General features: G+C 50.7%; 5 protein-coding genes across 6 annotated transcripts in view; all 5 read left to right on the forward strand.

Annotated features, from left to right (window-relative positions):
* Positions 1 to 9,138: 9,138 nt before the first annotated feature.
* Positions 9,139 to 27,701, forward strand: ASS1 (argininosuccinate synthase 1; the record flags this gene model as incomplete). Its single annotated transcript, XM_079544625.1, has 14 exons — positions 9,139 to 9,246; positions 9,556 to 9,624; positions 9,836 to 10,024; positions 11,593 to 11,649; positions 11,987 to 12,061; positions 13,623 to 13,693; positions 14,177 to 14,207; positions 16,946 to 17,036; positions 18,648 to 18,732; positions 19,395 to 19,459; positions 22,624 to 22,755; positions 25,551 to 25,707; positions 27,128 to 27,193; positions 27,647 to 27,701. 14 exons carry the CDS (start codon positions 9,139 to 9,141, stop codon positions 27,699 to 27,701), a joined length of 1,251 nt encoding a protein of 416 aa, XP_079400751.1.
* Positions 27,702 to 36,944: 9,243 nt separating this feature from the next.
* FUBP3 (far upstream element binding protein 3) lies at positions 36,945 to 76,476 on the forward strand (the record flags this gene model as incomplete). The annotated part of the gene is made up of 19 exons (XM_079544698.1): positions 36,945 to 37,031; positions 42,721 to 42,826; positions 48,289 to 48,339; positions 48,823 to 48,856; positions 50,229 to 50,278; positions 51,950 to 52,021; positions 52,849 to 52,906; positions 55,434 to 55,596; positions 56,474 to 56,572; positions 58,507 to 58,611; positions 58,981 to 59,083; positions 59,726 to 59,826; positions 61,053 to 61,194; positions 65,154 to 65,314; positions 66,130 to 66,203; positions 66,635 to 66,711; positions 70,265 to 70,336; positions 70,818 to 70,945; positions 76,375 to 76,476. The coding sequence occupies 19 exons, from the start codon at positions 36,945 to 36,947 to the stop codon at positions 76,474 to 76,476; spliced, it is 1,785 nt and encodes a 594-aa protein (XP_079400824.1).
* Positions 76,477 to 80,519: 4,043 nt separating this feature from the next.
* On the forward strand, positions 80,520 to 86,576 carry PRDM12 (PR/SET domain 12; the record flags this gene model as incomplete). The annotated part of the gene is made up of 5 exons (XM_079544520.1): positions 80,520 to 80,733; positions 81,419 to 81,609; positions 82,356 to 82,511; positions 85,309 to 85,420; positions 86,194 to 86,576. The coding sequence occupies 5 exons, from the start codon at positions 80,520 to 80,522 to the stop codon at positions 86,574 to 86,576; spliced, it is 1,056 nt and encodes a 351-aa protein (XP_079400646.1).
* A 1,472-nt stretch (positions 86,577 to 88,048) lies between these two features.
* On the forward strand, positions 88,049 to 91,720 carry EXOSC2 (exosome component 2; the record flags this gene model as incomplete). Its single annotated transcript, XM_079544521.1, has 9 exons — positions 88,049 to 88,173; positions 88,258 to 88,359; positions 88,435 to 88,480; positions 89,280 to 89,369; positions 89,517 to 89,582; positions 89,739 to 89,807; positions 90,749 to 90,925; positions 91,113 to 91,241; positions 91,640 to 91,720. The coding sequence occupies 9 exons, from the start codon at positions 88,049 to 88,051 to the stop codon at positions 91,718 to 91,720; spliced, it is 885 nt and encodes a 294-aa protein (XP_079400647.1).
* A 4,955-nt stretch (positions 91,721 to 96,675) lies between these two features.
* The window catches only part of ABL1 (ABL proto-oncogene 1, non-receptor tyrosine kinase), a gene marked incomplete at both ends in the record, with an annotated part of 61,983 nt that continues 18,719 nt past the window's right edge, over positions 96,676 to 139,939 (forward strand). Inside the window, 3 exons of one of the 2 annotated variants that reach the window (XM_079544530.1) lie at positions 96,676 to 96,811; positions 137,963 to 138,136; positions 138,845 to 139,140. In XM_079544530.1, coding sequence (XP_079400656.1) covers positions 96,676 to 96,811; positions 137,963 to 138,136; positions 138,845 to 139,140 — 606 coding nt within the window. Of the gene's footprint in view, positions 96,812 to 131,401; positions 131,481 to 137,962; positions 138,137 to 138,844; positions 139,141 to 139,939 lie in introns of those variants that run through there. The other variant, XM_079544531.1, reaches the window with a different exon arrangement.

Consider the following 139,939-nt stretch of genomic DNA (forward strand, 5'->3'; position numbering starts at 1 on the left):
CCGACGACGGATACCTTTATTTATTTGTTGCAACCATTGCTGCCGTTTTGTCTGCCATGTGTGTGTCCCACACCTCGCTGAGGGCATCTGTCCCGTTTACATCCCCACACACGACTGCAGGGCACCAGGAGCCTGCAATAACCAAGCCAAAAAATCCCCTCCACCCGCTGTTTGCCGTGCACTGGAAGGGACTCTGCACTTCTTTTACTTCTTTCCCTCTCCCCGTAGCCCCGTTCCTGCATTTTTCTCTCTCTCTTTCCCCTCTCCTGCCCAACCAGGGTTGCTCAGCCCCATCCCTCCTCTCTGTTTCCATTCCTTTCCCCAGCCTCTCTCCCCATCGGGCAAGACGAGGAGGCAGCCGGTGCTGGAGCATTCTCCTTTGTGGCTTTTCATTTTCTTACTGCATGAAAAGTATTAATGGAGCTGAGCGTTGGGTTTTGCTTTCAAGCCAATTCCCTTCTTGGTGTTTTTGGGAAAGGTGGGAAGGTGCGTTTCCTCCATTGGCAGAGCAGGGGCAGCCATGCAGGGCAGTGGGTTGGGGCCGCCCCATTGCTTCCTATTGAGGCCATGGGAAGTTGTGCTGGAAACCAAGAGCGGAGTCAGTGTGCATCCACACTCCTCCCTGCAGGAAGGTGAAGGGCTGGAAGAGGGCACCCACCTGCATGGGACACCTCACAGCATCAGATGCCATCCCTGCTGGTTCCATCCACTGCTGAAGAAGGAGAGATCTGGGAGCAGTGTGCAACGTGCTCCTGTCCTGCTGCATTTTGCTCCTGGCCCAGCAGTATCCCCACCCCCTTCGTCCATCCCAGGCACTGCTGATGATGGCAGCAGTTGGTGCTCATCACACAGCTCTCAGCCACAGAGATGTCCCCAGGAGGTGACAGCTGGACACGCAGGATGTTCTGAAGGCTGCTCCCACCGCTCACAAGACAGCAGCAGTGTCCCTATGGGGCTGAATCTTACATTCACATGTCACGATGGCCTGGAGCTGTGGGGCTGTGGATGCTTTCTCTGCCCTGCTGACATTTGGGATCCTGCACCTTTGGGAAGCCAGCACTTTGTGATGCTTTCACACGCCTTTATTGAGACACTTCTCCCCGTCCCCAAAGAGACATCATGTCTGCTGCCACCAGGAGCCCGTCGGGACGGTTCTGCCCCAGTGTCTCAGTGCTGGGTGTCCCAGAAGGCATCACTCTCTCCTTCCCCCCAAAACCTCCCTTCTCGATGCTTTGTGGCCAAAACACGTCTCTGTTGGGTAGATCTTTGCAGTGACTCAAACTCCACCACCTCCCATCTGCTGGATGGGTGCCCTCCTGGTGCCAGGCATTGCTCTGATGGCACCGCTGGAGCTGCACTGGGGCGCCCCATTAGAAGTAACACCAGACAGATACAGATGTTTGCTCTGCCACTTTGGCCTGGAAGGCTTTGGGGTTCTTTTCTCCTTGTACATTTCTTCCCATGGGGCTCCTGCCTTGGGCGCACCGAGGGGCCTCATATCCTCCATCAGCATCGCTGAGACCCACAACTCCTGGTGCCAATGGAAGTATGGCTTGAAGCTTCTCACGCTTGGGAATGTCAGCCTTCACCTCCTCGTGCCTCGGTTTCCCCATCGGTGACCGCAGTGTTCTCCCACCATTTGTCCATCAGTGTTGCCTGGTTATAAGCAGTGTCTGTATTTCCTTTCCATTCTCTGTTCACGTGCTGTTGCTGCCCTGCAGCTGCCGTTCCCTGGGTCCCTCGGTTCCTTTTGGGGTCAGGGTTCCCTCAGGGGAGGCAGTGCTGCAGGAACCCCGGGCTGAGGAGCAGCAGAGCTGCATTCATGGAGGTGAAGCTGTCTGTGCTCCTGTGCCGGTGTCTCAGCTTGCATGCCCCGCTGCCTTGTCTTGAGATGAATCCAAGAGCAAACCAAGCAAACCGACCCGTTTAAGAACGGAACAAACAAACAAATAGAAACAAACCCAGGAACTTTGTGGCGGTGGAAATAAAAGCTTCATGATGGTACCGAAGTGGTCTGTGATGTGCCATGGGGTTTGGGGCTGTCAGCATCCAGTGCTGTGTGCCCTGGGCAGGGGCTGTAAGGGACAGCAAATGGGGAACGTGGGAATACCCTGCTGCTGGCTTCTGCGGCTGGGAGCAGTGCTCAGGTAATGTGTAGGTTTGTACGTATGTAATGGATTTACAGCTGTGCCAGGAGAGGGTGAGGATGGGCACAGGTTCCAAACGATGGGGTTGGATGTGGGCACCCAGAGGTGCTGCTGGGTGGGAGCACCTCCAGTGAGGAAGGGGTTAAGCCCAGTTTCACACAGGTGCTGCCAGGACCAGGAACACTGGGGGGGGGGAGGATGTGGAGAAGCTGTGTGTAGAACTGGTCCCCTGGCTGTGTGCCCTGGGTCACAGCATCACCTGGAGCCCATCCTCACCTCTGGACCCTCCCCATCCTGCTCGTTCCTGCGATCCCTTCCCAGGGAGGCACTGTTTGCTTGGCCCACCTTATCCTGGCTGGGGCAGATGGTTTTTGGGTTCTGCTGTTTTTGTTTTTCAGAGGTTTCTGGGTGTTAGGGTTTGGTTTTTTGTTTTTTTCCAAAAACTGATATCCCCCATGGGAAGGAGTTACCATTTTCCAGCCAGCTGTAATTATCAGAACAGCATCCCATAATGGAAACATTTAGGTCACCTTCACAGCAAACAGTGCTACCTAATAAGGCTGTGTCTGGCCAACCTGGCTGACCGTGCCCCTAGCATGCGATGCTCAGCCAGCTCTGCTCTATGCCACGTGCAGGAGTGGCTGGGAAGCCCATGCTGTTGGTTCCACATGGAGCCAGCACAGTATCTGGTGGAGCTGCAGGAGGTGTGAGCAGCAGGGAGCATCAACTGCAGAGCACAGCAAGCACTGCAGGGCAGCTGAAGCTGCATCCGAGTCTGAGCAAGCCACAGTCTTATGGACACAAGGCCCAGCTGGAGCCAGAAGTTTACAGCCCTGGATGTTTTGGAAGGGATGCTGCCAGCTTACATCCTCCTCGTGCCCTGCTCACTGGGGTGGGATCTCCCAGCTGCAGCCCACTGATGCCAGGCTCTGCATCTGCATTGTCTCCAGCCAGGCAGGATGTAGCTGAAATGCTATCAGGGCTTGAAGCAGTGATTGAGCACCTGGTGGGAAGCCAGGGCCAACCCAGTGCAGCTCAGGTGTATGCAATGCCCTGAGTGACCATAAGGGCTGGAGCCAGGATCCACCCCTGCCAGACCTCATTTAAGGGTTGGCAGTAGAGGTAGGGAGATCTTGTTGGAGATCCCTGCATTCCTGAGGGCTTCTGATGGTAAGCAGCTTCTTTCCTTTATTTCTGTGCCTATGGCTGTTGAATTTGAGCAAATCTTCCCTTGCTGTAGTCTGGGACCTTGCAGCTCTGCTGTCATTGCTGTGCTTTCCATCACATTACACAGGGCTGGCAGACTGCAGCTCAGTCCTGCAGATCCTGGGTGCAGAGGAGACAGAGATCTGGGGGTAGAACAGTACAGGTTACACACTCACTAATTTTCCTGGAGTGTGTTGTGTTTTTCATCCTTATTTCTAACCTGAGCAGGGGCTACTCAGGCACCAGTTTTGTTCGCACCTGTCACTCTCTGCACTTCCAAGCTGAGTTGGCCCTTGGGTGGACTAGGTAATGACAGAGCAAGGAGGGACCGTTCAAAAACCATTCCTAGAGCTGTGCAAAGACCTGCAGGAGGCTGAGCTCTTCTGGGTGCTGCTTGTAGTGTTTCCCTGCTGATGTGTAGCTACTGCCTGCCATGGTGGTGGTGATGGTCAGCGCAGTGCTGTCCTGTCCTGTGGGGCTGCTGGGTGCCTCCACCAGTGGTCACCTGGCAGAAGGACGACGTGGGCATCAGAAGAGGAGAGCAGGAGCCTGAGGTCTGCGGGTGGGCTGGGTGGCTGAGCAGCCTGGCACCACTCTGTGTGTGGCTGCACCAAAGCACCTGCAGCAGTGGAGGTGCTCCGGGCTCTGTGCTGTGTGCAATGGCCCCTGCAGCTGTGCCATGAGATTCTCTAGGAAGGTACAACTGTGCAGGCAGAGCAGTTCCTGTGTCCCAGCACAGCTGCTCTGTTCTCTTCTCTGTTTTATTTCTGCTCGTCCCCATAGGGCCTGGCCTCAGTGTGCTCCCCAGTGGGTAGCTGCACCTCCTCTGGGTCTCCACAGAGGATGCTGGCTGTGCATGGTCCTTACTGCCACAGGGAGGACCAGGCTGATCATCCAAGGTGAGGCTGCAGTTCTTGCTCCCTGTGCACACCTCCTATCTCAGCCTGCTTCCTCCTGACACAGAGCAGCAATGTGGCTGCCAGGGTCCCACACAGGCACTCAGTTCTCTCCCGACTGCCACTGAGAGCAGCCACTGAGCTGTATGTTTTGGGAGCACTCCTGGTGAAGCCAAGCATCCCCAAGGTGCCTTTGCCACCATACGGTGCTTTTGTGATAATGGTGTTTTGACATCAGTGCTGATGTGGGGCTTTACTGCTGTGTGGCAGAGAACGAGGTGGGCACAGTAGTGAAGGTGGTCATCTTGGTCCTGCAGAGTGAATCTTTTGCATGCTCCTTTTTGGGGAAAAATAGGATTTGGGGCCTCTGCCTGCTCTCTCCCATTTGGCTGAAGGACTCCTAACAGCTGCCCCCTAGATGGTGCCCAGGGACAGGTGGCACTGCCTGGATCCCTGGGATGTTGGCACCTACACCTGTGCCATGTGCAGGGCTCTGCTGTTGCCCATGCAGTGCTCATAGTGTGAGGTGGGTGTCTGCTAGGAAGGATGTTGCCTTTCCTCGTTTGCTTTAAATCCTTTAGTTCATACCCACTTTTCCTCCCTCCCATCTCCCTTGGCTGAGCGCAGCAGAACCCTCCCAAAGCAGATGCTGCATGCAACCCCCCAAGCCCCCGCATCCCTTCATTTCTCCCAGGGCTTCCTGCATTTGCTGCCAATGATTCAATTCCTCTCTCCCAGGGGCTCTGTGAAACGCACAGGCCTCCCTGGGAGCACTGCGCCGGGCTGAGCGGAAGCGCCGGGTGCCCTCAGCGCAGTGCTGGCATTTGGCTGCTGGCACTCTGCTGCCAGGCACAGCAGGGAAACAAACAAAACCTTGGGACTGGGGCCAGGAATGCGTGTGTTGATGCAGAGCAGGGGCTTTGGGTGTTGGTGGATGCCAGTTTTGGTTTCACGCTTGCAGCATCCCCTGCTGATACACAGCACCCTGCTGTGCAGGCCCAATCCATCATCCTGCTCAAGCATTGGTGAGACCCCATTGCAGGTGCCTGCCCTGTGTGCCCTCCCTGCCAGACCATGGCTGCTGTGTTGGGAGTGTGGGGTGCCCAGAGCCTGACTCCCCCTTCCTCAGGACTTCAGACAGGAGCAGGATGGCTCACTGGGCGCTCTGTGCAGAGCTTCCTGCAGGATGAGCTCCTTGCCTGAATCCGTTGCAAACTTACCATTGAGTATGAGCTCTCTCCTGGCACGCAAACACTGTGAGTGCAGTGAATCCAGGCTGGGGAGGTCTGGGCTTCCTTTGACCCAGTGTTGGAGGAGCTCTGCTTTCAGCTCAGTGCCTGGTTAAGCATGGATAATGATGGAAACAAAGGTGCTGGGATCCTGTAGTGATTCCAGGGAGCTGTAAGGGCAGAGGGTGCCCTTTTCCAAGGTGCCGTGTCCCTTCTCAGCCACACCTGCTTGCTTCCAGGAGTGCAGTGGGAGCTGTGGTACAAGGGAAGGGCACTCCGGTTCTTCCTGCTTGGCTTCACTCCTCTTGCCTGCAGACTGAGATGGTGCCAGCATGACTGCATGAACAGTGTGGGCAGGTACTGCTGCAAGTGCCCTCCAGCTACCTGCCACGGTCAGTGGGTGTCACTGTCCTTGGGGGTAGAGAGAACTCTGCATCCCCACCTCACTGCAGGCACATGGATGCCCCAATTTGCTCTGCCTGCAGATGTGGGAGAGCGTTTGCAGGGCATCATCATCACTTCCATCTCATTCTTTCCCTCCTGATGAGACTGCAGGGGGTGAAGCTGGCACCAGCTCTGTGGGATTGCGCCACCTCCCATCTCTTCTCTTGTTGCAGTGGGGATGTGGTGTTTGGGGAGAGCTGTGCTTGCACCACCCTATTCCCAGCTGGGAATCCATCCCCCAGTGTGTGTAACTCGCTGCCCCTATCCCTGTGCCTTCACCTGGGGTCAGTTCCTGACTCAGCAGGGCTGAGGGTGACAAATCCTGCTGGGGTACACAGTGTCCCACCAGCCTCTTGCAAACCCTGGGTTTGTTGCAACACTCCAAGCAGTTCAGGGCAGCCTTGGCTGTGATCAGCCCACAGATAGTGGGTCTGGGGGGTGGGGGGAGCAGGAGCCTACTGGGCTGGGGAGCAAGTAGGGAAGGCAAAGTATGTCTCAAAATCCATTATGTTCCTGTGCAGTTGTTTATGGTTTGGTTCTGACTAAAGGTTTCCCTGTGAAGAAAGCAGCTCCTCCAGCCATCCTTCCTCCCTGGCCTTGGGCTGCCCAAGTGGCAGTGCCTGCACGTGGCAGTGGTGCAGGGCAATGTCCAGCCCTGGCCCTGTGCTGGGTCCCTCAGTCGGTGGAGCTGGGATCAGATCTTTGCACATGTGCTGCAGGCAGAGGCTGTTGCCCAAAAGTCATTTCTGTCCCACCCCACTGCACTGGTTGGAGTGACCCCAACCCATTTGATCCCACGTTTGGTGATGGCACAGCACTGGGGTGAGGTTGCAGCTGCCAAAGCCCATTGCTTGTGCTGTGCTCTCAATGAGGTGCCCCTAAAGGAGAACTCCCTATGGATGATTGGTTTCCCATGCTGGAAGGCCTGCTGCTGATCTGAGTGAATGCACAGGGGGAGCATGGTGTTACCCTGTGCACAGCTCTGCCCCCCCTCCCTTTGCACCAACCTCCCCCAGTGCTGCAGCTCTCCATTTCCAGGGCTTTCAAAGAAATTCTTCCTTCCCCTGCAGAGCTGGGCTGGGCAGGAAGTCAGGCAGCTATGGGGCAGCTGCCCTCTGCCCCTCATTTTCCCACCTGATGGGCTTTGGGGGGTGAAACACTGCAGCTGTATGGCTGCAAAGTGGGGGACACAAGTGGCAGCACGGGGCAAAGCCCCTGTCTTAGCTGGGGTGTGAGCTGCACTTCTATGCTCTGTGTACCCTCAGGCACCTAGAGGGCAGGGCTCCACTGGGAACGGTGCCCACGGAGGGGACAGTCCTTTGGCAGCTCCGCCTGCCCCCGCCTGGCTATAAGGGAGGAGGAAGAGGAGGAGGATGCTGGACTCTGGGCTGGAGCATTGAGGGCAGCTGGTTTCTGCGGTCCTAAGGAGCAGGTGAGTGTGGGCAAAGCAAGGGGAGAGTGAGGGAGAAAAGGGGCCCTTTTCTGTAGGGATCTGCCCCTGCTCCTGGCTGACCCCTCTCCATCCATGCCCAGCTCTGCCCCACCGTGGGTGTGTGGGATGGGCTCAGAGCAGTGGGACGGGGGGGTTGCAGCCCCTTCCCATCACTTGTGCAGCACCAAAACCACTTCTCACTCAGTTTTTGGGCACTTGCCACCCACCTGACAGTGTCTCAGCTTGGCTGCTCACATGAACTGGAGCTGGGACCTCAGCTGGCAACATCCCATCGCCCTCCCTGCTCTGTTTGGGGATGCTGGGGGCAGGATGGGGCCCCTATGCTCGCACGCCAAGGCTTACCCTGCTGTCTCAGGGTGCTCTGCCAGACTGCCTGGGGAGGGCAGCTCCCCTCCTTGCCAAAGGTTTCAGCTTTCTGTTCAGGCACCATCACTCCACCCAACTTTTATTTCTCTCGGTTTAAAAGCAAAATCTTGGTGTCCCTGCAGGGCAGAGAAAACAGTCTCTCCGGTACAAAGTGTAACTGAAGTCACAAGGAAATTGCTGCAGTGTAATCAGAAAGGTTGAGAAAGTCCTGAGATGTTCCCCTTCGCTGAGCTTTGTTTGCTTTGGTTTTCTGTCACATAAGGCTGAAACTTTGAGGCTCTCCCTTCCTGACAGAGAGGCTGAGCACAAGCGCTGCGTGTGGAGCTGGTGGCCCTGGGCTTTGGGATGTGTTCTCAGGGCAAACAAAAGGCAGATTCCCAACTCCCCCCCCCCCCCGGGGCAAAGCAAAGTGTTTGAGTAGGAAAATGCAGAGGTGTTTGCTCCATCCACTGCTGCTCACAACCCAAGTGTGCCCATTCTCAGCAGTCGGGGCAGAGCAGCGATGCTGAATGCTGCAGAGAGAAGTGGTTTGGGGTGCAGGGACCGTGCAGATGCGGGATCGCGTTGGGTCTGGTCCCTTTTGGGAAGTACAAGTTGCCTTTCCTGTAAATGCTCCATTGAGAGGAAAGGAAAGGCTGAGCCCAGTGTGCTGGGCACACACCCAGCTCTGTGCACACCCAGACGCCGGGAGTTACGGAAATGCTGCTTGCACAAGACTGGCTGCTGCCTGCACGGCAGGGTGAGGGAGCTGAGTGGTGGAGCTGGGGCTGTCAGACCCTCTGTGCTTCAGCAGAGCCAGACCTTGCAGCAGGGTGGGATGCTGGGTCTGAGTGATGTTCCATGGGGTGCAATGTGGGGAAGTGCATCCTGCTGCAAAACGTGTAGGACACTTGGGGAACCAGGCAGGGAGAGTTCTCTGCTTGCAGGAGCAGGATTGTGCTGACTTGGCGAGAGCAAGGAGGTTGTTCAGGGTGGGATTTGGCTGGCTCTGTGTCTGCTGTCTCTGGCCAAAGATTGGCTGATATCACCTCTGTGGGGCCCTGGATCCACGACCTGGCTTGGAGACAGCCCTGAGCCCCTTCCCACAGCCAGCACGCCCCTGGGGTTCCCAAATGCCCCCTGCAGAGCCCCGCAAGCTCAGAGCTTTGTCACCCCGTTGCTGGCTGAAGTCCTCCATGCTCTCAGCCAAAGGCTGAGGAGCACTGAATCCCCATGCAGAGGTTTCCTGCGTAATTAGGACAAACGCCCACTAACTATTAATTAGACTTTGGGCTGTGGCTGGGGGTGCTGCTCTCGTGCCCAGTGGGGCTGGGATGTGCCGGGTCGTGCCCAAGCACAGTGCCTGCATTATGCTGAGCTCAGCCCCGCACTTTGCAGGGTGCTCAGGGAGTGCACAGATGGCTGAACCCAGAGACACCGTGGTCCTGGCCTACAGTGGGGGCCTGGACACCTCCTGCATTCTGGTGTGGCTGAAGGAGCAGGGCTACACTGTCATCGCCTTCCTGGTGAGCCTGGGGGCTGCTGGGGGTGGGTGTGGGGATGTAGGGGCACAATGGGGATGTGCGGGGTGCTTGGAGCACTGGTGAGTGTCACCCTGTCTGTGTGCAGCACTGCTTGTCCTTGCTGGCTAATGACTGTTAATGGGGCAGAGCCAAGGGGCTGGCAGAGGGCAGTGTGGCCCCAAAATGCCAGCTCAGATGGAGGGAATTCCTCCTGCTCATCCTGGATGGCTCCAAGCCCAGCCCGGTCCATGCAGACCAGACATGCCCTTGGTTTCGTGCAAGCATCCAACCAAGCTTTTCTCACTTTTCTAGGCCAACATTGGGCAGAAGGAAGACTTTGATGCAGCCCGAAAGAAAGCACTGGCACTAGGGGCTGAAAAGGTACCACGAGGAGCTCTGAGAATCCCCCAGTCCCTTTCCCAGGGGACTGGCACCTAAATCTTTTGGCACCATTTAGGAAAGGGGAGAATAAGCATCCCCTCACCTTGCCATCCCCGTAGGTTAGCATAGGCACAGCCTGTGGCACAGCTCCCATGAGAGCTGGTTGCATCCTCAGCTGCCCTCCATCCCAGTGCTCCTTCCATCCCCTCAGGTGTACATCCAGGATGTCTGCAGGGAGTTTGTGGAGGAGTTCATCTGGCCAGCAGTGCAGGCTAATGCACTGTATGAGGACCGCTACCTGCTGGGCACTGCGTTAGCCCGGCCCTGCATCGCCCGCCGTCTGGTGCAGGTCGCCAAGGAGCAGGGAGCCCGGTACATCGCCCACGGGGCCACAGGCAAGGTGAGGGGCTGGGGGCGGGCCTTGGCTGCTCGTGCTTGCGCGGTGAGGCGTTTGGTGAGTGCTGGTGGGATTGCAGAGCTCTGGTTTTGCCGCTAGAGGCAGCCAGAGACCGTGGGAAGGATGCTCGGGGAGGGATGCTCTGCGGCCGCTCTGCCCTCCTGCTTTATTCTCGGCCAAGAAGGACGCAGGACTTACGCCGCGATGTCCCAGAAAAGGACAAAGCCATGGGGCACGGCTGTCGTACTGCCTGATCTGTGGAGGCAGGAGTTGGACTCGATGATCCTTATGGATCCCTTCCATCTTGGGATCTTCTGTGATCTCCTCCAGGGGTGCTCGGGGTGACCCCATCACCAGGTGCCAGCACTGCTCTGCAGGGTGCTGTGTGTGCACCCAGGCCTCCTCCTCCCATCCTTCAGGGAACCCCCATGCAGCCCACAACCTGGTGTGAGGCAGGTTGGGTTTGGGGTCCCTGGTGGAAGAGTCCTGCTTGGAAGGAGGATCTTCACGCTTAGAGATTGAGGACAGAAGGGCACGCCTGCCAAGATAGCTCCATTGCCACAGTGCCTCCTGTTCCTGCCCCTGGATCCTCCTCCTGATTCACCCAGCAGTGTCTCCTTGACTGTGCCCTGGGCACTGCGTATTTCTCTTCATCCCTGGGCATCACTGGCATCAGTGCCACCCTGGGGATCCTCGGCTGCTCCCCAGACCCCCACCTCCTCGAGCCATTAAGGCACAGGCAGCACTGTGGGTAACCTGACCCTGCATGGCCCTGCAGCATCCGCAATGCGCGCCATCTGCGGTGTCCCCGCTGCAGGAGCAGATGGAGGTGTTTTGGGCCTGTAAGGGAAATGAGTGCTCTGTCAGCTCTGCTCGTGTGTAATAGTCCTGGGGGATCTCACAGCCCGGTTGTAAATGTATCCTTCAGGCTGGGGACAAGAGGAAGGAGGGGATCCTCACGCCCCCTTGGTGCTGGGGGAAAATGGATTTGGTGAGCCCTGTTCCCTTGGAGGACACCCCTTCCAGCTACCTGCCCTCATTAGCTGTGCCCCACCAGCATGGGCCAATTAAGATAGAGAGAGGTTCAGAGCATCCTTCTGGGTGGTGAAGTCTTCCTCTCCCTTCATGAAGAAATAAATACTCAGATCAGGGCTTCATAGGATCACATAGGCTGGGAAACGCCTTTAAGGATCACCAGGTCCATCTGCACGTTGGGTTTTCGGGGCTCTCAGCCCTGAGGAGTGCTGCTCTTGGTGACCTCAGTGCCTACTGTTGGGACAGTTTGCACCCAAAACACGTCTCCCTTGCTCTCTGCTGCATTTTGCTCCTGTTCCCGGAGCAGGGACGTGTCTGGGCTCTCCAACACCGCACACGGCATCATCCTGGGGGCTGCATGCACATACATGTGCGTGGCTGTGTCCATGTGCACCACTGCATGCGTGCCGTGCCAGGGACAAAGCTCCAAAGCAGTCCCCCACCCTGAAGGGACTGAAGGATGTGGCTCCTGTGGGTTGTTGGGGAGGGGGCACTTGCCCCAAGGCAGCCCCTCAATGTCTCCCTGTGTGTTTCAGGGTAACGACCAGGTGCGCTTTGAGCTCAGCTGCTATGCGCTGTGCCCCAGCATCAAGGTAAGAACCCAGCCCACCTGGGGAATTCTGCTTTAACACAGACACAGCTCTCCTTAACAAGCTGCCAGCTGCACCGAGCTGCGTTTTGGTATTTAAGGGGGGGCCGTAATGATCCTTAATTGATCTGTTTTTCCCCCAAACACCACGAGGCCGCTGAGCAAACAGCGCAGTGGCAGCTGCTGGATGATCAATGCTGCCTGCTTCCCCCTGGCATCCAGCACCTTGCGAGGGTCAGGGTTTTGGGTTACTCCACCATCGCAAGGAGAGATTGAATTTCAACTGGGGAGGGGTTCAGGGGGCAGAGGGCAGCGAGCCTCATGCTTCTGCTTGCCTCCAGGTCATCGCACCGTGGAGGATGCCTCAGTTCTACCAGCGCTTCCCTGGGCGCCGTGAGCTGATGGAGTATGCCCAGGTAGGAGCAATGGGATGCTGATGTGGGATGCTCACCACACCATGTGGGCAATGGCAGTGAGACCCACACAGCATTGCTGCAGCACCCCACTGAGTTCTCCTGGGGTGTTGTTTTTTTTTTCTCCTATATTTCTCTCTTTTTTTCTCATAATTACCTAGTTGCTGTTTGTAACCCATTTTCCCAAGTAAACGGGTCCCAGCTCAATGACTTGTGTAACAGACAAAGCAAACACACTCCTCTTTGTTGTCCCTTCCTTTTTGAAGTACAAGTTGCAATAAAACACATTAGAAGTTTTGCATCAGGTTTTTACGTGCCCACCAGGGTACCTTTCTTTTTTAGCGACTGCACGGAAATGCTTGACAACTCGGCTCAATCAATCAAAAGGGAAAAGGCAGCTCTGTGCATACACCAGAAAATTGCTTCAGTTTTTAAATAGCTGCCATCCAGGCTGCCTGGCAGCACGGGGACGGTGAGGTGTGGGGCCACGGGAGCTCAGAGCAGCACATCGGGGCTGCGCGTTGAGGACTGTGTTTGCCATCTGTTGGTGTATTATGAAGGGGCGAGTTTACGAGAGCTTTCCATATGTTGCCAAACAAATTGTCAAATAGGGGAGTTATTAAGAGCGCGGCGTTTTTATTATAGGGAAAATGGAACATGTGTTTTGGGTTTGGGTTTTGTTGTGGTTTTCTTTTTAATCTTTGTGTTGCTTTTTTTTCTTCGTTTGGAAAGAGTGGGGGGTGGGGAAATGGAAAGTGAAATGGGTTGGGGCCCTGCTCGGAGAGAAGAGGTTGGGGTTGAGGGTTTGCAGTACTTCTTGGCCTATGGCTGTGCTCAGCACTCTAAAGAAAAGGGAGTTTTCCTTCTTCATGCTCAGGAGAAGGAGATGTGGGCAGGTCCTCTGTGCCTGGATGTGCTCAGGGCAACACAGTAATTGCTCAGCGTGAATTAATGACGATGAAATGTCTTCTGTCAGGATCCAGGAGGGCTCTGTGATGGGAACGAGGGCCCTGGTGGGGCTGAGGTCTGCAACCCAGCCCTTGTGCTCTGTGTATGGCAAAGGGTAGAGGCTGGGAGATGTGCTGCCCCGAGGGAAGGGGCAGGAGAGGCCCTTGCATCCAGTGAGCTGTGCTTCGCCTTCTCTGCAAGTCAGAGCTTGTGGCTGAGGTCCATTTGAAGTGCAAATGTGCTGCCTGCTCTGTAGGTAGGAGCAGGTTGGGGCAGTGGAGCTGCCCAGTGAGTCCAGGTAATGGGGTAAGAACTGTGGGCCACACGTCTCCATGTTATCTCCCATGTCAGAGGATCCTAGCTGGGGAACAAGCCAACCCGGCCTGGAAAAAGATGTTCAACATCCATTCTAACATCTCTGTCACCTGGGTTAAATGATGCCCTGGTTGCCCCAAGGGGGAGCTGATGGAATGCAGGGTTGGAGGCACAGCTGTCCGTGCTGCTGGTGCCCATGGGGTTGTGCCTTTGTGTTTATGGGGCTGAGTCCCACGGAGGCTGTGCTGGAGGCTGGCTATCCCTGTGGACTTGCTCAGCACTTCTCCCCTTCCCTCTGCAGAAACACGGCATCCCAGTGCCTGTGACACCCAAGGCCCCCTGGAGCATGGATGAGAACCTCATGCACATCAGGTGAGCAGACAGCCCTGGTGGGGCAGGGACCCAGAGCATGGTGTCATGACGTCCCCGCTGTATGGTGGGGCATGACACTTGGCCAGCACAATCCTTCACGCTTCTGAAGCAAAGAGCCTGCTCCCCATCATAGAACGGCTTGGGTTGGCACAGACCCCAAAGTTCATCTGGTTCCGTCCTTCTGGACTGTCCTGTGATGAGCTGAATGAGGCTGGCCCCAAAATCTCCACCTTTTCTAAAGCTGTGGAGTTGCCCACGTCCCACGTAGCACCGTTTGTCTCTTGGGTCCTTGCAAGCCCCGGGTTCCCTAGCAAGGTTACTGCTGAGTCTCCTGGAGAACCACAACACGCCTTTACCCCCATTGCTATGGGGTGGCCGTGCCGTGGGTGGTGGCAATGGTCTGAGCTGGTCCCAAAGCTCCATGGACCTACAGTGCAGTGACATCTCTCTGTCTCTCTCTCCCTCCTTCTCTGCCTGTTGCAGTTATGAAGCCGGGATCCTGGAGAACCCCAAGGTAATCGATCACGGCCGGGTGGCAGCTACAGGGCTGAGGGCGTCTCGTGTGTTTGCAGCCTAATTGGAAATTTCACGGCGGGCCGTGTGTGGAGGGGAAGCCCTGCCCAGCCCCTCCGCCTCCTGCAGCACGCTAATTGCCATTGGTGTCAGTAGGGGATGAGCCTGTTTCAGGGTGACACGGGAAGGGAAAATGTCACGGGGCAGCAATAAGGGAGCAATTACACTTGATGAGGTGCTGGTGGCTTCCCCAAGTGGATAGAGGAGTTCTGGCTGCTCCCCATGGCCCCTTTTGCTTCCTCTTCTTCTCTCTCTGGGTGGAAGCAACAGCTTCAAAGTGACCTCCTCCATGGGACCACCACATTCCCATGGGCTGCAGACTCTTGGTGCTGCACATGCTCCAGCTGCTGGGATGATCAGCAGCCATTCAGCCCTCCATCAGCACCAATTGTTGCTGGATAGGAGCCATTTGCTGCTTAGCAAACCCTGGTAGGTTGGACACATGCCTATAGCATAGAGATGACAGGATGGGGACCGTGGAGAGGGCATCCTGGCCCCCCACCACTTCTTCCCCATTACCGCATCAGTACCTCTCTGCATCTTTGAGCAATACCCCATAGTTCTGCCCAGTCCATGTCCCTCCCAGTCTGGAATGCTGGGTGGAAAATGTTCGCTGAGCATCCTTTGGTGATGGGCACATTGCCATCCTTCGGTACTGGGAGGTGGCCGTGTGCTGTCACCACTGTCCCCTTCCCCAGCCCAGGATGAGGGTGGCTGGGGTGCCAGGCACGGTGGGTCCCCTCCCAAAGCCCAGAGACTGCCAACGAGGGATTTGAAAGCAGATGGTTGAGCTATTTTCTGCCTCTGTGAGGCCCGATTGAAGGGCAATGAGGCAGCTAATGCGGAGAAAGATAGAAATTTACTTGCTTTAACTTCATATGGCACTCTGAAAGAGTTCATTCAGTCCCGGGCACAACAATATCAGCCGGATGAATAAACCATTTGCGGCATCGATAGCTCTGCATCATGGTTTACTTCATGGACCATTTGCTTCCAATTTCTTCTCTTCTTGCCCCGTTTTTCTTGCTTCTTTCCCCCCCCCCCCCTTCTTTCCACACACTCTTCCTTTTTTTTTCTTTTTTTTCTTTTTTTTTTTTCCTCTCTCCCCTTTAAAGATGACATTGCAGGACTAGCCCCCCTGCAGGGAGGGATAAATAGGAGGCATTGATACACTGCAACAAACTATTTGTCATTTGAACTGTGCTTTTAGGAGAGAGAATAAAAAGAGGACAGACTCGCACCGTAATGATGGAATGCAAGCCAAATGTCACTTTTATTTCTATTTAGTTATTTTATCTAATAGGGGTTTTCATAGTTGGCTTAGAAAATTGGAAACTACCTGACTTTGACTTCCAATGTTTAGTAAAGAGTTTTTAATACTTTCCATTTCTTCCCCCCCCTCGCGGTTCCCATCTTTCCTTTTGAACTTCAAGTTTTCCATCATCTCCAGCGGGTCTGTCTGGTTAATAAGTGTGATCGGGGCTAGGAGAGGGCAGATGATGTAAAATTGAAATCTGCAGCCCGTGTAATCTGTGTGCTTGGGGGGCATGGGGGAAACGTGCACGCGCTGCGTAAAACAAGGGAAGAGGGCAAAAAATATTCATGGAATATCCTGAGTTGGAAGGGGCCCGTAAGGATCGTTGAGTCCACACAGCCTCTACACAGGACCACCCAAAAATGAGACACATGTCTGTGAAGTTGGGCTCGATGATCCTCGTGGGTCCCTTCCAACTCGGGATATTCTATGGTTCTGTTTTCCCCTCTTTGCTCAATGGTGAGGAGGCAGGAGATGGACATGGGAGAGGCTGCAGCTGGGGGTGTGGGCAGGTGGCTGGGTTGTGCTGTGCCTCAGTTTCCCTCCCCCCCCTTCCCAGCTCAGGGGCTGCACGCGGGCACTGCTGGGTTCCCTCTGTGGTCACACGGGGAACACAAGTTTAGTATCACCAGCATGAGTGACAACGCTGTCCCAACCTGGATGGGGCAGCAGCCACGAGGGAGATGCTTCAGCTTTGCTAAATTGCAATGCATTTTGCTTGCCAGGACGGAAAGCTTTTCTTGTTATTATTATTATTTCTTCTTCCCTCGTCTGGTACGTGCTTCAATTCACTGCCATCACCCCAGCCTCCAGTGGCCCAGCTCTAAAGGAGATAAGATGCTTCTTTACTATAAATCTTGGGGGAAAATATACATAAAGGTTGATGTGCTCTGAAATGGGTTTTTGCTTTGTTCCTCTATTTTCCCCCTGTGTGTATTAACCTCGAGGACACCATGAAAGAGCCCATGCGACTAGAGCACCTGCTGGGGTCAGCCCTCCTCATTCGTTTTCTCGGTCCGCACGGAATAAGCTGGGTTCTGGCCCCGCCGCAGCCCAGCTTATTCTGCACTGACCGCAAAAAGTCGCACTTTTCCCTGCCTGACTTGCTTCTCTGCAGCTATTCCGCCTCCAGCTGTGGGGGCGTCGAAGAAAAAGATGAGATCAAGTTGAGGGGAAAAATTGTCTGATTTCTTCGTCCCTTTTGTTCCCAGGGCCCCCTGAGCTCCGGCGCTGCTTTGTGCCGTGATCGCCGTATCCTGTTGCTTTGGGATGGGGATGGGTGCCAACCTGCTGAGCTTTCAGGGGTGCTGGTGATGCTGGTTGTGCCCATGACACCAACTGTCCCTTGCCTTTTCCCTTTGCAGAATCGGGCCCCCCTTGATCTCTATACGAAGACCTGTGACCCAACGACCTCTCCGGACATCCCAGATGAACTGGAGATCGAATTTGAGAAGGGTAAGACATCCCCAGAGGTCCCCCTTGGCACTGAGCGTACGTTAGGACCAAATCTTGCTTCTTCGTGAAAAATGTAGCCTGGAGCATCGCTAAGGTGAAAACGGGCTACACCCCAGCTTGGAGCATCACGCCTTGGTGCATGCTGGGCTTCTTCCATTAGTGTGGGTGGTCTGGGTACATCCTCCGTGGCTCCTTGTCCCACAGCGCTCAGTCCTGTGGCAGTGGGACCCCAGTGACGCCAAGGGGGGACCCCAGGCATGGAGGAGCTGCGGGTGCTGCTGTCGCTGTCCATGGTACTCAGGTGGCCCCTGGGGACACGCGGGTGACGCTGATGCTCGTCACGCTTAACGAGGGGATACTGAGCTCCCACTCCTGCCATCCATGGGTGTCCCCATGCCACCCCATGGTTAAGAGGGGCCACCACCTCCCCAAAGCCCCCAGCACTGGGAGCCTGGCTCCATTCCCCTGATCCTCTCCCTGCGAGGCGGAGCCCCCATTCAACCCCTAGTTAATTTATTTGAAGTTTTAATCTAATTATTAACTATTTTAAAGGCTAAGCAGCTTTCACCAACAACAGCCCCGACAATGTCGGCTCTCTGCCACGCGGACCCCGGCCAATGCCCCAGCGAAGGATGAGAATAGAAAGAGCCAGGGCGAGGGGAGGGCGCCGAGGGGGGGCCCTGGCGAGAAGCAGCTTAAGGTTCATTATTGCCGCAACTTACATTTAATAGCAATTTACAACTGAGTTTATAAACCCCTGGAAAATAGGGGGTTTAGGTTGGGGGAAGCTGACAGAGCCCGTCAGTAGACACGGCTCTCGCGGGCGCCTCGTAATAAAGACTAGAAAGGGAGTCATTGAGCGCTGATTGGCAACTGATAGCGCGTTCAATGGTAATGAGGAGGGCAGATGGAGGGGAGATTAGCCTCCAACTCCGCGCAGCTTTTCTTTGTGGGCCCCGCAGCCCCCTTGTCAGCTTCCTAATACATTTATTGCTCATTTCACACTGCTAAAGAAAATGCCTCTTTTGCTATTCAGCCTCACCGCCACCCCCCCCCCCAAACCCCTCTTGCCTCCCTCCCACCCAGCATCTAAAAATAAAATATTTCATCTGTTTTCAAAATTTTCTGTAAAAATGCAACCGTGAATTCCTATGGAGCACCCCACCATGGGGTGCGTGTGCATGTGCGTGCACACACGTGTGCACATCACCGTGCTCCAGACGTGTCTCCCCCCCTGCTGGCGGGTGGCTCATTTGTCACCCTCCCCCCCGGCTGGGGCTGGTGGGACAGAAGGTGCTGCGCCCTAAGACAATTGCTGAGCGTGAAATTCAATTAGTTAAGGGCCTGGTTGCAATTTCACAGGCCCTAAAAAAAAGAGAGCGGGGGGGAAAAAAGGGGAAGGGGGGCATTTTTATGGCCTTTTTATTTATTTATTTCGCTTTTCTCCTGAGGAGGTTCCCCCTCCCCTCGTCCCCCCCGGCAGCAGCTTGGATATGCCTTTTTAAGAAGTTATTTAGAGTTCATATCTGTCACATCTATTTAACGCGCGCGGGATGACGCCGGGAGCGGATCCCGTTGCCACTCCATCCTGCCCACCACTCTCCTCTGCAGGTGTCCCTGTGAAGGTCACCAACACCAGGAATGGAGTCACCCACCGCTCTGCCCTGGAGCTCTTCGTGTACCTGAATGACATTGCGTGAGTGCCATGCGGTCCCCTGCCGTGTCCCCCAGTGTTCCCCAGCTGGGATAGAGTTGGGTTGGCGTCACTGATGGCAAAGCAGCAATGGGACAGTCCTTGTTGATCCAGGTTTGTGCCACTCGTGCCACCAGTGCTGGCACTAAGCAGGGAGTGTTTAGGCTTTCACTTCTTACGCTCTCCTATTTACACCTTCTGCATTTATTGTGTGTCCCAAAGGGTTAAGGGCTGCCCTGCAACCAGGGTAGCACCCTTTGTGTGCCTGCTCCTGCCAACCAATGCTACCTAGAGCCACCCAGTCCCTGGCACCCTCCTCTATGCCTCTGCCTTTTATTCCTCCAGAGCTGAATAGGAATGAACTTTTCCATGTAGTTCTCCTTTTAAATGTTAATTAAGTGGTTTGAAGATGACTTCAGCCATCACACAGCAGCTGCCCACTTTGCTGTCCCTCATGCTGCTCCCCTTGCCCAGCACCATGGGGCTTTGCCGTTGGCGAGTGAAGCATGAGAGCAGAGCCACGAGAAGGAGAAAAGGAGGATAACCATCTGCCTTTTACCCATCCCATCTGGGGGGTCACTGTTGACGCCAGCACTGTGCTGAGGTACCCACGCCATCATTTGGGGTTTGGCCCCTCATCACCCATCCACCTATTTCCTCTTCAGGGGCAAGCATGGTGTGGGGCGCATCGACATCGTGGAGAACCGCTTTGTTGGGATGAAGTCCAGAGGTGAGCAGGTGCCAGCCTGGCCCTAAAAGCAGCCACAAAAGGAGAATGTGCTGGTGGGACTGAGTAGGGGGGGTCAGGTGTTTGGGTTTTGTGCTATTCCCTTCAGCTTTTAACCAGGATTTGGCCATTGTGATGATGTCTCACTGGGTTCGCAGCTGCCTGTGCTGTGGTTTGTGCCAGCCCCAGTGCCACCAGAGAGCCCAGGTTTTGAGTGTGACACCTGTCCCCACTGAGAAAAGATCATTAAATTGTCGAATCATTAAGGTTGGAAGAAACCGCTAAGATCATCAAGTCCAACCTTTCCTCACCATGGACTGGCTCCCTGGGAGGATGCAACCACAAAGCTACCAGTCCTGGTTAAAGCCAATCCTTGATTTATGTATACCTTTCTGAGGCTGTGGTTCACATCGATTCCCCATTAGGATCAGTTCCATCAGAAACCTCTGGAGGCAGTGAGTTGCCCCGTGCAGAACTGAGGAGCCAGAGACTGCTTGTCATCATTTCCCATTCATAATCATTTCACTCTCCTCATCCAGGCTCTTTTGTCTTAAATCTCATTAATGCCTAATTAGAGGCTCCCTTTCTTTATGCTTGCCCTCTGTGGCAGGGCACGAGCAAATATTTTGATAAGGCTCTGCTGCCTGTGCAGCACCAGCAAGAGACAGACCCCAAACCATGGGGTGCCAACCTGTAGAACTGAATTAAAACCAAAAGAAGGGCAAACAAAACCAGAAACCAAGACCGCACGCACACGTCTGTGTGCATTAGCATGCTGGATGCTGAGTAATTTGTCAAAATCTTTGTTGTTATTGGTTTTTTCTTTTTTCTTTTTTTTTTTTTAAGAGCCGCTGACATGCTCTAGTGACCCTTGCAGCATTTAATAATTTCACTAAACCCCATTTATCTGTCATGTTTGTCTGCCAAGTGACATTGTCAAGCAATCGCTGTCGCGTTGGCGCGCTGGTGGATGAGAGCTCTGCACATAGGAACAGGGACAATTCCTGGGAACCCTTGTACCCAGTAGGATACAGTAGCCCTTGGTGACCCCCTCACCCTGCTCACTAAGGGAAACCGAGGCACAGACACAGAGCTGGGGCTGCAAATAAGTTTTTCCCATCTTGATGCTGCCTTCTATCCTTTCCTTCACCTCCTGAGCCCAAGTGCTGAGGATGGGAAAAGTGCATTGGCACTGATTTTTGCCAGTCTCCTCACTGAGATCTGCTAAGGCCAAAGCAGTGAGGGTGCACTGTGTGCTGTGCTGGTCTTGGAACCATGTGAGCTGGGATATGGGGTGCAAATGGCCAGCAGGACTGGCTGGAATGGGGCCGTGTGTGCCTGGTCCCGTCCTCATTACCAAATTACCTTTCTGTCTCCGGAGAAGGCTTAATTAAGTGGAGTAAATGAAATCAGGCGTGAGATAGCAGGAAGGAGAGCCTAAAGAGCTGAGCAACATTTCCTGGGGGCTTCTCTTTTCTCTCCCCACATTTCCATGCCCTCACTGCTCAAACCTTGCTCTCATTTGCAAGGATTTGCCCAGGGGTAGAAATTCGGGCATACCATCCTGCAGGCGCGTGGTCCTAACATTGCAACCTGTCCCATCCCACCAGCACCGTGTGCCAACCACACTCAGCACAGCAAAGCCAACAGCACAGAGGAGGACTGACAGCCGAGCTTACAAATTAGAAAATTTTAAGCAGCAGCAGCTGTCTGCGTGGCTGCCCCCCCTTCCCCAGTTGTAATTGCGGGGTGATTGCAGCTCCGGCAGCCCGCATCGCTGACACCTCTGTCTTTTCCTGTAAACACGGGGAGATGAAAATAGACACTTGGAGAGGCTGTGAGTGTCACTCTGAAGGTGTCTCTGGGAGCTCAGCTGTCACCTCCCTGCCTGGCACAGCAGACTCTGCGCTGCTGTCATTGCACGGATGGGGCGAGCGGGGAGGTGGGCGATGGGCAGGGATATGAAGGTGGGGGGTGAGGCATAAAACTGAACCTTGGGTCAGCCCAAGTGGGATGGAGGGGGAAGGAGAGGGGATGTTCGTGGTGCCAACAGTGCGCTTGGCTTTGTGGTTGGGGTTTGAAGCCCTGGTGTGGGGCTGTGCTCGTGGGGATGGCTTCAGTGAGCATCTGGGGATAAGTCCCGTTGGGCCTCTCATCTTGGAGGGCACTGAGCTTGCAGATGCCTGGTAGGGATGGGGGATGGTGAATGAAGTGTGGGTTTCTTCCCCTCCAGTCCTTTCATTGAAGATCCTGGGTAATGGGGAGACTGAGCGAGGTGTGCCCCGTTGCAGGGACAAGGAGCAGGCTCCAAAATGCCCACTGATGCAGCCCCTGCTGACGCAGCTGACTGCAGCTCTCTGCAGCACACGGATTGGGAGACAGCATTCCTATAACTTTTATTGTGACCAAATCCAGAATTTCTATTTTTTTAGGAAAACAGCCTCGTTATTTGATATGCCAACAAAACAGCATAGGTGCCACTTGCCCAGGGCTGTGCCATAGTGTGGGTGCCCAGTGGGGTGGGGACAATGCTGTGACCTCAGAGCTGGCCGTGCCCACTGCTGGATAACCCCATCCTTTCCCATCACTTTCCATGCACCTGGAGCAAAATCCCACATTGTCTTTAAACACGTTTTAAACCCATGGAACAAAGGGAGCAGTCCCATCCCAACCCCAGTCCTCACACAACCAGGGGTGAAGGGGAAGGAGCCGGGGGGGGCTTTCTTCAGCCCCAAGTGGGGTTGTGCTCTCGGTCCCCAGGTAGCCCCATTTTGGTGCAGGGCTCGCCTGCCAGCCGAGGAGAGGAGGGGATTTCAGCCCTGTTCCTGCGCCCTGCATCGTTCACTTAATTACAGGTTTTCAGCTGCAGACCGTTGGGCACGTATCTGTGGGGGGATCGGTTCCCAAACCCTGTCATTTAGCCTCGTCAGAGTGCCTCTTCAAAGAGGGGAATCTAGAAATTTTCTCCGCAAGGTGCGGAGTGGACTGTCTCGGCCCCAGCATGAATATAATGACAGATGCATTTTGCAGCAAGCTGGGACTGAATGCGCTCGACCACAGCTCCTTCTGTCAGCCAAGTCATTATTTTTTGTCATTTACTGACAGTTTTGGTCTCATTCGTTTCTCTCTCTTTTTCTGCTTTTCCCCCTGCCTGGAAAAATGGCTAGGTATCTATGAGACCCCAGCGGGGACGATCCTATACCATGCGCATTTAGATATCGAGGCCTTCACCATGGACCGGGAAGTAAGGAAAATCAAGCAGGGGCTCAGCTTGAAATTCTCCGAGCTGGTGTACAATGGTACGTGTGGACCCTGCTGCTGCCCACAGGGTGCCAAGGTGCAGGTGTGGATGGTGGGGAAAAGGTGGGTGTGCTCATGCCCCGGGGTGTTGCTTGTGCCCAAGGAAGTTGTGATGCCCCATCCCTGGAAGTGTTTGAAGGATGGATGTGGCTGTGGAAAGGGTTGGAACTGGATGGTGTTTCCTTCCAACTCCCACCGTTCTGTGGTTCTGTGATCTTGGATGGTGTTTGAGTTTCCTTCCGACCCAAATCTGAGGTGCTGTAATCTTGAGAGCATTCTTACCACCCCACCCTACTTGCTTTTGGGTTAAATAGGCTCCATGGCGGGTGCTGGGAAGTGATGCCACCTTCCATGAGTGATCGCTCCTGGCAAACATACCAGACCGATGCTGTTGATTTCATTGAATCAGAATCAGGTTGGAAAAGACCTCTAGAATCCCCAGGCCCAACTTATTCCCATCATGTCCACTGACCACATCCTTCAGTGCCACATCTCCACGCTTCTGGAACACTTGCAGGGTTGGGATTTGTCCCACCCTGCCCAGTCACAATACTGATTCTCCATCCCTTCATCACCATCCCCATTTCTCCTTTCTGGAGCCCATTTGCTGCTTCCCCTGCATTCTGGGGCTGCAGCAGGACACGGCTGTGCACAGCCAGGAGCACCAGTGGGAGTCTCCATTACCTTCCCCTCAAATCACAGCGCCCGCTTCCATTTGCTCCCTGATGCTGCATCAGCCTGTAGCTGTTTATAGCAGACTTAGTGCTGTGTTTGCCTGTACGTTGGTTATTTATTTTCAGTCGAAGCCTCCAGCTATTTATTTATTTATAAACACTCACTGTTGGGAAACCACAGGACTACAGGGCCGCTCAGGTGTCAGTGGGTTTCTTTCCCCTCTTCCCACCTCTCGCAGAGCTGCAGGGTGCATTTCCACCCAAAGTGAAGAGCAGACCCTCACCCACGCACTGAGGGTATCTGGTGGCTCTTTAGGGCTACATCAGGATAGGAGCGGGTGCCTCAGCCCCATCAGCCCTCAGAGCTGGCCTTCCTGCAACACCTCATTATTGTCACCAGCCCCTGGTTTCAGGACAATTAGAGGTTATCTTCCCCCATCCCCATTGATCCCTTTGTGCAGCACTGGCTTTGAAGCCGCTGGGTCCCGCAGGTAGGGCCAGGTGCGGAAATGCCATTGTTGGTGTCGGGGGGGATTAGGGCAGGGAGGGCTGCTGGGATGGATGGCTGCAAGGGGGGAATTAGTTTGCAGTGGGGGGCGAGGAGGGAGGGGGTGCTTCCTCGCACCTGGAGTTGTCAGAGCAGCATTTAAGTGGCTGGTTATTATTTTAATGTGTCTCAGATTTATTTGTTGGTTTTTTTTTTCCCTGCCACGGGGACGCAACAGCCTGAAGTCAGCCTTGACATTTGAAGAGTTGTACCTGTAGTGTGTTTGTTAAAAAGAGGGATTTATTTGCCCAGCTGGAACGGAAGAAAGAGACCCCTGAGCCCCTTGGTTGTGCCATAGGGTGGGTTTGCCCCATGGGTCTGTGGAGCTCAGGCTGATGCCTTGGTGTGATGCTGGATGCTGAATGCAGGGATGAGGGCTCAGCACTGAACCATCCAAGTGTCTGTTGCATTCAAGTCCACGTAGCATCAGTTATATCCCAAAAAGGAGATCCCAGAGTAAAGGATGCACAATGCCCCAATCCTGTCTTGCGTGGAGGCAGCCAACAAAAGCTCAGGTTCGTTTCCTTAATGGCTTCAGCCTGAATCCCAGCTGGGAAAAGAAAGGTGAGAGGGCACCAGTGTGAGCAGAGCAGCAGGGAGATGGGGAGATAAAGCCCAGGGATGACCTGAGGGCCATGAATGGGCTCTTTCTCTTCCCCGCTCTATCTCCGTCTCCATCTCCCAGGCTTTATTCCGGGTCTTGGGGGCCTCCCCAGGTAATTATCCCACTCAGCAACAGGAGATGTGCACAGGGCATGGCCTCTCAGTGCCTGCTGTGGCCTCACTGATGGCAATGCCACCAACCACACCGGTGGCTGCTCCCCAAGGCTGCGTTTTGGGGGCTGTGACGCAGTGCTGGGGGCTGGGACCCACAAGGGAAATCAGAGCCCTGTTACTCTAGACATGGTCGAGGAAGCTGAGCCTGCTGGGATGTACGGATGTGCGTGCTCCGATGGGCAGCACGATAAAGCCCTGGGGTCAGCCCTGGGCAGTGATAGCTGGAGGGAGCGTGGGAGCGGGGCTGGGGCTGCCCCTGGGGCACCACATCCCAACAGGGCAGTTCCCTTCCTGCCTGACCCAGGGAACAGCATCTCAGGCCTATGTTGGGGGCTGCAAACGGGTCCCTCCAAGCCCACACTTATCCTATAGAACGTGTTCCATCCATCCACCTGTCCGTCTGTCTGCCTGTCCATCCATCCACCTGTCTGTCTCCAGCCAACCCTCTCAGGATGCCGGGCTTTGAGTGAAGGTTTTATGATAACTTAATAAAGCTTTTCATTTCCACGTGCAGAAGTTCTGCATCCAGCAGAGCCAGGAGGAAAATGCCCACAGTGCCTTTCAGTGAGCAGAGGATTCCCATCTCCTCTCAAGGATGTGCACAAATCCCCATTGCTCAGAACTGAACCATCCCATCCTGGCACCTTGTTTCCCTCTCCCAGCCCCAAGACTGCATCCCTTCCTTTGAAAATTACCCGATGGCTTCCTTGCAGAACAGCCTTCACTGGGGTCACCCTCCACGTCCTCCTGGCTCCCCAGCCTCTCCACCCCATTCTGATGGTGTCTCTGCCCACAGGATTCTGGTACAGCCCTGAGTGTGAGTTCCTGCAGCACTGCATCGCACGCTCACAGCAGGCAGTGGCAGGCACTGTGCGTGTCTCTGTCTTCAAGGGCCAGGTCTACGTCCTGGGCAGGGAGTCCCCACACTCACTGTACAATGAGGAGCTGGTGAGGTGAGTGGGCAATGAGGGGCCCATCCTGTCTCATTCTGTCCAATCTCATCCCATTCCATTTAATCTCATCTTTCATCATATTCAATCTCATCTTGCCTCATCCTGCCCTGTCTCATCGCATCTGAGCTCATCCTGTACCATTCCATCCCATCCCAGCTCATCCTGTACCATCCTATCTGAGCTCATCCTGTACCATCCCATCCCATCCCAGCTCATCCTGTACCATCCCATCCCATCCCAGCTCATCCTGTACCATCCCATCTCATTTTACCCCTTCCCATCTCATTCCATCCCAGCTTGGTCTGTCCCATCTTGTCCCATCCCTCCTCACTCCATCCCATCCTGCCTCATCCCATCCCAACCCACCTCCCCACCCACCCACGATGTACAGCACAATTTCCTCCCAGCCAAGCACGAGCTGTGTTTTGAAGTCAATATTATTTTTCCTCCAGCTTTTCCCTTTCCTTCGTGTTGTTTTCTCTCTCGCTTTCTCGCTCCCCCCAGCCCTCCCTCAACCCCTTTCAATCTCTCTAAACACTTTATAAGCCATAAATACACCCGAATGAGTTTAGATCAGTCGGAGTAAATGTCAAATTATCTTCTCTCTTTCTCTTCTCTGGCTTTTTTTTCCCCCTTCCCTCCCCCTCAAAATCAACAGCTCCTAATAATCCGTCCCAACCCTTCATTATGCTCCACGCTCTCACTTGGAGAGATTAAATGAATAAAGTAAAAAAAAAAAAAAAAAAGAAAAAAAAAAGAAGGAAAAAAAGAGGGGGAAAAAAAAAAAAGGAGGATGGAGGGGGGTGGGACGGAGGGAAAAGAGAGAGGAGAGAAAAGCAGGGGCACTTATTCTCCCTGCGTCTCCAACCATTTTCCTTTTCTTTTTGATTTCTACATCGCTGGTTTGAAAGCCTTTGAGTGACGGCGTCACAGGAACCCGAGAGAAAGCTGTGAGAGGCAGAGCTGTGTGGAAATGCCTCTGCACAGTAGGTAGAAAGTAACGTAATTATAGAGCAGGTCAGAACCACTCGAATGAGCAAAAATAAAAGCACAGAGGTTTTTCTGTAGCCCGTCAGGGGAGGTAAAATCATTGTAAACTCTTTTTTTTTTTTCCCTCTCTCTCTTTTTTTTCTCTTTTTCTTGTTTTTTTTTTTGTTTTTTTTTTAAGGTTTGCAGATTCTGGGAAATGAGTTTGGGGGATGAAAGCAGTAGAGATGGGGTCAGTGGGATGGGGGTGTGCCTGGTACTGCAGCACCAGCGGGACAGGGACCGGGCTGGGATGGAGCATCCCTACCAGGTGCAAGGGTGACACGTGGCAGACGTCACCTGGAGGGACAGGCATCACCTGGAGAGACGTGTGGGGCACCGGGACGAAGTGTCCCCTGCGTCCCCAAGGCGGTGACACCCTCTCTCCCCATAGCATGGACGTGCAGGGGGACTACGAGCCCGCCGATGCCACCGGCTTCATCAACATCAACGCGCTGAGGTCGGTGCGGGGGGGTCCCGGTGCCCCCCATCTCCTGCCCTGAGCCTCTGCCTCCCACTGACAGCTTCCCCTAATTACAGCCTTCCCGTGCATCCCTCCTCCTTATTTTACTTGTTTCTCATGCTTCCCCCCCAACTTAAATGCTGTAAAACATGCTGCATTTACATAATGGGCTCTTAATTTTTCCCTTGCCTGTTAACTGCTTTGTTCTCCCCAACACGCAGTGTCCCCCCACCCCTCTGAGATAAATTAATTACATTATCTCATGGAAAAAAGAAAAAAAAAAAGAAAAAAAAAACATAATTAAACTGTACAGGCCTTAACAAACGCCTGCTCCTCACGCCCCCTCATTCTGCTTAAATTAATTGAAAGGAAATGTGTGTTATTACTGTTAATTTACAATTAATTTATTCTTTTTTTTTTTTTTTTTTTTTTTTTTAATCTGGTTTCCAGGCTGAAGGAATATCATCGTCTCCAGAGCAAGGTCAGCACAAAGCAGGATGAATAGCAATCAATGGCACTCAGGCATCCCTCTCCCCTTCATAATTTCTCAAAGCGCTGCCGCTAATTGTGGCGGTAATTTGTAACTGGAACTCCGTCCCGTGGAGGTGATGCCTTTGTTACAGGGGAAGAAATTGGTGGGACAGAGGGACGAAAATAAATCTGTGATAGATGAAGAGCTGCTGAAGGATGCTTGCTTGGCCGATGTCACCATTGGGAATGGGGAGCCGTGGTGTCCCATAGGCAGTGTGATGGGACAGCCCCGACCCCGCGTGGTTGGGAAGATTTGGTTATTTCTCTTTTGCCTTCATTTTGGCACAGGGAGATGAGGTTCAGGGAAGGGGAAATGGGGAGAACCTTCTAAAGCTTGGTTAGAGGTGGAAACCTCTCGAGGGTTTCAGCAAGGGGTTGAGGACAGCACTGGGAGCTGGGCACCGACGGTGCCAAGGCTGCACTGTGGGGATAGAAAGCAAAATGTTCCCATCCCACCTGCTGTGCTACAAGGATGGGGATGGACTCTGGGATGAACCCAATGTCAGTGTCCCCTGCCCTCTGCCATCCAAAGGGATGACATTGTGCAGCCCCAGCCTCGATGGCCGCATGGGGACGTCCAGGCGTGCCCTGCTGCCGAGCTGGCGAGCATGACAAGCTCTGACATCACCGCTGGGAAAATAACATGTTATTTTCCCAGCTTGGATGTTACTTTCCCTGCTATTACTGGCAGCTACCATCTTGGGAGGAGAAAGCAGCAGAGGGCTGACAGGAAAGGGGGATGAATGGGTTTCTGGGCTGGTGGAGCCTGTCTGACACCCATGGGGTGTTGGGAGATGCTGTCCCCATTGCTCTCTGCTGTAAGGTGAGGACATGGGACTGTGACCTGTCCTGAGTGCTTTTGGTGTAAGAGCAGGGAGGGAAAGGCAGCGCGGTGGGAAAGCAGAGCGTGGCAGGACTGAAAAGCCAGTTCAGACCTGGTGCAAGCTCCATGGGGGAATGGGCTCTTGGAAGTCATGGGATTGCAGGGTAGAGGACACCCTACCAACCACTTGCCCTTTGCACTGAGCACGGCCATGTAGGGCTGATGTGAGTCAAAGTCTATGTTCAAGTGCTGTACCACTTTAATTACCATCAGCCCTTCCCATCCCTATGCTTATGCCGTTTCTCCCAGCATCCCCCCATCCCTGCGGTGCTGAGCATCATGCTGCTCTGCTCAATGGTAGGGCGAGCAGTGCAGCGCACCCAAACCACCCAGGAGCTCCCCAGCAGAGCTATCATGGGATGACATTTTGGACACCCCATCTACACCCTTCTTTCCTGTTGGGCACCAGCCACCATGTGCCCACGTGCCATGGGGCTGCTCTGCAACCCTGCCAGGCTCCAGGGAAGGGCTGGTCCAGGGTCACCGCAATCGATATCTCATCTGCAGGCTCTCCTAGCGGAAGTGATGGTATATTGGAACATGGTAATGGGTCTTGTCTAGTGGAAAAGGCTAATCTTCCCCAGCTGTACAGGATCTCCGCAGGTGTCCTCGGCTCTCCCTGCTGCCACCGGCCCTGCAGCAAGCCAAGGAGCACGCGTGGCTCTTTAAAGCTGCAGCAGTCCAATTTACTGCAAGGGACAGCCACCACCCTCAGCCCTGTAGAGAGGTGGCCCAGGGGCTCCCCGGTGCAGAACGTGCACCCGGTGTGGCACCACCACTCAAAGGACCTTGCAGCACAGATGGGCATGGCAGTGCGTGTTTGCTTTCTCAATGCAGAGAGGGTGACATGTCCTCCAGTCCTGTTCCCCAGGGGTGTCATCTCTGCAGAAAGGAGAAGGAGGAGGAGGAGGGTGCGAGGACAATGCTGGGAGGGATGTGGTCCCCTATAGTGCCACCTGCAAGTGTGGGTGAGAGGCAAGCATGTGCTGCAGGGAAAAGCAGAGGCAAATGAGCTCCTAGCTGCTGAGTTGGCTTTGTTTGGCACTCACAGGTGTGCTCAAGGGCAGTTTGCTCCAGTGGGGACTCCTGGAGCTGGGGGGAGCAGGAGAAGGCAGGGGCAGCCCAGGGCAGCTCAGCTCCCAGCACTCTGTTACATGTCTGCCTGGACCCGACTTTTAAAAGCCGCCCAGCCAGCGCCAGCTATTGCAGCCTGCTGCATCACTATGGCAAAATCAATTTTCTTGTTTCTCTGGAGGTAGAGGTAATTACTGGGTTTAAGGTTTAATATGCACGTGGATTTTTAGAGAGAGCATTGCTAAAAACAGCTCTGAAAAACACACAGGGTTGGGCAGTGTGTCCTGGGGGGTCGGATGGAGCCACCATGATGTGCGGAACCCTCGGGTGCTGTCTGCACAGCTTGGGGGGCACCATGGCAAGGAACATGTCAGAACCCATGCTGGTTGTGCCAAAGATCCCATTGATTTTGTTGCAATACAAGAACAGATGGGTGTTAGGACAGAACTGGTGGGAACAAGGAGGCTGCTGGGGTTGTGCCTAACTTTAATTTCTTTGGGTGGAAAATGGGATCCCTTGGTCCATGCAGGGAAATGGGAGGGCAGTGGGGACACCCGTGGTTTGCTGTCCCTGTCACCTGCTGGGACTCCACGTCCCTACCTGCAGGGTGGATGGGAGGGAACCTCCACCTTTCCTAATGGAGGGGATAAAACCACCCATGTAGTTTGGGGCAGGTTGCACTGAGGATGCTGTGCTACAGGGCAAATCAGAGCACTCCATGTGATGGGTGTTTGATTCCAATTTCCCTCTGGAGATTCAGTTCCAAATGGTTAAAGGGGCCCATCCCACAGCTCACAGAGTTGCAGCGCAGCACAGCTACGCAGTGTTTGTGTCTCTCCAAGGGAAAGCCATCCTCTGGTGAGGTTGGGAGCCGCCAGATGCTGGCTTCCCAGGCGAGGGGGAGATGGTCGCCTTTGTAAACCCCTTAACAAGGTGGCTTTGTGTGTGCCCGTTTAACAAGAAGCTCCCTTGCTCCTTCCCTGGGAGGTTCCCAACAGCGGTGTGGAGGTCCCTGAAAGCCAGCTTTATGCTGGGGGCGGCAGGGATCAGAGGGACACAGGGGCCCTTCTGCACACCCGTGACAAAAGGCTGCCCCAGGGGGACAGGGCGTCAAAGCGCGGCCAGCTCGGGGCAGACAAGGAACCCACAGATCTGCTGCCCAGCATCCATCTGGTCACTCCATCACAATGGCCAGGGGGTCCTCCCTGGTGCATCCCCCCACCAAAGTGGAGCAGTGGGAAAGGGCTGGGAAAGGACAGGTATTTTATGTTAGCTGCTGGTAACTGGGTCTGCAGGGGATGAGGGCTGAGAACCAAGACCTGGCCCATCCCTGTGCACTGAATGGCACAGTGGGGTTGGGGAAACCTTGGGATACCGCCGGGCCAGTGACCCAATGGCAGAGCACGGCATGTGCACTGGAACAGGGGCTGCTGGGGAGTTACACTCAGCCACTGGGACGCCTTTGTCCTGGTAGAGGCATTGCCCATCCCATGTTAGCCTTTGGGTCCCATGTCTGGGAGTTCCCACTCTTTCCTCATCCCCTCACATCCTGCCCTACTCCCCAGCCATCTGCCCTATGTCCCACTCTCAGATTTACTGTCATGCATTAAAAGTTTATGCCTTCGCACCAGGGTCAGCATGTCACAGCTCATCGATTGGTTTTACCTCCCCTTGGCAAAAGCACTTTGGCCCCAGCCCTTCAGCATTGCAAGGGGCATCCCGAGGTCCCCAGCGCTCCCTTGGCCCATCTCAGTGTCCCAGCTGAGCTCCCTGACCCCGGCACCCAGCACCTCCCCCAGGTCAGGTGCAGTTGGTATTTCCATGAGACCCTGAGGGTACAGGGATGGGGCTCTGCTTGTTTGCATGACACCATGCCTGGTTTAGTGCTTACCCCCTCCACTCTGAATTGGGTTTCAGCTCAGAGCAGGGGCTTTGAGCTTTCCTTATTGCAGCACATGTCAGTGGCTCCCAGGGAGCTGTGTCCAGCTGCCAGGTAGGGGAGCAAAGGAAGAAACGAGATGCTGGAGCTAAGGCTGCAGGGAAAGCAGGGGCAGGGGCCTGTGCCTCTTGAGGCTGGGGGAGGATTTGGTGTTTTAACCATGATGTGGTGCATGGTGCCTCGTCGATGATCACATTGGTTGAACATCCCCAAGCAGCAGGTTGGGACAGGGCTGGGACTTTACCCTCCAGCCTATCCCCAAGGGGACTCTTCCATCCCTGTTAGCATTATGGGGATCAGGACAGAGAAAACAGGGCTAGCAGTGTGCCCCCATGCCCTGCTGCCCTGCCAGCACCATCCATGGTGTCACCCCCAGCCCTGCCACCATGTGCCTGGCACAGGTCCCCATGATGCTCACGGGCTGGGCAGCCCAACAAGCATGCATGGCCCTCGCCAGCTTTGCCTTTTGCTTTCAGCATCTCCCTCTCGCTATTTATCGGTGACTTTTGTCCTTGGCCAGCTTAGCAGCTGAAAGGGGCTGTATTATATCACACGTAGGCAGCTCCTGGGGGGAGAGGGCCGTGCTTTCTGCTGGAACAAAGCGCGGGTTGGCTAATTCCCCTCTCCTCCTGCAGCACCCGGGTCCCATCTGGTTGACACAGTTTGCTGCAGTGTCTCCTGCTATTAAGCCCCCCCACTTGCCTGTTTGAATCCTTGGTGCTCCCCCCGCCCCATGCCCTCAGCCCCTTTTTTCTTGCTTTATCTTTCATTTTCCCCTAAAGCCGGGCAGAACTTGCTTAATAGAGTGATGTCAGATGTGTGCAAACCAGACCAATAAAACCTAATGCATCCCCCCCTTTGTCTGCCATCCTCTCCAACGCCTAACATTTTCCACTCAGAAAGCCACTTAAAACACATCAGCAACAATCCCTCACAAAACAGCCACTTGTTGGCTAATTGTGCTGAGTACCTGCGCACACTGCTGCTGCTCTCCTGCTGGGAGGGTGGGATGCTGCCACAGCACTGGGCTCTTTGGGGCAAGGGGTGTTCAGAGACCTATCGTCCATGGGACCAGCCCTATGAGGAGGGGTGTGGGATGGGGGCTCACTGGGGGAGTCAGGATGGGGAGCTTTTGCTCTGGGGCAATGATGCTGCTTGCTGGAGATGCTCTGTGATGGGGTTGAGGTGGAAGGGATTGACCCTTTGCCTAATGGAGCATCCAAAAATCCCTCCCCAGGGACGCTTTGGGTCTATCATTGTGAAATATGTGGAGAACACATCCGCAGGTGTTTCATCTCTCCCCTTGCATCCCCATGGGAGAGAGTATGCCTCTGCCTGCGTCCCCTGTGCCACAGCATCCTCCATCCATCCATCCTGCTAGCCCTCAGCACATCTCAGTATGCTCCCAGAGCAGTATTTCTTTTCCTGCCAGAAAACTTTGGCAGATTTTCACACTGCCATCCCCTGTGGCTGGTGGCACAGCCCACAGCCACCGTGCTGGGCAGGCAGCCCAGAGCCCCGCTGATGAGCACACCTGCACTGATTCACCTGCCTGAATCACACATAAATGTCACACAGGCAGGGCAATGCAGGGAATGCAGCCAGCAGAGGCTCTGCCTTTTTACTTTCCTCACAGGGAGCCACGCTGCAGTGTTGGTTTAGTCCCGATGCTGAGCTCTGCCACCTGCCCACAGCCACCAAGCGATGTGGGAGGCATCCACAGGTTGCCATCCGCTCCCCATATCCATGCTTTGGAGCACAAGGACCCAGCACCCTGCAGTGGGGCAGGAGGTTTCCATGCACACCTGGGCAGTGAGCCGTGCCAGGGGAAGAAGGGGTTAAACAGAGGCGGCAAAAATCAGAGGATTACAGGTTTGTTGCCGGACTGTCCCATCTGTCACCAGCACAAAGACAAGCCCTGTCTGGGGCTGGGCTGTCAGCGAGGAGCCCACCACTACATTAGGACTCCATTAGGGGAGACTTGTGGTGGGAAATGGCAGCTGTCAGGGCACTATCATTTCTCCTGTAATTCTCTGTGCTTGCTTCTTCGCTGCACTTAAATAGCAGGTCTACCTACTGGGCCAATTTTTCTTCTTCCTGCTGCTCCTCTTCTTGCTTTAAAGCTGCAGCTCCCTGCTCAGCCAGGCCCTTGTCCTGATGCCGCTATGTGTCATGTCCTTCACATCAAGGCTGGTGGCACCCTGTCCAGCTGGACCTGCACAGGTGCCAGCAGTGCAACCCACTAGTGCAACCCACTGCATCTCAGCCTTCCCATAGCAGGGAAAATCCTTGCTTTGTTGGGTTCCTTATACTGGGTTGGGACAACGTGACGTTGATATGAACCACTGCTGCTGCCCTACCCTTGGTGCACCCAAGCCAAGCTACAGCACCCAGCAAGGGGGGGTGGGACCTCCTTGACCACGGGCTGTGCTGCAGCAGGATTTTCCCTCCCAAGCTGCATAGCCTCTCCCTGCTCTCCCAGGTTGTCGTCTGAACAAGCTTGGGGTGAGATGCTCCCCATGTGGGATCCTTTATGCCATGACATGTCTGACCTGAGGACAGAAACGTGGACAGCACGGCGTCCCCAGCACCATGTTGGATCTGTTATACTGCAGTACAACTGTCCCGGGGACAACAAGGTGTCCCCATGGGACAAAGTGGCCTGGACCTGCAGGGCCTCACTGTGCTGGGGACCCTCTTCCATCCTGGCTCCTCCTGGCTCTGCAGCCAGCAATCAAAACAAACACTTCTGCTGGAAAGGGCACCACAGCGGTGCTGGAAATAAATAACTAATTTCTCCCTCTATGATCTCAAGGAGCAGGAGAGGCGTGAATAGCAGGGCCCGGTGTCGGGCTGACTGGACTCCCCGGTGCGGTAATTCAGAGGATGACAAACATAAGCCAAAGAAAAATGTTGAAAAATGGGCACTTCCTGCAGCCCCGAGCAAAGGAGCTATTGCAGGGTTTGGAAATAACGAAGGCAAAAAGAGGGAGAGGGGGGAATTTTCTCATTGAGACCAAGTGAAGTGCCAAACAAGCTGCTATTATGGTGGCTTTGAGAGGCACAGGGAGGGGGCACTCGGGGGAAGGAAGGAAGGGAGAGGGAAGGGGGAGAGGACACAGAGAAAGGTGAGAGTGAGAGAGAGGACGAGGGGGATGCAAGGAGCAAAAGGTGCAAGGTGCAAGGTGGGAAATGGAGACAGGAACAGGTGGAGCAATAGTGGCAGGGCCACCACATGCCATGCCCATCCCCTGTGTCTTTCATCCATCCCCATCCCTACCCCCGGCCCCCTCCAGCCCCCGCACCCATCAGCACCAAAAGGAAAAAAAAAAAAGAAAAAAAAAAGAGATGGAAAGAAGCAAAACAAAATATCTACAGTTGTCGAGACAAGGGGAGAAAAATAGAGGCAAACATCCATAATTTTCTCTGTGGGGCTTTGCAGTAATTGAGCCATTTGGATAAAAATAAAGGCAGCAGGCCCTTTAGGTAAGAGGGGCTTTTGCAATCCAAGAAGCCTGAATTATGCGCCTTGTATCACTTGAAATCCCCCACCCCATCGCCCCCCTCCGCCTCCCCCACGCAACACCAAACCACTTTCCCTTTTCTTCTTTTTTTTTTCTCCTCTCTTTTTTTAAGTACCCTGTCAAACATCGTCCAACGAGAAGAGAATTTCAGCTGTCACAACTAATTTCAGTGCGTGTGTGTGTGAAGGTGTGTGTGTCTCTGGAGTGAAGACAGTGGGGGGAGAAGGGTGATGGAGGTATAGAAACACTCCTTTCTTTTGCTTTTTTTCTTTCTTTCTTTCTTTTTTTCTTCAAAAGGAAGATTTACATCAGAAATTTGTTTCTGGAAGTGTTTAAGGCCTGTAATTTCCTCCTTTTGAATTGCTGCCTGATGTCTTGTTACTGCTTTGCTGGGCTCCATCTTCCTCTGTCTGCAGAGATTTACATCTTGCTCGTGTCCCCCAGGGTCAACCAAAACACCTTTTGCCAAGCAGCTGGCACCTGGAGCATCCCTGCCACAGGAAAACAGCGAGATGAGAAAGTGAGAAATGAAGATCTCAGTGCTCTCTACCATGACTGCAGAAATTGCCTTGATCATAGAATCATTTCATAGAATCACAGAGTGGTGTAGGTTGGAAGGGACTTTAAAGGTCATCGGTCTCCAACCTTGCTGTGGGCAGGGTTGCCAAGCACTAGAACACAGATGAAAGATGTTGGTGATGCAGATGCAAGCACCCGGTTGTTATAAATCCTTCTGTTGTCAAGCCATGTTCCTAATCCCCTTATAAACAGGGTTTTTTTTTTGCTTAGGGTTGAGATCTGCAATGAAGTGAGAAGAGAAAATGTTGGTATTCGCACAGCACACAGCGCTGAAAAGAGCAAAGAACAGCCGAGGAGAGCAACCAGAACTTTCAACATTTGGATCGTGGTTTCACTGTTGAATTTAACACTCTGATCCAGCAGCTTTGGGAAACTGGCTCTGGGGTGATACGGGTGCTGTTAGAGCAGTGTTCACCTCTGGGGGCCACAGACACGGATCATAAGAGTCGTAGAATCACAGAATGATCTGGGTTGAAAAGGAACCACAACAATCATCCAGTTTCAACCCCCTGCTATGTTCAGGGTCACCAACCACAAGACCAGGCTGCCCAGAGCCACATCCAGCCTGGCCTTGGGTCTCCTGGAGCATGTCCAGGGCAGGGCAAGAGAATGCACAGAGGCTGCAGCACCTCTGCATGGAGACAGTGGAGTGCTGGGGGCGTGCAGCCTGGAGAACGCTCTGGGAGACCTCACTGCAGTGCCTACAAGAAAGCAGGGAGGGACTCGTCAGCAGGGAACGTGACAAGGGATAATGGTTTTAAATTTAAAAAAAAAAAAAAAAAAAAAAAAAAGTAGTTTTAGGTTAGATATAAAGAAGAAATTGTTTGCTCAGAGGGCAGCGCGGCCCTGTACTGCTGTGCGTGCCCCAAAGCAGGAGGTGCCCAAGGCTGCAGGCGGGGCTCTGAGCAGCCCGAGCCGGGAGGGGCTGCACGCACATGGCTGGGCCCGGCCCCGCCCGGCCCGCTGCTCAGGTGCACGCGTGGAGCCGCTCGGACGGGCAGCCCGCGCTCCCCGCCGCCCCCAGGCCCCGCACCAAGCTCCGCACCAGACCCGGCCGCGCCCCCTCCCACCGCCCCTCCCGCACCGCCCCGGGCCCCGCCTCCCCGGCCCACTTCCGGCGGAAGTGGGGGGCTCTTTCCCTTTCCGGGTGCGGGTCCCCGGGCGGAGCGGCGGGACGGCGCGGCGGCGGCGTCAACGGGCGGGCGCGGGGCGCGTGTCATGGCGGAGCTGGCGCAGGGGCAGAGCGCGGCGCCCGTGGGGATCAAGCCCGAGGGCTTCGTCGATGCTCTGCACCGGGTCCGGCAGGTGAGCGCGGGCAGGGCAGGGCCGGGGGGCGGGAGGAGGCCGCGGGACGCCGCTAGGCCGCGGGGCCGCCCTGAGGGGCCGGGCCGGGCCGCCGAGCGCCCCTCACGGCGCTGCTCTGAAGCCGCGCCCGGCGGCCCCGCTCGGCGTTGGGGACTCGGGGCGCTGCGGCGGGGGTCGCGGCACCGGGAGCTGCCTGGAACGTGCGGTCTGTCTGTAAGTGAGGCCTTCGTTAGGCTTTCGGCTCGGCGGCATCCCCGGTGTGAGGGAACCGTGCTTTCCCTCATGGAATGGAGGGGGTGAGGTGTGAGCTGCGATCGCTAGGCTCATGCAGCGTGTGGATGGCAACTGTGGACCTGCGGCTGTCGCCACCTCTGTGCCCAAGGTGGGACGCCTGCTGCCTGTCTGTGCCTCGCTTTGTGGAAAGGAGCATTGGGGATGAGCAGCTGTAGCTCTGCTGCATGAATGTCCGGAGGATTTGCTGTGGTTTGTGCTCCGTTTCCCTCACAGGGAATGTCCCAGCTCTGACAGAGCTGCACTCCACCTGCGCTCAGTAAGCGCTGTCTGACTGTTGCAAAGTGTGATGCAGCCAAATGCTGGGCCTGGTGCTGGAAGACTGACTTGACTCTGATGTTGCAGGCCAGGTGGCAGTTACCTTCTGTTTCACAGACTTCCTTTTTTCACTTAAATGGGAAACTTTGAAGAAACTAATGTGGACCTTAGGACCTTTCAGGCAGTTGCTCTGGAGGGACTTGAGTGGCTTACCATCGCTCATGGCTCACTTGTGAATCAGTGTGGCTGCAAATCCTGTTCTGCACAGTCTGCAGCAAAGGATACAGAGGTGCTTGCTGTTCCAGAGGAACACCCTGCACCTTCCCAGAAGAACTCCCAAGCCAGTTTGCCCTTCATCTGTTCATTTGCTTCTTAACAGAAGTACTGCAGTAGGCGAGTAGCTGCCTCCTGGGTGAGGCCAAGCGTGTCCCTTTTTTCAGTGGCTAACAGAGCATCGTGGCCTTGACTGTGTGTGGTATCTGAAAGCTTTCCTATTGCCTCAGCTTGGAGCAGTAAATTTGAGAGGTGTGCTTGTCTTGACCTGGTCATCCGTAACTGAAGGCCTCTTGCTGCATAAATGTCATTGAATTTTGATAATATAACTGCTTGCTAGCAGTTGAATAATTTGTCAGTAACTTGTCTGTGCACAAGAAAACATGGTTACTTGCTGATCTGTGTTGGAAGAACTGCAGTATGTACCACCTATCTAATCAGTAACAGGTGAAGTGTGAAAGTGGGATGTCTTGGGCTGTGTTAGGCTAAAGCAGTTCTAGCTGAAACTGAGTCACGTGTGTTGTGTGGCTGCTGTTGTCACGTTTATAGGTTTAGGTGCCTTGTGTTGACACGTGGAGGAGATAAAGAATTCTTTGATATTTTGTTTTCTCTGATTTTGCTGTTCTTAAGCTTATTATACTTGAAAGAATATTTTGGATTTCCAGTAGCATACAACCAAAGTTAGTCTGATCTGAAATGCTTAAAAATCCTCAAAGCTGTCAATTTCAGGTCAGGCACTGCAGCGCAGCAGCTTTCATGCTACCTTTCATGCTGGACACAAGGCCTGTTGAGAAAAATGTTCCCTGTATGTGTTCTTGGGAGTGTGGTGGATTACGTTCTTGAGCAGTGTGCTGTGTGCTACCTGGTTGTTGTTTCGTTAGCATTTGTAGGATGAAAAACATTGTTGGCAAGCACTCTGCTGGCAGCTGTTTCCCTTACTGCCCTAGCAATCTGCAGCAACACTTCTGGCTGGGAATCAGGTGTGATGCAGAGGCAGTTGCAACTGACATTTCTCTAGAGGTGATGGCAGAGCTTTCACTGAGTGTGTTCAGTGCAGCAGGTTGCCTGATGGTCCAGTGTGTGGATGTCAGTTTATGTGTTGCTTCTGGCCAGTGTCGTAGCTTTTCAGAATATTACTTTTGTTCTAAGAAGGGAGGGAGCAGTGGGAAAAAACTTCGGTTGCAGCTCTTGCTTCCTGGGTTAGACTAGCATCTCTGATCTGGTATTTGAATTATTTCAAAGCTTAAGCTTGCATTTAAGACTAGTAATCAAATCTACTGAATTCAAGAGAGCCATTACAGTGAACTTGAGCTGCAGTACACTGTGCTTAGTTAGTAATAACTAAATAATTCAGGACAGAGAAGACTTTCCTGATCAATCACAGTAACGGCAGTCTTCAGTGACACTGGGATGTGAGCTGATGTGACAGTGAGACATCTGTAGTATTTTGGAAGAAACGACTGCTGTGTCGCTTTCTGTGCTTGTGCTGGACTTGATTTTTTTCGTGTGTGCTTTTAAATACTTGAGATGTACAGCAGAATACTTTCTCAAGTGAAAGCTAGAGCTTTGAGACAGGCTATTCTGCACCTTCCACACCACGTCTTGAGTGAGTGGGTTAGTTTATGGGTTGTAGGTGCTGACTGATTTGTATGTGAGGGCAGCTGCTCCCAGGCATGGTAGCTTTTCTTCTTAGACATTTTGGGATTGAGAGAGTTGGAAAGGATGTTTGTTCCCCTCTCCAGTAATGGGATCACCCAAAAAAAGCAGAGTTGTCAGTACTTTGGATAAAAATTGATTTCTGTTGGACTGCCCTTGGTTTAGCTCTCACTGACAGAACAGCATCTTGTTTGATTCTTATCTTCTCTCCTTCTTGGCAGTCTCATTTTCTGTGCAAGGTATGCGTTAGTGATTCCCTCAATACAGATACGTGTAGAATTATTGTAACCTGCCATGTATACCCTGAATCTGAGTTTCCAGAAGTGGTGAAGAAGGAACAAGAAGAAAGAACTGTGGCTTAGCAGCCTGCGGTGGCTGATCTTGGGTACCTTGGATGACATGGTAACATGGATGAGGTGGCCTGAAGCTTACTGTGAGTCAGTGGGCTGTATGTGTGTATCCCTTTCTGGTCTCAGCAAAATGGATGTGCTGGGTTAAAAAAAAAAACAAACCACTGACATGCAGAGGGGCAAAAGCAGTGGAGCAGCAGCTAGCAGTACATTACTCAAGGTCATGTAGGCAGATAAGGGCTAGGTCTGCTTACTTTTGCTGTGTTCTAACTTTGGTGCTTATCTTGCTGCTGAACCTGTAGTAAAAACTGAGGTTCCCATTGTAAGTTGAACACGAGAAGTTAAAATGCATTTTAACTGTTTTATCTACTTTAAGAGCTTAACTCTTAATTTTGCAGGGTGCTTTCCCTACTGTATGAGATGGCGTGTTGTCTGCATGTAATCCCAGGCAGCTGGAAGGCTTTGGAGATAAGGGTGTGAGTTTCAATTGAGGAGGCAAGGGGGGGATGGGGGGGAAGAGAGAGAATATCCCAAAAGCTGGTAGTGTGAGAACTGCTTTGACTCTCAGTTTGGCCCTGTGTTTGAGGCTCATGTGCTGGGGCGATGGCTGCGTGTGAAGCACAAGCAGGGATTTGCAGTGCTCTCCTGCTCAAGGAGCTGGCAGCTCTGGTGCTGGGGATCTGCTGTTCACACCTATGTGCTTTATGCTATCTTCCTTTTGTAGGCCAGGGTCGTCTTCCCTGTGCAGGTGTGGTGTGTGATTTCAAATTCACAGTTCCAAACTATCAGCTAGCAGTTTCTGTACAGTGTATTTTTTTTTTTTCCTCGTATTGTTTAACAGATTTCACAAAGGGCACTTTAAAATCAAATGTTCTGCCAGGGTGTGTTATACTTGACTACAGCTCAGTGGCGTAAGTTTTGATTGTGAGTTACGATGTTAAAGCTGTCAATGGATTATTGTAAAACTTTTTTTTTTATCTCCTTTCCAGCCCTGAAGTAGTCAGGAAGTATCTATGTATTCTTTGTACCTTCGTTAAAGTCCTCTGCATCCCAAACAAGGGGGAAGCAAGTGAGTCAGGGGCTGGAAGCATGACTGCAGTACAGCATCCAGCAAAGAGCGGGGCATCTCTTCATGCTTCCTTGTGCAGAATGGACAAGGGCTTGTTCAGAAGTATATTTCTCTGAGCTTCCTGGCTCTTGGCGATGTTGATGTGCAATGTGCCCTGTGTGGCTGGTCCCTGTGCTAGGTTATGGCTGAGCAGCACTTCCTCTTTGGGGTCTGGGTAACCACACTGTGGGTAGAATGGTCTAGTGTTACGTTCCCAGTTGCTCATCCAAAACTAGTTAAAATCCTGTTAAGGTAGGATGGATTTATTCTCCAGCTCCTGGCACTTGATTAAAACCAAGTTGTTGCCTTTCTAAAGGAGATTGGGAAGGAGTGGTCGAAATGCAAGAAAATGGTCGAAACTTGGAGCCCCTTCCAAACAAGGCATCAAGAGTATTTTCTGTTCTTTCTAAAAGCAGTGCCCTCAATCTTCCAAGGTTATTTCATACAGCATTTTTCACTACCTGTGGTTCTGCATCTTGTGCGGTTGTTTATTCCACTGCAGCAGTTGATAGTGTCAACAGCCAGAATTACTGTAGATGTCTTTTTGTTGCAATAAAACTTAATTTCAGAGACACCTTTAGTTATATTTGTCGTTTGCCCTTGCCTTCGTTTAAAGCCTGTCTTTGTAAAGTGCTCTTTTTTCATCTATTCCTTTCGCTGCTTCTCTGTGATACGCCAGGCGTAAGACGGCAAGATCGCGCTCCTAGCAAAGATCCCTTCTTTTTGCTGGAAAAGGAAGTGAGCTGTACAACACACAGCGTATTTGTTCTGTATTCTGCACTCTGGCAGAGTACTGCATGTAGGCAAGCTGTGCTGTGGGGCCGTGGTTTGCCCGCCCCTGAAGGGTGTATTTGGTAGTTGAGCTACTAAAGCTGGTTGGCTCTCAGACTTGGCTTACATTGGTTAACCTGGAGAACAGGTCAAAGAGCTCACCTCTGTCACATCAGTCCATGTAATTGTCTCCCGAATGTTTAACGTTTCACTTGTATTAAGTGATGCTTCAGAGTGTCTCTCACTTATTTTATTTGCTTCCTGTGATGCCTGAACGACTCCTCCTCCCTCAAAGTATCCTCCTTGCCTCCCAGCCCACCCTGGAATGGCTGTTACTCCTCCCAGGGCTGCAAGCAGAAGCACAGGCGACCTTAGCTGTGCTCGTACTGCAGGAAATAGAAACTTATTCTGGGCTGATCGTTTGCCCACTGGCTTATTCTTCGTACAGTAAACACGTACTGATCCAGCCCCTTTGACAAGGAGTCCCCAAACCTGTCCTGTGCTGTGTATTTGCACGTTCTTCCCCTTCCACTCCTCTCACCCCCCACTGATGTGCAACTATGCATTTCTGTGTATCTGGATATGCATGAATGCAGCAGAAATGTCTTCTTACATTGCTGTGATGGTGGCAGCTTCTCCAGGACAAAGCTGGGGGACTGGATTTAACTTGTCGGCTGTCTGCTGAATGAATGAACAAATCTGAATGTAATATTACAGCCAGCAAATGCATACTCATGACCAGGAAGAGGAGCTGGGTGAATGCAGTCTTAATTACACAAATATCAAAAGCAGGTGGAAGCCTGTTTACTTTACAAATAAAGCACTGCTTTCCTAGGACTTCTACAAAGCCATCTATGTAGAAAAAATAGCAGCCAAGAGATTGTTGGACGGGGATAAATGCTTTGTTTGAAGAAGGAATGTTTAGCTGCGGTGGCTGAAACTGTAAATATGCTAACCAAGTTTTTATCATCTGTTTGTATAGATTGCTGCTAAAATTGGAGATATTCCTCACTTGAATAATTCGACAACACTCGTGGACCCGTCAGTTTACGGTTATGGAGTGCAGAAGCGGCCCCTTGATGATGGAGGTAAGTGGGGTATGATTAATCAGTCTTGTGAATTCACTTCTGAAATCCATCTATTTTGGCAGCTGTCTTTTTTAAGGGCAGAAATTGATGCAGCTTGTTGTGTGTAGATTTTGTTTGCAAGATTCCCCGTGCTGTTGAGTCTTGCATAGCACTGGGCTCCTAGGCATTAATAATAGTAACGTGAAGCAATTCTTTTCTTAGTTCTTGAACTCTGGGGATTAGCAGTCTAATTCTGTAGTTAGTCTTGTTCCATGCTAGTTTGGGGAGGGTACTTCATGGAATTGTGCTGGGGCCTGTGTGCAGAGTACCAGGAACACGTGGGCAGGATGTCCCTTGCTTTCTGAGCTCAGGCAGTGTATGGGGCAGTATTCCCTCTGCTGCTTCCCATGGGTCACAGCACAGCAGCTGAGTGGCTGCCACGTTCCATTTGCTTTGCCTTGCACGTGGATTTTAAGGAGAAACAGTGCTGATGCAAGTTGATCCAAGTTTGAAGGAAACTTCGTACATTAAGACTATTCTTAAATCTCTGAAGCATTTAATGTTGACTGCAACCAATGAATAATTTACTGGGTAATTCTGGTAGACATAATGAGTTGTTTGAGTTGTTATGGTTATAAAATAAATAATTTGTTTCTGGTCTTTGGGAAGAAGAAATGTTAGAACGGATGTTTTCTGCTATTACAAATCTAATGTGCACTGTGACAAGAAAAATGTGGTACCTGCTGCTGCTTAGATGCAAAGAGCTCACTGTTTGCCATCTCTTTCTCTCCTAGTATTCCTGCTGAGACAGGTAGCCCTGCAGGTTGATTCTTTCCTCCATAGATACACTTGAGTACTGAGGAGATATGCAGAGCTTCAGCTCAGAACTTCATTTTGAAAAGATTTCTTTTCTGTTTGATACAAAGCTATGGAAGACAAGGGCTAAAAATACTGCCTGCCTGCTCCTCGTGCTGAAAAGCATGCTGGAGCACAGGAGGAGCTGCTTTCATGTGGAGCCTCTGGCTTGCAGACATGGCTGTTGTCTGAACAGATGCCACAACTCACTTTGTTCTCTGGCATTGGCTCTGTTTGAGCAAGAGGTTGCTGCTTGTTCAGCTTGGTGTTTTGGGAAAGAGTGGGTTGGTAGGTGTGAGCTGGAGCTTCACTGTGTTATGTGCTGGTTTCTGCATACAAAAGTGCTGGGCTGTCCAGCAGTGAGCAGTGAAACCTGCTGGGGTTCTTGTGATCAAACAGATGTGTTCAGTGTGGCTCTAATTGCTAGGGTAGACCAACTGCAAAGAAACGGTTTGCAAACCTGTGCTGGCCATTTCCTTTCCAGCACTTTTCAGCTCTGCTTAAGGCTGTTCTCATGCAAAGGTCTGATCATGGACATTATTTCAAAGGATGTCATCTTAAGATGTTTCTTCCATTCCTGAACCATTGTTGGAGCAGGAGATGTGAATAGATTTTACTTTTCCTTTGCCTTCAGTAATATTTAGTGTAAATTTGAAGATTGCTGAGCTGTCTGAATGGCCTGGGTAAGTGGCTGTATATGAGGAAAAAATGCACACAGTCCTCGAGGAGCCGTTTACTCAGAGCATTAGTCCTACTGTTTGTTTTCATTGATTCAGCAGGCTGAACGTGAGAAATCCAACCTCTTAAGGTGTCCTTAAATGCATTTTTTAATACATGAAATAGCTTTAATGCCTGATAACAGCCCAGGTTAGACTTTGTACTTAAACTTTTACCAGTTAGCACTATTACTTGCTGACCCTTGTTTGTGTTGACACAAACCAGGTCAGTACCACCGCAGGCTGCGCTGTGAAGGCACGTTACGTCTGGTTCCTTGTGCTGTCACAGGCAGCCCCACGTGGCAAGGACTGGCTTTAGGAAAGCTTCCCCGAGTGACTGGACTCCTGACTGACTGCTTGCCTTCCTCACATACATCTGAAGGTTCCATAACTTCCAGATTAGGAAAGCACTTCCCATCTGGATGGTCTTTTAATGCCAACAAGGGGAATTGGGACCGCGTGCTCATGCTTTGCTGCCTCTACTGCTCTGAGCTCTGACGGTTTGGGGTCGTTGTCATCAAGAGGAGAGGATTTCTGTCTATGCACGCTTTGGAAATGTTGTGATGTGGGCGATTGGATACATTCTGCCACTCCAGATTGCTTGAAAGCAAATGTGGTAGTAAATCTTGTTTCTTCACCTCTGTACGCTGTGTGCTCGTGGCTGTGTGCAGCTCTTGCTGCTCCCTCAGCCCCGCGTAGCTGTTAAAAAAATTACTTCTGTTCCTAAGACCACTGGAAAAATGGATTGAGAGAATATGAGAGTATTTAAGGTGACAAGAGAACTGTCTGGCTTTCAGGGATATCTAATTCAGCCTGTCCATTTTTGTAAACAGCTGCCAGCACGGCTGATTGATGTCAGCTTAGGAAGTGGTCTTAAGACAGGATGACAGTGCGCTGGTCAAAACAAATTCAGCTGCTTTTAGAGCATTTCCAGGAAAAATAGACTTGTCATAGTATTGGAGGCCAGTCAGCGTGAGTTCCTTTTGCGTTTCCCTTAATGTAACATTCATCAAAAACAAATAGCTGCTGAGGCTGACCCTCGTGCCCTGGCCTATTGGTATTAGATAAAGTTTGAGAACTATTTTTTTTTCTTGCTTCTTGAAGGATGTTTCCAGAAAGGGAAAAGAGGATCCCTGAGATGGGGTCCCTCCAAGATGCAGTGGCATCTTGCCTGTGGCTTGCTACTGAGAGTAGATCCCAGCACTCCTCTTCATGGCTAGCAGCAGCTCCTGGCCTCCATCCAAATTAACGTGTCCATCTAGTTACCTGCACAATTTAATAAGTTTATTTAATGCTAATCCAACCTCGAAGAAACAGCTTCAAAGGAAGTGGGGGTCTTGTCTGCCAGAAAGACAGTGATTGCCAGAACCTCAGCGTTAGCCTTTGTGTGCTCCGTTCTGCAGTGCTTTGAAGACGCTTCCAGTGATGTAGCTGAAGGTTGAAGCATCCTTTGAGTCTGGGGAAACAAAGACAAGGCCTTGGAGAGGCTCTGTGCCACCTCCCCCCTGCCTTCCCCAGCCTCTGTGGTACACCCAGATAGGTTTTGTTCTAATAGAACCTGATTGTGTTAAAGCCTGGGGACTCAAACACATGCGATCCTGTTGTATGCAGAACTTGCATAGCTCCAACGTGTTTTCATGGGCACAAGGAAACCTTATTCTAAGAAAAGTTAGCAGGGATGCTCCATCACGCGTCAGCATGACCAGGTAACAGAAATCCTCTTGGCAGAGGCTTAATGTGCTGCACGAAATGGCAGCTCTCTTCAAAACTGCCCACATCTTTAATAAGGCAGCGTAAAGGTGCAAGCATTCTTATAAAGATTCACAACAAAGGCAGGCAGGAAAATTGGTTTAGACCATTAAATAACTTACTAATATTTAAGGCTGAACAACAACTCTGGTAATTATTACCTTTATTGCATCTTTCTGAAATTTGTGATGATCCAATTCTGGTTCAGAAGTGTGAAATGCAGCCCCTTTCCACCACTATCCAGGAGCGTCTGGTTTTGTTCCAGCCATGAGGATATCCTCAATGACATTGTATATTCCTATCATGCACATTAATTTAGTGGGAGGCACTGATCTGTTCTGTGGGGTGGAAAAAAATCTGCATTTGTTTAGAGTGTCTGTTAGGTAGAATTCAGTTAAAGATGAAGCCTAAAGAAGAGTGAAGAGTTATCAACCAGCGGGTGCCATTAACGGGAAATTGTGCTTATTTTATTCAGTATTTTTCCTTGTTTGCAGTAAAATGACTGCAGTTACAGTTAAATTGTACTCAATAGGTGTAAAAAGGGGGACATGTGGACGTGGCTTGTCAGAGTTCAGCCCGCTCCCCAGCAGGAGGAGGGAGGTGGGGGAGCAGGATGGCAGCTTTGGTGCTGCAGCAGGCATCTGCTGCCCCGGCCCTGCCTCTCTATTAGCTTCATCTTTCATAGCAAAATGGGCATTTTAGGGAAGAAATCAAACCTTCAGATTGTTGGGATGAGGAGCTATTTCTTAGGATAAGATTTCTGTTTTCCCTGCAAATGGGGAGAAATTGTATCTGCCTTAAAGCAAGTCACCCCAGCTTTCTCTGCCTGCTTTGCTTCACAGCTCCTGTAGGCTGTGTGCAGAGGGAATGGTGTCCTCCTTTAATTACTGGGGCTTTGTTTGCTTTTATCTAATTGGTACAATAAATATATATAAAGTAGGCACGAAATCTATCTGTCTGATTCAGCTTCTTGTGCTCGCACAGTTTTCCTCTAGGAAGCTGTCTCTGGTGTTACGAAACGATGGCTCTTCTGTTCCTTGCATGAACTTTGGGATGTGATTATAGGATGCATATCTGTCTCATAATTTGTGGGCAGCAACTGCAGTGTAAGAGACTGCAAAGAGATCTGCTGAGGTGAATCCAAATGCAAAGTGGCTGTTTAAATACTGCTGAGTGCTAGGAGCACTTCTTCCCACACGTGGGGGTGCTGAGTGGCCTGGTCCTGTCCTGCAGCCCTATTGCTTTTGGCAGAGATATACCTGAGTGCTGGTAGGGGCAGGGTGGTGAGATTCTGGATTTGTTTGATCACGTTTGCTCAACTCTGCCGCGGCAGCTTATCAGCGAGAGCAAATATCCCCCATTACATCACCCACCTTTTTCAGCTGCGGCATTGATAGTTATCAAATTAGAGCTTTTTATATTCGGGGTGAGAATATGCAAAAGTGAATCTAACAGCGTCAATAACGCAACAGTTGTCTTATCGCTGAGCTGGAGAGAGTAATAAAACATATATGGTCGATATTTTGGTCCTGAACTATTATCGAGATATTGACGCACCGCAGAAATATGATATTGACTCTCTTTGTCTGCTTTATTGGAGTGTTTGGCCAGAAACTTTGTGTGGGTTTTTTTTTTTTTCCTACCGGATTCTGTGTGCTTGGGATGCATCCGCTGTCTAACCCTGACAGCTGATTGCCAATTTATTTCAGGTCAGAGAATGTGCAGGTTGCTGTAAGGTAGTTTGAAACAGCGTTTTTATTATCACGGCTCACGTGTCGTTGGCCAGTTCCATTTGTTTCGCTGCTCGTGCCCTCCAGGCATGCAATATAATCTGCAACTGGTTGTTAGGACCAAATGGTCTGGTTTTTAGCTGGTTTGCTGCGGGCAAAGTCCTGTAGGAAGCCCAGCAGGGCATGTGTTCCCACTTTGCATGAGTTGGTCTAATGATATTTTCCCCATTAACGTTTGGAAGAAAGATCTAATCTGTGGGGGCTGGGGGGGAGCGAGTCTGTCTGAGGGCTGTCAGCTGGGAGATAACAGCTAATGGTAACGGGCTGCCAGCTGACATCACAGATATGCCTGGAATGTTCAGTCAAACGCGAGGGGGAAAAAAGTACAGTTTGGGTGCCACGAGGGTTCTGAACAGACTTCTTCCTTTAACAGGTCTCCGTGTAAGTGGGCTCCATGGAGCACAGATAAGAGATACAGAGAGAAGTATGTGCGAGCAATCTTCAATGCTTTTTGCCTAGACTAAATCTCCGAATCTGCTCAGCCTTTATGTTTGTTTGTGGTACATACGGAGCACTTGACATGTCTTTTCTCCCCTTGCAGTCCCACCTTTCCCCCTTTCTCTTTTTTCACGTTGGGTTTAAATTGGGAAGGAGGGAGGTGAGTTGTGGGGATTTGGATTTGGGCAGGCAGGATTTTCTCCCATGACTCTCAGCATGGGGAGACGCAGATCAATTCCCTATCCTGTGTTCAGCTGGACACTGGGTTATGGTGTGTGCTGATCAAGAAATCCCCTCCTGTTTTGTACCCCATAATGCATTCATTTCAGCTGCTGAACCTAAATTACTGTTTTGCTTTTCTTTCTTTTTTGATGAAATGGTAAGAACTCTTTTTCTATAGGGATGAAGTTAGTTTATCCGTGCTAATGCTTTGATTTTTTTCTTTCCCTTTTTTCTCTCTCTGCCACAGTAGGTAACCAGTTAGGGGCCCTGGTACATCAAAGGTAAGCAGTGGGTTATGTTTTATTATTTATTGATCAATTCTAATTGTTTATTGATCCACCATCTGTAGTAGTGTTAGGAAGTCAGAGGTTGGGAATGTGGAGAAATTGTCAGCTTGGGTTTTCTGCAGGCTAAGGCTTCTGCTAACCCTTTAAAAGCTATTTGTTGTTGTTAGGAGAAAAGAAGAGTTGAAGTAAAACTTGGATTTGATTCCTGTAGCTCTGCAGGACCAAGCAGAATAAATTCTCTCCTTTTCCTTCTCCTGCCCAGTGGGAAGGAAAGGGACGGGGAAAAAAAAAAAAGGCAAACTGGCACTTTGACAGAGTTTGAAAATGTTAAACAAGCAGGTGGGTTTTTATTTATGTGTACACATGTATATTTTTTTTTCCTGGGTTTGTTAATGTAAGGTGACCTGGGATGATTCCTTTGATTGTCAAAGATGCTTTGAGGAGACCAAAGCAAATGAAAGTTGTTGCACAGCATCTCTTAGCATCGAATACAGGAGTGGATTTCTCAGTAGGGCTGCATGCAATTCGTGGGCAGCGTTGTCTGCTCTGCTGCTGTCTGGCACCTCTGTTCTACCAGCAGTGATGGTTGTGCAGGGAATTACACACTGCTTTTGAGACTGCTGTACAAACTGTGTGAAATGCATATGGCAGCATACAGGGTTTGCAAGTCCTGTATTTGTTGTTGTTTTATATGAAATAGAAACGGCAAACAAAAGTCCCACAAGGAATTTCTTCTGTGCTTCACTGTAGTCAGGTCTTAGGAAATTGCTTTGGGTGCTCATGTGTTGAGGCACAGATGTGCTGAAAAAGTCCAAAGAGCAACAGATAGGGAAATCTTGAGATGGTAAAGATGATCAGAGACAGCTGTTGTAAATTCCGAGGAAAAGAACCATAAGTACAGGCAGGCAAGAAAGTAAATTTGAGTATCAGAAGGAGCATTCCAGCATTGGCATTGGTTAGTGTCTCCTGGCAAGAGCGTATCAGAAAGCAGCAGGCAGAGGCTACGGCTTCGAAGCTGTCAGTCTAAACATTGAAGGAACTTTGCTGCTTTTCTCTTAAATCTGTCTGGAGCACGAATGACAAAAAGGTTCTTCCATTGATGATAACAGTAGAGTAGAAATATATCCAGTGCAGGAGAAATGAGGTGTGTTGTCTCTGCAGCCAGGGCACGGAGCAGGGCCTAAAGGTCTCTTCCAAAACAGTTTTAATTGTGATGTAGTATTTACTTCTCTGTGTGCAGTAGCCTTATGCTGTGCCTTGTTTCCACAGCACAACATCTTCTGTCATCTTCTGAGTTGTTTGTTGTAATGACCATTCGTTTGTTGTTTTTTTTTTTTCTTTTTTTTTTTTCTTCCTTTCCTTTCAGGGCTGTAATAACAGAAGATTTTAAAGTGCCTGATAAAATGGTTGGATTCAGTAAGTACCTTGCATGCTTTTGGTATGGTTCTTCTGTGCAAGAATGCTGCATGTTCTGCTAGGATAAGACATGCTCACAAGTTTTTGTGCTTTCTAGCCTTGGGTGAGTCTTGTCTGATGCTTTGTGGGGACCACATCATCTGCATTTAAAATCCATGTGCAAATGGCATGGAAAAGCTTGGTGTCCCAGTAATGAGAACAAGTCTGCATGGTACAGGCTACTGAGAACTCTAGTGCTTCTGTTCCTGAAATGTCAAATAACATGCTACATAAATATATCAAAAGCGAATTAATTTCCCCTCGTTGAATCACTTTCCTTTTGAGTATGCAGAAGTGTGGGAGGTGAGGGAGGAAAACAATATTTAAATGTTAAAACAAGGCTTGACTCAAGGCGAGATAAGCAGAATTTTAAATTTTTCATACCTTTGCTGCACAGCCAGTATGCTGTATGTTGCTCAGCTGAGGTTTTTTCCCTAGACTTGTGTTCTTGGTGCTGTTCTCTTCTAAGCTTTATTTTAATTCCTCCCTTCCTTTTGATGATCATTACTCTTTCTTTCAATGGCGCCCTCCTGCTGTTGTGACTGCAGAGATTGCATTTACTCTTCCACTGTTAGGTATCTGTGCATCTCTCCCAATTTGGTATACAGAGAGTAAAAAAGAAATTAACAGCCCCAGTAATTACCCCTTAGGGCAGTAACTGTAACACTGGAATTCACGAGAAGGAAATCTGTCCTTCCACCAACCTTTTCTATTTATCCATCCTGGCACCATATGTGTGGAGGAAGGGAAGTCAGAGGGGTTCTACAGCTGGAAGAGATGGGACCCTGCATATTGGTGCATCAGCCGTGTATTCCATACAATCCTGGTTCAGCAGCAGCCAGGTGTGGGAGAGAGGATCTGATTCATAGAATCATAGAATGGCTTAGGCTTGGGTTGGAGGGGACCTCGAGGACCACAGGCAGGGCCACCAACCTCCACGTTTAATACTAGACCAGGCTGCCCAGGGCCCCATCCAACCTGGCCTTGAGCACCTCCAGGGAGAGCTGGGAGGTTCTTCTGCAGGAGCACCTTGAGCCAGGCATACCTGTCTGACTTGACAGTTCTGCTCTTCTAAAGGATAGGAGTGATGATAGGCACACACTGTGTCTCCTCAATGTGTCTGTTTGTGAAACAACTGTTTGCTGACCCTAAATGTTAAGGGAGGTGGGTATTTGTTTTCCTGAAGGTTTGATAGAGCGTTTTGGTGTGTAGCAGTTCTGAGTGCAGACTGGATAAATAGCATGTCTTTTGAAACGAGGTAGTAAAACACGAATTTTAAAGAGAGAAAAGCAGAAGTCCTTAGCTTTTTTAGGTTCTCAAATAACTGGTTTATTTGTTTGGGCTGAAATACACCTAGATGGCTCCCAGCAGTGCTCAGACTTGCACCTTCTTTCTTACCTCCTTTCTTATCTCCATTCCAGTGCAAGACAAAGTGGTTGGGTTTTTTTATTGGTTTCCTTTTTGATTGTTTTGTTTTGATTTGTTTTTTAAATGTAATCATACTATGGATGCCTCTTCTACAATCCTGTAGTCAAACTGTACCTTTATAGAGAGCTGCAACGGAGTAGAAGGGTGGAAGTTGCTCTGCAGTTTTTTGGGATAAGCAGCTGATGCTTGTTGAACTCATTTCAGTAATCGGCAGGGGAGGTGAGCAGATCTCACGGATTCAGATCGAGTCTGGCTGCAAAATTCAAATTGCTCCAGGTAAGAGCCTCGTTTGTGGTGGGTGAGCAGGTTTTAGTGTTGGAGAATGTCGTGTCTGTTGAATCAGGTGCCTTGGTCATCATTTGTGAATGGTGGCAATGCATTATATAGTAGGCTGACGTGTTGGGAGAGCTGTTGTAGGACTGGGCTCCCTGAGAAAACAGGTTTGTCGGGTGGTTTAGGGAATTGAATAGTTAAGGAACTGTCTTTAACCAGCAGATGGATACGGTGCAAATGGATGATCCACGCTTTTAAAGCAGAAGTCGCTTCTGCTTAGTCTTCTCCTGGCAGTGCCATTTAGCTCAGCTCGTGCAATTTATCTCTGATCAGTCCACTCTGCTCCAGCTCCTGGCAGAAAACATTTCAGGAGGGTGGCAGCACTTCTTCATACAATTTGCCTTGCATTGAAAAAAAATGGGAGTGTGCCATTTGCTCTGCTAGTGCTGCAGCCTGTTTGCTTTGGGGAAGGCTGTACTACAAGTGCTGTGCAGGACACTGTTGATGAATGTAATCTAGGTTTTCAGCTTGCCTTTAATTGGTGGGGAAGGCTTTAAAATAATACAGATATCCATTTTAAAATATATTGACCCTGGATGTCTCCTGCTCTGTGTGCAGAGGGGAACGTTTTCATTAGTACTCGATACTCACTGAAACTGCTGCCGTTTCTTAGTTCTGAGTATTAATGTAGGACATTATTATTATTATTTTTTTTTAGCTTCTAGCCTGTGTGAGGAGTCAGCACTTTTCTGCCTGCCTGACTACTGAGGGCAGTTCAGGTGCTAAGAGTTGGGAAGCATCCGATCTCTGTTGTCTTCTTTCCTTTGCAGACAGTGGTGGGATGCCTGAGAGGCCCTGTGTGCTCACCGGGACGCCAGAGAGCATTGAGTGAGTTCTGATTTAATTCTTCTCCTTTCTCCTTTTCTCTTTTCCCTAATGCTGTGCTCTGTCAGTGGTGCTACTTGGTTAGCCACGCCAGCAAATGTTGGCCTAGAGAAACTTGAGGGTCCTGGAACACAGAGCCTCTTGGTCTGATGCTTTGAACTGTGCCTCAAAGGCTTTTTTCCAGTTTCAGTTTGAACCCTCTGCAGAATTGTCCATGAAATTCCCCTCCGCAGGGCAAGGTTGCTCCTAGGGCACCTAGAATGCAGTTTTTGAGCTGCAGCTTTCCAGAATATTTAGCTAAGCTGTTGAAGGGCACTTCTCTTCTCCCCTTCGCTTCCCTCCTATTGAGCTGACATCCTTGCAGCTGAAGAAGGTCTGCATGAGGCCTCCAAAGCCTGTTGGTGCCACTCCAGAGATACCTGGAGGTGTTGGTGTTGCTGTAGAGCAGCACAAGGCCCATGGGTGTGCTTGCCTCTGCACTGCTGCCAACAAGAAGCAAAGGACTGAACCAGAAATTCTTGAATTCTGATCCCTGCATGGTACAGACACATGGCTAGCCAGCAGGGGTTTCTACTCTTTAGGCCTATAGAAACTTTAGGGACAGTGTTTCCTCCCTCCCCCTTCCCAGGAGCTGAGTTTGAGACTCTCACAAACCAGTTGAGGACCTTCTGCTGGAACTGGATCCAGGATCCTCAGGCTTACAGGAACACACTTAACATATGGAGCTGCTCTTTCTCTCCCCAGCCTTTGGGTAGGTGGGTTTTTTAAAATCCATCTGGAAATCTTTGAGTTGCATTTGATAGTGAAAATACATGGGCGCAAAAATGTCTCTCTAAAGAGAAGACAACCATCATCCTTCCATTCCTAAGAGATCTAAGGGTACTTAAATCTTCGTACTCTACCATAATGATGCAAGTGGTGAGCCAGAATAAATACAGTTGGTAAGCTCACATTACAGGGCAGGTGATGTATTCTTGCTGATACTGAAGTACTTTTTCTCCCTTTGCTAAAAGATATTTCAGAACAAGAGCAAAATATTAAAACAAAACTGGGATGCCCAATGAAATGCAGATGGCGCTGATTGGGGGAGAGGTACAGTGAAGACCTCATTATTCAGAAACATGCAGTTAAATGTCTTTAAATCAAAATAAAATAACAGGAAAGGTGAGAATATGCAATTTTTGGAGCAGAACAATGTGTTAAGGATGTGGAACTAAGAGAAATTTTGTTTGCTTCTGTGCTGAAATTGTTGTCGGGTTAGCTTTGAACTATTTTTTCAGGTTACTCATAGGAAAAATTATCTCAAGTGAGACAACGCTTCAAGAACAGCAGATATTTAGATTGGTTTTGTGTGAGGAGTATTTCCTTTAGTTATATCTGGAGGCAAACTAATAGAGCTAATTTCCCAGTGACCTCTTCTCATCTGATATGCATGGTGTATTAAATGTTGTAATCTGTTGTCACACTTTATGCAGAATGTCAAGATAAATGAGTAAAACTTTCCGAATCTCTCAGAGTATTTGAATCAGGCTTCCAGAAATTCCACCTTTTGCCTTGTTTTGTGAGAAAGTTGAGAGAGGGCAGCACTCTGATCTTTGTGCAGGCTCAGATCACCATCCCTTGAGCTGTCTTGAGTGAATGCCTGCTTGCAACGGATGGTTTCATGCCATTTCTTCAAGTTTTTAGAGAGAAGACCATCCATGTGCGGTGCCTGAGTATGAAGTGGGGAAGACTCTGCTTTAGACTGAGCAGGGAGCTGGTGGCTTTCTTCTACCTATTTGAGAAGTGTTGTTGGAAAAGGAAAGGAAAGGGATGTGTTGGTAACAGCAGTCCTTGTGATGAAGGGAAGATGTATCAGCTACTTCTGACGTGCTAAAAAGAGAAGATATCTTTGCTTTTTGTGTCTGTCTCTTTTCATGAGTAGAAGAACCCAGTCTTCCACTGGTTGCTGCTATGGTGTCCTTGCCTCGCTTCCTGGTGTAGCTTTAGCACCTGCTGCTTGGGGCAGAGGCTGTATTAGAGCAGTGTTGTGGTGCTGCTGGTGAGGGTGGGCAGAGAAGAGCAAGGCATTGTCTGTGAGGGATCGGAGCGGTTCACCAATGTGCTGTGTTAGTATTGAAGCACCATCTGTTTTGTCTTGATCAAGAAGGAGAACAGAGCTTGAGGGTGTTTTGTTTTTGCCAAATATTACGTATACATGGGGGAAATAAGTTTAGAGAAGTTCAGGGTGTAGAGCATCTTCATTCAAATTGTGCACCCCACGTGTAACAGCTCCTTAACTTCCAAAGATGTTGGAGCATGCTGCTGCTCTTCCTTTTCTCTTCCCCTTACGAAAAATCAAGCTGCTTATAAGTAATCATGACAGGGGAAATTGGATACCGCCCTCTCCCCCCAAAATAAAGTTGTGCTAACTGGTTTCCTTCATCTTTTCACTTCTCTCCCCGATTGCTTCACATTCCAATGGTTCCAAGTCTCTTGGTCACACGGAACAATGTTGTCTAATGGTTGTTTCCCTCGATTCTTTTCCAAGACAAGCAAAACGGCTACTGGGGCAGATTGTAGATCGCTGTCGGAACGGACCTGGTTTTCACAACGATGTTGATGGCAACAGTACGATTCAGGAGATTTTGATCCCGGCATCCAAAGTGGGTCTAGTCATCGGCAAAGGAGGTGAAACAATAAAACAGTTGCAGGTGCGCAAGATGCATTTACTTTAGGGCTCTCTTCCCTACTGCAGCTTCTCTAGATCAACAAGAGCGTGCTGAAATGGAGAGCCTATAAATGCTCTAACCTTCTACAGCAGGGACTACTCTTCTACCTTCGGAAAGCTGGACCCAACCTTGTGTTGCAGAAAAAAACCACTTTAGCCCCAGCTGCACATGCAGTGGAATTTCCACAGAACTGTGGGGAAAAAACCTCGTGCTTTAGATAACATTTGGTGCGTGCTGTTCAGGATGGGACCCCTTAGACAAGAAAAGTCTATCTCTAGTCTGCTGCTGCAATAGCTTTTAATGCCAGCCATGCTGTTGTAGAGTGCTCTGCTTCTCCTTTGTTGTTGATCTGTGATAAAGCTGGCATTTGTCTTCCTTTTTTTCCTCATCCCACCCTTTCTAATTAAGTGTTTTGTTATGTATAAATCCATGTTCCTAGACATTCTTTATGCTGACATCCTGTACAAGTTTTTAAAGGATAGAGGGTTCCAGAAAGGAACCTAGGTCAAAAACGCAGGTTTTTTGGTTGCCCTCTGTCATCCAGTAGTTTTAAGGCTGGTCACGTAACTGCTATGTGTGGACAGCTACAGATTTTGGAAAGGGCTTGAGAAATCAGTTGCCAAGGTAGAGTTCTGTTTTTGCAAGAGATTCACCTATTTAAGATCATCAGGAGTAGCACACTTCCTGGCAGTCCTTTACACTCTAGGACTGTTACTCAATTTGTGTTCTAAGTACTTGTGAAGAGCTACGGTAGTGTTCTGCCAAGCTGCTAACATGACCTACCTAATGTCTAGTAACCAGAAGTAGTCCCTTGTTTTAGAGACTCTGCTTAGCAAAGTGCTCTGTGCTTTTTCTTCAGGAGCGAACAGGTGTGAAAATGATAATGATCCAAGATGGTCCAATGCCTACTGGAGCAGATAAACCTCTCCGTATTACTGGAGATGCATTTAAAGTACAGGTATGTAATAAAAGTAAGCAGTTGCCCCAGAGTGTTGGGGGGAAGTTGAAATATATTTGTGGACATCTAATGGAGTCGAATCCTTTATAAATCCATCATAAATGCTATGTTCCCTGCTGGTTTTGTTCTGTGAAGTCAAAGTTTGATAGAACGAGTCAGAACAAAGGACTAGCGAGTATTGGCCAGTGTACAGTATGACCTGGGGGCTCTCACTACATGTAGATATTAGACCTGGGTAGAAGAGCTACGCAGGAAGGTTTGGAGAAGGTAGAGTGGAAAAACTTTCCAGTCCTGAAGCACAAGTCACAGCTGCGTGTTATTTAAGCAGTTGGGTTCGCAGTGACCAAATAAGCAGACGTTTGAGAAAGTTTTGTGGAAGGCTCAATATCTCAGACAGCCAACTGACGCAGGTAATTAAAAGTAGAAAAAAATAAGAGTAAAAACTACAACTCCTGAAACCAAGGGGTTTACTTAATGCTGATATGTCATCCTCCTTGTGTCAGGGTTCTGCAGATACAGTCGTGTTGTGGTTTCAAAGCAAAAACCCATGATCCTGCAGAGCTTGGAAGATTGCAAATAGGATCTGATTGAAGATAGGAGCTCTTGATTTAAAGTTTAGGTGTGGCACGTTCCACTTCCCAGCAAGTGCCTTTCATACCTTGCTGGATACTTAAATCTGGCTTTGCAGTCCTGTCTCTAATAAAAGTAGTTCTGTTTCATTGGATCTTCCTAATCGTAAACTGCTGTAACAGTTGATGCTGGTCAGGTACGTTTGGAGAGAATTTTTCAAGCCACTTATTAGTTAAATCTAAAGCCCAGTTGTATGAATTTCCACAGTTCTTATACTTATTGCAAAGGTATAAACCTGTAGAAAGTTTAATGACATTCTTGCTGCTTTTAACCAAGTCATACTGTGAGTGCTGAGGCTTTCCAGATGGTTCCTTCTGCCTTGCAACATTTGCTGTTGTCGCATCTTCTGTGCCATAAATCGTGGCAAGCAATTGTGAAGGCTTCATAAACTGGAAGATCTTTGAGGCATTTAAAGTTCAGCACACTTAGAATGCACTGTAGAAGTTCATTGAGTCCTTGGTTTTGGTGGGAATCTCTGCATGCTGCAAAGTGCAGAGTTCTTAACTATCTCACATCGCCAGGCAATACCTCCCTTGCCCTTATTTCTGTCTTAGCATCTCTGAAGTATCTTGAGTTGTCCATTTCTGTAATAAATGCTCTGGGGACATGGAAAATAAGAATAGGGAAGAAGGCAGATTTGCCAGCGTCCCTCAAACTTTCAAATCAGACCCAAGCATCTGAACCTTGACAGAAACAGTGGTACAGGCTTTGACAGGCAGTCTTTTTTTTTTTTTTTTTTTTTAAATGGTGACTTACTGCTGGCTTATTTCCAAGGAATGGTTTTACTAGCTGGGCATACATGCAAGTTTGTGAAAGGCCTGGAGAGCTGCAAGTAGATAGGAAGAACACGCATTTGTTTCACACACAAAAAAAAGCCTTGCCGGATTGCTGCAGACTTGAGTGTAACTTTGAGTGTCAGTAAGCTGGCTGCTGCTCTCCTGCCTTCTTGTACGTGCTCTCTCCCTCTTAGCAGACATGCTGACTACTGTGCTGCCAGAGCATCTGCTGTACTGCTGGTTTCAGCTCTGTCCAGTAGGAGAGGATCTTCCTTCAATTAAATAAAAAAAAAAAATAAAGTGGGGACAAAGTGATTGTTTTAAAAGCAAAAGCTCGCTTTTGAAAGACTGAGGTACACAATTGCACAAAGAAACTGCAGCCTCGTGCACCTGGCAGACTCTGACATCTTCCACATCTGATGAAAGCAGATCTCCTCTGACAGTGGTCAATTAGCCACTATCGAGGCCCTAACGCCGAGATGGCGAGCAGAATATTTTAAGCTAACTGTAACTTCTTTCCCCATGTAGCAAGCAAGGGAAATGGTACTGGAGATCATCCGAGAGAAAGATCAGGCAGACTTCCGAGGCGTACGCAATGATTTCAGTTCTAGAATGGGAGGAGGCAGCATAGAGGTATGTTTTCTTCACAAGTACTCTGCTAACCTCCCTGTGGGACGGGCAGTGGGTGGAAGTCCTCAAGTTTCATGTGTAACCTGTAAGCTTTTTTTAAATGCATTGTTTTCTATTGCCAGAAAAGTGAGTCTGGCTGCAAAGGGGAGTTCTCATGGACTCCCAGATGGCACTTTTCTAACTGTCGTTTGAAGTTGCATTCTTGTAGCTCAGAGTTCATTTAGTGGGGAAGGAATTTGTGGCCACATGTTTGTTTTTCTTACAGAATATCTTTGTGTAGCCTGGAGCTGCTTAACATGGCCCATCTCCTTGTTAAATCAGAGTAACTCAGTCTAGTTCTGAGCTTTCATACTGCTTTGCCTTTCCCATCAGGTCTCTGTGCCCAGGTTTGCTGTTGGAATTGTAATAGGAAGAAATGGAGAAATGATCAAAAAGATTCAGAATGATGCTGGAGTTAGGATTCAATTTAAACCAGGTTTGTGTGAGGATGGAGAGCCATTGCTTTCTGACCACAGTTTGGGATCGCTGCAGTGATTCTGCTCTGAGGTTACAGCAGCTAGGCTTTCCTCACTTAAAGGTGCATTGTCTCTTTCTGTAAGCTGTTTAATGACATACTCGTTCCTCGTGCACTTTCTGTTTTTCAGAAAGTAAGATTATATACGTCTTACTTACAAACATTAGATGTCACAACAATAATGTCTTGAATGGTAACTGTATGGGCAAACAAAATAACGCTTCTGTTTCCTGTTAAGGAGTTCTCCTTCAGGGCATGAAAGCCTTTGGAGATCAGGAGTTGATTAATTCTAAGTAACTTTCTCTGGGTCCTTGGCTGTCTGATCACCTATCAAAGCTGCCTTTGTCCTCTTAAAATTATATCAATCTCTCTCATGACTTTTTGACATTTGAAAGTGTTGTCTTTTAAATGCTGTCCCCTCTGCAATGAGATTTTGTCTCCTTTCAGTATGTGGAAGTGTGGCTGAAGGTGGAGGGGCGAGAGAGTTTGGGCTAGATGTGTTATATGAAAGTGCTGCTGGCAGTGGTGGTGCTGGAAGGAAGCTTTTGTTGGTGGGTGGATATTTTCTTCTTTTAATTTGGTCTTTGCCACTTCTCTTCACAGATGATGGGATTAGTCCTGAAAGAGTCGCACAGGTCATGGGGCTTCCCGATAGGTGTCAACATGCAGCACACATCATCAGTGAGCTTATTCTAACAGCACAGGTGGGTTCTGGAAGCTCCTGGGAGGAAAGTGCTTATAGGAGAATGTCTGTGCATGCAGCTGTGTGGATGAAGAACGTCAGTGTTCAGTTTTTCTTCTTGTAGGCCAAGGAGAGAGCTGCTGGTTTGATATTTTTGTTTTTTAAAATGTGACCAGGGCTGATTGAGCTATGGAAGGGTATCCTGTTCTGAGGCAGTATCAATAGGCTTTGTTGTAGTTCTATGCTGAGCTGTTTTTCAAAGCTACTTGAAAATGGTGGCCTAATGGACCGTAGTCCAGCATTATAGTGAGACAGAGGCTGGAGGCTCTGCTCAGAAGGACTGGGCACTCTGGGCAGCAGAGCGTTCTCAGTGCTCACAGCACCTCCTTTGCCACCTCTCCAGTCTCTGGTCCTCAAGTCTGGTGGCTGTGGGAGGCAGCGGAAGGTGAAAAACTTTCACGTATGCAGTTACTGTTTTCTTGGACACAAACATACTGCATTGTCCTGGAGCAAGAAGAGTGGAGATGAGCGAGGCAGTAGGGCAAACTCATGTGGAGAAGGTTGCATATTCCCTTTTTATTAGGAGGCAAATAGATTGTGTCTAATTATCAGGTTTGGAACGGTCTAATTTCTCAATTAAGGTTCAATCTTGTTTTCTCTTTTTGCCTTGAGATTTGGTTCAAATACTTGTGTAAGATTTGTGAGATCTGTCCTGGTAGCCTTTGGCTGCCTACGGCCTTTACTTAGGAGAAGTTAGTTATCTGAACTCAGTATGTCCTTTAAGTGCCTTTGAACTGAAAAGCTTCCTTTGGAATTTCTGGAAATTGTGCCTTTCAGCTGAGTAGTTCCAGAAGTTCTTTAAAGAATGACACTGGAAAGAGTTTGGATGCTAACTTGTGCATATGTCGGTGCCAAGATCTATTATTGGTTGTTCTAAGCAAACCTCCCATCGCTAAATAAAAGCAGCTGATGCTTGTTTATAGGCTTATTTCAGCAGATACAAAGGCACGCATTTTAAAAGAGTTTTATCTTCCTGAGTCAGGAAGGCAGCCGTAGCCCACGTCCCTGGCATTGCTTTAAATTGCTCCTAAGTCTTGAACGTGAAAGTCCAAGAATATCTTAATTCAGTGCCATTGATTACAATGCAGTTTAACTTCCTTTATTTTTGTTTCTAATGTGTATTGAGGCAAGCAAAACAAAAAAACAAAAAACCAACAAACCACTGACAGAAATTCTTTGCCTTCCAAGGAACGAGATGGCTTTGGAAGCTTGGCTGTAGCCCGGGGAAGAGGTCGTGGCCGTGGGGACTGGAGTGTTGGAACCCCTGGGGGCATGCAGGAAATCACCTACACGGTGCCAGCTGACAAGTGTGGCCTCGTTATAGGCAAAGGTAGGTCTGCTGACACTCAATACTCAAGCTTCCAATTTTTCAGTCTGCCTGGCAGTTTTTTATGAGTGCAGTTATGTAGTGGCCGGTGAGTGCAGCGCAGGAGTAAGCTGGAAGCTCTCTTTGTTGTTTACCTTGTGGTGTTCTCAATCATCATTGTACTCTCCAGGCCCTTGTTCACAATATGTGAGGAAGGCTCTTCATGCAGAGCTGACAGGCAAGCCTGTTACAACAAGCAGCTGGCTGAGAAAAGGAGTTTCATTTGCAGATCCTTTTTTAAAGAACTCATTTAAAAGGCAGTTTGTCAGGGACAAGCAGGACAGTCATTTTGGCATGCTGCATTTCTGTGGGTGCAATGTAGTAAAATGAAAGATATATGAATGTGGTAATGACTGTAGCTGCTTCCAGCCATGAACCTGAGTTGTGTGATGAGTAAAGCAAAGGAGCAGGTTTGTCTGTGTCGCAGCTAATGTGTGGGACTGGCGCAGAGCAGCCTGGTGCCCTGCCTGATCTGCACCTCTTCTTGCTCAGAGGAGTGTATGTTGCTTCCTAAGCCATTGAATTGCTCCATGCAAAGCACACAGGCGAGGCACCTGGCCTTTCTCCGAGGAACCTGTGTGCTGCCAAGTCACTCATAAAACCAGAGCATCTGCAGCAGTTGTTGTAGAGCATCAGGTAATGCCAGTAAGGAAATTAGAGCCAGGAATAGCTCTGTTGCTCTGAATTCTTACAGTGCTTTTGATTTAAGACACTGACATATCAATGGAATTATATTTAATTTTTTGTCTGCTTATTTCAGGAAGAATGACATATGCCTAAACCAGCATTTAAGTAGTCACAGTTGGCTTTTAGTGTCAGCAGAGGTGAGACGCACAGAATAGGAGCAGATTAGCTGCCACGGTAAAGGAGGCGAAGGCACGAGGGCACTGTGCCATGTTTCAGTGGCACTTAGTTCCCTTCCATCCTGATGGGCAGGAGTGAGCTTGCCATGAAACGTGTCGTGGCCTTTTCCCTTGCCACACAGCCCTGCTGCACCTCGCTTGTTTCCCCTCTGGCCCCCGTGGCCCCTGAATGCTTTATAATTGGGTGACTAGGGGCACAGGTATGCAACTCAGGCATGTCAGGTGTGTTTCAGATGTTTTTCTTTGCTGTAAACCTGCTCACAAGCCAGAAAACTTTTTCAGTATGACTCTTCCCCATTATGCAGATATTGCAGAGTGATTGCACTTTATCTCAGTGAATAGTCCAGCTGGGTAAAGATCAAGCAAAGCAAATTTTAAGCCCACGAGTGAGAGCTATATATATGGAAAAATCAAATTATAATGAAACTTTATTGCTGTATCCATTAGTCATCCTTAATAAAGGAACAGAAAAGGTCACTTGTTGTTCAGCAGTGCACTGAAGTGGAGCATTTGTGACTACAGAGAGCATGTGCTGAAAAGATAAATGCAGGTAGTGGAGTTAGATGTCCTAGCATTCAAGTGCAAGGCCCGGCACGGGCTCGCTGTGAGGGTGAAGGGTGGCTTTTTACCTTTGTTTCCACAACAGCTAAACAAGGATTCTTGCCCAGCCAGATCAGAAGCTTTCTGGAGTGACTAATTACTAGTTGTATGGTGATTTGAATGCTTGTAGCTTTGCAGTCGGTGCTCTTACAGTGCCTGTGCTCTTAAATACTGTTGCAGCATTCATTTTTTTGTCAAGTGAGTGATGGCTGTAGCATTGCCTTTTGGGTCTGGGTTTGGATGGATGCACTGCAGTCTCCGTTTGCTGAAGCAAGAGATTGTCTGATTCTTCTTGTTTCTTCTTCCGCTGCCTGTGGGGCATTATAAGGCAGAGGGGATGTTAATTTGGGGGTTTAAACAGTCACCAATAGCAACATCTTTGCTCAGCCCTGTGTTAGTTTCTGGGCAGTTTCTGGCTGGTAGTGTTTGTGTGTGTTTTTGCTGTGGTACAGAGCTTGGCTGTTAGCCCTCTGTACAATCCAGCCAGGTTCTGTGGGCACACACAGCACCTGAGCAGTGGTTATTTATTTACCTTGGGCCCCTGGATGCAGGGTATCAGATGTGGCCAGGTAACTGCTGCTGTGCTTCCAGCTTCGTGTCAGCACTCCAGAAGCAGGGAGAAGAGGGATGGGGAAGTTTGCCATAGCTTGGTCCGAACAGCGTGTGGGCTCCTTTCCCATGAGGATTGCTTCTTTGCTTTGGAGTTTGAGTCTTTATGAGCTGATAAGAAGTTCCTGGCTCCCTGGAAATCCTGTACGTAGCTTTTTCCTCTAGAGGGTGGGTAGGTGCAGCTTTTCTTCTGTGAAAGACTCGAGGAAGGGTGGAGACAAGCACCATACACATGTCAAGTGCTTTCTCTGCTTGGTGGTGCATGGAAACAAACCGCAGCCTCTCTGGGCCCCCGCTGGATTTCCATGATAAATACAGCAATATTGACAGATAACGTGGCTGGCCTGGCTCTTGTCAGCTCTGCCTTTTAGCAGGTTTGATTAATTGCTTTACAATTTCACGTCCAGCTGGGGGGCCACTCTTGGATCACTTCTGCCCCCCATCAGGTAGAAGAATGGAGCGGGGCTGTGAATGCGGCTGCAGTCAGCCACCATGTGCCGAGCGGCCGCTGCTTTATGGGGGCAGATGAGCTCCTTCAGCCCTTGCAGCATCATCTTGGCTGCGTCACTTTGCACGCTGTGCTGGAAACTAGGGGAGTTTGGGAGGGGAGGGGGCACCTGGGCATGTAGCAGAACGGAGGGTGAGGAGAAAAAGGGCACTGAAGCGCACACGGGAGGTGGGAGCTTGCAGTCTGCCACCAAACCTGGAGAGCAAACCTGCAGGATCCTTCCTACGGCCCAGGAGGGAGCTGATGAAACGGCCCCAGCAGCGACCAGCTTGGTGGTGACTGCTGAGCAGAGAGAAAACTCAATATCTACGTTCTCCTCACTTCCAGGCTGATGAGGATGCTTTGGATTTCAGTTCACTCTTGAAAGAAGAAACATAGTGGTAGTGTGCTGTGTGAGCTGTGCCCCACTGTCCTGAGTAAGAAAGTTGTCTCACTCCTTTGTGATCTCAGGTGTTTGGGTGCCATTTTCCTGTCTTTTTATTAAGAAGTTGAAATAGTCGCTGGCTCAAATTCTGCCTTAATGTACAAAAACAAGGGCACGAGGGCTCGGTGTGAATCTGCATCTGACAAAAGCATAAAATACAACGTTGTGGATTTGAGGCTCGATTTTGTGGCTTTCCCATTCTTGTCTGAAAGCGAGAGGCTTTGCTTTGGCTACACAGTACAATCCCTGTTGTCTGCTCAGGGATGTGACATGACTACCTTTTGTTAAATGCATCTTCTAAAATTCATTTAGAAAGAGTTAATTGCCCTTTGGCAACTTTTCCTCCTCCCTTCCCCAGAAAGGCTTTAAAATGTTAAAAAGGTCACGAGTCCATTACAATGAAACGAACAAGTGTCTGCAACATCCACAGTTTGTTTTTGAAGTTGTGCTGGATGTATAGAGATGGAAATGTGAGCAAAATTGAGGAGATTTTTAGAGACTCCTTTTAATTAAAAGCGAACAAAAAGCTCTGGTTACTTTACTTCGCTTTCCTTCCTGCTTACTGCCTGTACTTCAGGCTGGCAGTTTTGGTTTGTGATTTGAAAATTGCAAAGCCCTTTCCTTCCCGTTACCCTTTAATTTCTCCAGTTGAGTGGAGCTGGTCTGTAAGTTGTGTCAGCTTCCAAAAGAAGAATCGAACCATTGTAGTGTTGGCTGAAGCTTTTGTTAAGCAAATTTCATTAAGAGACTGGGAGCTAGCAGGTCTTCAGGAAATCAGCTCTGTGTTGGCTGAGGCTGCCCCGTGCTGCTCGAGGCACTGCAGTGCTGTGCTGTATCTAAATGGCTGTGTGCCATAAACGTCGTTATGCTTTTATGGAAAAAGATGCTGAATATCCTGCCTTGATTTTCTTCTCTTCAGGTGGTGAGAACATCAAGAGCATAAATCAGCAGTCAGGAGCTCACGTGGAGCTCCAGAGAAACCCACCTCCAAACACAGACCCTGGTGTGCGAATATTCACAATCAGAGGAGTTCCCCAGCAAATTGAACTCGCTAGGCATCTCATAGATGAGAAAGTTGGTGTAAGTCCCATCTCTGTTGGTTTTGATCTGTCTCTTTCAGAAATGTTTTCACCCATAGGTGCGTGTAGGCCTGGACTTATGGGGTGGAAGTGGAACACTGTGTAGTCTTAACACTATTTAACTTCAAAACCATTTGCCTGTTAGCAGCCATCTTGAGCTTTGGCCCTTGAGCATCCATTGGACTAACTTTTGCTGTGGTCCCGGGAGGATCTGACTGCTGACATAATCAAGTGTAGTATGCAACTGTGCTAAGGCTGAGGAGGCTGCCAAGTGGGGTTTTGAAAGGAAGACTACAGCGTTACTGTGTGAAAATGACATAATCTTGGCGTCATAATCCTAAAAGTAACACTGAGCTCCTTGCTCCAGCAAATCCAGGGTGATGTTTATCTTCTGCTTAATGCAGTGCTGTGGTATCGAAGCTTAATAATGTCAGGCCAGAATACTACTGAAGGGAGAAACTTGGGTAAAAGGAAGTAAAGGAAATACTGAACTGGGGAATAGCAGAACTGAAAAGCAACCTTTTGTGTTGAATTACCTGAGAGGAGAGGGCTTGGTACCAGCCTCAGGTTCCAAGCTATTCAGAGGAAAACTTCCAGCTGTGCTGGAGTCCTGTTAGCCCCTTTGTGGCTGGCCAGGGTTGCTTTTGAAGCTGAGCTCCTGAAGTTTGCTGACAGTCCTGAGAACTTCGTCCTTGGAAGATCAGTCATTTCGGGAGCTGGGGTTTAATGGAACATAGCCCAGGCTGTCTTCTCTCTGCTAACTATCTCCTCCCTCTGTGTAGAGCTGACATTAAATATCTCTGGATTCCATGGCAGGGTACCAGCATGGGTGGACCTGGAGGATTTGGTCAGAGCCCGTTCAACCAAGCACCCACCACACCTCATCAAAAGTAAGCTTCTGCATCTTGTCACAGATGGGTTCTGGGGAGTGGCTGGGAGCTGTAAAAGTCTTGAGAGAGGCATGGAGGGCCTTGGGAGGGTGGTGTGCAAGTGCAGCCTTTTAAAGAGAGAGCTGAAAACTTTAAGATTGACTGCAGGAGGGATTTCAGCTATGGAATTGCAAACAAGGTAGGTATTTCTGTCTCCAATGCAATGAGTGTGGAAAGAAGCTGGAGCCTCACTTGCTGTTCAGTACCATGTGTCCTTGCCTTCACAAACAGACAATGTCCATGCAGTTAGCAGCTGCAGCTACACGTTTCCTTCTGTTCCATGTTCCTGTTTGCTCAGCAAAGTAATAATTTTGTTTCTTTGGCTGACTTCATGCATATCTCCTCTTAAGTATTTTATTGTCTGCTTCAGCATGCCTTTTTATCCTCTGCAGTGGTCCTCAGGCGTTCATGACGCAGGGTTGGGGCAGTACCTACCAGACGTGGCAGCAGCCTGGACAGCAAGTCCCAAGTAAGTGGTTAGGGCCTGGGTTTGAGAAGGGCTGGTGTTCCCTTTGCCACCAGACACAGATTGAGCCATAAGACCACTTGTGTGCGGTGGTGTTAGAGCTTGGAATGAGCCCAAGTCCACCAAAACCAGTAATGCTTTTTGTGTTCTTAACTGCTTGTTTCTGCTCCCTTTGTGGAGAAACCTACTTTGCAACATTTCTGCCTTAAGCTTTCTCTTGTGAGGATTCTCCAGGCAAGCACTCTCTATCCCCACTTCTCCCTGACAGCCACACAGTGTCTGGTGGTGAGCCCTCCCATCTCTGCTTTTTAACTCATTAGTCCTTGATTTTTATTAATTTTTGGTACACATTCTTTATGAGCTCCTTTCTAATTCCCATACTGACAGAAAGGCTGGGAAATAGATGCAAGAAGTGGAGAAGAAAAGCGTGGCTCCTATCCTGCTTCATTCACACTGGCTGTAGTGGTGTCCTCTTATTTCCTTCTGGGACCTGATAACTGCTCAGCTTCTGCAGCACTAAAAGCATGGAGTGTGACCAGCCAGATATTAGCATTAAGATACAAGTGACAGTGCACAAATATCTGCAGTAGTGAGTTCAGAAGCTGAACCCAGATCACTTCTGCTCCTGGTCTTAGTCCTTTGGCCACTGACACAGTGAATCAAACTGGCTGTTGTTCTGCAGGGATCCAAGTGTCCACTTCCTCACAAAACTGTTCAAAATTCATCAGGTTGGAATGAGATTTCAGAATAACTGACGTAGTGCTGTAGTGATGATGTCTGTCAGTAATGGCATTTTCCTGTCTTCAGCAGTCTGATGCTTTGAGCAGATTCCTAGTCCACTTGTTAATCTCAAAACTCATGTGATGCACTGAGATGCCTTTCAGTGCTCTGGCTGGTTCAGCAATGAAATAGGTGCTTAAGTTCAGTTTAAACTCCCTCTCTTTGAGGCGTCTGAGATGGAAGAATAATTGCTGTAACAATGCCAGCAACTGCATTTATGATTCCCTGTGACACAGCTGACATCTAATGTAAATGAAATTGTGCATATCTGAGATCTGGAAATCCTCAGCACTGTGTTCTTGACATCGTGCGTTTCTAGAAACCCTGCATGGGACTGGGGGCTTTGTGTTAAACTTTGAGACAGCGTCTTTGGGAGAGGGCTTCTACTCCTCAGGAATTGCAGTTTGAAAATCAGTGCTCCTCTGTAGAGCTCTGGAGACAGGCAGAAAATCAGCAGCAGTTGCCCCTTCAGGATAGGTGGGCTTGGAAAGAATTCTTGTTTTCACCGGAGTGGGGTAGTATGGTGCTGAGAAGGAGAGTTTTCCCACTAGCCTGTTAAAGAGTACAAACGACTGCTCACGTCCTTCCTTGTGCTCTCCCAAGAGCACTGAGCCTTCCTGAGAGGCAGAGCAGGAAGAAATGCAGCAGGGAAAGCTCTACAAAAAAATCTTAACTTCCAGCTTCACGTAAAGCCTTGGAATAAATGCTTATGAAACCTGCTTTTCTAATTGCCTTCAGAGATGCCTGTAGAAACTCACCTTGTGAATTTATCTTCTTCCTTGCCTCCCTCAGGTGTCCTGCCCTCCCCATCAGACACTGGGAGAAATAATCTCCCGTTTTGTAACGTCTGTGAGCTGTGTCTTGTGCTCACAGCCATGGCCTTGGAGCTTAGTGGTGTCAGAAGCCCAGACCCCTTGAGTTCCCCACTACCAGCAGTGTGGTTTGTCCCACTGGCAGCTGCTCTGCAGTGCATTTGTGAGACTGTTGGTGGTTCCCAGAAGCCGTGAAGCATCCGGCCCTGCAGTGGTCATTTCCCTGTGTGGGGTTAGTGCCATCAGATGTGTTCTGGGGACAAATATTCAGTTTCTGCTGTTGAACGTGATGGAAAACATCAGCTCACTAGTTTCATGTTTACTTAGGGTCCTCCATGCTCCTGTTGGTAGGCAGGCGCACTGAAGGCAGTCTTTGTAAGAAGAGAGGACAGATGAGAGAATGCTGTGCTTTAAGCACACACCACTGCTTGCTTTTCTGCTGATCACAATGGTACCCAGTCAGGCCAGGTGGAATTCACCAAGGCATGGGATTTATTATAAGAAACTAAGTAAATACCTGTTTTTACACTGAGTTTCAATTGGAGAACAGGCTGGTGAGGGGGCCCTGCCCCGTGGCTCTGCTTTCCCCAGCAGAGCCGTCCCCTGACTCCCAGGGACAGATCCCAGAGTGCCCTCCTTGTGGGAGGAGGGGCAGCCCCCACCCCTACACATGTATTCAGATTTTAATTACTTCCCCCATCTTAAATTAACTGGCCAGAGAAACATTTTGCCGTGAAATGCATTTAGCTGCGTGTCCTTTCAGCCCGCTGCCGACTGTAATTCTCCGAGAAGAAAAGGCATTGAAGGAGGTCCTTTGTTGGCATTAGCAGGTGGACAGTTGAGGCAGCCTTGACCTCTGCCAGAAAAGGTCCTGACTTGTAGCGTTGGTCAAGTCTTTTAACCTGCTTTTATGCCCCTGGACAGGACGCTGCTGCCCTGTTCCCTCCACCCACTTCACACTCGCAGCGCATTACGTTCCTCCTCTCCCCCCCACTTCAGAGCCCTGAGATGAAGCCGAGGGGCTTGGATGGGCTGTGAGAGCTCCTCTGTGTGTGTGTGTGTGTGCTGTCCTTGCCTGCTGTGCGTGCAGCAGTTTGTGCTTTCACTGTGCCTGCCTTCCTCTGCAGTTTTTTTCTGATTGCTGTGTTTTCTGTTCAGGGTTGGTTGGTTGGTTTGCTGCACGTCTGGCTGAGGGCTCTTTGCTCTGACTGCGGCCTCTGCAGCCAGCACGTTGGACTCTCCCCTCAACAACACTTAGACACGCTGGCTTCACCACATCTTAGTGTTGTTTGAAGGAGGGAGGTTAGTGCTGGGTGCAGGCAGGCTTTGGCTCTGTGGTCTGTCCGTATGGCTCTTAGTGCAGTGCAGGAGCCCAGAGCCAGCCGTGCCTGCTCAGAGGGCTTCACAGGTGCTGCTGCACAGGGTGGTGTTGGGACCGGTGGCTTGCTGAGTGCTGACCACGCTGTACAGGTGGGCATTGCCACCAGGACTCCTTGGGATGTGTCCTGCTGCAGGAGCAGGGGGTGCAGATGCAGGTGACTGCAGATGTGGTTGTATCCATGGCACCTCTGTGCGGAGGTTGAGGGGATAGGGCTCTGCTGTCAGGGTTTGAAGCCCGGGTCCCTGCAGTCGGTGTGAGCAGGCTGACAGCTTTGGGTGGCTGATGTGCAGAGCTAGCAGCTCCCAAACAGCGTGCTTGGCCTCGAGCGAGTGCTGACAGAGTGGAGGGGAGGGATGGAATTTGGCTTCGTGCCCCTCAGCAGCGCTCAGGTGAGACAGAATCAGGAACTTGAGTCTTTCCCCAAACTGAGAATGCCCAACGCAGTAGAAACGTGGAAGCTGAAGCATGGAATCCAGACAACTGAGGTAGAGCCAGGGCCTGTCTAGTGGAGAGGTAGATGTCACTAGCTGGAAACTGTCACCTGTTCCATATTGACATGCCCCTTATTGTCATCTTTGCACAGGCCAACAGAGCCAGCAGCAGAACAGCCATCCCGATTACAGCAAAGCATGGGAGGAATATTACAAAAAACAGAGTGAGTGAAACAGGGTTGTTGGAGATAAGGAAACTCTTGTTACAGAGTTCACGCTAATCCGATGACTTGCGTCTCCATCCCCTGCCATCATTAGCTTCCAGTCCTCTGCAGTTCCCTCTGGTCCCTGCAGCTGGTGATGGTGCATGGTAGTTCTTCCACTGGAAGCTGTCGTGGTGCCTGCTGCTGGGCCTCAGGAGGGCTGTTCCTGCTGAGCTTCAGTGCACAGCAGAGCCCGTGTCCGTGCTGGGGAAGCATTGCACACACCGAGAATCGATGCTGACAAAACAAAACCCAGAAAGTTGAAGCTGGGTTGTCAAAAAGGTAGGAATGCTCTGCACACAGGTGTGTGGACAGTCGTGGCCCTGCCTTCCTCCGCTCCGTTAAGAGGCGTGCGGTGCCAGCTTCTGGATTTGCATTTGGCAGCCTGGGTTTCGTCTTACCCAGCTGCTCATCCCTCCCTTTCCCCTTCTCTTTCCTCCAGGTCATGCTGCCAGCGCTGCTTCTCAGGCGAGCTCCCAGCCGGACTACACGATGGCCTGGGCAGAGTATTACAGACAGCAGGCCGCCTACTATGGGCAGACACTAGGGCAGGCGCAGGCCCACAGCCAGGTGTGTATTCACCCTCTGCTGTTACCCTGGGGGAGCTGGGTGTGCTGGCCTCACCCGGCTGTGGGGAGAGCCTTGGAGTGGTGCAGTGAGGCACAGAGGTGTTCTGTGGCTGGAGAAGTCAGGAGTCGCTCAGTGCTACCATTGCGCATCTCAGCATCAGACTGACTTCCCTGTGCAGGGTGGATCTGTGGGAGGGACTGGGAGGCTGTCGGTTTATTTCCCCTAAGGGCTTTGCTCCCAGTCCCCAAGCCGTTCTGCGGCTGTCGGTGGGATTTCAGCACAGTGAACGGCAGCTTGAGGCCGGCAGGACGGAGCAGCGCTGTCCTGTTGGGCAGCTTGCCTTTGCTCTGGCAAGCTTGGCGCTTGGGTCGGGGCACGGCTGGGGAGCACCTGCCTGATGGAGGGGGAGCAGAACCTTGCCTTGGTGGCACTGCAGCAGGGAGAGCCGCGGGCTGGGTGCTGGGGGTGGCTGGCAGAGGGGTGCTGGGTGCCGCGCTGACGTCCCGTGTCCCTGTGCCCACAGGAGCAGTAGAACAACGCCCTCACGGCCATCGTCGCTACTTGGTTTCTCCCTCGGAATCATTGTGGAAGAAAACCTTTTTGTAACAGAGGTTTCTAGATTTGCAACGTTTTGATGAAGACTTTTCTGTTTGTTTGTGAAACACTAGCTGTAGGATAATCCGTACTGAACTTTTCTAAGAATCAGGAGCAATTAGTAACGTACTAAACTTACGGACATGCTGGTAATTTTGTTTCTAAATTTGTACAAAACAGCAAAAACAACAAAAAAAACAACAACAACAACCATAAACACACAAAACCCTCCGGGATCCCCTTTGGACGGAGCCGGGGGAGCTGCAGCTCCAGCAGCGCACATTGGAGCTGTGACATTTCAACGCGTGCGGCCGCTGTTCTCCAGCTGGGGTTGGTTGGGTGGTTTATTTTTTCTTTCTTTCTTTCTTTTTTTTTTTCTTCCCCCCCTCTCCTCCCCCCCATTTCTCCTCTCCTTTTCATTTTGGAACCTTTTCTGTCGCAGCAGAAAGAGTGGCTTGGAAGTCTTAGGCGCTGTGTAACGAATCCGAATTGAAAAAAAAAAAAAAAGAGGAAAAAGAAAAAAAAAAAAAAGGATTTTAAACAGTATTTAAATATTCTTAAATATGTAAATTCATTAAATGTTTTACTTCTCGTTTTCTCGCATCTTTGATTTTTATTGCATTATTGTTTTTTTGTAAGAGCAGTGCTGTGTGCTGTAATGGCGGGGTGAGTTCTGCGCTGTGCCCTCGGCTCCCTGCTGGGCTCTGAGGAAGGGGAACAGGAACACAGGGGTGGCTTTTTGGGAGCCTCCTCCTCCCCGTCCCGTGGCCACGGCTGCGTTGGTGGAGCTGAGACCTCCGAGCTCAATGGAAAAAAAAAAAAAGAAAAAAAGAAAAAAAAAAAAAAAAAAAAAGAAAAGAAACCTTCCTCTATGCTCTCAGAAATATAAATACTGTTATTTTTAATATGAAAGTGGATCTGCTATTGTGAGAACCTTTTAACAAACACTGTGGAGGCGCAAAGCCCTATCAGAGGTAGTAGAACTATTTTTTAATTCCAAGGTGGATTTGTTTCAGTTCTGTTTTTATTTTGGCTTTTTTTGTTTGGGTTGTTTTTTTTTTTTTTTTGTTTTTTTTTTGGTTCCTTTTAAATATTTTCCTATCTAATATTGTCAGATTGCCTAGAGAGAAATGAATCTAGTATTAACCTCCGTACGCTGAATGATGTTGATTTAATAAAAGAGATGCTATGACTCGCGCTGTCGGCTGTAGTTCCTTGTACAGATAACTGTGTTTTTAAAGGAGGAGCAGAATCGAAGCTGGTTTTTGCCTTTGGAGTTCCCTGCAGGACGTTCCCTTCTGCACTGCACCCCAGCTGCCCTTCTCCTGTTCTGCCCCTGTTGTCCCTTACACGAGATGTCTGACTGTAAAGAAACCGGCGCCGCGTGATGCTGAGCTTTGAAACGGAGAAAAAACACTCAAAAAAAGACCCCAAAAGCCCAAGGCGCGATGTTCCTTTCATTGGAGTGGCGGTTGCATTTTACACTCTATATAATAAAATCTCCACAAGGCGGCTTGTGGGCGAAGGAGGGCGAGTGCTGTGCGGCGTGGGGGGGAGCCGAGCCCATCTGCGGGGCTGAGAGCCGGAAGGACAGAGAGCTGAGGAGTCTCTCAATGCACCTCCAGAGAATCGAGGGAGACAGTGAGCGATGGGATGGTAAAAGCCGCTCGGAAAGAGGGGAGAGGGGGGAAAAAAGGGCTGGAGGAGGGCGCGGGGCTGCTGCTGGGAATTGGGAGCGGGCATTACCGAGAAGACTTCCTTCTAATTCATCTTCCGAGCTCTGTGCCAAAACAGCATTTGGCATGGTTCACAGGGAGCAATTGTGTGATAATGAACCCTAAGGTGTCCCTTAATTGAAGACTGAGTATTACGGATTGTGCCAATGGTCGTAAATGGCGCAGGATTGTGGGAGGATGCATTTTCTTAAATGTATCTGTAAGTACAGATTAGAGAGTCTCCCCAGTGAAATGCCCATACTATAAATTATGGAAATATCTCTTTCTGATGCAACCTTTTATTGAGGGGGTGGGGAGGCGAAACAAATAGTTTGCGAGGCTTTGAAATTTGGCCTGTCATTAAGATGGTGCCTGCAAAGCTGGGTTTTCATCAGCAGTCTGGTGTCCTGGCAGGCTAAAGTGCTCAAAATGTTCCCAACTTCAGCAATTTGTTTTCCATTACCGCCGCCCGCTTGGGGCGCAGGGGCTGCGGCCGTCGAAGCTCTGCTCTGCAAAGCGCTGGGGCTGGAGCTGCTGGGTGCCCCATCGCCTCTATGGGGCCCGGGGCCGTGGGTGCTGATGCTGGGCGTGATGGGAAGGGAGAACCTCAAGGCGACGGGAGAATCCCAATGCGATGGGAGAGCTTTGTTGCGATGGGAGAGCAGCCATTGGTGTGAGAACCCAGACGCGATGGGAGATGCTCAGTGCGATGGCAGGTCCCTGATGTGCTGGGACGCCCTTGGTGTGCTGCAGGTCCATGGCGGCGCCTGTCGCTCTGAGGGCTGTGACTGAGGGGAGCCCTGCAGCCTAGGAGCTGCCACGGTGCCTTCATGGTTCATCCAGGAGGGAGCAGCCTCCTGCTTGGCTCTGCACGGCTGTAATCTCCAAAAATGAACTGGATTTAAGCTCTGATGGGATTCTCGTGGAGGAAGGGGGTTCTGCACTGCGCTGTGGGCAGAAGGTTTGGGAGCGGGAGGCGCTGGGCAGAGCTCAGAGCCCTGGGTTTGCAGCCACGCAGATGCTGCTCTATATTGGGCACCTCGATGGGCGTGGGGCTATTTTGAGAGCAGAAGGCAGGCTACTAAAACACCTGCTTTAATTTTGCATGATTCCAGAACGAACTGCACCGTGGCCATCGTGAGTTGCGCTGAAATGATGATCGAAGCAGACAGCAGGCACAGAACTTCATTTTTTGCTTGAGCACTTGAACAGGGCATCGATCGGAGCAGCGCTGTGCCTGCAGGAAGGTGGGTGGGAGGGGTGGCTGCTCCCAGCCTCGCTTTCCTGCACCCAGAGCCATTTTCCCATTGCAGCTCGGGGGCTCAGTGACCCAAAGGCACACGGTGAGGTGCAGGGGCAGGTACTGTGAGCTCGGCACATCTTCCCAGCCTTCCCCTTATCATTGAGGAAATCCTATTTCAAGGCCGCTCTAAAGCAGCCTCTGATCTCTGCGCTGCCTCTAATCCCGGCCGGCCGAGTGCAGGTGCTGCGGGGTGGGGATTAGCGGTGCCGTCCCTTTGTGCGAGCCATCACTCAGCACTCCGTGCCCAGAGCTGCTCCCAGGGCTGGGGCCAATGGACAGGGAACGTGAAGTCGGTCCTGCGGTGAGCAGAGGCCGTCGCTCTGTTTGTTTTGCAGAGAATGGGGACGACAAAGGCTTTGGGGCTGACGAGCTCTCGTTGCCGTTGTCACCCACCCCTGCCTGCGCCGCGTGGCCCCACAGCCCAGCCCTGCTCACAGCCAACGATGGGCACGTGGTGGTGGAACGTGGGTGAGAGGGTGGATGCAGAACTTTGTGATGGGATGGGAGAGGGGGGAAAGAAGGGGGGAGGTATGGATGGGGTGCAGGAGGTGTTGATGGGGTGAAGGACGTGGTGGTGGGATGGAGAGGTGGTGGTGGGATGCATGGCATGATGTTGTAGTGCTGGTGAAACCACTGTGCTGGGCAGGAGAGACAGCGGTGGGGCACGACTGCCCTGTCCTCAGCTCACAGATGGAGGGCAGGACACAGGCAGCGATTTTCCCACCTCTCCAGTCCCAAACCCTCTTTGCTCCTTCCTGTAACCTCGATCTATGGGGAGCACCCTCAGCACCCAGCCCTGGGATGGGGTCCATACACGCTCCCTGTTCTGGGGCAGCTCTGGCTGCAGGGTCCCAATCCCCAGCAGCCTCGTGATGTGCCACAATCGCCCCTCATCTGCAGCCACCTGAGCTGTGCTGAGCGCTGGGATGGAGCCGGGAGTGCACAGATGGGCTTTTTCCTTCCCTGTTTGCTTTTGTGTACCGTGATCTCATCAAAATGATCCAGGAGTTACTACTTAAAAAGAAAAAAAAAAGGGAAAAAAAAGAGACAAGAAATGAAGCGGGAGCAGCAGGGAGAGCACTCAGCACCTCCCTCCACAGCTCCGCTGCCTCCCACGGAGAGAAACGAGGCAAAGAATGCCCCGAAGCTCCTTCAAGCAGTGCGATCAGCCCGGCTCCGGGCGCTGTGCTGGAGGCTCTCTGCATTCTGAGCCCCCTCGGGACCCAACCATCGCTGGCACTGCTCGGGGACACCCCGAACCCAGCCAGAGGAAAGGCTGAGCGAGGGCACGGTGAGGCTGCTCAGCTCCATCCCACAGATGCGGCACTTTGGGGACGGGCGCTTCGCAGCTCCCTACGGGGGAAGAGAAGTGGGGGACACGCGTGGCTGCCCAGCACGAGGCGTGCGCCCCCCGGATGGCCCCATCGCACGGCCACGGGGCGGCACGGAGGGCTGGGTGTCCCCGGCCCCCTCCTGTCCCCATCCGCGGGCGCTGCGGACACGGGGAACATTTGGGCGCATTCCCATAACCGAGTGCTGCCAACTGCTGCCTCGCAGGGCCGCAGCCCCTCTCCAGCGCCGCTGTTTGCTTTGCAGCCCCCTTAGCCCCTATTGAGGCTTTTCAGCCCCGGCCCCTTCAGAGGGTTGAAGTAGGTAGAACCTGAGGAAGAGGCTATTTTCCTCCCTCCCTTTTGAGCCCTGCCTTGTGCCCAAAAGGCCCCCTTGTTTCACGCGTGCCAGTCACCTGGCTGGGCCCCCGGCCCCTTTCTCTCCCAGCCTCCCTTTTCTTTCTCCTTTCTCTCTTTTGACTTTTCCAGGAGCCCTCGCTCTCCAAACGAGCTTCAGATTGGATCCAGATTGAGGTCCCTTTGTCTTTCAAGGGTTGTACTAAGCTAATTAAATGTGATCCCAACAAATAAACGCCGATCTCCCCATTACATTCAGGCCTGCCTTTCAGGCAGCACCGGGCGGCCCCTCGCCCCCGCCCGCTGCGCGCAGGGTCCCCCTCATTGAGTCCCGGCCATTGAAAGCACTGCCAGGATTTCTTTTGTGCCGGGGGTCTCCGAGCCCTTTTTCCATCAGAAAAGACCCCCAAACAGCAGCTCGGCCTTTGTGAGTTTGCAAGCAAACGCCAAAGAAAAGCCCCCTGAATGCTTTAATAAATGACACATTTAGCAACTTCGGAGGCGCCTGGCTCCTGCGGCAGCCGCAGGGGTGCGGTGATCCCTCCTGCCCCGGCTCCCGCAGGGTGCGATGATCCCTCCTGCCCCCCTCCTTTCCCTCGGCTCCGGCCTATTTGCGGCGCGGGGTGGTGCAGGGGATGCGGCCGCTGCACCTGAGCCGCTCGCAGCCCCGCTCCAGCCGCCCTCTGCCCGCAGCTCGGAGCCGTCGATGGGGTCGGACGCGCTGCGCCACGCCGGGTTGGGGCACCGGGACGGCGGGCAGCGGGGAGGGCACTGCCCGGCTCTCGTCGTTGCGGAGCTTTTCGGCTCGGAGCCCGCGTGTCCCTTCTACCGCTATTGGTGGTAAATCCAAAATCGTCTTTAATGATTTTTCGCCCCCGCTGCACCGGCTGGGGGGCCGCGCCGGACTTTTCTCAGCTCAACTAATATCTTTTTAATGACTTTGGGAGGGGGCAGAGCCGTGCCCTAGAGCCTGGATTGCTCCAAACAGATGTTGGGGCAGAGGGAGGGGGATGCTCTTCGCTGCCAGGGACTTTCTTCTTAGAGTTCAAACGAGAGGGGAGCTTTCAATCACCGCTAAAAATGTATTTCTCCCCACTGAACAATGGGCTCCTTTCTGCGCCCGGGGGGGAACTGCGCTGCGCTCGCGTTTCTGGAGCGGGAGAGGAGAGAAACCGGAGGTTTTAGGGCAGGAAAACTCCGCTCCGAGAAGGGCTCCTCGCCGCGCCGCTCGTTTCGTAGCTCCGCGTCCCGCTTGCATTCGCTCTATCCTTCAAAAATAAAAACGAAAACAAATCCGCACGCGCCTCCGTGCAGCGGCACAACGACGGACGGCGGCGATGGGGAAGCGGCAGCGATCCGCCCCGCTTCTGCCGCCCGCTTCTGCCGCCCGCAGCCGCGCAGCGATGCGCGGATCCGACGCCGGGAGCGGCCGCGATCCCCGCTTATCCCGCAGCCCCGGAGCGGTCGGCAGCCGCGGCCCCACAAGAGTTAAATTTTAAAGCAAATCAAATTCCCATTGGCCACTGTATATTATCTCAGCAGTCTTCATTTGATACCTCTTTAATACAGAAAGGAGCTTTTCAAACCCCTTTTCTCTCTTTTCTCCCCGCCACTCTTTAAGAGCAATAAATGTTCAACTGCAATAACTATAAATCAATCTCAGCTCTGTTCAAATCCTATTCATGCGGAGGGCTGGAAGAGGGGAGAGAGCTCCCCCCTCCCCCCCACCCCCCAAAAAGCAGCTGCTGGGCTCTAATCTCCTTTCTTGCACTGTCATTCACCCTCATTTTTCCTCCATCACCCCATCCCTGCAATCTTTTCTTGTTTTGCTTTTCTTTTCTCTCTTTGCTGCATTATGATCCCATGTCTCCCCTCATCAGACCCCAACCTTGTCCAGATCCTGACCATCCCCTTGTAGGCTGTGAAAGAAAAGAAGAGTCCATGGATGTCAAATTGGTCTCAAAAAGACCATGAAAGATTGATTTGCTCCACTTTTCTTCTGCCTGACATTATTTCTGAGGGTCCTGAATGGGAAACCAGAAAGTCTGGGACTGGAATAAAGATGTTCTCTCTGTAAGGGGGAGACGGGGGGGAAAAATGCCCATTTACTCCTGGCCCATCAACCCTGCAAAACAGAGCAAAAGAAAAGAGGACTGTGGCTATTCAAAGTCAGACCAATATGTACACCTCCCAACAATATGCCAATATACTGAGGGCTTCTCTATTAACACCCATGAATATTAAAGTGCTCACTAAACGCTCAGAAGGAACTTTGGGAATATACACATGAAAATACAAGCGGCATTGTGCGGGGCTCGGAACAATGGGGCGGCGATAATGGCCCTTCTCTATTAACAGCCATGAATATTAAACTTGTTTCCTCCTAAATGTTAAAAAGGAGGGATAGCTGCGATATTAAAAAAGAGAAACGAGAAGGGAGGGCGGCGGCGGGGGGGGTGGGGGGGGTGGGGGGGTGGGGGGGAGGGCAAAGCACCTACGGTGGGGAAAAAGGTTTGGGAAACAGCTGGGGATATTTAAAACCCAGCACAAAACGGGAGCTTTTTTTTTTTTTTTCCTCCCACCTTTTTCCTTCCCCCCATCCCGAACCCCCAACTCGAGGAGGCGGCCGCGGGTTTTGGGGGGAGGAGGGAGAAGGGGGGACAGCGTTTTGTCGCGGGACGAGGAGAGAGGCGATGCGGTGCGGTGCGGTGCGGGATGGAGCGCGGGGACTGCGCGTCCGCGGCGGCGGAGCGGCTCCACCTGATGCGCTGTGCGCGGAGCTGCCGCTCTCTTCGGAGCCCAGAAACCCGAAAATCAACCCGTTTGTGCGTGCATTAAAACCAGCCCCGAGCCCTGGCAGGTTGCGAACCTTCCTGCCCTAAGGGAGCGTTGCCTTTTTTTTTTCCGAGGAAGCGCGTTCTGTAATCAACATTTTGGGTGGGTTTCTGACATTCGCGCATCTTCTTGGTGAGATGAATGACAAGAAGCGGTCGCACCTGGGCTGTAGCAGCGCTCCCCGTGCCGCCCTGCGCGGAGAGAGCAGCCCGTCGGGCTCACCCCGCTAAAGCCGCCGGGGGCTGCGGGGTCCCGGTGAGTCTGGGGGCGGCCCCGGCTCTTTGCGGGGCTCGGAATATCGGATCCGGCTCTGCTGGGTGAATCTGGGGGTCCGTGCTCTTCTCCCCCCGCCTCCCGGCCCTTTGCAGCCCCTCGTCCCCATGAAAATCAAAAGAACGGGGCTGCGGAGAGGGCTCTAAGCTGCGACACAGCGGGATCGGGTTTAAATCCAGGGAAGATTAACCCTTTGCTGAGCCGGCACGGAGCCCCGGGGGAGGGAGGGCAGCGCTGCTTCTGTGGGGACCGCTCTGTCACTCTGTGGGGACAAATGTGCCACCCTGGGGCCAGCGGTGGCGGCGGAGCGCCCGGGGCTCGGAGGGAGCGGAGGTCGCCGTAGGGGACGGGAATAATTTTGGGTTCAGACGTAGGGGTGCTGCGGGCACAGAGTCCCGGAGATGGGGACCCGGTTGAGTTCCGCGGCGCCTGCCCGGTCTCTGCCCTGGGGACGCGGGGTTTGGGACCCGCTTGTCGCAGCCGGGGGAGCCGATCCCGGTACGGGGCTGCCGGCCGCCCGCGTTTAGGGAGCGGACCCCAGTGCTCGGGGTTCCGGGCTGGCACCGAGCTCCGTGCGTCTCCCCGAGTCCGCTCCCAGGAACCGAGAGCGAAAGCCGTCGAGGGCGGACGGGACCGCGTGGATCCGGTCCGCCGGAGCTCTGCCCGTTACCCCGCGGCGTCGGGGGCCGAACGGCTCGGAGAAGCGGTGTGTGGCGGCTTCGGGGAGGCGGATTTCGTTGTGGAGCTCCGCGGCCCCAAAGCGCAGCGTTTTGTCCCCGGAACGAGCTCCGGGGCCGGCTGGGAGACGCCGAGGGCGAAGAGGAGCAGTCGGAGCGAGTGGTGCCCGACGGGGCGGGCGGGCGGGAGGGGGTGCGGGGGGGTGCCGAGCCGGTGCGTGTGTGCGTGTTTGTGTGTGTGTGTGTGTGTGTGGATGTGGATGTGTGTGTGCGGCTGTGTGTGCCGTGTCCCTCCCTCCAGCCACCCCACCCCCGGGAGGGGAGGGATGGAGGGGAGGGGGGCTCCGACGGCTCGCCTCGCTCCGGCAGCCCCAGTCGCTCCTCCAACGTCAGGGAGGTCATTAATAACCAATTAGGAGGGTCAATGAAGCTCATATATAGGCGGGCGGGAGCCGCCGAGCCGCACGGAGCCCGGCCGCCCGCCTCGCCCCCATGATGGGCTCGGTGCTGCCCGCCGAAGCCCTGGTGCTGAAGCCCGGCCTGAAGCCGCAGGGGCTCTCCCTGGCCGAGGTGATCACGTCCGACATCCTGCACAGCTTCCTCTACGGCCGCTGGAGGAACGTGCTGGGCGAGCAGCTCTTCGAGGAGAAGAGCAGCCCCAAGACCGCCTTCACGGCCGAAGTGCTGGCGCAGTCCTTCTCCGGAGGTGAGTCGCGGCCCCGCTCCCCCGGGTGTGTCACAGCGGCTGACGGCGAAAGAAGGGCTTTAAATTCATGTGGTTAACTCGGGCTTGACCTGAGAAAGTTCCCACTTAAACCGCGGGGGTGGGGGCCGGGGCTCCGTCCCCGCCGCATTCAGCCCCGCACAATGTCCCTTCTCGCGGCCCCGCTCCCTTTTCCCCCTCTCGGATTTCTGTTCCTCTCTTAATTTACCATGAAGGCTAATTCCATTTCCATTCACGATATGTCAACCATCTCATCTCCCCATTTTGTAAGAGGAATTCCTGGGCCCTTTTAAACAAGCCCTCGCGCCATTCAGCCGCAATGTACCGCTACAGCATTCCTAAAGGACTAATGAATTTAGAATTAGCAATTTCTTTCGAGTTGAGTTTAATGAATGCAGATCACTTTAACAGCGTGACAAATTGCTGGATGGGCCGAAATAGACACCATTTAACCCCCTTTCCCAGCCCCGCTCCCTGCCCAGCCCGGGCCGCTGTTCCCAGGTACCGCTTAATGCCCCGAGGGATCCGGGTACCGCTATGGAGGGGCGCGGCAGGGCGTCGACAGGGCTCAGCCCGGGGCCGCGGGCACAAAGCAGCGCTTTGTGGGTGCTCCGTGGGCTGGGGAGGGCTGGGGGGCCCCGTTCTGACCGCGCTCCCGTCGCCGCAGAGGTGCAGAAGCTCTCCAGCCTGGTGCTGCCGTCGGAAGTGATCATCGCTCAGAGCTCCATCCCCGGGGAAGGGCTCGGCATCTTCTCCAAGACGTGGATCAAGGCCGGCACCGAGATGGGGCCGTTCACGGGCAGGGTGATCTCGCCGGAACACGTGGACCTGTGCAAGAACAACAACCTGATGTGGGAGGTAACGGTCCCGCAGGACTCGGGGTGGCGGCGCTCCGACCTGCGCTTCGTGAGCCCTTCCCCGTGCCTCAGTTTTCCCCAGCCTCCCCCAGGGCAGGAGCTCCGGAGCCCTCGGGGTGTCCCCATGCCGCACCGCTTTGTCACCTCCCGCCCTGTCCTTCCACAGAGCTGATGCTCCCGGCTGGCCGCTCCCCGCCGCGATCCCAGCGACACAATGGCTCTGCCGCATCCCTGCTTTGTCCCAGCCCTGCAGCGGTGCTGTGGGTTTTGGGGTGATGTGAGCAGCCGGGGCGCTGCGGCTGCAGGGAGCGTTTTGCTCCCATTTCCACTTTCACTCAGCCCCAGACTCGCACTTCTTGTTATGACTGCCTCACGCACGGCAAAGCTCGCCTCACTTCTGCCGCTGCCCCACAAAGCATAGCCCACAAGGACTGGATCTGGCAGGTGCCTTCCTCCTTCACGCAGGGACAGATCTCCCCGAGGTGCTGGCGGCGCACCGAGCGGCCCTTTTGGGGCCACAGAACAGATGCGGGGAGCTGAGCTGCCAGGCTGTGCCCAGCCGGCTCTGCTGTGGCGCCGCGAGGCTCCGCCATCCTCAGCCCGGCGGCCGCATCTCCCCGAGGTCTCAGCCCCGAGGCCGTGCTGGCTTTGGGGACGTTATCTCAGAGCATCCCCTGGCGCTGGGGCTGTGGGAAGGGCTTGGCTCGCTGCAGGCAGCGCCGCTACAGCCCTGTGCTCCCCTCCCAGGTCTTCAACGAGGACGGCACGGTGCGGTACTTCATTGATGCCAGCCAGGAGGACCATCGCAGCTGGATGACCTACATCAAATGTGCCCGCAACGAGCAGGAGCAGAACCTGGAGGTGGTGCAGATCGGGAACAGCATCTTCTATAAAGCCATTGAGGTATGTGGGTGCAGAGATCCCACCCTGCTGACCTTCCCTTGTTTTTGGGGCTGCTGCTGGACCGCTTGTGGGAGCACCCTGGCACCCAGACATACGGGGTAACGCCATGCGTGGGCTCTGGGGAGGCAACAAAGCTCTGTTCCCTCTGTTCCCTCTTGGCGGATGCACCGATGCATGCTGTGCAGAGGGAGAGCAAATGCTGAGCAGGCTCACTTTGGAGCACAACATCTGAACAATCCCTGCAATCCCAGCACTGTTTGTCACCCTGTGGGCAGGAGCAGAATTCCCGTGCTGTATCGAGAGACAGGATTGAGTGTAGAACACCAACCCAAGCTGGGGGCTTCTGTGAAATCCAGGTGAAGGCTGCGCTGCGCTCTGCAGCTTTTACCTGGAGGTCACCACGGCTCTGGCAGTAAATGCATCCCCATGAACCACTGCTGCTGCAGTGAAGGGTGATGGCATCACAGGGATGTCACCAAGCAACTGTGTGGGTTGGAGAGGTGGGAAAGGGGGCAGCTCCGTCTCACCCCACTGCTGCTGGGAGGCTGTCTTGGCTGGGCAGGAGCACGGGCAGCCACCCATCCCATGAGCAGGGGCTCCTGAGAATCAGCTGCTCCGTGGGCAGCAGCGCAGCACTGAGGCAGCATCCCAGGGATGGGAGCAGTGGGGTGGGGAGGAGCTCCGAGCTGCTCTCCCTGTTCTGCACATCCCTTTGCAGGCTTTTGCTGTGCCCAGCTTTAGGTCCTGATGCTCCTGTGGGCAGCTGGTGTAGCGTTAGCGGCATTAGCTCAGTTTGTTTTGATTCTTACATCATGCAAAGAAGCAAAATAATTCCAGGCAACGTCCGTGCAGTTGGGAGCACACCGTGTTTGTCATCCTGCACAGACCTCACCCTGCCCAGCCAACAGGGTGGGTGGGTGGTGATGTGCAGGCTGTGAGCAGGGGCTTTGCACGGCCGTAACCATCTGAGCGCAGGGGCTGCTGTGTTTAATTCCCTGTACGCAGACAGTTGAAGTGCTGAGAGCTCTGAGCTCTGTGCGGAGGGGACGTGGGGACAGGAGGTGCTGCTGTGCTGCTGCCATCAGGGCATGGTAGCCACTGGTAGCGGCTGCTGGCTCCAACTGCGTGAGGTTTGTGCACCAAAAAGAGAAACAAAAACAGGAGGGGGGTTTGGTTTTCCTTCTGAAAGGAAAACTCTGCTCGCTAATCCCTTAACTCAGGGCCACACAAATGAAATATTGTGGGGCAGAGAGAGAGGTGTTGCTGCAGCTCTAAGGTGACAAATCATTTTTAGGGGGGCTTCTGGTGCTATTTGGCATTCCTATTTTCATGCGTTTTTTGCCCGTTCCCACTCATCCTTCCCAGTTTGCTTCTCCCATTCCGTTCCTTGCCAGTTCTAAATTGTTGCTGTTGGAAAAAGCAGCGAGGGTGGTGAGGTTGGCCTCAGGTTGGAAAGCTGTGAGGCGCCGTGGTGGCACGGCTCTGGGCTGTGTGCAGGTGGATGCACTGCTGTGGGTGTGCGCCAGCCCCAGCAGAGAGTACACATCCACATGGACATGCACACACCTGATCCTGTGTGTGTGTGTGTGTGTGTGCTTCTTGAAAATCTTTCTGGCAATATTTCTTTCTATTAAAAAGAACTCATTTTCTGTTAAAAAGAAAATGACGGTGAGGAACAGCACTGGTTTGGGACGGGAAGCGATGGTCCCATCTCTGATTCTGTAACCACAGTCAAGTCCACATGCTGAAATGTAAACATATGGAGCCAAATCACTGCTGCTTTCAGGTGCATAAAATCAGGCACTTCAACAGTGCTACGGCGACCTGACTTTCAATTCTGCTTCGTAGGGAAAAATGCTTTTCCCGAACTCTGTGTATGGGAAGCAAACCTCTGAAACTCAGTATTCTCTAAATTAGATCCTAATAATGCTAGGGACCTGCAAGGGGAAAAGATATGTATTTTTGTAGGGTGGTGTTGCTGTGAGCATTGCCTTATGCGGCTGCTGTGGTGTGAGACATCCATCCTCTGGCCATGGCTGTGCTGCAGGGGCTGCTCAGGCGCTGCTCCTGGCAGCTCTCACTGCAGTGTGGAACCAGAACCCAAACATCAAGGGTGGGAGGAGTGCTGTCATCCCATAGGAACAAGGTGCAGTGCTGATAGAAAAGCCCTTCCTGCTCTCCGCTTGGGCTGGTGCAGGCAATGGGGCTTTGGAAGAGGCAGCATCTCACGCCTGGACCACGCTCTCCTGCAGCAGCCGCTGGGATCTTGGCTGGTTCCCTACGCTGGCTGAGCCCAAGGCTGCATCTGCATTTCCACCTGAATTTCTACTGCTGGGGAATGACCCTGCTGGGGTGGGAGATGCTGCCGTGTCCAGCTGCAGGGAGTGCCAAGGGCTCCATGCAGAGCACTGCGTATGGCACCAAGTCCGATCTCTGTGTCATTGCTCCTTGCTGCGGTTTGTGGGCACACGGTATCTTATTTCTCCATGTCTGTATGTGCTGTGCCACACCTCCATCTCCTTCAGCTATGGGAATCTGTGCCCCACTGCTGCTCCTTTTCCTGCTCCTGGACCTGGGGAAGAACGAGGTGCAGCTCAGTGCCATCAGTACACAGTGCTCAGTGTACACTGTCAGTGTGATCAGCGCCGTGCCTGGCCCACTGCCTGGGGCGTGCTGGGGGCGTTCAGCAGTGCTGATGGCAGTGGGACCTTGCAGGAATCTGAAACGACCGGCTGAGGATGCGGGTAGAGCTGCTTGGTGTGCCACCCCAACACCCCCATCTGTGTTCCTTCTCCAGATGATTCCTCCGGATCAAGAGCTGCTGGTCTGGTATGGGAACTCGCACAACACCTTCCTGGGCATCCCAGGTGTCCCAGGGCTGGAAGAGGAGCAGAAGAAGAACAAACATGGTAGGTGACAGCAAAAACAGCCATGTCATTCCCTGCTCACCCCATCCCCAGCTTTGTGGCCAGGGTGGGTATGGGGCAGGGACTCACAGCTCTCTGAGGGCAAGCATACGGATCTCTGAGCAGCACAGCATGTCCCATGGACCCGCAGCTCTCCATATCCCCACGATCCTACAGAAAGGAGCTGGTCAGCTTCACCTGTAAGACAGAGCTCATCTCCCCCAAAACAGAGCCTGCAGTTTGAGCAGATCTCCGGTGATTTGGGATCCCTCGGTGTCAGCGTGCCCATGGCTGGGGTTGTGCCAGCAGCCACTGCCTGACCCAGTGTGGAGCTGCCAGGCAGGGAGGAAGGAGCCCCAACATGCTGTGAGGTGCCGGGATGCGCTCTTCTATTTCCCTGCTCTGCATTTAACGGCGCAAACCCTTCTTTTTCCACATAGCCAGTGCAGGAGGCTTTGGCACTCTGCCTGTCTCAGCAGCTCCCGTGGGCAGGCAGTGGAGCTCCTGAGCCCTTTGGGAAATGCTGTGCTCTGAACCGAGTCCCCAAAGGGCTCTGAGCGAGCCCCAAAGCGGAGCCCAGCAGGGCTGGGGGAGAAGCTGGGGCTGAAGCAGGTCTGTTACAGCCGCAGATCCCCGCTGACAGCTCCTCGTCGCCTTCCTGCGTCACCACCGCTGTGGGTGCGGCGTGCAGCTGGGGCACGGGGCGGTTACTTATGGCTTGGGAATGGGGTGAGCCCACAGGGCACTGCCTGACCATTCCCCCTTGTTGCTCCCAGAGGACTTCCACGCAGTGGAGACAGGAGCCAGCACCACGGGCCGCATGCGCTGCGTCATCTGCCACCGCGGCTTCAACTCCCGCAGCAACCTGCGCTCCCACATGCGCATCCACACCCTGGACAAGCCTTTCGTGTGCCGCTTCTGCAACCGTCGCTTCAGCCAGTCCTCCACCCTCCGTAACCACGTCCGCTTGCACACCGGTGAGCGGCCCTACAAGTGCCAGGTTTGCCAAAGTGCCTACTCCCAGCTCGCCGGGCTGCGGGCGCACCAGAAAAGTGCCCGTCATCGGCCCCCCAACGCCTCCCTGCAGGCTCACTCGCCCGCCCTGCCCGTTCCCCATCCCGCCTCCCTGGCCCATCACATCCCCACCATGGTGCTGTGAGCCCTGGAATGGCAGCAGCACGCTTCTGGATGGCCGCTGCCTGCAGGCAAAGACTGGCGCTGAGACGTGCGAGGAACTGGGAGCCTGTGGCAGAGAGGGGGGCAGAGGCAGGGCTGCTCTACGTGCTGAATCGCCTTGGCAGTACCACCGCTTCCAGGGGGTTAAGTGGGAAGGGAGCGTGGGAGGGCACGGCGGGATGTCCCGTATGGATTTGCTGGTGCATTCGGTGCTGGAGCTGCACCTGGACGAGTCACTGTTCTACAGATAATTTGATAGGAGGAAAAATTGCTCTTGTCCCTTCTCCTCTGTGCCAGTGAGTGCCCAGCAGGGAGACGTGGCACAGCCCCGCTGCTGCCATCGGCTTTGTCTATGGCAGCTCTTCCCAAGAGACAGATTTCTCTCCCTGGCAGTCCCACTTCAGCCAAGTTGGGTTTCCCTCCCAGTCCCTGTAGCCCCAGCTGTGCCCTGGGGTTTGTCTGCAGGTGCCGTGGTGGAGGGGGTGAGCTGAGAGCCACCAAGGGACGGAACGCCTCCCCTGTGCGGGAGGCTGAGAGCGGCTGTGAGGCAGCCGAGGTCAGGCTGGACGGGGCTCTGAGCACCGCCGGAGCTGCGGGTGTCCCTGTTCACTGCAGGGAGGTGGACCAGACGGCTTTTAGGGGTCTCTTCCGACTCAAACGGTGCAATGACAGCCCAGCAGCCGATAGGGCGCCCCGCATTGCTCCCCGCAGCCCTGATGGAGCGCTCAGCTGGGACTTCTGCTGCCCTCTGCAGTCCCGCACAGCCCGGAGCAGCTCTGTACCATAACGCTAGGAAGGTGTTCCGCTATTCGTTATAAGTCTGAGGTGTATAAAGTTCTCACAAACTGTGTTTTACTTCCAGAAAAAAAAAGAAAAAAAAGAAAAAAAGAAAAAAAAAAGGAAAAAAAAAAACAAAAACCCGTCACTTTAACTTTGTAAATATTTATGTAAAACATTATTTACAAAACTTTGATATTATATATTATTTGATTGTATATGCACACGGTGTAAATACATTTGTACCTCTCTCTTGTACTCTAAATAAAACCGACTCGGGACGTTTATCGTGTAATGGGCGGCTGCGAGGGGGGAGCGGAGGGCGGAAAATCACAGAGCACCAACCCCAGAAGTCAGGGCAGGGACTCTGCTCCCGGCTGCCCGAATCGTTGTCCCCTTTCCCTCACGTCGGTACGAAGTGCCTCAGTTTCCCTTGAGAGAGCGATGGAGACGCTCCGCCCGCACTAAACGCGCCCTGCCCTCCTCCCCCCCCCTCTCCCAATCTCCCTGCCAGGATCCAAAATGGCCGCCCCGCACCCAGCCGATATATCTCTCGCTGAGGCCCTCACTCAAGATGGCGGCACCCACGCCTCAAGTGCGCTTTTGCCCGCAGTCAAGATGGCGGCCGGAAGGCACGTGTAAATGGGGGGCGCCGGCGCCCTGCTGCCCGCACCCAAGATGGCGGCGGTGGCCATGCGGCTGCCGGTGATCCGCAAGGCGGTGGGGCCGAGCGGGCGGCGGAGCGGCGAGAAGCACCTGGTGGTGCCCGGAGACACCATCACTACGGACACGGGATACATGAGGTGGGGACGGCGGCAGCGGGGATGCGGTGAGGGGACGAGGCAGGCCGCTCTTGGGCTCTCCTTATACGTCCGTTCTGTCTGCAGGGGCCACGGCACCTACGTGGACGAGGAGAAGCTCGTCGCCTCGGTGGCCGGCGCTGTGGAGAGAGTGAACAAGCTGGTGTGCGTCACGCCGCTGAAGACCAGGTGAGCTGAGGGCTGGGCTGCCCGTGGGGGGTTGAGGAAAGGGCCGTGTAATGCTGTGCTCTGTCCCACCGCCAGGTACAACGGCGAGGTCGGAGACATCGTGGTCGGGAGGATCACGGAGGTGAGGATCCGGGAGGGCCCAGGAGAGCGTCACGAGGTCCAACAAAGCCAAGAGCGAGACCTTGCAGCCCAGAGAGCAAACCGTGTCATGGGCTGCATCCGGTGCAGTGCGACCAGCGGGGCAGGGAGGTGGTCCTGCCCTCTGCTGAGACCTCACCTGGAGCACTGCGATCTGATGGGGCATCCTTAGTGCAAGAGAGACACGGATCTGTTGGAGCATGTCCAGAGGAGGGCTGCAAAAATGATCCAAGGGATGGAACACCTCCCTGTGAGGACAGGCTGAGAGCTGGGACTGTGCAGCACGGAGAAGAGATGGCTCTGGGGAGAGCTGAGAGAGGCCTGTCAGTATCTAAAGGGGCTGTAAGAAAGTAGGGGATGGATTTTTTACTAGGGTCTGTTGTGATAGGTCAAGGAGAAATGGTTTCAATCGAAACAGGGGAGATTATACATTCGGTATAAGGCCTTTTACAATAAGGGCAGTGAGGCTCTGGCACAAGTTTCTCAGGGTGGTGGTGGTTGCCCCATCCTTGCAGACGCCCAGGGTCAGAGCTGGGCAGGGCTCTGTGCACCTGAGGGACCTGCAGATGTCCCTGTTCATTGCAGGGAGTTGTGCCAGATGGCTTTTAAGGATCCCTTCCAACTGAAACGATGCTGTGATTCTCTGACAGCCCCTGCTGCACTGGCTGGTAATTTCTTGTGGCTGTCATGGTGCTTTGCTGTAGAGCTGTGTGACTTCCCACGCTGCTGACGAGGTTTTGTTCATATTCTGAGTGTACATTAACATCATTTTTCTTCTCCAGGTTCAGCAGAAACGATGGAAAGTGGAAACCAATTCCAGGCTGGATTCAGTCCTGTTGTTGTCGTCTATGAATTTACCTGGTGGGGAACTGGTGAGTGCAATTTGTGCAGAGAAGTTCCAAATTGCTGCCTTCTGCGGCAAGGCAGGATGCCTTGGATAATCCTTCTTTCGTGTAGCTGTTAATTAATGTTTTCTCATTCTATGTGATGTGTAACTTTTCTTGCATTGTCCTCTTCAGAGAAGGAGATCAGCGGAAGATGAGCTTGCAATGAGGGACTATCTGCAGGAAGGGGACCTCATCAGTGTATCCTTGCACTGCTTGTACTCGGACAGAAGAGTTGAGGGGCATGGGGGGACAGCCAGACCTCAGCCAGGCAGGAAGAGCTCACTGCTTGGGCAGCTGGTGGCTGTTGGCACAGGGCAGCAGGAGGAAGTCTGTTTCCTTAAGAGGCACTGACAGGCAGAGGTGCAGTCTGTATTTTCTGATGGGGCTGTATCGCTGCACACCAGGAGTCTGAAATATGGGAAGGTAAGTCACTCAAAAGCCTAATTTTTTGCCAGGTAGATTGCATGAGCGTCTAACCCTGGTGCTCGGAAGTCTGTTAGGAGGTCAGACCTTTGTTAAATACAGTGCAATCCTATCCATGTCAGTAGAATTTCTTTGAATTTATATCGAGATGGCAGCAGGATGGGGCTTTGGGGGGAGGTCTTTAAGGAAAAAAAAGCTCTGGAGTAGAGCATGATGTTATAACCCACGTCAGTAAGTTAGGAAGAATTTTAGCTCCTATGTGGGAGCTCAGAGCAGAGTTCCTCAATGCAGACACAATGCCCTCTGAACTGCTGCTATTCCTCTCCAAACTTATTGCGTGAATCTGTTTCTCCCACCAGTTGAGCTCTGAGGAGAGAAATCTTCTAGCTCGAACTTTATCACTCTTCTTCTGCAGGCCATTGTCCCCAGGGCTTGCTTCTCACTCCAGGGCTCTATTTTAGGCTTTATGCAGTTGGCATTTATCTCTGTTTTTGCGCATTGAAATAAGCCAAGGGGCCACTGGAGCGTAGGCTGCAGTTGGGATTACCAGACCGAGGGTATTAGCACTTAAAAGATGAAAGCAAAATGTGCTTTTTGCACAAAGGGTGAAGGACAGCGACTGGATTAAGGGGGAAAATGTTCTGCTAAATTGGGCCTCTCAGTCCTCATTTTTCTGCAGGATGGTTGATGTCTAGTTACAATCAAGATATTAACATTTGTCCTAAGCACTGAGAGTATTCTTCATCTTCAAAGGATTGCACAGGCATTAGCTAATCCTCCCAGCACTCCCAGAGGCAAGCAGGTTTTATATTCACTGTTTCACGGGAAACGATGTTAAATTGACTGGTTTCTAGACCAGGAGTGCAGTGCATGTCGGTGACTGGTTATTACCTGTGGCAGCACACTGTCTCTCATGCTGAGTCTCATGGTCTCTTCTTCAGCTTGGCCAGGGTGTGCTTGTTCAGGTCTCGCCCTCCCTTGTGAAACGCCAGAAGACTCACTTCCATGACTTGCCCTGTGGTGCATCTGTGATCCTCGGTAACAACGGTTTCATCTGGATCTACCCAACTCCAGAACAGAAAGATGAAGAAGCAGGGGGCTTTACAACCAACTTAGAGGTGAGGGGACAGGGAAAATGACGAGCTGTGTTCTACCAGTGGCGTTTTGCTAGTTGTGATCCAACAGGCACGTGAATCACTTAAGATGTTCAAGAAGTGGTATTGGATTTGTGGCAAAATGTTTATTTTCCAGAAGGCTTGCATTATTTCCCTGTGTATTCATCTCTGTTCCTCTGTCCTTCCTCAGCCAGTTCCCCTGTCTGACCGGGAGGTGATCTCACGGCTCCGAAACTGCATTGTGGCTCTGGTTACTCAGAAGTTGATGCTCTTTGACACTAGCATCCTGTATTGCTATGAGGCATCCCTTCCTCATCAGGTACTGAAACCAGCGCTGTTTACTTTATTCCACAGCGTGGGAAGGGATTGGGAAGGCTGAATCTGCCGCTGTTGAAGTCAGTAAGTTACATGGTGGGGCTTCCTTTTGCCCTTACAAAAGATCTGTAGTGACAATATGAACTTCTGCTCTCATGCATGACATAAATTGCCTTGGACACGTGTGATATCCTGGTAGAACTTAAACAATCACAGAGAAAAGGTGTGCAGCAAGAGCTCCAACTGGGGGAGCCTTCCAGTCAGTGCAGAATGGCCTTCAGTTAAGGCTTTTAGCCTTTCCTTTGATTTCTTATGGTCTTTATAAGAGGTGTTAGCCCAAAGTTATCTTCCAGTGCTAGTAACTTCTCTTCGGTGCCAATGTGACTTTTCTTTCCATTCCAGATCAAGGACATTCTGAAACCAGAGGTGATGGAGGAGATTGTTCTGGAAACCCGACAGAAGTTGCTGGATCTAGAGGGGTAGTGCTGCAAGAGGTCACTTTAAAATCCCCACCATGGCAGCTTTTGGTTCTCAGTACTTTTTTTTAATCAGTGTTCCAGTCACCAGTGTCCATTCCACACTTCAGAAACTCCCACAATTGGTCATTTAAACTCCTTGAATATCTCCTGAGCCCTTTTAGTACAATAGTACTAAATAGTACTTAAGTACAATAGCCTTTTAGTGCAGCAGCCTGGGAAATAGATACCTGACCTTTATGAAGACACAGATGCAATTGGGACATATCTCATGACACGTGTTGCTGTGTATAGTGCTCCTGAACTTCTAGGAAGTTAGGGAGGAGGGGATGTGTTTTGTGCTTGGTTTCTTTCTCCCCAGAGGCTTTTAAAATGGTTTTGATTTTCCTTTATGATACAGATCTGCCAGTCTGTCCTTTGACTCAGATTTGTGTGGGGTTTTTTTTCTTTTTTGAGACTTCACAAGTATGAGTCCTTAGATTATTTTGAGCCATGTTTTGTGTGTGTGTTGTTCATGGCTTCTGTGTCCTAAGGGTTTGAGTTCAGACGTGGCTGTCCAGATGGGCCAGGCAGCCATGGGTGAGCAGTGCCTTCTCAGTCTCTTTATCCTGCTGGTCCCTTTTATATTCGTGATGTGGTGAGCTCTTTATCTGAGGAGGCTCTGGTGTTGTTTTCTATGAAATGCATTACATTTCAATAAAGTTCTTGTAATTTAAATAGTCATTGGTGCGTGCCTTGGCTTTTCTTGCTCTCAAATTAATTTGGTCTAGGCAGAGAACTACAGCTGGCTTGAAGTTTTCTTCTGCCAGGAGACTTAAATGGTTGAACTGTCCTCTTGCCTCCTCTTTAGTTGTTCTTCAGCCTTTTCAAGCAGTTCACCTTCTTCTTCACCAAGTTTTCCATGTGGGGTGAGTAAGTAGATTATCTGGCACTGTTCATAGTGACTTTCTCTCAAGATTTCTTTGCAGGAAAGGTGTGTCGTGCAGCTTTGTTGGGGAGAAAGGGGAGCCCAGCAGACATTGGCCAGGTGGCCACATCCGCAGGGCAGTGCACTCCACACTGCACTCCATCACCTGCCTTCCCTGCCTGAGAACCGATGTGATGTTTTTGTTTCGGTATCCTTTCAGATCTCTGGTATTAGCTGTATTAGAGCTGTTTGTATGTGGTGTGTGTATATTTTTTATTAGAGCTGCATGCACTTCTGTGCTGTATTTGTTAGAAACTGAAAAAGCAAAAAGACTGCCCTAATTATCCCTGTGTCTGGTTATGGCATTTCACATTTTCATCTTGCCTTGCATCTTCTAAAGGAAGAAAACTGCTCAATCTTTTCCTGGAAACTAGAAATACCCTTGCTTGCTTCTCATCTGGTTTAGACTGCTCTGCCTGTGGTTAAGAGTAAGCACTAGGTGGCACCTTTGGATCGTGTTTGCAGTAATCTTCAGCAGCTCTGCTTCATTTCCTTCCAAAAAACAAGGGCTGGGTGTCTGCCACCAATGCTGCTGCCTAAATACCAGAGCATTATGGAGCTCAGTGGCTGAGGACAAGCAAGGACACAGGTAATCCATTCTGCTGCTGCAAGACTCAAACTTCACTCCATGCTGCCTCTATAAAATAGCACTTAAATTTCCAAGGATGTGTTGGTGGACTGTCCCATGCAAGGTCCAGGAACTGTTATTTCTGAGTGTTAGGAAGATTCCCTAGGAAGTGAGGATGTGATTGTTTTCACAAGATGATCTGGAAAGGCTGAGGGCTGAAGCCTGATGGTGACACTGTCAGGTCTGTGTGTGAGGCTGGTATCAGCATTACCCACATTTGTGTGGGCAGGAACAGCACAAAGAGGCTAAAAGCTTTAGCAGACTGTAGGCTCTCATGCCAACACTTCCCAGCATGAACAACTTTGTTTGCTTATGCTCGATAAATGAATATTCAACTTGAGAAACAATGAGCTCAAGGTCTAGACTGCTTCAGCTGCTCAATGCCTTGAGGATATGAGTACGTGACTCATCCAGTTCCTGGCACTTTTGTTCTTTGACCTAAGAATTGGAGCAGCAGCAGGAAAGATTTGCTTATTCATCGTTTCTGAACTATGGGAGTGACGGTGCTGATGCTTTTCTCCACGGCCACGAGGGGTCATTGCTGTTCTCTGCAAATTCAGCCGGGGCCGTGCAATGCCCAGAGCTAAATCCTCCAACAGGGCTTCAGCGCGGGCACTGCTGGCAGTTCCTGCAGCTCCATCTAGCGCAGCTTTGCAAACCAGCGGCTAAAGAGATGGGAGGGAGAAACTTCCCGAGCAGTTTCGAAGGAATCTAAGAGAAGTTCCTGCCCAGCAGTCATTCACTGTTAATGTGATTGAAGCCCTGTGGGTTTGTCTCTCAGATAAACAGTGAGAGCTGCAGTGCTCATCCACTTCACAAGCTGAGGCTCACAGTATCCATAGAGGCTTTATGGCAAATGGCTTTTCCCCATTGCTTACCAGAGATGAGGGAGGAGGTCTGGCAAGCGGGATGGGAAAGTCAGGACCCCTCTTGCAGGTTCACATAAGAGTGTAAGCACTGGTGAGTGTTGTCTGCAGAAACTACGGCACAAAATCTGTAGAAATAGATGTCCTGCTTCTTGGTGCCAGTTTTTATTCATGTGCTAATGTGGAGAAGAGCAACCCCTCCCTTCACTCCCAGTTAATAACCACTGGGATTTCAGATTTGTGCTAATGGATTGTTAATCCAGTTACTGCTGCTATTATGTTACTTCTGTATCATCTGCGTGCAGTTTTGCTGTTCACATGAATGGTGTAAATGCAAAGCCCGAGGAGATACTGAAATTCCACTGAGACAAAAGGCAGCCTTCAAATGGTCGTCTCAGGTTCCTGAGGACCAGCAATTAATATGCTGAAGTTTGGCATTTGTAAAGAAGTTGAATATGTTGTTATGGAGGAAATGGAGAGAACATCATAGCAGCTGTTAGGTGTAACAACTCACACACTATGGAAGGTAAATAGAGAACATACTGAAATACCTTATGGAGTTCACTCTGCTTCAGTCCTACTGTGGTGTCTGATAAAGACTATCCAAAACGCTCCAGTTGTATCCAGAAAGGAATAACTTTTACAGTAAAGGATGGTGTTTTTGACTAACCTGTTAACAGTTCTCTCTCAGGTTGCTCAGCTCTGTTTCCTCAGTTTCCTTCAGCCTGTGGAATCATACAGGGTCTGTGCTAGAGCGAAGGAGCTTGCATCACCACAGTGAGAAGCTGATCTCTATTACTGAGATAAATGTGGAGGAATTCTGTGGAGCTGAAGAGACATGGCCTTGGATTTGTCCCAGCACGGTGGAAACTAGAACTTCTTTTTACTGCGTGTAAACAACCTGAGTTACCTGCAGTCTGAGTCACTGATAGGGAAATACAATAAAAATGGTTTGGGATCCTTGCTGAGAAATGGCTGCTATGGCAGAGGTGGAGGATCTGGGAGGCCTGAATGAAGTACTTCATTTCAACTGCTGTTGGTGGGAGACAGAAAATATGCCTGGGGGCCTTGAGCATGGTGCTGGAGCCGTGGAGGATGTTTGGATTTGTCACGAGGGAGGAGCTGGTACAAACAAGGCAGTCCACGTCCAGATGGGCACCTTGAGCAGCAGGCAGAACTGCATTTGTGTGTTCTATTGTGAGTGAGAGCAACAGCAGAGCTTTAACCGAGACACCCTGACCTCAACCCGCTGCTCCGTTGGTTTCTGTTCTCGAGGTGAACCGGAGCATAAAAACCAGCATCTCCCGTGTCAGCGTGTGCCCCGCACCGCAGGGAACGCGCTCCTAACGGCGCAGCGGGCTGCGCAGCGGGGGTTTCACTTCGTTTTGCTATGTGCGAACAGCGCCCCGTCCGTCCTACGGCCCGGCGTCAGGCCGCGCGCTCACAGCGCCACGGGGAGCGGGAGGCTTTGTGTGCGGAACAGGGCGGCCCCGCCAGGCGACGGCAGCGCGGATCCGCAGCGCAGGGACGCGGCTGTGCGGGGCCGGGCGGCGGGCGGAGGAGGAGTGGCCGGAAGCGGTTTTCCTGCCCGCCCCGCCGGCCGGGGACGGCGCTGCGCCGCGGGTTCCGGGATCTCCCTCAGCGCTCCGCCGCCCCCCGCGGCCCTTTGTCCCCCTTCCTCCCGCCCTGCCCTGCCCTGTTCGCGGTGATGCCGCCCCGCCCGTCCCAGCCCCACCTCCGGCGGACGCGCTGCGGGCTCTTCCTCCGCGGTCGGCCTCGCGCCTCTCTCCCGGCGGCCCGCGGGCCCTTCTGAGGCGGCCGCCTCCCGCTCGGGCCCAGCCGCTGTTCGACGCCGCCATGGCCCCCCGCGGCCCGGCCGCCTGCTCGGGCCCGGCCCGGCCACGGAAGAGGTAGCGGCGGGCGGGGCCGAGGGCACGGCGAGCTGCGGGCGGGCCTCGGGTCGGCGCCGGGAGCCGGAGCCGGGATGCCGGTGCCGGGCGGCACCGGGAGGACGTGAAGCCAGACCCGCGTTGCTTTGGCCTTTGTTAACCCAATGCTATGCAAAAGAAAAGGAGAAAGAGGAAAAAAAAAAAGAAAAAAAAGGAAAGCTTGTCCCTGGGAATGAGCGTGTCCTGCCCGGGGTGAGCCTGAGCGTGGCTTCGCGTCTGTGAGGCAGACTCGGTGGACGACACGCCGCGTTCCAGGAGGAAACTTCGGCGTCGCTCATTAACGCCTGGTTGGAACTTTTAATCCGTTTTGTTTTTTTTTTCATAAAGCCGCCTCGGGAGCCGCGCTGCTGTCTGCAGGATCCGTGCTCGTCTGCTGCTCCTCTGCAGTGGCTTCAGTGCACGGGAGCACCGAACTGTAGGGCTGGAAGGGGACCTGGAGATCATCCCACCCCAACGTGCTCCTTTCACAGCTCTTTCTCAGCCTGGAAGATCGGGGATCGCAGACTTCTGCAGAAGCTTCTTATCCTGGGAGAGGCTGCCCAGAATTGCTTTATGGGGCAGCAGCCTGGAAAAGTTCTTGGGGACCAAAGGAGGCCGAGTCTGCCTGCCCTGCACTTCATCAAAGGAGCAGGGAAGAAGGAGTCATCGAGGCATGGAGGCCCGCACTGCAATGTCTTTGTGGAACACGGTGAGAGATTTAAGTTGGTTTCACTTTTGGTTTGATTTTGATTTGCTGAGTTGGATGTGATGTGGATTTCACATAGTGCAGTTAGATACAAACATGCTGCGCTCCTTGGGAGTTGTTTTCTCCCCCTTGCTTCTTAAGGTAAAACTCCTGTTTTTGTTAATGCTTCACTTATGTCAGATTGCTTGAAACCTGGGAAGAGGTTATGGCACAGCTAAATATGAAATACAAGGAAATAACTCTTTAACATCATATAAACTTCTCACTTCTGCCTTGGATGCGTTCTGGATTAAGGCCTGGAGAAGTGTTCGTTTCGTAGGTGTAGACCACAGCCAGCTGAGGGTGATGCTGTTGTGAGTGAAGAGTGTTGTTAATTATCTCTACAAAAGGGGCTTGGAAACAAAACTGGACTGCTTTTGGGAAGTTTGCGGATGCTGCTGTTGTGACAACTGGTTGGAATGAAGTAGTTTCTCGTTAATTTGCTTCGTGTGCTTACAGCACTGTTGGTCTGCGGTTTCTCATAGCCAGTTAAATATGTAACTTGTGCTGGCATGGAGTTAAGTGTGGGAGGCCACAAGTGGCCAGGTTAGGGGTACAGCAACCCTCTGACCCAGATTAAGAGGGGGTGGAGAATCTCAGGAAACACAGTGAATCAAAAGCGCAGTGGAACTCCAAATGAGTTCAAATGCCTTTTTTCTTTCTTTTTTTTTTTTTTTTTAAATGAGATTTCAAACTGAAGGCATCTCTTTCAAAAGACACAGGTGGGAATATGTGGTATCAGTGATCCTTTTTGGAGTAATGCTTGGTATTGCTGAACGTCCTGGTGGTCCTTGAGAGGACGGGTGCCAGGCTGCTAGCTGAGGCTGGAGAAATGGGATCTGTACAAGGTTTCTTCAATAGTTTTGACCTCACAAGAAAGTTTATTTGTGAATAACACAAAACCGGAGCTGTAATCAGCTATAATGAAAACTGGAAATATTTGCTGTGTGTGAGAATGTCATCCATTACTAAGAGGAGAAGCCTTGACTCAGTTTTGTTTTAGCTGGGCCTTCCTTTTGAGCTCATTCTCTGTTTCTGGAGGGAACCAAGCAGTCTTGTGCAGTGCTCAGCAAAGGTGTTGTCAGAGATGCTGTGTATGGACTGCTGTAAATACTGTGTTGAGTTACATCGGTGTTACTTCTGACTTTTGCACAGTGTTTGTGAGCTGAGGTTGTTTGGAAATTGAAATTAATTACTGTGAGGGTAGGGTATACAAGGGCTCACTTAACCCTTTGGTGATATGTTGCTCCTGGGTTTTACCAAGCCAGGCTCTCAGCGCTGTGATAAACCCCTCCTGTGGCCCCAGTTTGGTCACTGCTTGTACTGCTTTGGACAGAGTTTCAAGGTCAGGGGAGATACAGTGAGCACAAAGTGCAAGTGGTACGATATTCTCACAGTCTTTGGTGTTTTGGTGTAGCAAAAGAGCCAGAAATGCTCCTTTTTGATCATCTTACAGGACCAGGCAGATGGTAACTTTTTGCTGGTATGACCTGAGGTCAGTAAATCCCAGCACACTTGTGAAGATAGAATCTACAGTGTCCATGTACCATATGTCCATGAGAGACCTCAGTGCCTTGATTTAGAAAAAAATGAACTTGAAAGGGGACATCACGGTCAGTACATCTGTTAGGAGAACTGCAAAAGATCAGTGTCGCTTATCCACACGAGGAGGAGTTTCTTCCTTTGAGTATGTGAAGTGGTTCTTCATCATACGGGCAGGAGAAGGCTGCACCACGGGTTCTGTGTTGTCTGTCTCTGCCTGGGCCTCCTTCTAGCCTGGGAAATGGTACTCTAAAATACCTAGCAAAAACAAAGAGGGAAGAAAATTCATTTTAGAAGGTTATTCTTCTTCCTTGATTTTTTTTTTTGGTTTAATAGCTAACTTTTCATTTTTGAAATGCACATACGGTCTGACACTGTGACCTTCCGACCATGTGTAGTTGGACAGAACAGTATTTCATAGTGTAGCTTTCCCGTTATGGAAATGTCTTTGGTAGAGCAGCTCAGAACCTTGGTTTGGTGGTTTCAGTGTGAATCCTCCCTGCTGTGTCCTTCTAAGGCTGTTTGGTGCAATTATTTCAGCTCTTGGATTATTTGCAAGCTTGAAGTTCTGAGAAAGTATAAGGACAGTGTTTTCCTGTTAAGCTGTGCTTTCCTCAGCTGTGCACTGAACTTGCAGTCACTGCTTTTGGAGAATGCTTAGCTGAGAGCAGAAGCATGGCCCAATGTCTGATTAGTGGAAAGACTTTCTAAATGTGAATCCCATGTTGCCCAGTAGCATCTCGTGGCTTTCTGGGACATCAGATTCAACAAAACTCTGTGGCAGCAGCTGAGAGTGAGAGCCATCAGTCTGTGGGCATGTGGGGTTGGAGTGAGAGGTTTGGGTTTAGTAATGAGGACTTAGGGTGGTTTGAAGCACAGGTCGTTCAGGTGGTGCTAAAGCTGTGATGTATGTCTCTGTCTTTGCTGACATTTGTGTCAGTGCTGCGGTGGCAGTCAGAAATTGCTGATTTGGGGAGGAGAGAGGAAGCCTTCAGAAGAGAATTTGGGTATGAGGCTGTCTTACGTGCTGCTTCCTATTACGTGTAGTGGATCGTTAGGTTCAAACCCAGTCACATAAGCTTCTCCTTGTTCTGTGTTAAAAATCATAGCCATGTTCTTATTGCATTGCAGAACGTGTCAGAGTTTGCCCAAACTTCATCTCCAGATACACAAAGAGCAGGAGCTTCCTTCTCAATCTGCATTGTGCCTTCGTGCTGCCAGGCAGGGCTGGCTGCTCAGCTGTGAGCTGTATTTTCTCTTCTAGAAGAGAAAGGTTGAGAAAGTGATAAGGAAGCCTAAACAAGGTGTGTGTCTTGCTGAAAGGAGCAAAGCAACTGGGAGGTTGTCTCTGTAGTAGTGCTGAGTGCTGCATGGACTCTTCATGCCAAATCTGGAGATCTCTTTTGTAAGCACTGCAACCCCATCCTTCTGTGCTAATCTCTATTCTTTAGCATGCAGGTGGCTCCAGGCCTTGCCTCATGCCCTTGCAGTGCTCCTGTGGGCAAATGACCTCTGCTGCAAACCCTGGGACAGGAAGGGAACTGCTCTACTGTTCCTGCTTTGGGCTTTTCTCCTGAAGCTGCATCATTAACATCAGCCTAATGGAAGCCCCTTTGGAAACCCTCCCTAAAGTATCTGAGTCGGTGCTCCAAACTGACCAAACTTTTTTCACTGTTAGCTCAGAGATTTGGAGGCTCCCACACTTTAATTTCCATCTCTATTAGGAGGGAATTATCCCCAGCTTTTGAGATCATTGCTGTGTATCCATACTTTGATGCGATTCAGTATTAATGTGGTTAATGCTGACATCTGCTCCAGTGCAGATTTGTGTACTGCTTCTGCCTGCATCCCTTCCCATCATACAAAGCTCTCACTGTAATTCCTGTTCAATTACCAAACACCAGCAAGTTTCACTAAGAAGCCCCTGTGCAGAACTTGATCTGGGGGTGGGATGTGTTAGGAGAGGGGCCTCAGGCTTGCTAAACTGCTTTCCACGCACCGAGGTGGAAGATGAGGCCGGAGAAAGGCTAATCCTTCGCATGGGCAGAGCAGCCCTGCTCTGTGTGCTGATCTCTGAGGCCTTGCTGTGTGTAAGAAGCTCATCTCCTTTGTGATGAATAAGCGCCGTTGCTCGTATGCCAGAGCTCCATTTAGAGATCGTGCTGGTTCTGCCTTTTGTCGTTAGCAAATATTAGTAGAAAGGCGGTGTGAGGAGATGAGGACAGGAAGGCAGGAGGAAGCTGCAGGGGACGAGAGCAGAGACGGGGGCTGAGTGATCATCTCATTCCGTGCACTTCTGCCAACCAACGTGTGGTATTTTAAATGGAAGAGTTTAGGACTGAAACTTGAAAGTGAGGGGTTGGCAGAGTCCCACGGGGCAGAGCTGGGAGCTGTACCCCCAGTGCTGTGTGGGACCTGTGCTGCACCGTATGGGGCAGACTGCGAGGGCAGCCCTGGGCAGCCTCCCACCCAGCAGCTGTGTGTGGGGGTCACTGTTGGAGCCGGGTCGTCCTCCTTCCAGGGGCACTGAGGCTGCCTGGTTTATGTTGAGTTCTCTCCGTGCTGTCAGCTTGTGGTGGTGACCCAGTGATGTGGTCTCAGTTCCTGATGTGGCCGCAGTGGCTCCTGTGCAGTGACCCCAAGTCTTTCCACTTGGATTTTTGGGATAGCTGAGCTGCCATTGGCTGTGCTGGCCGCTAGGTGTCTGTTCTGAATCTTTTTCATAACGTGCTCCACTTAGAGCATCCCCTGCAGTAAGGAGTGTTGGGAAGTGAGTGCTGGGAGCTGAAGGGACAGCTGTGAGTTTGGGAAATGGTGCCTGTCAGATCTCCTTGGTTACCCTGAGAGCTGTAAGCTCCCCGAGCTTGCTTTCTGATGGACCAGGGCCAGCAGGTGATGTTGTTTGCTTTTGCACTTAATATGAAAATCCTGCTTCCTCATCACCTCGACCTCCATTCCAGCTCATTCCTCATCATCTAAAGCAACAGAGAATAATTTTCAATGCTGTCTTCCCTTTTGCTTGTTGTTGCTTTCTGCACAATCTGATTTCCCCCCTATAGCTACGCTGCACAGACTCCTTCTAATTACACACGTATTTTAATTGCTACATGAAATGCTGTGGTCCTCTCAGTATAGGAATTAATGCCATAAATCCTTTTGCTGCATTGTATCCAGCATTTCTGAGCTTCCCTTCGCAGTGGCTGTGGGGAATGGCAGAGAGCAGCGTTGTAGCTGCAGCTATTTACAGTTGTGTCCCAGTGCCAGAAGTGCTATCACAAAACTAATTGTGGAGTTAAACTTTCATGAAGTCACAACAGTGCTAACCAGAGAGGAGCTGTAATCTAGCAGTGCTCTGTTTTACTCAAATCACTTTTGGATGGGAGAATTTTATTATAATTCAGAAGATTTAGTGCGTGAAGCAGAATAGTTTCAGCTATAAATATCTGTGCTTAAATGGTTTATTATTTTTATTAGCTCTAAGCTGTCTTCATGTCCTCCGTGAATCTCACAACAGATAATGTTGGTTTAGAAGGTACATCCTCATTTAGGCAGAATTATTGCAGTAGCTTTTAGAGCTGCTGTTGTCCGGTTGCACCTCCTGTTTGCAAATAGCTTTGGAAAGCTTGAATGAGAGGAACTGACTTAATGCTGAGCTGTTATTCCTTCTTAAATACGTTCAATTTGATGGATTAGATGCATTTAAAATTACTTGCCATCTAACCTTTACTTCTTGTAAGGCTGATGGATTCCACCAAATATGTTTGCTATATGTATTTTCTCTAAATTTGCTGAATGAAAAATAAATGTCTTTTACTGGAAGCCAACCAGAGGGAAAGCAAAGCTGTGCCTGTCATTCAGTGCCAAGGCTGCACTTCCATTGGGTTCTTGGTCTGTCTGTCACATCTGAGCAGTGACCCCATGCAGAGGCTTGGAAGTCAAGGGCTGCCACCTCTCAGCTATCAGTGATTATTGCAAGGTTGTTGCATAAGTCTGCATGTGTTTCTCTTTGTGTTTGGTGTCATTGGGAGCGAAAAACTGTTGGGGAAACTTCAGTCTATTTAATGTCACTGAAAGGATTACTGATGCCTTTCCCATCGTTGGCAGCGCTGGCTAGAGATGGGGTGTGTGCTGAGGATCAGGACAAGGACAGTGCAGGCTGCCTTCTGAACATGGCACTGTGGGCTTCTTGCAGGAGCTTGTTTTGACCTGCTGCTGTGATGGGCTCTGCTGCTGTCCTTAGGTTAGCAGAATGTGCAGTGCTAATAAGAGCCATCGCAGCTGCGTGTAAGGATGTGGGATTTCAGTAACGTTAGATGGAAACAGTGGTCAGTGCTGCAGTGGTGATGAGGTCAGGGTTGACAGAACTGAGATTCTGGAGGTTTCAGACCCGTGGAGATGTGGCACTGAGGGATGTGGTCAGTGGGTGTGGGTTGGGGACCTTAGAGGTCTTCTCCAACCTTAAAGGTTCTGTGAACTGTAAGATACTAACATGAGAGATTCACATTCCACTTATCAAAATAAGCAACATGAATCCAGTGAGGTACACGGGGTGCTTTTGGTCCAATTCCATAACTCATGTTAGCTTTCCTCCGCTCAAAGTCAGTGCTGCAGGGACATGAATAACACCCAGGTCGAGCTGAAACACAGAGACACCAGCAGAGCAGATTCTTCCCAGCTCAGACATCGCTGCCACCCACGGTTTTTCCAAATTAGGAAGCGGTGGGCTTCAGCATGCAGTGGTTTGCAGCCCCTGGAATGATGCACTGTCCTGGGCTGAGTCCTACAGGGCCGGGCTGCTGTCACCCCATGGTGCTGAGTCAGCTGATAAGGGAGGTGTGGCTGGGGGGATGGAGTGCTTGATTTCACAGTCATATCTTGGTCGTTCTGCCGTTAGCTTAAGTAGCATCACGGATGTCACTGTTTTTAAGTTCCAGATCTGGAAGGGCAGCAGCTCAGCTGTGGCTGAGGCTCCATCTGCTGAAGCTGTGCTTCTGGAAGCTGATGTGCTGCTTGTGAAATGCTCCCCTAAGGCAAATCAGGCCCTTTGGGGAAGGAGGCTGAGGGCTGGAGCGAATCAGACAGGCATTTTATGTTTTCATTATTAATACAGTATGTTTTATGGTCCTCAAATTGGAATTGCTAGCAGCTGAGTTTTAAAAATGCACTACCACTAAAAAATTCAGGAGTAAAAGTGACCCAGCACAAGTAACAGTGCTCTCTGCTGCCTCGAGACCGCTGGGCACAGCCTCACACAATCACACTTGGGCTGAGCTCCTCCTCCCTGCCCTGCTGGGTGCTGTGTCCGGCTCCCAGCTGTGTTGCTGGGTCCCTGCAGTGTCCTTTGGAGAGGACTGAACCTCAGCAAGGTGCGTGATGAAGTGCTGTTGAGTGATTTCTGGCTTGTAAGGAGATTCCCATTTATTTAAAGTGAATACAGATACGCAGCAACACTGCAATAATTAATAATTGTGGATATAAAGCTGAACAAGTGGATTTCTTTCAAGTACTGAAAGATTACAAAGAGTAGGTTGGAAGCTATCCCCTTCTTTTTCTCAAACGCTTTACTGATGAGGCAGAAAAAATACAGTGAAAGCTTTCAGTGTGTTACTTCAAGCAAAGTGCTGCTGGGAATAAGGCGGCCCCAGGGAGGCTGTGTGCCAGCAGTGGGTGCACCTGGGCCTGGACATTTCCTTGCCACGTGGTTGCCCAGCAAAGCCCTGCCTGCACCAGTCTGCAGCACCTCATCCAGGTCCTGTTCTTATTGTGCAGAGGTGAGCCAGCAGCCTGACATCCAGGCCTGTTGCTTCCGTGTGAGGGTGACTTCTAGCCTGGGGTCAGACCTGACGCGCTTGTGGGCAGGCTCCATTAAGCCAGGAGCTGGCTGGGGTTGCAAGGCAATAAAAGCAGATAAGGCAGGAGAGGAGGTGAGGGTTTCCTTGTGCCACTTCCTGCTGTGCGGGCGGTTTGCACCAGCCTGCACCACAGCCCCTGGGATGCTGAAACACCGCCTGTGTGCCATGGGCAGACTGCAGCAAGAGCCTTCACTCCCACTTTCCCATCTGCCACCTATGCTTCTCCTCCCACCAGTGGCTCTTGCACACAAGGAGGACTGAAAACTGGTGCTACCAAAAGCAAACTAAATAATTCCCCCCAGAATAAAGCCCATAGTGTGCAACCTTTTCTTTATGCCTGGCACCAACTTGTGCTGTGACTGAAAGGGTGACTGAGATTTTTTTTTCCCTTCCCTTCCTGTCAGTATAGGGGCTGTCCTTGGGTGAACAAAACACCCACTTTCCTGCTGGGTCACTGGGATTTGTGTATATGTGACCAGCGATGCATCAGTGCTGAGGCAGATGAACTGCTATGTTGTTCCTTGCACCAGGGAGCAGCAGTGCACAGTACCTGCTTATTTGCAACTTGAAACAGAGCAGTGCTCTTTGTTGTTATAAATAGAGACATTCGAGGTCAGGGTGGACTGTGCTCTGAGCACCTGATGGAGCTGTCGGTGCCTCTGTTCCTTGCACGAGTTGGACCAGATGGCCTTTAAAGGTCTCTTCCAACTCAAACGATTCTGTGATTCAATGAAGTTGCGTCTTCTCGCTCTGTTAGGCCATGTGAAGAAAGACAACAGCATGGAGATGCATTGGCACAGCTGCCCAGGGACTGGTGGGGTCACCATCCCAGCTGTGCTGCAGAGATGTGGCACTGAGGGACGTGTTGGGGTGTAGTGGGATGGTTTGGGGTTGGGCTTGGGGATCTTGGGGACCTTTTCCAACCTTCATGATTCTGTGATCATCTGCCAATGCACAGAATGATACGATCATTCATTTTGCTTTTTCATTAAGGGGTGGGAAATAAAGCACAAACTCTCCTCTGACATCACCTAGGTAGATGCCTATCCACTATTCTTCTGTCCTCTGCAAATTGGTGCAGTGTGCACTGTGACATTTTGCAACATCTTGTAGCTCCTCACTTTTTGTCTGCCAGTGTTTTAAAGCTGACTTTTTTTTTGTCCCTACCAAGTTGTTGCTATTTCTCTCAGAGAAGCAGCTCCCATCTTCACACTGGATGCTCTCTGCAGCTTGGCTGGTCGCTTTGTGTTCTATCAGACTATGGAAATCCTGCTGTTGAGCTGAAGGAACTGAAATCGTTGTTTAGAAAAGCAAATTGTCATTTGGAGCTGCCTGCTAAAAAAGCTGTTGGTCTGTGCTTGCAGGCGAGCTGCCAAAGATTTAAAAAAGAAAAATTGGATTTTATCCTCTTTTTTTTTCCTGTTTTTAAGATGGTCAAAGCTGCCATGAAGAATGGTAGTTTTCTAAGAGGGGTTTTGTCTGCCCTAAGTAGCAAAAAAGAGCAAGCCTAATCCTGTTTTTCTTCTCAGGTCACCTTTTAAGCTCTGGGCTACATGAGCTTGCTCTTGAAAATAGTATTTCTTTCTTTCTGCCTCTCAAAGTACAAGGAAGGAGATGGCTTGCCCACTCAATTTGCTGCTTTGACAACTTCTTACCGTGGTTGCACGCGATTGTTCCTCCTCCTGTGCTTCGGGAAGGTGACAATTGGGGACAGCTGTGCCCAGCAGGACGGTCAGTCCATGGGCACAGGGATGTTCCACTGGGTCCTGAGCTGCGCCAGCACCCAGGCAGCACTGCTGCTGCCTCCCATTGCTGCTGCTGCAATTCAGCACGCAGGTTTCAGTACCTCCTGACCACTCTGACCCCAGCAGCCATTTTTTTTCCCCCACACTGTCTGTATCCAGCACACAGCACCGTCATGAGCTGCTCTGTGAATCCCCTCCACGTATGTTATTGTGTATGAAGAGTTACCTTTGTGGCCTGCTGAGCTGACCCATCGCTCACTGCCGGCGCTCAGAGGAAGCGGCTGCAGGATGGTGATGATCTGAGAGCTGCATGGAGGCCATCTTTGCTTCTGCCATCCTTCAGGCTTTGAGATTTTGGTATTTTTTTTTCCCCTCATGTCTGGGGACGTTTTATCATCCTCCTCTTTCCCGTTCCGAGCTATTACCATTTATTTTATCTTCAAGCAGCAGCCTGTGGCAATAAATTTTAGGAAATTCCTTCCCACCCTTTATTAAGCCCTACATAATGGCTTCCGCTACTCGCTCATACGTTCATTAAGAAGAATTAAATGAGTGCTGGCGGCCATTAGCAGAGCATTTAATAACCTCTCCAAGGGAAGGTGCAGCAGATCGGAATAAATGAACGGGAGTGAAAACAAATGAAATAACTTTACAAAAACGCTCAACTAATTTGTTCTTAAAGAAAAAAAAAAAAAAAAAAGACTTATTTACACGAACGGAGCATTTTTACAAGTGCCACTTGGAGATGGTCCCCAGTGCTGAGCTCCGCAGGCAGCGTCAGCGTGCCTTGGCTGTGGGGTCTCTGGGAGGCTTTTTTAGGGTGAGAAAGGGCATTTTGGCATGGCCTGCCCTCTTCCTGAGCTGCTGGTGGCTCCTGGTGGCAAGCCGTGCCCTTCCTCGTGTCCTGATGGAGAACTGCCACAGGCTGAAGGTGATACCAGCTGCTGCCTCACCATTCCACTTGTGAAGGTGAGCTGTGGCAGCTGGGCAGGTGAGCTTCAAAGAACACCCAGTGTGCACAGGTGGGATCTCCCACATGATGGGAAGTGCAGTCAGCCTTGCTCAGTAACCTTTAGGGCTCGAGGACCTGGTAGTGCTGCAGGCTCTGAGCACGCTGCTTGATTCTCAACCTCAGACTGATGGGCAGTTGCAAAATAGATTATAGTAAACAGCAAGTGTGAGAACTTTACATAGCAGTGTTTATGGCTGGTGTTTAGTAAATGAAATGCTGCCAGCCTGAATGTCGTTCCCCCATCCCCTGGTTCAGAGGAGAAAATCCCTCTGTTCAGAAGTCACCCAGGTGCTGCAGGTGACAAGCTTTGGTTGAGGTCCTGTGGTAGTTTTCATTTCATTTTTGCTGCAGTCATTCCTGCTCACGCTGGAGGAGCTCAGCGAGTTGAGGACAATGACAGTAATTGCTGGTATTGAACCGAAGATGCGGTTTAAGACTTTTACCTGGATCACTACATTTGATTGATATTTTAATTAGTTTCTGGCAGGTGAGAGATAATGAGAATCAGCTTGCGTTGGAGAATTCCTAATTTTGTTCACTGCCTCCATAGGCTTCCTATTTTAAATTATTCATTATATTTAAAGAATCAACAGTATATGAAAAGAGCTAATCTGCCCAAATGTGATGCGCTGCTAATACGCCCTGTCTTATTCTAGCCTCTGTGCCAGGTAAGAATTCAATCAGTAGCTTTCAGGTGCGTTGCAAATAACAAAAGAGCGACGGTGCGGATGTTTGTTTTTAATGAACAGAAGCGTGTACAACCGTGGATGCTTGTGCTGCTTTTTAAATGGCCTGAATCCCCCTGCACTGAGGAGGGAGGACTGGTAGGGGGAGGATGTTGCTTGAGCTGATGTGTTTGGGATCTGTCAGATATTGTGGGCAACTGAGTGTTATTAGAGCAGCAGCCTGCAGCATGGCAGAGTGGGGCTGAGCTGCTGGTGGTGAGCTGAGGTATTATTTGGGGTCTCTCCCCTGCTAGTAAGTAGCAGTGTTGGCAGTCAGTGCTGTTTTCTTGCCTGCCTGCAGTATTTTGCGGGTGGGCCCGAGCTTCCGAATGCAGGCAATAAAAGCTGCATTTTTAATAAAAGGGATATTAAAACCAAATAAAGAACAGCCTTGCTTCAGTATTTCCCTTTTTATTTTCCCCATAATTTTCACTGTGGCTTGAGTTTGGAAGTACTGGGGTTGGTTTTGCTCTACAGTTACGCTGGAAGCTTTTGTCCCACGTTTGAGAAACTTGGTTAAAGGGACAACGTAAATTGCAAATGCTTGCCCTCATGCTAATAAAAGCTAAAAATTGTAATAATATCTTTATTGGTTTGAAACAATTCCCTGGCCCTTTCCTCCTCCCCAGTAATGTGAGCCATTCAGCACGCTGACATTTGATCTGGAGCTGAGGCAGCGTGGAGGCGAGCAGCAGCTTGCTAATGGATTTCTGATTGTTCTCCTGGTCCATTCCCATCTTGATGAATGGTGCAGTCGGCTCTTGCAGTCTGGGGAACTGATAAAAAACACTTTGCCCTCGTGTTATTACGTTTCTCCAGGAGAGTAGAAAAGCAGATTTCCTTCGCTGTCCTGCCGGCTTGCTATCCTGCTCAATTAGAGAGAGGTATAAAGAAGCAGCCTTCCTATTTGAGGCTGAAATTGGTTTTACGGCTTATATTAGGTCTGTCTTAGGTGGCTGGTGTGGAATCCCTGCTTGCTCAGCTTGCTAACACTGCTTCCCTCTGAATGCTGCTGATGTTTTATGGCTGCTGGTGTGGGGCACAAAGCATGTGTTTGGGAGCAGGGTGGCTGCCTCCCATGCAAAAGCCCTTTTTATGCCCTAGGGTAATGTGGAGCTGTTACGCAAGGATCTGTTAATGTCCCACAACTGTTGGTTTAGGAAATCGCTTTTTATGGGCTTGGGGTGCTTGTTCTAGGACTTGGGGGTGCTGATGGGAAAATCCAGGATCGTCTTTTTGTTGCAGTTGTTGTGGGATAACAAACATCTTCACAGTAAAATAACAGTGTAGGAAAAAAAATCATAAGAACAGTCAGTTAAAATGTTTCTTCTCAACTTAATAATGGCATTTGTACCCTGATCACCATCCCTAACAACTTTATCCAGCTCTTTCATTCCCTTGATGAATTAACCTCATCTCCAGGACGCTGTGAGCTGTGAAAGTGTATTTCAGGCTTTGCAATTAAGGTATCTTGAGTTGTTTCTGATCTCTCAACATGAGTAACGAGAGGGGCTGCATTGCAGCTCCCTCCATAGCTGCACTTCTGAATGTGAAGGCATTTCAGGGGAAAGACTTCAAGCACCCTGATAGCTGTTGGAGGGACACAGCACAGCAGGGCGTAACGGATCCAGGAGGTTCCTGGGTTGCATTGGTGATAACTTCCTTCTCCCTGCGATAGAGGAGACAACAGAGAGAGGTGTTCTGCCGGACCTTGTACCTGTACTGAGGGGCTTGTTGGGAATGGGAAAGTTGGAGGCAGTCCTGGCTGCAGTAACAATGGCATGGTGGAGTTCAGGATGCTTAGGGCAGGGAGAAGGGTGAAAGGCAAGCTTGCAGATCTGCTGTCTCCAAGGATGTCTGTGGAAGAGTCTTGTGGCATAACGCTCCAGAGGGAGGGGGAGCTCTGAGAGCTGGTTAATGCTCAGGAAACACCTCCACCAAGCTCAGCAGTGGGCCATTCCTGCAAAGAAGTCAGGCAAGATGCAGCGAGGGGATGGGAAAGGAGCTCTTGACTACAAAAAGGAGGTGTACAAGGGGGGCAAGGAACCTGGGAGGAATAGAGAGACGTTGTCCTTGCACGCAGCTCTAGATTTTGTGGCTGAAAAGTTCAGGCTGTGCCTTTCTTTCCATCACGGTCTCATTATATTCCACAGCTACCTCTGTTGGCACTGTTCAGATAAACAGTATTAACTTGCAATAAACCCAAAGCCTGCATGCATAAACTGTGCTGTCTTTCTGTTGCACAGATAAATGGTATTGAGGTCGAGTCATCTCCATGCAGGCAGTTGCCTCTAGGGAGTGCCAGTGCACAATGGAGGGTCTGGCTGTGCTCAGTAGCTTTTCGGCAGCAGTATTTATGGGGCTCATCTTCTCATGAGAAGAGCAGTGTTTACTCAGCAGATGCTGCCTTTTGGTGGGATTGGAAGGCAGTTCCTGTCATTGTAAGAAGCTTTTAGACCAGGTCTTCATCTCGTCCTAGAAAGGAGAAGGCCCGTTTATCTTCTCTTGCTGCTCATCACTTGCTCTGACCAGGATTCTTGTGCTCAGTTTACCTATCTCACAATCTTTCTGTCTCTGGTCAGTTCAGAAAATGCAAGCACAACTTCCCCAAATGCAGCATGGCCAGCAGATTGCTTCCAGAGGCCTCCAGTGTGGAACGCTGAGTGCTCATCACAAGATAGCTGGGTTGGGAGGTGACATGTGACAGTGTGACAGTGCCCAGCTGTCCCAGCTGGGGTTCTCTGTGCTCTTTTGTTTGACTCCTGACAAAAGCCAGTTGAGTTTTTCAGCTGTAACAGTTATAGCCCTGGCCTGAGGACAGAGTAATTCTAGACGTCTCCATGGGCTTCCATTATATCTTCATTTATAGCACAAAAAATGTAAAGAAATGTCATTCTTTTTCCTGTACGTCCGTAACACGTGGCTTAGTCACTGCTTGTGAGCCTCGTCTACGCTTTGAATTAGAGCCGCTTGATATTTGCCTTGATTTGAATAGGTGCCAGCAATATGGCGCATTCAAATGTTTCCAAACTTTCCCCACGGCATCTTAAAGAGAAAATAATGGCCGTGCCAGAACCACCAGGAGTCCTTCTTATCATACGTGTTCTTTTCGTTGGTTACAGCCCTGCCGAAAGGCCGCGTTCAGGGACACATCCCTCTGTGCTCCCTGGGCTGGGCTGTCAGCATCGGGCCTCCGGCACTCCTGTTCATCCACGGGTGCCTTTGGAGAAGCTGAGGTGCAGCAGGTCGGTTTCTGCCTTTGTTCACCACTCAGCAATTAGAAAATGATTTATGTCTTTGTTTCTGCTTTCAAATCCCTTCAGAAAATGACGGTATATTCTTAACCCAAGAGTTATGGTTTCGAGACGTCAGCATAAGGCAGAAGCTGTTCTTCATCTGCGTCAGTGCTGTCTTCAGTGCTGGGGCGCTCTGCTGCTCTCTGGGCCCTGTGGCTGTTACTTAATTTTAAGTGAATAATGAATTTTCCCATTCAAGCAGAGCTAGGTAAGCAGTACAGTGATGTGCGTGCTAGATCTGTGCTTGGGAGCAGCGATGTGACTGAAAATCAGATGCGGTGCTCAGGCCGTGGCCTCATTAATGCTGGAGGGCCCATCTGCCCCCTGCTAGCAGGTAGTTGGGATTCTATATAACCCCATCAACGTTTGTGTTACGGGCATGGAATTAGTGCCTGGCTTTATTGATTGGTTAATAGCTAGGTTCTCTGCTGTTGTACCTGGTGGAGATTAATTAAAAAAAGGAATGGGTGACGCTGTGACCTCGTTGTTAATGTGAGTGTGACTGGGCAGAAGTGAGTTGTGCACTGACATTGGTTTACAGCCTCTTCTAGATTCCCTTCCCTCTGCCCACTGGTCTGTGCCTGGCATTTTTTCCCAGCTTGACATAAATAGTTGGCTAAGGCTAAAAGGATGAACAGAATTGCATGCTATCAGCAGAATTAGAGGAAAAGTAATTGTGCCAATCGCATCACGCACTGGGCAAAGCAGAGACTCTCCTTAATGCATCTCATTGTGCTTGGCGTATGCTAAGCAGGATGGAGATGAGGTGGGTGGGGGTCATCGCCCACTGCACGGTTCCCAGGCCCGGGGAGAGCCCTGGTGCAGGCACTGCAGGCTGCACGGAGCTGCACGTGGTGGTGCTGGAGCTGCACCGTGACCCCGGCGCGTTCCTGGGCTCATTCCTGGCATAGCTCAGCTGTCCGCCGCCCCTGGCCTGGCTGCCCCTGGCTGCTGCTGCTGCTGCATGCAGGCTTTGGGCTGGTTGTGAAGGCGTTTCTCCTTGAGAGGGTACAGCAACCTCTTCCAAAGTAATTTAAGCTACAGAGAAAAAGAAATCAATAATGCTGGAGTAAGTGTCAGATAATGGGCTCTGCGTCTCCGTGTGATCTTGGGGTTGCAGTGAAATGTTGAACGGGTCAGGCTCTTGCCGTGGGTTGTCTTCCAGGGTGATGATCAGTCTGAGAACAGCTGTTTGTGTGAGGCGTAATTAAAGTTTAATTGGGGATGTCCATTAGGAGGTTGGTACACAGGGAGAAAATAAAAATGAAAACAAACACGAAGTTTTCAGTAGGAGAATTTAAAGAAGAAATGGCAGCTGAGATAATGTGGGTGTGAGGCAGGAGCAGGAGGATGGCTGAGGATGGGCTCTGGAACCAAAGGGCATTAGGAGAGGTGGGCTTAGGGGGTTGGATCTTAGGTCTACAACAGGCTGAATTCCTCTAGGACAGGAAAGGAGAGGAGCTGAGGAACATCGGGGCGTGAATTTGATGAGCCAGGAAGCAAAAGGGAGAGGTTTGGGGTTGAGGTGTAAGTGCAGATGGCAGGAGGCGTGCTGGGGTGAGGGCTCAGCGGTGCTGCGGAGCAGTGCTTGTAGGATGTGTGTTAGCACTTGTGCCCCCAACAAGTGTCACTGAGTGCTGGATTACAGCAAAATGCCTTTTCTCCAGAGTATCGTCGTTCATCTCTAAGTGTCAGCGCTGTGTTTGCAGCCTTTGCTTTTGTCATGTCAGAGTTTCATTGGGCTTTATGTCGAGCGTGTTTGTGGTGGCTCAGGGGAGGTAAATTGCTCTTTGAGTAGTTGTGTTCTGCTTGGTGAGAGCAAAACAGCAAAACCCCACGGATCAAGGCCCCCTCCAACCAGTCCAAAGGCGCTCCTGAGCTCTGTTTTTCCTGCTGGAACTGAAGGCTGGGGAATGCTCAGTGCCCCATTCCTTATCTTCCCTCTGGCTTTGCTGGAGCTGAGGCATTGAGAAGTGCAGTGCCCTGTCCTTGGCTGCACGGGAAGTCAGTCCGTGCTGGGGCCAACTGAGGCTGGCGGTCATAGAGTCATTAAGGATGGAAAGTCATTGTGGATTGCCTGCCATGTTTTACCCTTCAGATTCCAGCCGAAAGGAAAAGACTTCCTTAAACAAAATATGTAGGCAGGCTCTGTTTAAACAGCCCCTGGAGCTTCCTTTCTTTTGAATTGCAAGCTGAAATATGTTTGAAAATTCTGCTGCTGAAAAGTGGCAAATTGCACGTAAGGGTTTCCTTGAATTTTCTATCGGGGGGCATCAGTTTGTGCATTTGGGCTCATTAGCAGAGTTGCTTCAAATTCTGAATGGAGGGAAGTGCCTTTTGCCAAGAAGGTGGGCACGTCTGAAGGACAGGTTTGGTATCCATGGCTGGTGCTTGGAGCAGAGCCCTGGGGGCTGCAGATGCGTGGGGCAGTGTGCTGGCAATGAGTTTCCTCCCCGGGTGACCCCAGTGAGTCCTCAGACCTCTGCACGTCCCTCAGCCCAACTGGGAAACCTGAGGTGGCAGCAGAAGCCTTGCTGGGAGCAGGAGCCTGCAGCCACTGGGTTATTCTGGGGAATGGGGAAGCGAAGTCAGTCCTGAATTAACATCAGGGAGAGAGCGCACGGATTGTTTGGGGGATTTACTTTCTCCTTAAATATCCCGAATTGCGTTAATGGGGCTGAGTTTGAATGGGTGCAGTGATTTGTGCCATTTCTACCCTACAGCAAAGTAAAAAAAAAATAAAAAAGTACTTGCAGTTTTCCTTTTCGTCAGACTGCTTACAGAGCCTGTGGAAATGGAGTTAATCAATATTTCTATTAGACACACGCTCGGGCCCCATGCCACAAGCACTCATTTTTAAACCCTTCAATCTTGTATCGTTTATGGAGATTGTATTGTCAGAAATAGTGCCGTAAATAATTTATTTTGCTGCCAGAGCTTTTCTAAAGGTCCCTGGGCACGACGCAAGATTTCCTCCAGGAGCTGTAAAGCTTCCAGCTCTGTTTGCTATGGCAAAGGGATTTTTTTTTGAGAGAGAGAGACGAGGAGGCTGGTGGAAATGATTGGTTATTTCAGGAGTGGCTGGCAGCTGTTTCCTTCGCATTGCTATTGTAATCTAGAGCAGAGCAATTAGTAAGTGAAATTATTCCCATGTTCCATGGTCTGTGCGGAACAAGAGGAGGTTCCCAGCACACACAGCTGCCTGCAGCCTGGGATGTGATGGGGGGGGACGTGCCCTGTGTATTGGCTTGGGGCAAATGTGTGCAGGGATCCTGCTTCTCTGTGAGCACTGCTGCAAGGGATGCACTGTGGGCATCCCCATAGGTGACGTCCTTTGAGGTCACTGCCATGTCCTTGGGAGGCACTGTGGGAACTGCCATAGGTGATGTCCTTCGGGGGCACTGATGGAGCTCCTCCCATCGTGGTGTGCAGCTTCTCAAAGGCTGGCAACTTTGCTGATTGAGGAGAGATCCCTATAGAGCTAAATAAACACCAGCTCTGGACTGGGAGGCAGGCAAGAAAGTCACTGTTTCCAATTGACTCCTCAAAGTTCCAGCAGCAGCCCTGACCCATACAGGTTGGCTGTGGCTGGCATCGATCTTACAAACTCCTTGAAACATTCCTCCCCTTCAGTTACACACAGAGAAATCAACAATGTCAAATACATGGAGACTATAAGCAACTGAAGAGAGAAACTGCAGCACCAGCTCTGTTGTTGCATTGCAGATGGCCATTTCCAGGTATGGGATGTAACCCACAGACCTGTGCTCCCTAAGGGGATGGGACTGCCCATGGCAGCTGGCCCCGGGGGGATGCTGGTGCCTCTGCTGACAGCTCCATGTGCTGACAGGCAGAGCCTGCTGAATAGATAAAGCATCAAAAGATGTTTCCTGTAGATATGTGTTCCAAAAGACGGCGTTTTTTCGTGCTTTGGGAAAATGTTAAGAGTTGAAAAAAAAGAACAAACACAGCAGATCGTTTTGGATGTCATACATTGCGTTGTGACTCATGCTGTACGTTAAAGCAGCAGGCTGTGACTCCTTGAAATAAGCTGCATCCTCCCTTTGCCCCTCCTGCACGCCTCTGGCTGCTGTTTCATAGGAAACACTGCCGTCAGACTTTGTTGTCAACGATTCTCCTGCTTCTAAGGAGAGGATCAGAAATCGAATGTATTTGTTTATGTGCTGAAAGAACAGCCCTCCCAGGAGCTGAAGTTTCCTCCTCAAAGAATGTTTGCCTTCACTGTGTTTTGTTGCACTCCAGCCATTCGTAGCACTGCCGCATGGTGACAGCCTTACCAAGTAAACCACTGCTGGCAGGAGGGCTTGGGCTCACTGCCTGCACTGTGCTCCACTCTGCACACCTCTGTGTAGGCAGGGAGTTGTTTCTAAGCACTGCCTTTCTGCCTTACAGCTGTAAATAGGTAGTTCTTTTGCCAGCTTGCTCTGAGTGTCACATCGTCAGCTCCCCTTAAATCACCGCCTGGAACATCAGGTGCTGGTGGAACTGCTTTGTGAGCAACAAAAGGAGCCTGCTGACAGCTTCCTGCTGCTGGAGCCTTGCTCAGAGGGGCTGTCACCCGGGGGGACACCTACCCACAGATTCTCAAGCTCCCCCAGGCTGCTCCTGTACCGTTCCCTGCTCCCTGCGGAGATGCACAAAGGCACTCCGGGTGTCAGGGAGGCTTCCACCGATCCGGTTTTGGCAGCGAGCTCATGAGCTGACTGTTTTCCAAATGAAGAAAATTCATTTTAAGCAGGTTTCCTGTGGGCCACCTCTCTGTCCATCAGGCAGTTGCTCTGTACCAATGACTTGTGAAGGGCAGCAGCAGTAGCACCCCAGTTTCTCATGCGGGCACAGCAGCTGGGCTTGGGCCGTGCCTGCCTGCTGCCAGGCTCTCTGGCTCTCCCATTCCCACTCCACATCTCCTTCCCTGCCCTCCCCAGCCATTCATACAGCTCTCGCTGGGACTTCAGAGCCTTCTGTTCACAGCCTGATTTCAGTGTTCCAGCACAGTGCAGAGCAGATATTCTCTGCATTCTCTATCTAAAGCTAAAGAATAAAAAAGGATGAGAACTCTGTATCTTTGTGAAACGCTATGCTGGCCATTAGCTGGGTTTCAAACATGTTTTCTAATGGAGTACAGCAAGTACAATTACTCTATCAAAGACCGATTTCAGTCTGTGTTGTGGAGGTGCTGCAGTTTACTTTGTAGTTCTTCTTTTCCATTTGCCCACTGTGATCAAGGAAAGCTGATGCTAATGTTTGAATGAATTGCTCTGAGCTCACAAAAGCCGCATCTCGCAGTGCATCCATCACCTTGGAGAATCTGCATTTTGAGAAAAGGATGATCACTGCCACGTTTGTGGTGGGATTTATGTTGGCCATCAAAATTGTATGCATTTATCTCCAACATGGCTTCTGTTTATTGCAAATTTAATCCTTTAATTCCTCTGTATTTTATCTTCCATTTTCACTCAACTCCAGTAAAATTCTCCCAGAATGTCAGAGCAGAAGAAACAAAAACGAGCAGCTCGCTCTTTTGTGTGCTCCTGCACAGCAACACGCTGGCTTTTGAAACATTTATGAACCTGTCTAGTATTGAGTTATTTTAGTGGATTTCGTGCTGCTGGTGCCAGGAGACCCTTTCTGGTAGATACAGTCCTGGAGCAAATCTGCAATCTCAAGAATTCGGGATCAATTTGCTGGTGTTCTGAAGTCTTGCGAGCTGCAAACAGCGTGATAATTTGTGTTATGTTCAATTCATTGCAGAGCTGCACAGCACATGATGAAGTCAAAACACTGCAGCTTTTTGTTTTTAGAATATGCAACAGTGTCCCAGGGTTGTAGGAAGGACAAGAGGAATACCAAGTAAAGACAAGAGCTTCTTCTGGAATCATCCAGTTGAACAGGTTTGTTGGAGACAACAGATGCTGATGCAGCGCCTGCTCGTGCAAGACTTAAAGTACAGATTTTACACTGGCTGCTCTTCTGAGCCCACATGGGGAAGGATAGCAGGATGCCATTTTTTTTGCTTTCTTCCTCTTTGTTGCATTTCCTGAGACACTGATGGGCCCGTTGTGCAGCGATGGGCAGTTCCCAGCTGGCTGTGGCAGAGAAGCTGTTTGCTGTGGCCATGCTGCTGACGTTGCCTGGCACGAGCAGCTGCCAGGTGAGTGGATGTTGAGCTGCAGTTGTGGAGGGAGTGGAAATAATGTGGCCTGAAACATGTGTATGTAATTTGTTCAGATGATTCAAGTGAGAGCCATGGCAACTGAGATAAACAGAGGAAAAGATACTGGAAAACCGGCAGCAGCTTCGTTTTAATGGCACAGCCCTTAATGCAGACAGCTCAGATGTTTACTATGAGAGCTCCGTCCTCCTGCGTCTTCTTCCCACCGCCCCCATCGCTGTGCATGCACTGAGTCATGAGATCCGATGGCTTCTTGGGGTAAAGCACTGCAGGCCAAATTCCACAGCTTCTACTGGAGCAAAAAAGCCATTGACTGTCTTCTGATCCACATTGCAGAATTCCTCTCCTTTTTTTCATGGAATCATGGCTTCAAAGGCACCTTAATAATCGCTCAGTTCCAACCACCTCTGGCAGACCAGGCTGCCCAGGGCCCCATCCAGCCTGGCCTTGGGCATCTCCAAGGGTGGGGCAGCCACAGCTTCTCTGGGCAGCAGTGCCAGGGCCTCACCGCCCTCTGATTCACCTTAGATAAAACAATAATGAAAGCACATCATACTTGGGTTTCTTATGGCTCAAATGTGCTCTCTGCAAGCATCACAAGTTTTTGGCTAGGTGGGAAGGCTGAGCACGGGACAAACTTCTGCATAAGATAAAGCTGCTGGGCAAATCTCAAGGTCGTGTCTGAATAGAATAGAATGGAGAAGGCCACTGCCACGCTTCAGATGTGAAGGTAGAGATTGGGGCAGTACGGCTGTAAAACAACCAGCTGCACAGAGAGGTGGTGGAGTCCCCATCCCCAGAGGAGTTCTGGAACCATAGGGATGTGGCACCAGGGGACGTGTCAGTGGGGTGGGCTGGAGTTGGGCCTCTTTTCCATTGGAGTTGTGTAATGCGTGCAGTTGGGTGCACTCATCCCAAATCCCACCCCCGGGGGGATGTGGTGGTGACTCACCTCCGTGACTCATAATTCCTGATGCTTTGCTAATCGCTGTCCTCTCTGCCTCCTTGCTTCCTGGGCTGCAAATCCACTCCAAAGGGAAGGAGCATGCTTGCAAGCAGTCACAAAGCTGGCTGCTTTCCTACAGCAATGCGTTCAGCCTGCTGCAGGGTTGCGTCTTTGTGGCCCCTTGCTTATTTCCTCTGTTGCTTTAGAAGTGAGCAACGAGACTGAGAAATTTAGAAAAAGGCTTCTCAATTCCGTTTTTCCTGCAAATACCAATACAAAATTAAATCCCAATAGTTAAATGTAATCGTATATATAAAATAAGAATAGTCGTACATAATCCACACAGAGTATTCTTACCCAAATGCATTTTTTTATGTTTGGTTCTGTATAAAGCTCCCAGTGCCCATACAGAGAATGCTAAGGATGTGCTGCATATGTTTTTATTTCTTTTGTATGACTGACAATAAGGATTAAAGCTTGTTTTGCAGATAATCCCCCAGTCATTGTTGTGACCTCTTGGTTCACAAACCAGTGAAGACTTCCTCTGTTGCTAGCTGTAAGGAGTGAAGTACAAGCAGGTTTGTGCCAGGCATTCATCTTACTTAACCTGGCTTGAGGAGGGTAAGAAGGCTGTGTAGGAAGGACACTTTCTGGAAGTTTTGGTTAGTGGTGTCAGTGCTGCTGACAAAATGAGGCATTCTCACCTTTCTCTGATTTTTTTATTTCCCACTTCATTGTTCAGTTTTACATCTTCTTGTCACTCCCAGCTCTCTTGTCGCAGTGACATCTCACAGAGCAGACAGATGTGGGAAGCTGCAAGCAGAAAAAATGTTTCAGCTGCCTTTGCTATCAGACAGCAAAGCCAAGTCAGGAGCCCAGCATTTGTTTTGCTGTTGTTACCATCCTTGTGAGGAGCATAGATACAGTACAGTATTCTGATGATAGAGTATACAGTATTAGATACAGATGCTAGAACAGTATAAGGTCTGTCTTGTGTGCAGCCATTGGAGGAGCAAGCGAAGCTGAGTGAAGGGATTCGTAAGGAATAGGGAATTTAAGCTCTAGACATGGAAGAAATCTTCCCAGTCTCATGTTTTCACATGCACCTTTCCACTCAGTGACTGCTCAGCTCTTTGTGTAGTATCCATCCGTTGGCATGAGCACTCCCAGAACATTTTTCCTTTTTAACTTCCCAGATTTGCTGCAGATAGAACCAGGGAACTGGGAACCAGTGTGGGGAAGCTGGGGCGGATGCTGTGTTTTCAGGGTGTTTAGAGAGGTTGCAGCCCGGGGGTGGAGATGGATACCCAGTGCACGAGGGGACAGCAAGGTGACACAGGCAGTGCTGAGCTGGCTGGGCTGCAGGAGAGGCGGGCTGGCCCTGCTGGGTGTGCAATCAGCAGGGAACTATTTTCCACTGGATCTCAGGGTGGAAACTTGAGCATTCCTAGAAGTATTGCCTAGGAATGACAGTAGTGGTGATGAATGCATTTCCAATCAGAAAAGAAACTGAAGCTTGCTCCCTGCTTCACAGGGGTGATGGCTGTGCAGTGAGAACACCTGATTTATAGGGATCTTCAGTGGTCAGTTTGTGACTGGAAACGCTTGGAGCCTGTTTTGAAGCTGTGCAGAAGAGCATGCTTGCGTCATCCTGAAAATGCAGTGAGTCAGTGGGGTCCTGAGGGAGCTGTAACGGCTCAAACAGAAACTTGGAAGAGGAAATGGGGACGGATTTAAAGTTGCAGCATTGGAGATTGCTGCCTGGTTCAGGGATGTTTTGCGTGCATGGAAGGCGCTGGTGGTGAAGGGGTTCGTGGAGGGCTTTGCTGCTGTAAATACAAGCGAAGCTTTATAGCAGTGATCCACCCGGGGCAGGGTGTGGAGCTGGAGGAGGGCGTTCAGCTAGCTCTGCTTGCCATTATACTCAGAATTTTGGTATTCAGGGAATCTCCATGAATTCCTCATTTCTGTGCATGTTTTGGTACGTTAAGGAATAACTTATTGGGAGGGGCAGGAAGGAATGCAGGGGGCAGCCCCTGGCACAGCCACCGCTCCCTGCCACCGCTCCCAGCGTCCTTGTGTGGGGGATCCTGCACTTAGGAGCTGTGCCCTGCAGCCATGCTGTGTGCCCGAGAGGAGCCCATCCTAGGAGGGAACCCCGCTGTGTGGGAGTTGTGGGGTGCAGGTGGTGGGAGCTCTCACTGCTCCTGGTGCCATCAGCACTGGAGGTTTTGCTGCTTGGGCACCTCACTGCAAGAAGGACATTGAGGCCCTGGAGCACTGAGAAGAGGAACGGAGCTGTGAAGGGTCTGGAGCACGAGTCTGATGGAAGTGAACTGGAATAGCTCAGCATGGAGAAGAGGCCCAGGGGAGACCTCACTGCTCCCTACAGTCTCTGGCAGGAGCTTGTGGTGAGGTGTGGTTGGCCTCTGCTCCTCAGTAACAGCAATAGGTGATGGGCTCACACTGTGCTATGCGAGTGTTGGTTGTTAGGGAACGTTTCTTCTCCAAAAGAGCAGTGATGCACTGGCACAGGTTGCTCAGGGAACGGTGGGGTCACAAATCCCATCCCTGGAGGTGTCCCAGAGCCGTGGGGATGTGGGATGTGGCACTGAGGGCTGTGTCAGTGGGCACAGTGGGGGGGTTGGAGTTGGAGTTGGTGATCTTAGAGGTCATCTCCAACCTCAACGATTCTGTGATGCTGTCCTTGAAATGTTTTCTGTTCTTCTTGCAGGTGAAATAACACAAATCTGTTGTGATGCTGTTGGTGGTTTGATTTGAAAACTTTGTGATGCTAACCGCTGTGGTATTTGGGGGCCTCCAAACCACAGATGAGTTTATCTTTGTATTTCTGGAGGGGGGAAAATACCCGCAAAGGGACAGAACAGGGAAGTTAGATAAGATTTGGGGCTTCATAAACTCTATTGGATCCCTAATATATGTTTTGGTTGTTTATTTTTTTTGCTCACTTACAAAGCATCTTATTATACAATACAAAGCGAGACCATTCTTCCTGGTTTGAGATGGTAGAAAATACAAAAAACCTTGAAGAAATGCCCCCGATGGACCAGGCACACCACTTACAGCAGCTGTCCCTCGTTCTGCTCTGCGTAACTAAATGAAAACTCGTCCTGCTCCCAGTTCTTCCCCTGGCAACGTCTGGAAGGGGGCTCCTCAGCCAGCAGTCGCATCCCCTCCACCTGCTGCCTCTCCCTGGAATGCCCATTCCTCGAGTTTGCTTCCACTGGGTGGTGTTATTGATCAGTGCATTCCTCTGTGTCTGTGGGCTGTTCTGACACTTCATCATCAGGAATATAACAACGTTTTGTGATGTACACATGCCTCAGTGTGATGGCTTAGCTTGAGCTCTCTTGCTGTAGCTAACATTCAGGCCACGAGAACTCCATTAGTTCATTGTGATTGAAGAACAGTCTGCTTCTCAGCAATGCTTATGCAAATTAATGACTCATATCTTCAGCGTTGAATTTAAATATCTATCAAATTTTAGAGTTAGGCGAGTAATTGCATTACCATTTTGCAACTTGTGAAAGATTTTTTGTTACTCCTAAGGCATATTTCAGGCCTGTGACCTCATTCCCATAAAGCAAAGCTATTTCGTTACATCATAGCTGGGCAATTTGACTTTTGATAGCTGGTATTTGCATTTATGTTGAATCTGTTAAATATTTGCTTAAAAAACGGCCAGGCACGAAACATGTTGGCGTGTAAATGCTTGAAAAAAATATTTAAAATGAAAAGGCTATTTTTTGGGTCTTTCTGCTGGCAGTTCTGTTGAAAACAAAAGACCTGTAGTGTTCCCTTCCATCGTCACCATCTGCTTGGTTTCTAGAAAAAAAAAAAAAGATGCATGTTTTTATTTTATTCTATTTTTTTTGTTTTGCCCTTGCAGCTGCAATATTTGATTGCAATCTGACTTCACTAGAGATACACTGGGAAATATTTCTGCACTAATTGGAGTTTATCAGACCCTCAGTGGGTGCCTGGATGGGCTGTGTTGCCGTGGGCAGGTTCCTCTGTGGCACCCTGCCCTCCTTGTGCCCTGGTACCAGCTCATGCTTCACTGTCTGACCAAGTGCTGGAGCAGCTCAGTACCCAGGATCTCCTGCCATTTCTTTTGCTCCAATTAAAGCAGACTTGAGATCAGCTGGATGAGGGCTGTGCGAATCCTTTGGGGTGGGAGGAGATCAGCATGTGTTTGAAACAGAGCCAGGTGTCTGTTTGCAGACTTCGTGTAAATGTTGAACGTTTGAGCTTTGCACCACGGAATCACAGGCTGGCTCTGGTTGGACCTGGAAGATCATCAGTTCCAGCCTCTTGCCATGAGCTGGTTGCCCCATGTTCTTGTTTGTTATCTCTAGCAATGGCCAACCATCTTTGAATCCTCCTGTATTCCACCACTAAACCCCCCCTGCTGGAACAGGTTAAAACATGCTTTTATCACTGGTACAACTCCCAGCCACCCTTTTCCCTTCCTCAAACCTTTTCTATCACCTCCTTCCTGCCAGCAAGCCGTGTGGAAGAAGCATCTCTTGGGATCCAGTGCATCCGCCTGGCTGGCTCCGAGTGACGCAGCTGGGGAGGAGCCGCCTGCAGCCCTGTGCCATGGAGCTTCCTTGGGCCACAGCTCTGACTGCAGCCTTCCCTTAGCAGCCAGGGCTCTGGAGCTGCAGGGTTAATTCGTAACACCTCTCTGCCACTAATTGATCGCATTCAAGAAAAAACACAAAGGGATAACAGCCCAAATGCTGTGGAATGGCTGGTTTTGTACAGTCAGCCTCAGATGGCGTTTGACCCTTAATACAGATGGTTTCACTTAATGGATTTTGTTCCAACAACCCCTGTTCCTGGAAGTGGTTTCAGGATGGGCTGCTCCTCCGTGCCGTTCATGTTTGCTTTTTCTTGCGATGCTACAAGAGGCTGGAGGAGGGCACCTCCAGAAAACACAGTTGCTGCTAATGGGCGCTGCTGGAAGCTTTAGTCTGTTCCAGTTATTGCATTGCAGGTTTGGTGACTCCTCGCAGGTTTCTCACTGAAGTGGTTTGGGGCGCATTGTGCTGCAGAGCTCGCTGAATTTCACTTGTTCTGCTCTGTTGGAGACCTGGGGGAGCCCCTGCACCTTGATGTGGAGCAGCTGGGTGTGCGATCCAAGCCCCTGTTTCCCCAGGGAGGAGCTCCTGGGTGTTCTGACACGGGAAACCTTTCTCTTTCTCCTGGATGCCAATGAAGCATTCCTTTGTGAGTTTGGGGAAGCCTGTCTGGGGGCTGGGCCCTGCTGTGTGGTGGGTGGTTTGTCCTGAAGGCAAGTGGCACCAGGATCTTTGACACTTAGAGAAAGTGGAGGCGCAAGCAGGGTGTTAGCTTTGCCTGCAGTTACAGGGGAATCTGTGGGAATACAGCTGTGGTGTGTCTACTCCATGAGTGTGTGTTTAAGCTGAATGGATAATTTCCCCTTAATTTTTTTTCCTAAAACATTTTTCATCTTAAAAGCCAGATCAAGTGTGAGGGTTTGACACCGAGCAAAAGCGAACCAAGCTATTATCAGCTCATTGCAAAACGATAACCTGCTAATCCTCCCAGCAGCGTGGTGACATCCTTTATCCAGAGCTCCAGGTGTAATTACAAGATGAGAGCTCACATAATCTGGAGGGCTTTTCCTCTCTGTGTTTCTGGATCTGATAACTGCAGCACTGCACAGCTGAGCATTCCCTGTCAGTACGCTGTCTCGCACACACGCTATGGGCGACGCATTGCCTTCGTCCTCTCTCGACACCAGAGCTGCTGCAGATGTCTGTTTCTTTCCCCAAACCTCCTCCTGCTTTGAGATGAAGTTTAAGAGAGGCTCTGCTGACACCCTAACTAACACGCACATCGCCAGCGGATTAGGGAACACTGCAGCTCTTTCACCCTCTGCAAATCCCCGGGCTGTGTTCCAGAAGCAGGACTCGCACAGGCTGAGCTGAACCGAGTAGGGAAGAATTGGGGACTTGTGGCCCACCAGAGCCCAGCTGGCCTGCTTCTCTCATTCCCACCTCTGGTTGGCTCAGGCATAGCTTCCCTGCTCCCGGAATCATGGAGTCATAAAAGACCTCTCAGATCCCCAAGTCCAACCCCAGCCCACCCCACTGCTGTGTCCCTCAGTGCCACATCCCCACAGCTCTGGGACACATCTGGGGACGGTGACCCCAGCGCTTCTGGGCAGCTGTGCCAGTGCAGCACCGCTCCTTCTGAGATGAAAATTTACCTGATATCCAAACTGAACCTCCTTTGGCATGGAGCAGGTTGGAAGCTTGCAGGATGGCAACCTCCTGTTCAGTTGGACTTGTGCACTTTTATTTTCTACCTGGTCTACCTTTTCTTACCTACCACTTTTACTTTCTACACTGGGCAGAAAGTATCTACAGTCTTTCTTCATGACAGCAGCTGTAAACCTCAGCCCACATGTGATGTATCTGTTCTGTGAATGGTTCTGATGAGAGGCAGACAGGTAGGGGAAGGAGGGAGTGAACAGAAAGGAATTTTGGCTGGCTCAAAACGTGTGGATAAGGCAGAATTTGGGGTTATGGCTGATCAGGAGCACAGATCTCATTTTTTATGCTCATTTGTTATTTTTTCATTGCTGTCTCGCATAACTCCTGTACCTGAAAAAGGAGAAAATGGGGAGGCATTCTAGAATCTCATGCCATTTTCTAACTCAATGTAAATACAAGTATTCCATCCTACACATATGGAGGAAACTCATTCAGAAAGGATTTAAATTAAACACTTGTGCTCTGATGAAGCCCGCTTTGGGTTTTTGCTTTGTTTTCATGGTGCAGCCTGGAGGGACTGTTACCTCTCTTCAAAAGAAGAAAACCCCAAAAAACCCCTCACATTAAAATGCTTCTTTGAATGTTGTCTTTGAATGTCTGGGAATGAACAGCAGCATTTCAAACAGCTGTGAAGGTTCAGCAGCAGGCCTCGTGCTGCACCGCACCCCATTACACACAGCAGTGCCTGAAAATGGATGCTTCTCTTCCTGCCCTTGGAGCCGGAGGTGTGTACATGTCTGCGTTTGCTTTTCTCCATGGTGAGATAGCTCAGTTCTGGCTGGAGCCTGAGCCTGTTGGCCCCCATGTTCACCAGAGAACAGAATGCTCCTGCCTCTACGTCACGGCCCCAGCACGGCTCTTCCAACTCCTTATGTTGTGTCCTGACAGCGCAGTGCTGGGGTGGTTGGGGATCGCTGCTGTGGGCACTGCTAATTAACTGGAAGCTTTTCCTTCTTGGTAGTGTATATTTAATTTCGTACAGTGGGAATAATTAGTGCTGTGGAGCACCGGGCATTTCACCTACAAACCTGAGGAAGGTCGAGGGTAGCTGAAAGTGGATAAGCACTAACTGAAGTCATTGTAGATGGGGCTGGTTTTTCTGTTGCTTTCTTTTTTTAAGCACTTCAATTTTCTCCAAAAAATACATCTTCCTGTGAATGAATTGGCTGAAACTCGAATGCCTGATTGGAAGGCACTGTCTTACTAAAACACCACTGACTGTACTTAATAGCAGTTATACAAATGATTAACAGTACTCTCAGGAAGCACGTGTTGTGATCCCATGAAGGCTTTTATCAGTGGACGTTGAGGCTTTTCAGAAGCTGTTATCTCTGTACAGTGACAGGCGCTTTGTTCCTATGTGTGTTACATGAGATTTTCTCCATTTTCTTCATTTTGCTGAATGCTGCCAGCAGCAGAGCAGGGCAGGGAGCCCAGGGCTTCTCGCAGTTCTGCAGTCCTGCCCTGAAACGGGGCTGAGAAGCGAGCCCTGCTCAGAGCCAGCTTGTTGCTCGCTGCTGTGGGACCTCGTTACACATCAACGTTCAGGGCAGTGGAGTTGGATTGGTGCTGGGACTGATGGTACCCCCTGCATGAGCTGTGCCCCGAGCTCCGTGCAGCACGATGGCGTGGTTGGTGCTGTGAGAGGAGAGGTGCTTCATCGGCTCCAGTGACGGCATTCAGTCCTGGCCCTCCCTACCCACACCTTCTCTGGTTCTATGAAAAGGTCCCTGATGTTGGCCAGACCTAATGTGTTCAGTGCAGGCTGCTTCCTGCTGCTTGAATGGAAGGTTTGGAGCCACAGCAACACACGTGTCCGTGATGCTGCTCACTGCCCCAAGACAGCACGGGGGAATATTGCCTCCTCCCCACCCTCCTGGGCCTGCCGAGCCTAAAGCAGCGCAGCGCTCAGAGAACTTGTTTTCATTTCTTCCTCTCTCCTTCCACCCCCTCCTCATGTGTAACTTGATCTCCGAGGCCTGGTCTTCTGCCTTGGCAGATTTTTCAGCTCTTGAGTGGAAGGAATTAACTGCTTAGGTGCTGTCAGAGCGGAGCAGAGCAGGCTGTGCTGGTCCTCCTGGCCACTCAGGGCATCGTGCTGGGGTTGCACAAGGTACCCGTGAAGTCAGCAACTTTGAACACCTCGGTTTAACCTCTGCTTTTATCTTTTTGTTTGCATTTCCATGTATTTTTTCATTAAATAAATTAAATTTAAAAAAAAAAAAAAAAAGGAAATGCTCCCACTCAAATTCTGAGTCAGGATTTGGCAAAGAAACATTGCAAAAAATTTGTTTTCTGATATTTTGCAAGCATGCATCTTTTCTGGCGCTGTGCTGGCTTTAAGCCCTTTGCTCTGGGCTGGCAGAAGATGCTGCATGTGGTCATGCTGCTAAGCTGCTGTCTTCTGCCCACCGCAGCAGCTCTCCCTGCCTGCTCCCTCTCCCACCCCGACCAGGTGATGAAAGTTGAGCAGTCACAACTGGGTGCTTTGTGTTGTCTGGTGTCCTTCAGGTAAGCCCCTGTTTTTTCAGCTCTGAGAGCTGCAAGGTACCTTCTTCTCTTTCATTGCCTGCAGATGTTTTAAAAAGCTTTTAGTGGAAGAGACCAAAAACTTTCAGTGGTTTATAAAGAGCCCCTTTGGACTTGGTTTAATCTCACAGGCTTCAAATGCCAAGGACACAGGCAGCTTTCTGGGGAGCTCACAGCTCTTCTTGCACGGTCTCCCAAAGTCAGCCACTCTGGAGGAATTCAGCAGTACCCTCTGCCTTGTTGCTACCTTAAAAAGGAGGATTCTGCCCTGCTGCTTGCAAGGAATTTCAAATAGCTGCACGTCTCTGTAATCCTACCACTTCTCAGTCCTGAAGATTGCAAATAACAAACATCTGTTAAATCAAGGAGCAAAACCAACAAATGCACATGCTGTATTGCAAAACCTTTGTTGTCTCCTTGGTGCATGCAGTGTGCTCCTTGCAACCTGCTGGGTTTGTTTCTTCCCAGGTGCCAGAGGCAGTGATGTCTCACTGTATGGGCAGAGAGCTCTGGGCTCTTGGTTCTCAGCTGGCTGAGTGAATGAGGAGGGAGGAGTCTTTGCATTCAGGTGTTGACCTGAATGACCTTTGTTTGATAGGATTGTGATGGAGGGCTGCTAGGGGAGTAGGAGAGGGAATACCTGCTCTAAAGAGGTCATAGTGAGAGGGTTTTGGTTTTAATGTGTTATTTTAACTAGCAGTGATATATGCTCTTGTAAACGTGCCAGCTGAGCTTTGAGAAGAGCTTTAAATGGAGGTAGAGTACTGGCCTCCATAAGCATTCCAAACAGGGACTGAAGAAGGAAAGGCAGAGATGTCAGCACAAAAAGCAGGAGGAGAACAGCAGCGGCATTCGTGCAGAGCACTGCTGGGGGGAGTCAGACCACTGAAGGCACAAAGGTTCATGGCACAGAGCAGAAAGCAGCCTCAGCCTGTCCTTGTGTGTCCAGTGCTGCTTGCAGGGCCTGAGTGATTCCTCCTGATCCCCAAAAAAGCATCAGCCAGAGATCTTTCAGCATCCTGGTCGCTCCTCCTTATGCATGTGAGCAAACATGGGCAGTCTTAGTGAGCTCATGCAGTCACTCCACGTGCAGCCACTGGCAGGGGCTGTTCTCACCCTCACCTGTGATGTGGCAGGTATTGCTAATAAAGCATGGGCGTCACTGCCTGTCTGTGCAGTGCTGCCACTGATGAGGAAGCAGCGGCTGTCTGGGTGCCTTGGAAGAAGTGATGTTGTCCCTTGGATTCCAGAGTATCTAAGGGTAGATGGAGAAGTGTAGCGGTGGGGGATCTGAGAACCCAAAGGGAAAGCAAGATCTGTCAGACAAAATGGAGCACCCTTGGGAAAACTGGCAATATTGCATTTGCTGTCAGATAAAAGCTCAGCTTTGGTACAGCTGGGTCTGTAGCACACGCTGTGTCATTCGTATATTTCAACATAGGTTTCTTTGATCATTTCCATATACTCATAGATTTATAATCAGGTAATGGCGTTCGAATGCGTCATGTGGCTGTGGGATTTCATCAGAAAAGAGTGACCCATGAGTGCTCAAAATTACAAATAACCTTTGTACTGGATAAGAATAATGCATCTTACAAATGATGTGAATCAGTTATTTGTTGCTCTGTGCATCCACAGACAGCAGAGTGCTTTACAGCCTACGTTCAGTTCCTTTACACCTGTGGGGAAATTCTCAGCTGCAGTTACAGAAGAGCTAGATAAGGCACAGGTAATCCATAATGGTAAGGAATATTGCTCTTTTCCTGGTAGTCTCCTTTGCCCCTTTCCTTTGCCCACTGTTTTGGGCTCCAATTCAAGTGACTTCGAGTTGAATGCACCTATGAGAAAATCCCCAGCATTTGTGCCTTCCAACTGCGTCATCTTTCTGTGCTTCAGAAGAGTGTTTTAAAATGAAGGTTTGGTTTTAAATGGGTGACGAGCACTCAAGCTGTTTTTAATGGTATCACAAGAAAATTGGCTCCAGCTGTTAGTGGGGTGGGACCAGGCCAAAACTCACTTTCTGCTCATGGAGCCCAGTCCTTTCACTGCTGCTGTCATGCGTGTGGATGTAATCGCTCACTTGGAGAAAGCTGTCCTCAAATGTTGCACAGCTTTAAGAACACGATGAATAAAATAGTCTCTTAGAAGAAGCTCAGACATTAAAGCAGTTGGCTAAAGAGGCTTACGCTCATGTATGAGCATAAACAATAAGGGCTGATGGTGTACTGGGTTGCGTTAGCAAGAACATAGCCAGCAGGTCAAAAAGAGTGATTATTTCCCTCTTCGGAGCTGGCAAAGCCACATCTGCAGGGCTGTGTTCTGTGCCCTCCTTGTACCAGGAGATGTCATAGCAGTGCAGGTCAGGGCTGCCTGGGGGCAGGTGATGCTTGGGGCTGAACTGCCTGTGCGGAAGGGAAGGGAAAAGGAAAGGGAAAAGGAAGGGAAGGGAAGGTAAAGGTTAGAAAAGGGAAGGGAAAGGGAAGGCATCACGCTCTGTATGGCAAAGCAAAACTGTTCTGCCATTCTGTAGCAGAGAGACCGAGTTGAAGATTGCATTAGTCACTCCATAGTCCAAAAGTCTGCACGCTTTTCATGACAGATTTTACTCTAAGATGCGTATACAACAAACATAAGAGGGATTAATAGATGTCAGCCCTAAGAGTAGCAGCGTTTGTGTGACACTGCCAATGTGGCTTTTATTTGTGTATCGCCAGCTAATTTCATGGCATGCAGTAAGTGCAGAGAGTGCTTGCTCTGAAGCATTTACGGTCTGGCTTGCCATGACTTAAATGAGGAAGCGCAGAGGGATGAAGTTTGTAGCAGAGGGACCACACAAGCTTGTCTGTGTGGAACAATAAAGGAAATTAATTTTAGGGTTTATCTACAGAGGAAATTATCCCAGGATAGCTCTTTGTGCTCAGCTCTCTGAGTGGAGGCATTGCTCCAATAGCGAGGTTCTTCTGCAAGTGGGTTAATTTAATTTGAAACGAGGCATTCTTCTTCTGGAATACCAACCCCAGGAGTTCACCAGGAGAGTAATCTGCCTCCATTCTGCCGGCGCTGCTGTAGGAACCCTCATTGTGTTGGCTGGGTGCTGCTGCCTCCGTACTTCCAGGGGAATTTTATGGGAATTCCACGCTCCTACAGCTGAACTCGAGGCAGGAGGGGGATGCTCGTCACATGCAGACATTGCGTGCATGATGCTGGGTCTGCTCTTCAAATGTTGCTTCACCCTGGTTCCCTGAGCATGATGTGGGCCTCAGCACAGGATGGCCAGCTCAGCTTTTAGCTGCTCTTTTATTTCTCCCAGTTCTGCACTGTCTTTTTGTCTCAGTGCCTTCTGAAGCTAGGTGGGCAGGGAGCAAGTGGGGGGGGTCGTCAGTTTCCTTTGAGCCTCTTTTGCTTCCATGGGATGGAAACCCTCCTCTAGGAGTGGAGAGAGGAAGAGAAGGCCTGGGGATAGCATCGTGGTCCCCAGTGTACACGCAGCCAGGTGGAGCACCAGCTGCACCTTGACTCTTCCCATGCTTGCCTGAATTCCAGGAAGCTGAGATTCTCTCTTCCCTGCTTTGTCAGATGGGAATGCCCATGTTATCTTTGAGAAGAAGAAGGAAAGCAGTTCAAACGCCGTGCTGGCCTTACCATAAATACTTCTCTGCTAGAAGTGGTGTGGCTGCTTTATTTAAACAAATGCTGTTACTGCAGTTCTGCATGGGCTGAGGACTGACCACTTCTTTCCCGTGGATCAGAAGACTGAAGCAGTGTCATCTGCAGAGTGATGGGAGTTCGCTGTCTCAATGGCAGGGTCCTCAGGTGCTGGAAAGCAGAAGAGCAGGAGGCAGCCTGTAACCTCGCGTGGGCCTTCCTTGGCCTTTCTGCTCCGGGGGCACCTCGTGCTCTGAGCACACAAGCTTTGGGAAGTGAATGGGGATCTTGTAGCAACAAAAAACCCGCAGCTGTGTGCACAGCCAGTCCGGTCTCCTTTATCAACAGCTACCTACCTGGAATACGTGCCGATGTGGAGCATCCAGATGCCGAACGTGCGTGCCTCCCCAGCCGGCAGCAGCAGGGTTAAGGAGCGAGGGCGTAGCTTTGCTGCCTGCCGTCAGGAGGCCGTCAGGAGGCCGGCGCGGAGCTGAGGCGCGGAGGCTGAAGGGGGCCCTTTGTTGGCAGCGCTCAGCACCCAGCGCCGTGCCCTCCTGCCGCAGCGGGATGGCTGCAGTCCTGTCCGGGCCGGGGCGCAGCCGGGCCCCATGGGCTCTGCGCCTCTCGGGTTTGCCCTTTTAAGTGGTGCGGGGAGCATTTCTACCGGGTAACTTTGAGCGAGAGGAGCTGAAAGGAAGAAAGGAGACCGTACAGCTGAGGCCAAACTCTAACAAATGAAAATGTTGGAGATTTGCTTGAAATTGGTGGGCTGCAAGTCGAAGAAGGGGCTCTCTTCTTCCTCCAGCTGCTACTTGGAAGGTGAGCGGGATGGGAGGCCCCTTTGGGGACACGGGGAGGCCCTTTTGGGGATGCGGGGAAGCCCTTCGGGGGTACAGGGACAGTTTCTGGGGATACGGGGAGGCTTTTTGGGGAGCTGGGAGCCCACTGCCATCCCAGGAGCCGCGGGGTTGTGTGTGCATGACTTTGGGACCAGGTGATTTTCATTAAGCGCAGCATACAAAGGGAGCCTGGCTCTACCATTTATGGTTGTGAAATGTCAAGTGATCCCATGGCCGATCCAACAAACAAAGCCGTCTCCGTGGGCCTGGGCTTTGGTTGTGCCCGGAGAAGGATCTCACTTCCCTTGGAGTGAAGGGAATAAAGTTACTCTGGGCTATGGAGGAGAATCTAGATGAAAATCAACTTGCTGAATACAGCAAAGTACTTTCCATGTGCGTTACTCGCAGGCTGTTGGTTCGTTTTGGCTGTCCCTCTCTGCTGGCATTTCCCAGGCGGCCATACAGCTGAATTTACGTGGGTGATCGCTTTGAAAAAGTGAATTTGAGTTACCCCTGTGACTGTAGGAATTGAAACGTTGAATTAATTGAATTAACACTCGTGGTGGGCTGGAGCTGGGTGCCTGGGGCTGGAGGTGATGTGCAGGGGAGCCCAGCGTGGTCCCATTGGGCACAGCACCACCCGGGAGCTGTGTCCCCTCCGCCGTGGCCTTGCTCTGTGCAATGCCAGGGCTTTGGCCGGGCCCCAGGAGGCCACAGCCCGCTGTGCTGTGTTGGGCCCATGCATTCCTCGGCTTCTTTTGTGTCGCTGGATGGAACTTTGGTAAAAATAAGCTGCGTGCCAGGAGTACTTTGCTAACTCATCAAATCAGAGGGAAGAAATGCAGCCACCTGACCGCGCGCAGCCTATCGCCGGCGGCTCTTGCTCAACTCTCGAATATTCAGCGGAGAAATGTTCCTCAAATTCATAGTTCAGGAATCTGAAAAACTACAAATGGCTGCTCACGGCACACCGAGCCGAAGGGATCTCATAGCAGGAGGCTGTGCTCGTGGGATGCGTGCAGTGGCTCTGAATAACTTGGCGGTTGTCAAGGGGCTTTTTTCGCTCGGTTCTCTTATCTATTTCAATCCGTTTTAAAAGTTTCACAAACGTAGTGATGGGCGGATGTGTGAACGGTGTTGATTGTTCCAAATGGTTCGGCCAGCTTTTTGGTGCACCAAACCTCTGTTTGTGGCACTTTGGTGCTGTGGTCCCCTGGGCCCAGCTGGAGCTGATGTTACAGGGTGTTACCCAGGCTGTTTGTCCAAGGTTTCCCTGTTGTATGTGCTACAGCCACTCCCCCTCCCCACTTTGCAATGCAGTTGCATAATAGGATTAGAACGCAGTTTGATTTGCTCCATGTAGGCAGTATCGAGTTAACAACACAATCAGGCCCAGTAAATACTGTGGTATTTTCACCTTCAGCTTCTCTGAGACCGGGGCTGTGTATATATTTTTTATGAAGGGATGGGAAATGAGCCTTGGAAAACTTTAAAATATACTTCTGTCAAAGCAGCTCAGCCTCTTCTCTCAGCACAGCACAGGGCAGAACTGCAGCCAGCACCTAAGGGTGTGTTAAAGCTCCACAACCGAGATCTTAATGCGCTTTCCCTGCTGCTGTGGCAGCTGTTAGGACACAGAGCAGGACCCACTGTGATGCTCATCAGAGGTGGACTTATTGGAAAGCAAAGCAGGAGGTGAAGGGAAAACAAAGGAGTGCTTTCTGTTATTTCTACAGCTGAAGGGGCCCCACACAGCTTTTGTATTCAGGTTGTGGTGAGGTTAAGAGCCCTGGGGAGAGGGCTGAGCAGAAGAGCAGTAGGAGCTTGTGCCAGTGCCCAGTGTGAGGGCACAAGTGAAAGCCATTTGCCTGCCTGTACTTTAGATAGCAGGTTCTTACAGGTGGGGCTCATTTGGGTGGAAACCACTAAAGCTTGCAGGGCAGTCTGGCAGATCCTCAGGAGGGGGATAGGCTTGTGCTGAGGCTATCAGACACATCCTTGGGAGCTGTGTGACATGGCTGGGCTGTTCCCTGCCTGTCTTACTGGAGCTTCTGGAAGGATTATGGAGATTATAGTGATATCACTGGAGGATTACTCTGCTCTTGTCTTTGTTGTATGGGAAGCTGCTGTAGGCATGAGAGGAAAGCTGAGTTGCTTTAGTAGACGAGGAAACTGCAGAGAGAACTGCTTAGAGGTTGAATGGACCGTTGGTTATATGGCAAACCATTTGCAGCTGGGAGGACACTGGGGGTCACTGTCCCTGGAGGTGTGTCAGACCCATGGGGATGGGAACTGAGGGATGTGTCAGTGGGCACGTGGGTTGGGCCTGGGGTGGTGATAGGGCTTTTCCAACCTCAGTGTCTCCGTGTGCCATGGCAGGGTGTGGGCAGAGCACCCTGCATGCTGTGTGTTGGCATTTGGCTGAACTGAGACCTCGGAGATTGTTTTAACGTGATCAAAAATACGTTTGAACTGGTTGTGTGATTACTGAGCTTCCATGCTCGTGTTTTAAGCTGGCCGTTTTTTGCTCTCAGTTTTATCCCCCCTAGTAAATATTGTTTTTGAATGTGAGATATCTGAACTTCTGTCATCTGCTTCCTCCTTTTTGCCTGTGCCAAACTGAATAGTTCCACCCTCACTTCACACCAAGAAAGGGTAAAGAGTAGAAGGGACGAGGCACAGCAAGTACTGCTGCCAATCTGATCTGGAAAGCAGAACGTGTCCATGTCCCAAATAGGGGCTGGAATAGTCTCGCTGCCTTTTTGGGCTTGCTCTACCACTGAAAAGTAGAAACCTTGTTTAAAACCTGTCAGCATCCTCTCTGAAGCTGAAAACTGGTGTAGAGGCACTACTCAAGCCCTTTGTTTTCAAACCGAAGCATTTTCTGCCCTGCCAGCTGTCAGATTGCCCATATATCTTTTTTTTTTCCTTCAGTGTGTTTTGTTACAGTCAGAGCAGAGGAGCTCGGGGAGGAGAAGCCCATAGCCATGGCCTCCCGGGGAAGAGCCTTCTGTTTGTGTCCCCCTTATGTTTTCTGCTCCTCACCTCTTGGCCTCACATCTGCCATCTCTCAGTAGAGTTTTTGCTTTTAAAGAAGTGTTCTGTAGTGGCCTGCTAGTTGTGTGCTTGCTGCAGTGGTTCTTGCCTGTCCCATCCTTATTAAAAAAACCTGGCTGATGATGCTTGTTACTGTTTCCCATGGATTGTGGTGAGAAAAGTATTACGATTTCATACAGCTAGAGCTGTCTTCAGACCTAAAACCGATCATCGCAGACCCACGTTCATCTTCCTTTCTCAGTCCCGAGCTGCTAAAGAAGATGGGGCACTACAGCTCCAAACCTCTGTAGTTCTTGTTCAGTGCTGCCCCTCCCCAGGGCTCTGAAATGGGCAAACCTCACCACTTCTGCTGTGTAAAGAAACCAAACCAAAAGCTTCATTTCTGAAGTTTTCAGAAATACAGAGGTGTCATTTATGATTCAGTTGGATCTAGCCACTCTTTCCCCTTCTTCTCTCAGACATTTTAATCTAAGATTAGGCAGCAGTTTAGTAGCAGACTTAAAAATAAACTCTGAATTTCTGCTAGATCCACTATTCCTCTCTGTACATCCACAACTGTGATCGTCTCTCTGGTGGAAGATGGTATTTACTGTGTTGTTAAAGGGTTACAAATGGAAAATACCCAATGAATGAGCTGTAGTGGAATCTGCAGGCTCGTAGAAGAGTGAACTCTCCAAAAAGAAATTAGCAATGGATGAAAGATAATGGAATGATCTTTCAGTGGGAGTGGGAGAAGCCATGCCATTGAGGGTACTTAGCATTTCTTAAGGCAAAGCACTGCGTTTGACTGTGGGCCCTCTTTGTGTGTGGGCAATGAAGCAGGAACCAGATGCTGTCTGTGGATCCTGGTCCTTTCTCCTGGAAGATAATATTGTTCCATCAGGGATAGGGAATCTGTCAGTGACCAGTAAGGAAATCAGTGGGACAGAGAGGCTGGGATCTTTGGGAGTGCATTAAATCTGCAGTGATTCTGCCCCATATCCTAATTTCTTTTAGGGGAAAAGGAAGGAAGGAGGAAGGTAAGGAGAGGAAAAGCTTTAGACAGCATGTGCTTCGACTCCAAAGAGATTACTGAGTGTATTCTGTTCTCCCTTGCTTTGGAAACCTTGTGGAAAAAATGTGAGCACGGTTTGTAAGAGCACAGGATGTTTGTTTTGCAGGGAGACAGGAGGTCTCCTCCTTCCCCCCAGGACTGCCCCGCAGTCAGCTGTGGCGGAGCTGCTTGTCATGCTGTGCTTCTGCCTCTTTTCCAACCCTTCACTTACATTTTTAAGGGAATTTGCTTGTGTTGGTCTGGACCAGCACTGTTCACATCACAGAACTTCTTACACAGTCCCTAGCAGTGATTCATGGCTTCGCATAAACAGTAATTAGCAGGGATAGCTATGCTTATGAAATCTTTTGGTGTACAAACGTAAATATCTCCTGGTGCAGACTTAATTTAGGGGGGACAAAAAAAAAAAAAAAAGGCATCCATATGGCTGATGCCTCAAAATAAAAGCTCTTGCTCTCTCATTTCCTAGTCTGCTATTGGAGAGTTGTGTTTAGCTGTTGCGAGTGCGGAGCTGAATTACACTGCTGCCCTGGGACTCCTCCCAGGCATCCAGGTGCCACCTGAGCACGGTGCGATGGAATCAAGCTGTGGTTTTGCAGAGATGCAGCAGCAAGCTTTGTGGCTGCCTGGAGGAATCTCAGCTGGGTGATAACCAGTGGAGCTCACCAATGGAGCTGGACTTGCCTCCTGCCGCATCACCGAGTGAGGACACTGCCCTGTGGCACAGCAGCTGGGCTGACTCGTCAGAGACATCTGGTCTATTGAGGGGCTCAGTGGTGCTGTGAAGCTGTAGATAAGACCAGTGTAGGTGGTGAAGAAGCTATAGTGTGTTGGAAAAGACTCTCGTCATAAAATCACAGAACTGTTTGAGTCGGAAGGGACCCTTAAGGGCCATCGTGTCCTACTCCCCTCAATGGACAGGGACAGCACGGCTCTATAGGTGCTCGGAGCCATCCCCTGACCTCGGGTGCCTGCGGGGCTGGGGCACCACCAGCTCTCTGAGCAGCGATGTGAATGAGCTGCACTGTCTGCTGCTCCGAAGCGTGCTCACGTCTGGGCAGATTTACCAGGGGTGTCGCAAAGAGAGGTGAATGCTGCCGACAGCTGGCTGTACAGGGAACCCAGACAGACCTGTCCTCTCCAGTTCTTTTGCATCTTAGATTTGTGTCCTCAATCTGCTAATAGCCTCCTCTAGGGGCCCAGACCTTTAGCAGCGCGTGTTGTCACAGTCCATCAAGCTTCTCCCCCCTCATCCCGCTCCGGGCCGCGCATGGGCCTGGCTGTGCTGGAGGGGAGCCCGCCTTGGATTTCCGGCCTTCCTGTTGAATCAGACCCCACGGGGCAGGCGTTTTCCTTCCTTGCCGAGGTTACGGTCAGCCCACAAGGCGCAGGGCCTGCTGTGTGCTGTGTTGGGCAGCATTGCTGCTCACAGCCGTCTGCCAGCTACGTTTGTGTGGTAAAGTGCTGATAGCTTCCTTTTCTGAAAGGGGATCTCCTGCCTCTGACAGCCCCATCCCCAAAGCATGGATGTGCGTTGTGCGGTCACCCCTGGGCTGACACATTGGCACAGTGTGCAGCCAACCTCCTGGTGACATCCCAGCAGCCTTCCCCAGGCTTTGGAGGGAAGGACTGGCAGGAAGCAGTGGAACCGAATTCTCCAACCTACTTGGATATGCCTGATATTGACTGATTATTACACACCTAATGTGCCTCACTGTGCACGTTTGAAGCTCAGTTTTTGGGAATTGTTTTTTTCTCAAGGCCTGTAAGATTCCTGCAGAGTGCATGGTGCAGCATACGCTCTCGCTGTGTGCTTCTCTTGAGAGCGGCAGGTGGCAGAGAGGTAACAGAAATGGCCCAGCTTTTACTCAAATAAGAGGAGAGATGATTAAAAATAGTATGGACTACAAAAATACATATCTAACTCTGTGTACACCACATCTTATAAATCTCATCCTGCCTGACTTTCAGTGTTTCAAGTTCCGGTGATTTCATTTATAGGGTAATTAAGGGATTTACCTTTTAGAGGTGTCTGCTTATTTCAAGTCTAACCATTGCAGCACTTAGGTAAGACTGAAGGATTTATGGAGAGCCAGCAGCTGACGTGAGCAGCACTGCCTGCAGGCAGAGGGTTTCCTTCTGCTTAACGGCCAGAGCAGGCAGCTCATGTGATGGGAATGGGCTCCGCAGCCACAGCACTGTGTGCATGTGGCAGGAGGTCTGCTGTAAGGGATGATCCATACGTGAGGAACGCGGATGTTGAGAAAATTAGAAGAACTGTAGCACGAGGGCTAAGCAGATGGCTTTTATCAGCAAGAGTGAACCTGCTTTTCTCCCCTTTCTTCCTGCAGAAGCCCTCCAGAGGCCAGTCGTGTCAGATTTTGAGCCCCAGGGGCTGAGTGAAGCCGCTCGCTGGAACTCCAAGGAGAACCTCCTGTCCTGCCCCAGTGAAAATGACCCCCACCTCTTTGTTGCACTGTATGATTTTGTGGCGAGTGGGGACAACACTCTCAGCATAACTAAAGGTAAGAGAATTGTGCAGGCTGGGATCAGGAATCAGCAAGAAGCACTGAAAGGAAAGCCACAGTGGAACAACCGGGTTATACACTACACACTATGGAATTTTTTTACTGTGGGAATTCTTCTTAAACAAATACAAATATTTCTTGAAGTCATAACCTTCTAAAAGGTTAAAACTATTTGAGGTTTTTGCATTGGACAAGATTGTGTCAGAAGGAGGTCTCCACTAAGAACAAGAATTTGAGCTGAGAAATTGAAGTAGGCTGACTTCAGATGCAGGTCTTTGTCATTTTTATTGTTCTCCAGCATGCAGTCCTCCTATGAAAAATGACTGTGCAGATGCAGTGTTTTCTTACTTGATCCTCTCATTCCTTATGTGCACTTCAAGTCTGCTTGCTTGCTAATCAGAACAGATTTTTGCCACTTATCCACTCCTGGTCTAGCCCTATCAAGCCAACTCAGCTCAAATAAAATTTGTTGGAATCTTTTTTTTTAAGCTCAGACAGCATCAGAACTGCTGCAGAACTGCATGAAAATTTCACAGACCCTTGGAGCATGCATGTCATTCTATTTGGCTTCAGTGGTCCACTTAAGCTTAAAGAGACACACGTGGTCAGATACCCATTCTAACGATCTGTAAGCCAGAAATAATCCATCTTTTTACTCTGCTCCTAGATTTGCTGTGTCTAAATGTGTTCTCTGGTTGTGCTTAGGTGAAAAGCTTCGTGTCCTGGGTTACAATCATAATGGCGAATGGTGTGAGGCCCAAACGAAGAATGGACAAGGCTGGGTACCCAGCAACTACATCACCCCAGTGAACAGTTTGGAGAAACACTCCTGGTACCACGGACCGGTGTCACGTAATGCTGCTGAGTACCTCCTGAGCAGCGGCATCAATGGCAGCTTTCTCGTGCGAGAGAGTGAGAGCAGTCCAGGACAGAGATCAATTTCACTGCGCTACGAGGGCAGGGTGTACCACTACAGAATAAACACTGCGTCCGATGGGAAGGTAGGCTGCAGGCTGCCCGTGCTGCCAGAGGAAACCTTGCTGGAGTGCTTTGTGCACTACTGCTCAAGGTCGAGGAGTAATAATTGAAACGTGCAATTGTGAGCCCCGGTCACAGTGTTCAGCATCCGCAGTTATAATGAACTGTGAGCTTCTGACCAGGCTGTGATGAAACGCGCTTATTCCTTTAGCCAGCTGCTGAGATATAACACAGCTCAGTAGCAAACTGCCATCCCAGAGCTACATCAGAGCTGAATGCAGTAGATACCATCAATAAGATGCTATCTGGCAATGGATTTTCATTACAGATGTTCAAAAGAACCTCTGGGAGTGCCAAATCAGAGAAGTCTGTGCCTGTTGCTAATAGCCCTGTAAGTTTAGGAACAGAATACCTTTTGAACTATTCAGCCTCATTTTAAACTATTTTAATTTCTCCACAGTATTTCCATGTGACCACTGAAAATGGATAGGCACCTTCTAATTTGTATGGACCCCTTTTCCAGTGTCATCTTCTTTCTTTTCTATCTTTATGCACTCCAACTGTGCTGCATTTCAATGGATTCTGCAGAGAAACGTTAACATAAGAATGAGGTTTTCCACAGTTTTTTGTTGGAATTTCATGGAAACATTTTGGCTGGCATTAGGTTTCAGCAATTCTTGTTTTTAATGAATCTATTGTGAGCATTACCTCTTCAGATCCTCTGCAGAAGTTGCAGCATGGGTCTGGAGCATGGCTGCTGAGGCTCTTGCCAGCACCTGGTAATTGACAGTTATTGAAAGTGGTATATATCCACGTTACAGT

This window comes from Tetrao urogallus (assembly GCF_951394365.1).
Source record: "Tetrao urogallus genome assembly, chromosome: 19".
NCBI classification, from domain to species: Eukaryota; Metazoa; Chordata; class Aves; order Galliformes; family Phasianidae; genus Tetrao; species Tetrao urogallus.